This window comes from Haemaphysalis longicornis, unplaced genomic scaffold, assembly GCF_048455015.1.
Source record: "Haemaphysalis longicornis isolate Haplotype H1 unplaced genomic scaffold, Haemaphysalis longicornis Haplotype H1 scaffold_10, whole genome shotgun sequence".
NCBI classification, from domain to species: Eukaryota; Metazoa; Arthropoda; class Arachnida; order Ixodida; family Ixodidae; genus Haemaphysalis; species Haemaphysalis longicornis.
Genome location: NW_027526204.1, coordinates 54,574,607 through 54,718,785, shown reverse-complemented (window position 1 = coordinate 54,718,785; position 144,179 = coordinate 54,574,607). Strand labels below are relative to the sequence as shown.

The 144,179-nt window shown below is 46.4% G+C and overlaps 3 protein-coding genes across 13 annotated transcripts; 1 reads left to right on the top strand and 2 right to left on the bottom strand.

Annotated features, from left to right (window-relative positions):
- Positions 1–18,075: 18,075 nt before the first annotated feature.
- On the bottom strand, positions 18,076–25,425 carry LOC144158546 (basal cell adhesion molecule-like). The gene is made up of 6 exons (XM_077689502.1): positions 25,247–25,425; positions 24,530–24,747; positions 22,527–22,662; positions 21,587–21,780; positions 18,969–19,104; positions 18,076–18,642 (listed from the first exon to the last, which is right to left on the bottom strand). Exons 1-6 carry the CDS (start codon positions 25,302–25,304, stop codon positions 18,179–18,181), a joined length of 1,206 nt encoding a protein of 401 aa, XP_077545628.1. The 5' UTR covers positions 25,305–25,425; the 3' UTR covers positions 18,076–18,178.
- A 29,677-nt stretch (positions 25,426–55,102) lies between these two features.
- LOC144158538 (uncharacterized) lies at positions 55,103–106,759 on the bottom strand. 8 transcript variants are annotated; one of them, XM_077689471.1, is made up of 12 exons: positions 106,435–106,759; positions 100,948–101,061; positions 100,825–100,887; positions 91,415–91,541; positions 89,474–89,664; positions 83,741–83,843; positions 82,934–83,043; positions 78,600–78,752; positions 78,480–78,542; positions 73,166–73,292; positions 58,617–58,736; positions 57,756–57,884 (listed from the first exon to the last, which is right to left on the bottom strand). In XM_077689471.1, exons 2-11 carry the CDS (start codon positions 101,024–101,026, stop codon positions 58,655–58,657), a joined length of 1,098 nt encoding a protein of 365 aa, XP_077545597.1. In that variant the 5' UTR covers positions 101,027–101,061; positions 106,435–106,759; the 3' UTR covers positions 57,756–57,884; positions 58,617–58,654. The 8 variants fall into 8 exon arrangements, with proteins under 8 accessions (XP_077545595.1, XP_077545596.1, XP_077545600.1 ...); XM_077689472.1 differs by lacking the exon at positions 58,617–58,736 and adding an exon at positions 67,811–67,893 and having other exon boundaries at positions 57,760–57,884; positions 106,435–106,756; XM_077689469.1 differs by lacking the exon at positions 58,617–58,736 and having other exon boundaries at positions 55,103–57,884; positions 106,435–106,740.
- A 425-nt stretch (positions 106,760–107,184) lies between these two features.
- LOC144158540 (uncharacterized) lies at positions 107,185–133,342 on the top strand. Of its 4 annotated transcripts, none has more exons than XM_077689478.1 (6): positions 107,185–107,469; positions 111,738–111,851; positions 111,912–111,974; positions 122,466–122,592; positions 124,373–124,563; positions 127,608–133,342. In XM_077689478.1, the coding sequence occupies exons 2-6, from the start codon at positions 111,773–111,775 to the stop codon at positions 127,682–127,684; spliced, it is 537 nt and encodes a 178-aa protein (XP_077545604.1). In that variant the 5' UTR covers positions 107,185–107,469; positions 111,738–111,772; the 3' UTR covers positions 127,685–133,342. The 4 variants fall into 4 exon arrangements, with proteins under 4 accessions (XP_077545604.1, XP_077545603.1, XP_077545602.1 ...); XM_077689477.1 differs by adding an exon at positions 108,746–108,823 and having other exon boundaries at positions 124,373–133,342; XM_077689476.1 differs by adding an exon at positions 108,743–108,823 and having other exon boundaries at positions 124,373–133,342.
- Positions 133,343–144,179: the final 10,837 nt, after the last annotated feature.

The window sequence follows — 144,179 nt, the reverse complement described above, 5'->3', positions numbered from 1 at the left end:
ATGGTTCACGCTGCGCATGATAGAGTCTGTTATTGTATGAATGCGAAGATGTAGCTTGTGAATAAATTAGTTGAAGTAGCGCCAGTCCTGTCCGTTTTTTTCTTACGTGTGTCCTGTTCTTTAACGCGCTAATCCCAGTTGTCCGCCTTAGACCCTGAGCCACAGCGGCGGGTATAGACGATAACAGTGTGATTTCCCTATTTTCAGCGCCGCTTGCTATGCTCACACTCAAAATGCTTTAGTGTGTGAGGAACGGATCTCAATCCTCATATTTCACTTAGTAGACACAAAAAAAGTGCGGGACCTTAGAATATTCCGAGTGAATTTCTCATCCGCTACCCACTTTGGACATTCCGTTATCTCACTCTCATTTTCCGGAAATCGCTCTCCCACGTTCAAAGGTGCTCCCTTTCTTTAGAACGGGAGATCAACAACTTTTTTAACTGTAGGCTTATCTTTATGCCGTCATACTCATGTTGGCTTCTCGAAAACATAAGAAACATATAATGAAGAACCTTGAATCAAAATCACGCACTTTTCCGCCTGACAACGACGATGGTTGCACGCGAAGCTTTCTCGTGATAGATTCGTTGGTTGGCCGAATCCACACAGCGAGTATGTGCTGCTTTGAAGGTACGCACGGCTTCTCTGGAATACCCACAGCAACTCTAGGGTGTGCCCTCCGTAGGCATAACGTTATGGTTGGGGTGTACGGCGCGAATCGGTACCTGCGGCTTCGCGTTCGCTTCGACCATGTCGAAATGGAGCAATCCGACAGACGCCGGCTTCATGACGCGAGGGACCCAGGCTCGATTACGGCTACGGGAAGCGTTTTTAGGGGCGATGCATCTTAATGGTTCGGGCTGTCGGCGTCTCCTGTGGTCGTCTAGTCTAGGCATGATACTAAAACATCAGGACAGTCGTTTTCCAACGCCTCGCGCTAGGACGTAACGCGTACTAAAAGAAAAGTGCATAATGGACAGAACCGCTTTAAAATAAACTAACATGATTTAAATATTTGTGCAACGCTCCCCGTTTGCTGCAGCGGTCGTCAGGCACAAGCAGAAGCTGTTTGTTGACGGCTTATTATTTATGTTACACTCAAATACCCACCGGCTCTTAATGCCAGGCCCGATCGGGTCGAAGGGGGGGGGGGGGGGGGTTGGTCGAAGCAAAAGAAGACATACTTAACTGGTGCCGGGCCGAGAACGAGCCTCCAGGGCGAGACGCGAGAATTCCACTGCGCTCGTGTTGACCCCTGCCACTACCTCAAAGTGGGGCAGAGGGGGCATGCAAACTGCTTCAATCCTATCGCGTGAGGCGATGTCCTGGTGTGGTAAAAGCGTCCGAATTCAGCCTGCGCATTGGCTTTGTTGTTGATGTCCTTAATGGTAGGAGCGGAACGGGCTGCTAGAGTTTTTGGTTGGATGTGTGCTTGGGCAAACCAATGAAACCAGTGATCCTTCGAAGGGTTGGCGTGTTTTAAACCCGGAAATTTTATAATTTTGCAGATCGCACGGCCTCCAGAAATTGCTGTGATATACACAAGGGGCAAAAAATGGCTGACGACTACGATACTCCCTGACGCGAAATTTAAGCGCAGCACATAATGAAGCTTCCTCGGCGACAGCACATAGCTGCTACGTCTCACAACTGATCGCGTCATCATTGAACGCACGGTGATTCGCCCTATACCCTGGCGTTATCTCGTAGCGCGTGACCTCTGCCAAGGAGGTTGTAAATCGTGTCTGAACCTCTCGCAGAAATGTGAAATGGTTCCGATGAGCCACGCTACGAAGATGGCGACAAAGGACAGAGAGGGAGAGAACAAGACTTTATTGAGAATATCCGGCGTGCGGGTACGGATCAGGTCACGCAGGGCTTCTCCGCACCCTATCTAGCTCGTGGCTATGTAGACCTCGAGGGTGGGCCTGCGCCGCGACGTCGGCTACTAGGTGAATCCGCTCCCGCGGGAGGGCCCCCCGTTCGCTCTTGCCGGGCCAGGGCGTCCTCGAGCCGCTGGAGACAAAGGACGGATGTATGTGCAGCCCACAGCGCACGCTGGGCGTTTGTGCTCTTTGTCAACTTGAAACAACAAAACGCGTGGTTTCATGGATGCGTCGCTGTGCGAGGGTTCCTTTAATTGCCGGTAGAGCGCACGCTACCAGTGTTGGAAACGCATCTGCCATAATGTAGACTGTATTGCGCATCCTTCGAAGTAAACTTTTAATAATTACATACTCCGAAAGTACGGCATATCTAATAGTCGCGAAGCCAGCATACGCAATACGAGAAGCGGGGTCGCGTTGTTTATGGCAGCTGCTTCAGTGTACGCGGAGCTAGCACCCGGTTACGGGTTTGGAAAACTGCAGAGGCTAGTGACGCATGGAACTTTGGCCTTCGGCTTGAAATTTCACAAAAAATAGTCCGTGCGGACGGGAGGTATTGTTTTAATTAACCATGGCACGTGTTTCAAGTTCGAATTAGCGAGAGTTTTCCCCAATGATATACACGTCCCTGCGCCGCGACCAACGCACCACTTCGAATTATCCGTTGGTTCGAATAATGCGACTTCGAAATGACGAGGTTCGACTGTATAACGGCCCTATAAAAGAAATCGCACTCAACATTGCAGGGATAACCACGATAAATAAACAATAAAAAGAAACGCGCATTGTGCAAAAAACACGATCCGGAATAATGTAGCATATGATAATGTCAGAATGCCTTTGGGTTCATCAGTGGCTAGTGCTATTTTTTGCGTGTTGAACGATCATCCCTGTAGGAAAACTTTAAATGTCGTTCGTGGATAAAGCTTTGGCGCAGCCACACTTCCCTCCTCAAGCAGATTGCGGGTGACTTCTTCAAACACTCTTCGTTAATATGTCATTGACGCCGTGCACGTAGGTGGCATATAATGTGCCATCGTCTCTCCCGTAAATGTCTGAGGCTGCCGTTTCACAGGTGGATTCCGGAGGTAGAAACGATTCCATCGACATATCTCTTAGAAAATTTAGATTTACAGAGCCATATTTAACCTAAATTTGTATGCACCGCGGTGGCTCAGTGGTTACGGTGCTGTGCTGCTGAGTCCAAGGATGCGGGTTCGATTCCCGGCCGCGGCGGCTGCTTTTTTTGTTGGAGGCAAGAAGCAAAAACACCCGTGTTTACGAGATTTCGGCGCACGTTGAAGATCCCCGGGTGGTCAAAATTAATGCGGAACCCTCCACTACAGCGCGCCTCATCGTCTGTGTAGCGTCGGCCCGTTAAACAGCACACGCAATCAGTCAACCTATATTTGTATGCACTGGCATGTTTAACGTTTAACGTCAGGGCAGTCAGCGGTCTCTTAGCCTCAACCCAGCGTCCCGGCTAATTCTGGTACCAGCGCCAAATCCTCCCCTGGTGAGCCTGGGCGGCCAAAAGTGAGTTCTACTTTCCATGGCAACATCTCCGCAATCGTGGACTTGGAGGCATAATAATTTTCATGGCGACACTGCGAGGAGGCGCCGACCATGCCAGGGGGAGGGGGGAGGATAGGGAGGCTAGGCCTCGCCGAGACCGGCGCGCAGCCCATGCAGACGTGCGCTGCTTGGACAGTAAGAGGGCAGGCGAAATCGCACTTCAACTCTTTATTTGTGTTACGAAAATGTGACCCAGCCCAAACGCAACGTGCGGCGATAAGCACTGATGTACGACACTACATATAAAAAGTTGACATCAAACACGGTACATGTAGCTGTACAGCTCTTTGCACGACACCAGCGCTGTTCAGATTGACCTCACTCTTTACGAATGAGTGTTTCGCCTTTTGCTAACACGAAGCAAACTCTCTTCTTGTGGCGATTCGTCCCTGTGGACAGGGCATCCCCTCTTCTGTGGTCTTCAGAACGCTGACACAATATTTATGCTATGTTATGACGCGGGCGCGAGCCCCGCGGCTCCTTTCGCGCACCGCTTTTGTTCCGGCCATGGAGGAAGAAAAAAAGTTATTTCTTTTGCAGTGCGTAGCCAGAAGTGGCGAAGACCAGAGATGCCGAGCGGAACGCGTTCCGCTCCCCGCTAGCAGACGACGCTCGCTTTCCTAGCGCAACTCGCAACCGCAGCGTCGCGGTGGCGAGAGTCGCGGCCGGCCGCCTTCTCTTCACGGCCGCGGCGGGGAGATACGGAACTGAAACTAAAGCGTGGCAAACTGTTCGCATGGCGACGCAGTGAAACATCGGCGCACGACGTTAAGTAGTTTGCGTTACGTTAATGTTGTTGCACTTGTGGCAACTGCTGACGAGAGAGCGCTCGTCAGCAGTAAAATTGGCAGCCTCGGCGCATGTTGAGTCCGAGAGAGGGGAGAGAGTGTCCTTGAAACTTGCCTGGGCGCGCTATCGAATGTTGATCGCGCCGATACCGAGAGGGGGACTCGAGTAAATGCGTCGCATAGGGGGTGGGTGTGTTGCGTTAACGTTTAGTGTTTGGGGAGTTGGTGGTAGTGAATGCGTTGTATCAGCAGCTTCTTGACGTAGTTTCAAAGATATAAGGCGCGTTCGTAGCCTCCCATTCTGTGTCGGCTTTGTGGCGCAGTGGGTAGAGCACCATGTACATTGCGTTCCGCCCGCAGGGTCGAGGGATCGAAACCAGGCGCCGGATAGTATTTTTTTTATATAGTGTAGGGGGAGGGGTGCGGACAACGACGGTGCGGACTACGACGGACGTCAACGCGGGTGACATCGTGAGTTACTGAAATGCTCTGCATTTAAAAGTTAGGAGACGGCATGACGTCACGCAGCAGCCTTCGCAAGCCCACCGACCTTGAAGCCACTCCCTCCGCCGTTTCCCTTTCTCAAGCCGCCGGAGTCGGCCCAGCACGTGACCTCCGTGGTCGGCTGGGCCGGCGGCGGCGGCGGCAGTCTCCGACTGCACCGCATCTCTCGTGTTTGGTTGGCGGTAGCTTTTCCCCGTCCTGCTCGGCGATTCGTCTGCTCGGCGATCTTATGCCCGCGTGTGTGCGGGCTGGAGTTCCGCGTACGTGCGAAAGATCAAAGCCGTGAAAAAAAAACATATAGCTGGCTTTGCGACAACTGGCCGCATAGTAGTTTCGAGCAGACGAAATTGAAACCCCACCGCGCGCTCTCACACCCCTGCAAGCGCCGGCGCGGTGGGGTCTCGTGGTGCAGTGACGCCCTGGGCCGACTTCGATTTTACTTTTTATGCGTAGGCTTCACGTTTCTCCGGTGGCGCCGTCTCCTAACTTTTTTCTTCCTCCATGGTTCGGGCAGCAGTGGCGACCAGCCCGCTGAGGCAGAGAGGGGAAAGCAGTGAGAGGAGGATTCTTTTCCTTGGCCCGCGCAGCTGTGACTTGGAGCGGGTAAATCAAAGCGGAACTAGGAAAAAGTGACCTCGTACTGATCAGGGTAGGAATAAAATCTTCTGCATCCAGAATAACTGCCCCTAAAAATAAACGGAAGAAAATTTGCGAACATTATTCTGAAATTACTCCAGGTTGATTTACGCTCAGATAAAGAACATTGAACAGTAACGTTCGGCACTTTCTCCACTTGTTTACAGAACGGTACCGGCATGTGAAGATACTGCTCGTTTTTGTCGCTAGCTTGATCCCTGTCCAATAATTCTATAGTTGTACTAGCCATACAAACAACGTTTCCTTCAGCCGGCGTGTGTCACCATTATGGTACGGCCTGAATGACTGGGCGCCGGTTTGCGGACGCAAACAATAGGTACTAGCTTGCAACCTGTAGCGAGAACCACGAAAACAAAGCACAGTTTTAGTTCTTTATATCCCCGCCCTCCAGTTGAGCACAGCTTATTGTGACTAGACAATTTCTCTGGGTCAGTACAGTTTGCCGAGATCTCCCGTAATTAGACCAAACATTTGAACATATACGGGTATGCCTTCGCAAACAAAATATATAAGATACGTTTCTACTCCGGCCACCATCGGTTGTGCCCCCCCCCCATGACACAAGGGGTCGACGTCGTACTTGTAGGCGCTACGCAAAACGTACCAGCTTTCATCTAATAATTTCCTTACGTACTTGTTCTCAGCTGCCACACTGACTCCGTGAATAACACATTGGACCGCGCAAAAAAATACTTTGAGTCAAATTCTCTTAACGGTTCTTTGTTTCGTAGTCGCGAGGATGAACAAGAAGAGTTGTCCAATAGGTAAAAGACCACGGCGGTTCAGATACCTCGTATCCAGCACTGTACCAGACCTGAGTATGTACGATCTTCAAGTCGCAACTTTACACTTCTGGGGCCAAATTCTCTAAAACGACTCGGCGTCGCTTTGAAACGACGGGGTAGCGCCATGCAAATGCCTGTGTTCTGGGGTTGGGGGGGGCCGTCGCAGTGCTTTTCTGCGGCTTACAGTGAGTGCACAGCTTCCCCAGAGCGACGCCCCCCCCCCCCCCCCTTAACCCCAGAACACAGGCATTTGCATGGCGCTACCCCGTCGTTTCAAACCAACACGCCCGTTTTTTTAGATGCAAAGCATCTCTTGCTCTCGTCTCCGTCGTCCGTCGCCCGTCCATCCACCCGCCCAGGAAGACACCGGCAACACTGTTGCTCCAGCATCTCATGGTCGGAGCTATGTCCCTCACTCGTGCCGCCATCCACACCCCCACTGCGCATACTCGGCTCATCTCGGGCCGGCCCGGGAAGACAGTAACACTGTCGCTCCAGGAGCCATTAAAGGATAAGACACCACTGGTCGTTCAGCAAGCCGAGCATGTGCAGTGGGGGTGTCGACGACGCAACAGCGACAAGGGAGGGGCATAGCCCCGTCGCATCTAATAAAATTACACCATCTTCCCGTAGGGGAACCATGAGTAGTAGCGAAACAGCCATGGGCTCAACGCAATTTCCCATTTCGTAGTTCCGGTAAGTGAAAAGTGTGGTAGGTACCATGGAAACCAAACTGTAAATATAACGGTAGCAACGTACCTCAACCTGACGGAAACGACGTACTGAAAACTAATGGGCACTTGAATCGATCCCATGGCTGCTTTGCATACTGCTCAGGCTTCCCCTACGGGAAGATGGTGTAATTTTTTCAGAGAATTCGGCCCCTGGTGTTTATTTAATACGGTTACCTGTCCCTGAAGAGTGCTTTCAGCGTTCTGTTAGTTGGGAAATGGAAGAATTTATAGCTAACAATTCCCCTGTATTAGCCAGAGTACGTTCTTTGTGCAAGTGTCTGAGTATCCGGTGCTCAACGACGTGAATGAACTTTCACGTCTACAACACGCTTCCTACAGGCGTTTCGTCTCGTTTTTATTTACTGGCGTAGCCGGAAATATTTTTCGGTGGTGTTACACGCCACTGGAAAAAAAGAAATTTAGTCATTTTTCGGCTTAATAACCACGAACCCTTTTTTATTGTTGTTGTTGTCACATCATAGTATATTGATTCAGTATTGAAATTGCATAGACGAAAAAAGTGGCGGAAGGGGAGGATGAAGAAACACGGCGCTTAAAAAATTTCACGTGATGTTGTCACATCGAAACCCCCTTTTATTCCCCTGGTTCGCTTGTTCAGCCTGATACTGCTTCAACCCGTAGCTCTCGCTTCAAACATCAGGTTATTTTATTTGTAGCAATTTCCAATCACACGAATTTTTTTTTGAAATAGCGATGAACAATAAATGTAGGGTGGGAGATTCATTGATGGTGCGTTCCGGGCCGATTTGCCTAGAATATTGTTAACAGCTGACACTGTGACGCCGGAAGGTATTCGAGAAACGCTAAAAGTTACATCGTGTTGTTGCCGCACCACGTGTTTAGAATGGATCAATATTTTTCGCCGATTAACTGTTAGTTGGTTTTGAAAGTCGCTCTGGATGGTAATGTGCGCTTTAACTTAGTCACTTAGGTCCTGCTGCTACGGGTTGAAACGCTTTTAGAAACCTAATTCGTTCTTTGCCACAGTGTCAAATAAGCATGTCTGGAATGAGGCAGAGAAGAAATGGTGGGAATATAATTCCGCATATCTCACAATACCCCAGAGAATGGAATGTCTCCGATTCTGAAACAAATTGGGAGGTTGTTTGGTAGATTTAGTTCGGCGAAGACCCTTGTCTGGTATCAGTGATGTTTTGCATTGTGTTTAAAAGCAGCAAGCAGCACCTGATCATGGGATGCCCATCTACTTAACGTGGGAAAACCCATCGGCGGGAGCTTTGCCAGGGCTTCCGCGCTTACTTTGTACTTGCAATGCTTGGGCTCACCTAATGGGGCTCGGGGTTGGTGGCGGTGCCACTCTACTGCCACCACGAAAGCTGAAGATTCAAAGTCGCCAACTCCTGAAGGTATGCCACTCCGGTCGGCACGTTTAGTCCGCTGAAATCCTTCACACGCCCGGGCGAAATCATGGCGAACAAAACCTATGACAACTCGGCCTGACCGCTCATACCTCGCATAAATGAAGCAGCACCCGCTAATTCATTCCCCCAAAGTTTCCCCTACTGCAACAGCCATTTCACACCGAAATTTTTGCACTTACTTTGCAAATGCTCTTATTTAAGCGATGGCCCTCCACCAGCGTCAGAGGCAGCACACCTGCAGCGAGTAAGAACAGAACCTTCTTTTCTTGAACAGATAACCGAATACGCCTTAGCCAACGGTCTCTACAAACTTGTGTAATCATGATCTGAACCGACTACCCTCATGCTTGCTGCAGCTGCTCTACGATAAGCCATGTGAAACCTGGCAGTGCTGAGTGAACTTGAGCATTAACAAGGACCCTTTTATGGGAACTTGTGAACTTGGGAATGTTTGAGGTGCTTTACCTTCCCCTGCACCTTTAATTCCCCCCCCCCCCCCACCGAGGGCGCTTGTTCCCCTTTTCTATTATTAAGTTTTCACTATTACTATACTTGATTACCAAGATTTCTCAAGCAGTATAGTACGGAGATTGAAGATTAGGTAGGGAAAAGCAACTAATCTTAAGTCTGCTACTTACCAACAGTACTATAAGGAATGAGTAACAGGGTAGGCCGGGAGACAGTACCCATATCAAATGTTTACATTTTCCAAATGCAATGTCTCTACATTGTTGATCTAAAACCACTAGCATATCGTCCTCACAGCAAGCAAATTTGAGAAATTTCACGTTTATTTATCTCAGGAAAAACGTATATTCTGCAGGAGTTTAGGACCAGTATTAAAATTGAAAGAACTCCGGTTTTAGGTTGAGTACTGCCAAATGGGTTCGCACCCACTGCCACTACCGACACCACTGGGCATTGGCCGCCAGTACATTACTGTTGCTTTTTACGTGGCATTTTTAATGCAAGTACGCTTAGTCTAATGTTTAGTGTGCTGATATTTTAGCAAAGTGAAGCCTGGTCTATTAAGATTTTGCCTAAAAGTCAGCCTCTTACTCAAATATACGACATCAAAAAAAAACAGAAAAGAAGTGATGCTTGTAGGATAGGTTACTGAGTAAACAAAACTGTGGCTTTTGTGCGGAAGCGCAGGTTCTCCGATCAAGATTGTGTGCATCTCGTATAAGACTGAATTTTTATTGCGAAAGCAAGCACTGTTCGAAGGCTGTTTACTGCTGAATGGGAATAAATCACGGACACCGAAGCACTGGACAGGGACACCTTCAAATTTCCTTCTCGGTGGGGTAAAACGGCGTATCGAGGTTTGAACAATGATTGCCTAGATTATAGCCAAGCACATCGTTTTGGCTGGTACTGACGCAGTGGTAAAAAGTAAGCTTCGACGAAATAGCAAAGGCGTGTTCTGAAATCAATCAGTTCCCAAAATTACGAGCTGCCAAACTGTCTCCCCAAAAAGTGCGAAGTGACAGAAGCATCTCCTGACGATTCAGTCACATCTCGGGGCGAAAGGACAAGAAATTGCCTCTTTCTAATAAGGTTTACGGACACTGCAGCCTTGCAAAAATAAAACAATAGGGTGGTGTTGATGTTCAAGTATGGTTTTATTTATGATGTTTATGTCCTTCGAGTTCAAAGCACACATCATTATGCTGACGTTTTGTGATATCAAGCCCCAAATAAAGGAGAGCCACACCTCAAGGCCTACAGTTGTCTTCGGTATAAATTGCAGTAACGTTTTGCCACAAAAACATCACTTAAAAAAACAGCGTAGTTTGTGCCTTCTTGGTTGCTTCTTGTGCAGACCACTTAACTGGACAATATATTTCTTAGTTCACAACTAGCATTTTTTTAAAGCTTCCAGCCTAATAAACTCCCCATATGATTCGTTAGCGTTTGATAAAGTGTTGTAACAATTGTTTCGAGCTTCATTCAGAGGCCAAGCCAGCGGTGCTGACGTCGTCATCGAGCGCCGTCTAGCAAAAAGCAGATGAAGTGTCAGAGGGTAGTCTCTGCACAGTGACAAAGTCTCGTAAATTGCCATCGCCGTGCACGATTATCCCGCAAATGCATCGAGGAAGAATGAAAAGATTGAATTACGAAGAAAATTGCACATCAAGCAGTGATACGGCTTCCCAAACCGCCTTGGATTTCTTTTTAGGCTTTTTTTACTTTTTTATCTCCTATCAAGGCCGTAATTATTGAGTGGTATGCTCGGAACAGGGCGATGATTCCGCAGCGCACTCCTTGAGGATTATCCGCCTTAAGAATGAAAATGATCACACCATGCATTGAACTACTACTTTGAACGGAAGTTGACATTCCCCAAAATCTGCTTGGAACGCCATTTTTTTCTCGTTTGAAGGACACAGTTTTTCCTCTGTGCTGCTTTTTGTATCCACAGTGGTGCCGGAGTTCTTAAACAAACACGCATGGCGACAGTTTCCACCCTCGTATCTTAATCACTCGGTCTTGGTCACACAGCTGCTTACTACGGCCCATTCGGTTCATGCCATTCGCCACCATGTGACGCACGTGCTTCTGAAAACTACTCCCCACCACTTCTGGTTAGATTCGAGACGATCTTCTGCCCCACTTCCACAACATGGCTTGGTCACATGTAAACCAACTTCGAAGTGGGTATGAACTATGTTCTTTTTTGGCGTTTGCATCATATCACGAGGGCAGCACAAGTCCACATTGTTCACCACTTTCAACTCTCCCGTCCGGAGGAGCAGGTTTACGAAGTCTTGAGGGCTGCCTATGCCAAGTTTCTGTTATATGCAGCTTCCACCATTCCAAAAATGTTACGCCCTCCCACAATTGCAGCCTGCAACTGCTTAGCTCTTGAGTGACAATCATTTATTTTGGAATCAGGGAGTGCTACTCAATGCTCCGCAGATAGGGTTAGTGAAAACACATGCAATTCTTAAACCTGCACGCTGATTACGTGTATTCTTGCTGCAGGCCGTGCCTATAATGCGTCTGTTCGACGATTACGAAAAACTCTGCGCGTTCGTTGACCTGACGTCGCAGTTGGCCAAATATCAAAAACAACAGAGAAACGACGCCGCACCTGTGTACGAAATCGTCGGTTTCTAAAGTGCTGCCCCACAGACGCCGCTAGCAATGCGAGATGCATCACTGTTCTGGCAACGATAACGCACTCATCTTCTTTTAATGTCCCGCAGTCGATTGAATTTACATAATTTTTAAAATCTTAACTTTCAGTTTTCCAGATCTTTTGTAAAGAGCGAATAAAATGTCATCAGTACTATAGGTGACACTCCTATCACATTTACATATATCAACGGCTGCAGAACCATAGCAGAAGAAGGAAAGCTTCTAGCCAATCTCTCGTGGCAATGGCGTCTGTGTAGTGGTAATGAATTTAACCTTGTTATCTTTCGAATGTGTCGGTAACTATTTGATGGTGATTAGTGGTGTTGCTGAATTTAGTGTTTTTCCATGATTGCTTTATTTCCGGAAATCGATGGTTTCGTTTACAATATGATAAGCCTCCGCAAGAGTGCTATTGCATGCCGGAGGGTCAAGTTTGGGTTTCGCGCAATCCCTTGCCGCCCTGTGCTGAGACTCCCTCTGCTGGTCAGCTTTTCACGTGCACTCGCGGTGACGCGCAAGCGTCCACTTTGCATCGCCTATGCTTCGTCGACACCGACACCTTTAAGGCGAGAGCCTTAAATCTCTATGTTGTGAGGTTGACAGTGTGAGGTACAAATAAATCATGAGGTGCAGAGGATCGTTCAAAGAAAGCTGAAGTTAAGCGACCCAGAAAGGTGGCGGTGTTGGAAACATTTATTGAGGTGTACTGCGAGTGTGGACCATCAGTCAAGTGATCCATGAGGCAACCGGGCGGTCTCCGCTTTGAGAGAGACGGAGAGAATAGTCTTTAATGATACTGGTGCGGTTAGCCTGGCCAAGGCATCTAGCTTGCTAAACCAGATGTGCCATATTTACCCGATTCTAACGCGCCCCCGATTCTAACGCGCACCCGATTTTCCTGGCAAAAAAAAAAACGAAAAAACTTGCACCTCTGATTGTAAAGCACACGGGACTTTGTGACCCAGACAAACGAATGTGAGAGAAACGGGCGATTTCTTTCCCGAAGTAATCTCACTAATCTCACTCCTCGTCGCTCTCCGCTGACCACAACATCTCGGCCTCGGTGCCTTCAAGCGCGTTCGCGATGCCACACTTCTGAACGTTCAACCATGGTCGATGGGATCGTGGCCCACGCCTCGCACGCCCATCCCGAGAGCTTCTCCAGAGGTGCACGCTTCAGCCGACCGCTCGTTTTGAACGCGTGGAAGCTGCTGCAGCCATTGCTGTTATCAAGCACGCAATCGAAACGATTTGACGATTTGTGTGAACGCCAATAGAAAAGCCTAGGCGCCTAGGCTTGCTGCGTCAAAAATTGTTGCTAAAAGCTTTGGCGCCATCTTGAGAAGGCGATGGCGATGTGTGGGACGAAACTTTCGCTGTTTCGGCAGTTTCGGTTTTGTATCCGATTCCAACGCGCATGCTATTTTTCGGCCTATTTTTTCGGAAAAAAGTGCGCGTTAGAATCGGGTAAATGGTATGCAAAATGAAATCGATGAAGAGATGATGACAATGATTGTGATGAAGATGATGCGCTAAATAATAGAGCCCTGTTTAAAGAGTCTGATCAAGTCCTGTGCTTCGCAGGAAACAATAGAGCTTTTGTCGCTCGAGATGCTCGTTTAGAGTTCGACCAAGGGCCTAGCATGTCACCTAGAGTTAGTCCACTCTGTACGTCAAAAGAAACCGGGCCTCCAGAGTACCACTGGTGGTCAGGTTCCACCAGAGCTCGGGGAGAGGGAGTTGAGAGAGGAGATGGGGAAGGTTTGGGTTTTGTATACACCCTGTGATGTTGCGACCTGGGAAACGTGAATGGCGTAGGATCACTCACTAGGAAAGGGCGTTCGAAAGGACTTAATGTGGAAAAGCCAGCTTACGAACAAACACCAATCTTACTCAGAAAATGTCCCAGGGTCTTCATATTTTGATATAAAGTAGCTTATATTAGCACTGGAAACATGTCGTCCCAGGAATGCATTTCTCATCAGAAGGGAAGTCGACTTTATGGCGATTGGTGTAAACTTGCTCAATCCACAAAAACCAAGCTTGCACCAACAAGGTCGCCGTGTCTTCATATTGTGAATACGGTGTCTTATATCGCCTTTGAACAGAAAGACTTCCCAGCAAAACACTCGTGCTTAGAAGTGAAACCTACGTGGAGATCAGTGTAAGTTTGGATTTTGTGAGCTGGCCTTCCGCATTTTTTGCTCCACAGTGAAGATTGCTCAAAGAACAATGGGGCCCAACAACGGGGCCCAACGACTGCCAGGTAAGTGTGATCGTCAACGGCGTGCCGATACCAATGTGGAGTCCGACAAGCGTGCCCGCGAAAAGTTAGTAGAGAGTTTTAGTTTCGCGTTTTTACGCTCCGCTCAGCAGCTAAGCGGAGCGGGAGTGCGACTGCGCATGCGCTCTCCGCTTAGCGGCTAAGCGGGCTATAGGAGCGAGAAGCACGGTCCGCTAAAACGCAGCCTGAGCGGACCGTCGCGCCCCTCTCCGCTAGCGCGGGGGGGGGGGGGGGCGATGCGGGCACCTTCTCGCGCGCGTGCGACGACTTTGCGTTTTCTAAGATGGCTGCCACGCCTTCGACATGCCTGCGACGAACGCCGTGGCTTCAGGCTCTTGTTTAACGCGCAAACCGCGAAAGCGGTTCTGCATCGACGAGGGCTTGTGCTTGCTGCGAGAAGTGGCGACGGCGAAACGATTTCAAAGCTATACAGGACTATTCAAGTTCACTGCAACAAAACGCCACGTTGGATCGTTGCCGTCGAAAAGGATTCGAATGGATCTGGAACGCAACTTTGTTGGCTATTGTGTGGCTGTCATCAAATCGAAAATTTATTTTCATTCATTGTAATTGACCAGTAACGCAATATGATTGCACGTGTCAATACTTAATAAACAAATAAGCTATACGTACTGGTCTTACTTTGTTAAAGTGGCGAAATGGTTTTCAGTTTTGTTTCATTACGCCAAACTTGGCCAGACGGCGTTGCTAGTCCGAGAGGACCGGTCCGCTGTGCATTACGCGTAACTAAAACGAGAAAATCGCTAGCCGCTCCGCTGCAGCTTAGCGGGGCTACCAGGAGCGGAGCGGACCGTAAAAACGCCAAACTAAAATTCTCTAGTGCCGAGCGAGTACCGACGTACGGTGCCGATCATGAACCACAGAATGACGCAAAGCGCCTTCGTCGGCAAGGTAACAACATACACAAAGCCGCGTACTGTTGGGACTGGTGCATCTCACCACTGTTGGGACTGGCCATCCGAGCCCAGTCACCTGGGCAGCGCCGTTGCCTTGCTCCGTCCGCTGTTGTCGCGGCTGAGAGCAGAGCGATGAAGTTCTTGAGTCGACGAATAGTTGAAGCAACATTTATATGCAGCATGTACAAGGGTAACAATAGCGTTACATGACTCGCACAAACGCGACAGCACGACTTCACTCGGTGCCTCCGAAAAGTGCCGCCTCACTGTGCTTCTGGGCTGGGTTTATAACCCCGGGGATCCGTTGCAGCCGCGAGCGGTTTCAATCGCTTGAATCCGACGAATGAAGACGAAGCGGTTGCATCAGCCGAGCCGCCAGGGCGGAGAAAGAGAATGCGACACAGCGGCAACCTCTCCAGGCGTGTCACCGCGCGTCTGCCGCCGGCTGTTCGTCCGAGGCATGACTCGGCCCAGCCGTTGAGAAGAGAAAAGAAGAGTCGACTTTGCGGCGCCTTGAAGTTTGGCCTCGTCTGCCGCGGGCGGTTTGGTAGAGCCGCGAATCGGCCCCGCCATCGCGCTTCGCCGGATGCAGCGAATATGGGCTGGGCGCTCAGGCACAACAGTACGCCGGGAACCAAAGGTACGCTTTCGATAGTCTCTTCGTCTCGAGATTGAACGTGTGCGACAGCCTGTCTGATTCAATAACGACCTGACCGCAGGCAGGAATGTCCGACACGCACTCGCCGGAAAAGCACCGCGTTAACACACATTAACGCACACGACTTCGCTGGACCAGCACCTTCACAGGGTGGAGTTGGCAGTGAATTTTTGTTACATTTAAGGTTTTACGAAATAGCTTTCATATTATTGCAAAATAAAAAAGCTAAACGCCCCTTTTTTAAGAAGATGGATGGTTAGAATGCCAGCTTGCTCTAATACAACTTAGTCAATGTCAAAGTTCCAAATCAGAACTGCTTCTTCCGTGTCGTAATGCCGCAGTCGCATAGACGTCAGCTTCATACCTCGGAAGACTCAGGTTTAATTCGAACCACGGGAAGCGATTTTTTATTGGGGCGCCTGATGTGCCTTTGTGGAAACCCATGTGTCAGTTGGTTTTTCTGCATTGCGTTTTGGGCGCAACCATTTGGATTTTGTACTTTGACTTTGGACGTCGAAGGCGTTGGCTTTCGACCAGAGAAAGCTTCTCATTTGAACCATCATTAATTTCACCCACGATCATCATCATCGTCAGGGAAAGTTGGCTTTCTTGCAGTGCGTTTGGGCAACGTCGCCATCATTGAGGCCTAGAAAGCTTCGCTTTAAACACGTGCTCGCTGTAGAATTAACCTGCCCAATGACCGTCCAGGAGACACAACGCAGAGTTTCGTTTTATGAAAGTCTACAAAAATAATGCGGCGTCGCGACCCTGCGAAAAATGATTCCTAGCGAGGGTGTTTACAAAACCACTAGACTTGCTGATGGCGGGGTGCAATGCTTTATTGCTTTAGAGTATCGGCAGTGCTCATTTATTTGCAGCCAAGGCCAAATCCAGACACGATTTGTACCGTGCAATTGGTTGTTTTGAGTCGCTGTAGCATCCAAGTCCAAAGTTGTCGAAGACAAAAGCTACAGAACAGTTCTGTCAAGGCACCGTCGCTAGTCACTTGCATCCACTTCTTGTCTTAACCGTGCTCAATGGTAACGCATGAAGGTGCATATCTCTATTTCGTATTTTTAAAGGTGGTGTAGGCTGTGTATAAATTAGAATTCAATCACTGGTGTTTGCACAACATACATATTGCAGAGTCGATGGCATCCGTTCCTGGCACGACCATCAGCGAGCATATGCACGAAGTGCTATATTGGCCCCATTGTGTGAATTTTACACTCGCACGGGAGGGAAAATTGTGGATAAACCGTTGAGCGAATACACCTGTGCGAGTGTGCTATGTTCTGTGGGTGTGTAACACTAAAAGTTTCGGGATTTTTATGACGCGAACGATAACGTGGCGAAGCGTTGGACAATATCCCCCTGGAGGTATGTGCAGTGGCCTTGTTAAGCTTAACGACGCTCCAAGCAACGTCAACTTTAGTCTTAACTTTGGTCTTAACGTTACGCCTAACTTGAGGGAAATTCCCGCTGGAAGCGTTTGCCAATATACGTCGGTGGGTATGTGCTCCTGTGCGGGTACGCAACACAGGGGGAGCTTTTGCACACACACAAACACAGGAAACCCAGACCAACTACAGGCTATCGTCTTCTGTGCAGAATTCAACATTTTATCTTTGATTGGTCTCAAATCTAAGCCCCGCTCGGTAAAATTCTAGATTCATAAAGGAGAAAATAATGGACGCCATCCCGACCTGCGAAAGTGGATGTCCAGCACAGATATTGTAAACCCCTACACAAGCTGATGGGGAACGTATGATATGTTACTCGTTATCTCGGCGGGCTTGTCGCTTGCACTTCGCTTCTCTGGCCTGCGCTGAAGAGCACGAGGTCGCGGGTTCGATTCCCGGCCGCGGCGGCCGCTTTTCTGATGGAGGCGAAAAGCAAAAACGCCAGTGTGTACGAGATTTCGGCGCACGGTAAAGATCTCCCAGTGGTCAAAATTAATCCGGAGTCCTCCACTACGGCGCGCCTCATCGCCTGAGTTGCGTTGGCGCGTTAAACCCTACAATCAATCAATCAAGCTTCTCTGGCGGCAAATGCTGAGTCCTGCCGGGCCTGACGCATGCGCTAGCCCTCGAATGACACCACCCCTCTCCTTTCCAGAGCATTTGCAAACCTGCTCTTTACCAGGATACGTGGGGGTGGGCTTTCCCATTGTTCACCGGCGCCTTATGATGCATCATGTGGTTTCGATGCTTGTGGTGTCTTTTTTCCTTACAAGAATGCGGAGCTCTATGCTGCATGCCTGTCTATCGTGACGCATGCGCTGAGCGTGTTTGGTGAGAACTTCTCGGTCCAACTTGGGCTTTTTGTTTACGACACAACATTTTCCGACAAACGAGAGGCTAACAACTTCGCTGTAAAAAAAAAGAAGGCGGTGTAGCTGATAGCTGTGCGCAAAAAAATTAGCTGTGAACTCGAAGCGGCGTTTTGAGCACACCTTTTGTGACCTTTGGCACCTTTCATCCAAGACGCTGAGCGCATGCGTCATGATAGGCAGGCATACAGCATAGAGCTCAGTATTTTTGTTAAGAAAAAAACAAAAGCATCGAAACAACGTAACCTTGAAACGCGTTAAAACAAGCGACTCATTTTGCAAGAGCGAAACGTGTTGCGAGAGCTTACTACATCTTCTGTGTGTGTCGGAAGTGGTTAACACTTACTGACACCTGACACCTCTTACACCTCTAACACTTACTGACTAAGTCACACCTCTTGCCTGTCAATTTTCAATAAGTCTTTATTCGTACGCTTCGTGCATTCGTGCTCTTTTAGCGCGCTTGATAATCCAGCTAGTTGAAGGCGAGATGCAAGGCTGCGTAGCCTCACTGGAAAGTGGCCCACGCCTTCGACAGGATGGCCATGGCCTTGGCGAGGCACTCGTCTTTGGGTGGTGAAATTGAGGAGGCGTGTTGCAGCCGAGGCAGCTGCGGCCGTTGCTGGGGGCGCATGATCAGCGGCCCTGTCCTCTGGCCCACCGGAATGGACGTCTCGCCGGTCGCGGTGTAGATGTCGGTAATATTGGCTTGGCACTTGACCCGCACGGCGCCTCCGCGCGAGTTTTGGTGGGTGACTGGAAAGCTGAACTGGAGGTTTGCCGACTGGAAGTCGTCCGCGTGGTTGTCGATGGTCGCCCTGGTCGACGCGTCGTCGACGGGCCGGTCGTTGACGAGCAGCGTCAGCTTTGGCGTTGGTCTGGAACGGCTTGTGGTGCAGTTCAGGTGCACAGTGTCACCCACCTTGTAGCTCTCTCGGTCCAGGAAAATATGCGGTCTGATCTCCGGCAGCTCTGCACAGCAAGGAGCAATGTGCAAAACATCGTTCAAACAGAACCACACGGCATTTTCTGCGCTGTCACGGCGAGAAGCGGCGCATTTCTGAACCACCAGCAGGAGAGAAGTGCATTATGGATACGCGAGGTACCTATAAGTAGCACCTAAAAGCTGAGATCATACCGTTCGACGAATTGAATGAACGGCTTCCCTGCTCATTCACAATAGGTGCACTTGGCTCTGCTTGTTGGTGTCCCGCTTTTGTAGTTCTTACGCAGCTAATTTTTTTTTCTACGTGAATGAACTCTATTTAGAGTGCAGACTTTAATAATGGACCGCTCACCGGAGACTACGAGCTGCTTCTGGTCCTGCACTATCAGGAAATGAGGGGCGTCGGACCTCACTTCACAGCGGTACGTGCCCGCGCTTGAGGGCCGCAGGTTCTCCAGGTACATGGACGAGTAGTTGGACAGCGGCACCTGGGAAGACGGCTCGCATGGGGATTCTCGTACGCTACGAGTACGGAGGAGCCAAGTACTTGACGATCCGCCGCGGTGGCTCAGTGGCTAAGGCGTTGCGCTGCTGAGCACGAGGTCGCGGGTTCGATTCCCGGCCGCGGCGGCCGCTTTTCTGATGGAGGCGAAAAGCGAAAACGCCCGTGTGTACGAGATTTCGGCGCACGATAAAGATCCCCAGGTGGGCAAAATTAATCCGGAGCCCTCCACTACGGCGCGCCTCATCGCCTGCGTTGCGTCAGCGCGTTAAACCCTACAATAAATCAAAATAAAAAAGTACTTGACGACGTGGTTTTAGCGCTTAAGGGGGACTCACCTGACTACGTTCCTATGGCACTTACAAATTAGTGACCCAGGGGCTTGATAACCATCGTGTACCCATACAGAAAGTGCTACAGATCCATATAAGAATGTCTAATGGCCTAGTGTGATTCTTTTTGAAAAGTGTCACTTCTCTAATGAAATACAAAGTAACCGGGCGTGCTTATATTCGTGCTGATAACGTGTGTTTCCGCCTGTTTAATGAATAACAGGAGGTCCCCTCTTCAGTCTCTCACTCTGGGACCTCCTTCTGATATCTTCTATTGTATACATTCTTGTTGTAACACAAAATGAAATAAATTCAATTCAATTCAAATTCAATTCAACCGGAAACCTATCTTGATTTATCTAGTTGCCACTAGACGGCGCTAGCTGTTTTGTAAGAGAGAGTTTTGTGTATTTATTGCAGTACAGAAGTCACCCATTTTTCAGAAAGGCAAACTAGGCCACTGTGAACACTTGTATGTATTCGTTAGTCTTTTCGTGGTTGTTCAAGATGCTTTTTAAGCCAGTGGGTCATCAACTGGTAAGTCCCGTAGGAATGTTAACAGGTGAGTGCCCCTCTACGCACACACAAAAGCCGACAGCACAGGCGTTTGTTCTGTCGCCTTTGACGTGTTCTTCAATTTTAGTGCGGAAACCGTGTCATCAAGTGTTCCCCATCTCGCCCAGCAACCAGTTCTTATCCATCCAGGCGCTTTATTCATGGGGGCGAAATTTGTTTTCAACGAGAACGGATTTTATAGCGCATGCCAGATTTTTTCTTCGTAAAACCTCGGTTTTGAGCATACGTGACGAGGTTTTGAAAGGCGTGTCACGAGGTCACTTAGCACGTGGGACGAGGTCACGTCAAGCGCATTTAAAGGGGCAGACAACTGATTTTTGTCGAGTACATTTTTTTTTTCGCCAATGAAGGCGCATCGCCTTAACCAGAAATGGTTTTCCTGTTAACGGCCTAGAACGTTTGAAATCGGGTATTTTAAATCTACCAGCCAACTTGTCCCGCCAGAAGGAATCCTGGCAACCATGACAGTCGTATGGCAGCACATTTTTTAACTGCACGCAAGATAAAAAGAGGTGTTTAAAAACTTGTCCACGGCTAAAACGACAATACTGTGCAACCTTTACTATTCCGTAATGTGGTTTTTGAATGGCGCGTTGGTATGGACGGAGTTGTTTGGACATGTAACGTAGTGTGACGTCTAGACACTAAGTGTCGCCACCTTTCCTACCAGAAATTTTAATGCAAAGTTAAATTGATTTCCCCCTATACAAGTTCAATGCGGTTACCCAGTATATAACACGCTCGTTGTCATCCCGCACTCTACAAAAATCGATTGTTTGTCGTACAAATTCCCCATAATCGTACTCGGTTGCTCGTACAAGTGTTCCCTATGGGCTAGTAGGATGGTGCTGAGTTATGCCGCACTCCCGTCTCATGCTATGGAATGGCTTTGAGCGCCTGTGCCCTCTTTCAAGTCTGGCTGTGGCCAGTTGCGTGATTGCAAAACATCCACCTACTCCATTAGAAGGTGTACAGAGATTTGAGATAACATGTTGTGGTGAAGGTGGAAATAAAATGTTTGAGGCAATTTTTTCTTCCGTTGTCGTTATGACATCATCGTCACAGACATTTCCGAGCAGTACACGCACTGAAGCAGCGCCCCTGCAGAAAAGGTTGGTGAATGCTCCACCAGAGAAATTGATGAGATGAATACGCGGAGGCTGGATATCCACACAGACGAAGATGCGGTAAGAGAGAAAGGGCGTGTCGCTCCTGTGGTACCTACCAAGACGCTTATTCTGCATGGCACAGCGGCCAAATTGATTGGTTGGTTACGAGGTTTTACGCGCCGACGCTACACAGGCGATGCCGTGCGCCGTAGTGGAGGACTTCGGGTTACTTTTGACCACCTGGGGATCTGTAACGTGCGCCAAAATCTCGAACACAGGGGCGTTTTCGCTTTTTGCCTCCATCGAAAAAGGGGCCGCCGCATAGCGGCCAAACTCACGTGGGAAATGGACCCGTAGACAAGCGCATGCTACTTTGCGGGAATATGCGGGAAACAGCTCGCTGATATTTAAGGTAACGAGCCAATCATCGATTAGAGAGGCGAGCACTTACGTTGAGCGTCACGCCTTCTACGGTAAACGTCTGCGCCGGCGGTCGTGTTCGTGGCCTGAACCGGTAGAACTCCGTGTCGTCCTTGTACCACTGGAAGCTGTACATCGGAATGTCGCCCAAGTCGTGCGGGCAGTCCAGGCGCACTGACCCTCCCAACACACCGATTGGCGGCTGCTCCATCTTCAACGGTGACTCTGTACGAAGTGCGCGTTTGTAAAGAGAAGTAAAATAGTGACGGTGCCATAGTTCTACTTCGGGAACACACGTTCTGAATGGTCGTCCAGCGGTCGCATTTATGATGAGAAGCTGGAGCCACATGAAAAGGTCATTTGACCAACAACCTCGATGTTGGTACCATAGCGGGGACGTTTTGCTGCTATTCGTATTATTTACATGAAACTCATAAGAACATTACGGTGCGCTAAGGTAGATGAAATATTGCTCTAAGATTAGCGTGTAGCCTTTTGCAGCTCTAACACAAGGTATTGCATGACGCAGTTAGATTACGTTTGACACCACTTAGCACATCGGCACAATAATTGCAGTTTACAGACGCTGATAAACACCTATACCCCGGAAAACAATCAGACGAAGGATGTGATGGACAAGGACAGGCGCTGTCCTTGTCGACGTTTTTCGTCTGAACAAGCTCGAACCCGCACGTTGTTAAGTTATAGTCTAGACGCTGTTCTTTTTTGTATGTTGCAGTGTATTCCGATTACGGTGCGAGATAAGGTTTTGCTACTTACTTTCGAACCCCCTTTCCCGCTTCTGCACTGTTACAGTCTCCTTTCCTTTTCACGACATTGCGAGGAGAAAAGAGAGCTTTAGGGAAGGATTTACAAGACCATTCTGCCGAACTTAAACAGCATGAAGGAGGCGGCCCTAATTTTTAACAACACCTAACGCTGTCACGTCCTCAATTTGATGTTCCACTCACCCATGACGTCCATCATTTTTTCCTTTGATACGGTGTCGAACGATGGCGCTCCGGATGACACTTCGCACCTGTAGGCTCCCGACGCAGAGCGCTGTACGTTTTCCAGGACCACCGAGGAGCTGCTGCTTCCTGCAAGCTGTGGTGCAGCGTACCGTGTCAATCGAACAGCTTCCTCAACTTCCTCTTAATCCAGACATGCCTGAACAAAATTGTTGAGCGTCTATATTTTAGTTAATAACTTCATTTTACTTCCAACGAAAGTTTAAGCTCGTGCCAGGCCAAAACACGGGGAGGCAGGGCCTTAACATTTCTCAGCAAAGGATTTAAGGCACTTCTCAATTGCCATATCACCCTTCATGCGTTCTTAATACGCGACATTTTGTCGGTTCTTTCTAATTTCTCTTCTAAAATAGAGCCACTCCAACTTTTCCTTCGGGTTAAATCATCGTCTTTTCTCGTTTTAGAAAACACCACTTGTTCACTGTACTTCAGTTTTCGTATCGACCTTAACTCTGCAGAGATGCAGGGGGAAGATAGCGCTAATGTTTGAGATATGCACTCCTGTTCGCCATTCTTACGGCAGGAGCCATATACGTTGTGTAAATAAAGTAATATACGTCGTGTAAATAAAGCAAAAGGGGACCTGTACATTTGTAAGTAGTAATCGACTCCTAGGAAAGGTAGGCACGTATGAACGCACGAGGAAGCACCATGTCGTCCCGCATATAAGGAAGGCTATGTTGTAGTGGAAGGAGGCTCCGCGCATAGTAGTGCCAATGCTAATGCGGAAGTATCAGTGCTAAGAGTAGTGTTCATGTTGATGTTGTTGTTAGTGCGCAAGAGAGACCAATGCAGGCTCCGCGTGCCCGTGCCCAAAGGTTGGCTCTGCGAACGCGACGGCCGTGGCTTCGGGTTGCTGCATCACTCTCTTCATATCATTGCGGGAGCAATCAATGCCGCTTCGAGCGAAAAATCTGGCGTCCGGCTCCGGCGTCTGGGACTGAAAAACGGTTTTACAGCACGAGACGTTTCGTAGCACGCCCTGAAACTCGGCAGTAGTGAAAGGTGGCCGTTCACGCAGTACATTTAAGATGAAGTAAGGGAGCGCGAGAACGCAGCCAATCGAGCGGACATATAGGCTGCGAAATCCACCTTCGTTGTCAACTAGGTCAATGCCCAATACACGGAGGCAGGCACGAGCCGCGAGGCAACCCGTAGGATGCAAACCGAAGCCGTTGGAAAGCGTGAGGCGGAGAGGAGCGCTGTGTGCGATGGACGAGAAGAATGAGAACTGACGAGGTACCCGCCGTGGTAGCTCAGTGACTAAGGCGTTGTGCTGCTGAGCCCAAGGACGCGGGTTCGATTCTCGGCTGCGGCGGGCGCGTTTCTGGTGAGGCTAAAAGCGAAAAAGCCCGTGTTGTCAATATTTCGGTGCTCCCCAGGTGGTAAAAATTAATCTTTACCCTCCACTACAGCGCGCCTCATCGCCTGTGCAGCGTCGGCGCGTAAACCCCCCAATCAATCCTGCACTTACCCCAAGCGTAAGAAGCGCAAATGGAGGACGCGGATCACGAAGCAAAGCGTCTCAAGACAAAGAAGCCCTTCCAGAACGTGGAGCGAACACAAACCGTCTCAATTGTTCAATTGGACAATAACGCTTATGCATTCAGAGCCCTCAAGAAGCTCGTGCGTGTCGTGTCCTCCGACTTCCATTCACATATCATTTTCTGGTGTGTATGCACTGTGGGAACCATTCAAGGGACGTTTTGAAAAAGCGGTAAATGGTTAGTGCCCCAAAATTCAGTGGTGAGTCGTCCTCGCATTGTGCCAATGCACAAATTGGGCTGGACCACGGTTACCCCCACCGATGTATTTGCGAGACACGCCAGTGAATTTACGAATATATTTTTGTCTTTGCAGCGGACTGAGTCTTACATAGAAAACGCGTCGCTGACTTTGGTCATTTAATTTCCGGCTGTCAGAAAAGTGAGACCCATGCTTACGTCCACAGAGATCCCCTGGACCCGGAAGGCCATGTTGGCCGGACGGTCATCGGGCGTGTAGCGGTAAAACTCGTTGTCATCTTTGTACCACTTGACCTTGTACAAAGTGTCCCGCTGTAGGTCGTAGTGGCACTCCAGCCTCACCGTGGACCCTCGAGTCGGCTTTGCCGGAACGCTGACTTCGATGAGCCTGAGGGACTGCGCGGGGCCGACCACGCCTGAAAGGAGTTGCTGCTTGGCATATTTTGGGGCGTTCTTTTTACGCAGTGTCTAGAGTGCCGTCCGACGGCACTGTGCGTTAGGTTAGGTTAGGTTAGGTTAGGTTACGTTAGGTTACGTTACGTTACCTAGCTTTACGTTATCTGGAGCGATGTAGTGCCAGACGCGGCAATCTTGTTACACAACGACGGTGGACGGCGATATAGTAGAGTACTTATAATACTGTACGGCACTCCGGACATAGCCTTATTTTTATCTCCATGCGAGCGCCTATAGCAAGCACCACACTTTTAAATGGTCAGTGCCAGAGGCAGGGACAGTACGGTGGTACTGCTGTTCTAAAGATGTTTGGTAGACTAGTGTGGATGCCCCCTACAGAAACATTCAAAGCCAAAAACACATATTTTTAAGCATGCACGATACATCTCTCAGATTATTTGGGAGTTAGGAAAAAATAGGAGAGTGCCGCGCAGGTGAAAGCAAGTCATCACTACTTACATGCAGTGAGGGAGAACATAGCAATTACGAAGGCGGGACAAAGAGGGACGCTTGCCATCTTGACGAGTCTCTTGAGCGCTCTCCGAGCTGAACGCAGTGTACTCAGAACAGAGCGCCAACTCGCGCTTTAACTACTGCTCCAAATGACGCCCGCTGGAGGCGGCACACTGGCGCTCTGGATCACGTGTGAACTTGGCCTGAAACCAGGCGTCATAGCCGAGTGGAAAACAAGTTTCGAAACTCCCATCGGAGGACCACCGGCTTTTCAAGCCCCTTGCTGAGACGTTTAGAAATAGGACGCCTCGGTGCCTTGGGATCGTCGCGCTTGTTATATGCGCGGCGCTCTGCATCCGAGGATCAGTTACATCGTAAACGACGGACATTGCAAGGGCACGCATCATTCAACGCTTGGTCGTGGTTGTCACGCGACGCGACGGAACCGTGAGAATGAGAAGTCGCCACTTTGTAGGGTGGCTAGCTGGGTGCGCAGCTGTTGTTGTGTTAAAATTTTTGTTTGTTTTTAATCTCTGGTTCTATATATAATGCCCCACACATGGGCGACTGCGCCGGAGTCGCAAAACCATGCCGGCAGGATCTAAATTCACATCTGTCGCGTGAAATCGCGGTGCACATCTCGTTGCCACACCACGGCTGAACGAGGTTGGGACTACGAGAAAAACAAAAAATCATTGTGTGTAATACATGACATAAAAAGGCGTTAGGCATACTTCTTCACTTTCGAAATCTTGTAACAGGTTTAATCACTTCCCTCTTTTTAATAAACTCTCGGCATGTGACATCAGAAAGCATTTGAATTTATTGGAAGCCACATAACCCGCCGCTGCGGCTCAGTGGCTAAGGCGTTGTGCTGATGAGCGCGAGGACGCCGGTTCAATTCCCGGCCGCGGCGACCGCTCTTCTTATGGAGGCGAAAAGCAAAGACGCCCGTGTGTTCGAGATTTTGGCTCGCGTTAAAGATCCCCAGGTGGTCAAAACTAATCTGGAGCACTCCACTATGGCGCGCCTCATCGCCTGAAAAGGGTCAGGGCGTACTCCACAATCAATCAATCAGAAGCCACCTAAACTGACGTGTTGTATATCTATCCCTCACCTCGTCCTGTCTTTGATGACCCTCTCTGTTCTTTTATGCCTGCGACATAAATAGTATCTGTCATGCGCTGTCACTGCGTTGCAGCGCAGTATGAAATGGTTATATCAGTTTTCTGTCATCCCTTTTCTCAGGCAGGTCACGCCATTTAGCTCCAATAAACAGCTCTGACTAACTGATGTCGATGGTAAGCCACCGCTTTAAATTCACTCTTAAAAAACACTGGGAAAGGAAGGGGAGACCGTGCAGCTTACGTCGTAAATCTGGTATTCCTGGCGTATTTTTACGTACTACAGAATAGTAATACATAAAACGTATAACAAGAGCGTCTTTAATTGTTCTCATTGCTAGACGTGAAAAATGGCACGCCTCGGTTGTTGATTGCATTCATAGTAGCGCGATGTACTTGTAACTGTTGGTGCATTTCCGTTCACCAGAGTCGAGCTGTTTTCAGAGGCCACAACGCCGCTACCTCGTGGTGATTACAACTATCTCTTCTGCCACACCAAAGTGAAAACTAAACCACACAGCTGTTCAACCTAGCGCTGTCATGATCAGTTCAAAATTTGACCAAACAGAAACGGCGCTAAATAAATGACACCAAGCGCAAGCACCGAGCGAGCAATGTGGGCGACTGTGAGCTAAGCTTGACGCCTTCTTGGAGTTTTATGCCAGGAATTAAATAATGTATTCGGTCGTATAATCCTCCAGCCTAGCTTAACCGCTAACAAGGGCGTGCTCAAGGGGACAATGAAACGATTGAGATCTCCACAAGGTACGAGACGTGAACCCCACAAAGGACTAGTGTATATTCCGCAAGAGTATAAATGAACACACCACAGTGAAGGGAGGTCACACTGTGTGGTTGCAATAACGTGCGGCAGATGTTGGAGTTGCGACCCGGCCTAGCGTTCGCCTGGTACACAATCGTGGCGTACGAAGTAGCGGTGCTTTGCGCCACCCTGCTGCTGCTTGTGCTGCTTCTGAGGCTGAGAGGGGCGCGCTTTAAGAACCTAAGAACCACCCAGGCTGCTGCAGGGGTGGCGGCCGATTCCAGAGGGTGACCAGCAACTACGGCGAGGACCTAACTTCGCACGCCTTCACTACCAGTTGTGTGCCTGCCTAGCCATACTTTAAGTACTCTCCAGTCGCGAGGTTCGTTTAACCAGCACCGGACTGGTATATAAGTGGACTGTCTACTGCGGATAACTGGTTGCATCAGAAAGCTCAAAACCGGCCTATGGGCCTCGTGCGCTAGTATGATGGCGCCACTGATGTGCTGTGTTCAGTGCCATCTTGTCGACAACGAAGGCATAACTTCTGAATTCCGCGAGCAGGCGACGTCTCGTAGCATGCCATTCAGTTCAGTATGTTACCAGCAAGAGAGAGAGCGGATGGCCACTATTCTGTTGTAGTCCGATAAGAACAGCCAAACTGTGCTCTTAGGCACAAAATGTTTCGCAAGGGCGACAAAAGAGCGATTCACCACAACAAAACCTGTTGTATACAAGCTCGGGACTGTCTCTCGGCAGCGTGGACACTGTCATTTCGCAATGACTTCGACTGAACACCAGAGCGCCGCCCGAATGAAACATAAAAATGAACAGACGAAAACCCGCCCACCCACCTACAAGGAGAAAGAGAGGAGTGTGTGTGTGTGTGTGTGCGTGTGCGTTTGTGTGTGTGTGTGCGCGCGTGTGCGTGTGTGTGTGCGTTTGTGTGTGTGTGTGTGTGTGTGTGTGCGCGCGTTTGTGTGTGTGTGTGTGTGTGTGGGTGTGTTCGTGCGTGCGTGCGTGCGTGTGTGTGTGTGTGTGTGGGTGTGTTCGTGCGTGCGTGCGTGCGTGTGTGTGTGCGCGCGCGCATCGCCTCCTGGAAGCGATAATGTGTGTGTGAGAAAAGGCGCATTCGCGCCACCAATTCAGAAACTGTTCTAGGGGGCCGTAGGCACGCGAATAGGATGATTTGACGGCACGAGGAACCAACGGCACCGGCAACTCTTCACTGGATTTCATTTATTCAGCTTTAAATCCCGGTCAGGGCATAGCAAGCATAAACCAGCATTGCCGGGCGGCTTAGTGTGGAGAAGACCGGCCATGCGACTTCACGGTGCTTATAGAAGCGAATGTCTCCCGTGTATACTCCACTGTGTCTTGTAGGTGCCGGGAAGCGATTTGATGTCCATTCTGTGTGTGGAATTGCGGCGAAGTGTTCATGTGTATACGCTGCTACGCCCAGGATATACGGCTTCAAGAGCCGAAAATTCAGGTTTGTAGTGGCCGGTTTTTAAAAGTACATCTGCGCAGCAAAACTTTACCTGAAACTGCTGAAGCTACGATGAGTGTTCATAAGATAGGTCGGAAAAATGCCGCTTGACGCTTGTTTTTTCCAATGCGTTCATGTGTTGTTAAATGCGTACTTAAGATGCCATTTTCGGACGTAAATGCGCGCAACGAATTTTTCACGAAAGCCTCGGTACGTTTACTTAACTTGTTGTTCACCCTTCTATTACTCCACATAGCCACGGGCCTCGACATGGTAGAGCGCACAACGGTAAGTATGATTTTACAGGCATGGTTCACTTCGCATTTGTAGTGTCGATTGAAAAAGGCCGTTTGGAAACGGAGACTGTTTCAAAGCTGATGAAGTTGTGCGTGATTGATCATGTAACTACGTCCCAGCGTACTTGCTTGTGCATCTTATCTGCATCAGCAAAAATATTTTGCGCCACAAGCGCCACTTTAAGTCGATTTCTTGGGACTACAACGACAGAAGCGCAAACTAAAAATTGTACAGGATCGTATGTTTAAGACATTTGAGAGACATTTCAAAAAAGCAGCATATGGGAGTCTTCGAATTCTGGCTGGAGTGTGTCCATCTATTTATTGTGGCGCCGCTGCGTAACGTAAATATTTACTTTCGTTGTGTTTTTGTTTTAAAGCTATCTTTATATTTTGCCGGCATGACTATACGTACTACGGAAGCATGCATATACATGGGACGCTCCATGTGTTTCCTGATGCGGGCACACCTATACTGAAACTAGAAGTATGTACGGTAAGCTACAAAAAATAAACAGTCGTTCCGTTTTTGTTGGATACACGGCGTTTTTCGTAGCTGTCCCACGCCAAGTGGCGTGCAGATACGCAAACGCACCAGTGGTTCTGTTTTGTTTTTGTTTTTAATTTCTTGTTCGGTACTGCTTTTTTTTTCCGGCACGTCGGCGTCGCAAGCAGCTGATCCGTGCCGTCTGCTTGTATTAGAGAAGTGGCGCTTTCTAAAACGTTTTAGCATGCATTCCCGCACAAGTGGAATATTTATACTGAAATAACTACGAACGTAACAAAAGATGTCTTGTATACTCATTTCCCGGTTCGTGTAGCAATTGAGCTCCGTAGCGAACTGCTGTATAGGTTGTCTTTTTTTCTTTGGAGAAAATGCCGCCGCCGCAGCTACCAGGTGGCACCACGTGTTTACTGGAAACTGCAGTGCACAAGGCCGATAGCAACAATGATGGAGTAGGTCGTTGCGGTTTCAATAGTGGACTTAAACTGTCATGATGGTCGTAACGGGTTCGCACACCTTCACTGATTTCAAGTTTTACGCGTTAGTGTGTGCTTCAGTACGTATTTTTAGCGCGGGCGACTGCACATAACCTGACCCATTTGACACCTTTTCATTGCTCACTCCTTTGCAGGTACGGCTCCTGGTATCAACTAAGGGCAGAGCAATTTTACCGTTTACATCTTCACCCCTCATACGTAACCACCGCTTTGTCTCTCTTTGCCCCAGTTTGCCTTGCGCCATAAATATCCAACCATCATCATCATCATTGTTATTTTGGTGATATTGTGTCTGGGATGGTCTTCGTTGTCGAAAAAATTCACTGTGTTTACATTTAGACGTTTACAGACATGAGCCGCTGGCTGCACCAAAAACAAATTTAGGCTTAGTCGGTTGTAAAGACAGCCTGCCACAATCATCTAAGATTTCCGTGCACTTAATACAGTAATCTGCATATAGTCTTCCACCTAGGGATCAGGGTTTTCAGTTTAATCATCCAAAACCTGAAGAGCACGCGCCGATGAAACGTGGGACAATTTGGATTTATTCCATAAACACCTGCTTTAAAGCACACGGAGGAGAAAAACGACTATCGAATTTGGTAATTTAGACATCCGGTAAGTTGTTCGCACCACCTGTCGTTCGCCCATTTTAGCGATCACTATGAATGGCCACCGTTCAAACAAGGCGGCTCCTTTGCCCTCCTTTTACCATCTTTTAAACAGCGGTTATCTACCATTGTATGGTTTGGCACAAAACTGTATGAGACATAACGTGCAGTGACATGTCTGTTTTTTTATTATTATTATTTTTGCATTTACCAGATCGGGTGCCCAGTTACAGTATTTTATATGAAGCGAAAATAGTGACAATTTCCTGCTCTAACTGAACGGCATGTTCTCGAAAGCGTTAATTTATTTATCGGTCGATTTGTCCTATATGAACATTACAAATGGTCACCAGTACCTCGTCAAACGCTCCATGGCACATTTATCCGTGCTGGTGCTCATACAGCTCCGTCACCAATTCAGATATTTGAGACAGTAAAAATTTTCCCCGAGTTGTCAGGGTGTTCATGTTAGATACCACCTCACTCAAAATTTACATTATTTTAAATATTGCAAACTAAAATCCGCATTTCACAGAATTTCGTATTTACAAGCTACCAGTCAACAAAACACCAATATTTTGCTAAAAAAACTCCGAAAAACCCTCTGCGAGCTTACCAAAAAATGAACTCCGACGATATGGAGCCCATCTTATACTTGAAGTTATCCGCGCACGAATTACATTCTTATAAATCAGAAATAAAAGTGGTCGTAGGACGGACCCTTGGGATTCACCAGATGACAGAAACGGTTCTTGAGTCCTCACAATTTATTACAACCTTTCGTGGCCGGCCAGTCAGAAAATTTTGAATCCAAGAGAGCATGTTTTCCGGTAAACTAAGAAAAGATAGTGTCTATAAGATTACGTACTGAGGAACTTTGTCTAAATCCTTAAAAAAATCAAGGAGTAAGCAGTCTGTTTGTACACCACTATCGAAAGATTTAAGTATATCACGCGGAAATATAAATACCTGAAAAATGCATGATCAGCCAGACCTAAACCCTGTAAATGTTCTCTTGGATAAATTCTCTGCATTCTAATTAAGGGTATTTTGAAGTGTTTTATGTCAGTTAATGAGGAGGACGCAGCATCTGGACACCTTCAATTATGGTAAACTTTTACATAGAATTGGGAGGCCATGGTTTATACCCATCACGTAACGGAACATCGTTCGCGCCATACCCTCCTGCAGCTGCGAAGTAAACTTGGCGCAATCGACTTGTCAATGGAAGCTTTACAAAATCGGCTTCAAGGGCATTCGTAGTTAGCATAGTTCATTTTAAGTTCGGATAGTTCGCATACGCCGCGCTTCATCAGAGCCGAGGCGCGCGCTTGGCCCGCTCCACTCTAGCGTCACCTCCTGCATTTTTAAAATGTCAAACGCATCGCGCACTTCCCACTGGGAGTGAGTGGTACGCCTGCAGTGATGTCGCGAGGTGGGGCCCCGAGCTGAACAGCGATCACGCAATCGTAACTGACTTCGAGAGCGGTTTGTGCCTTGTTGCCAAGGCAATCGATGTTTGAGATTGTCAACGAAATGGCGCTCGCGCCAGCGCTAGAAAACTCAGAGCCGCGGCGGAGCATCTTTTGCCAGCGCTGCCGCTCTCCACCACGCGTCGCCCCAAGCTGAACTGATGACATGATTGAAGCGCTGGCTAGGCTGCCGATTGGGGGAGAGTGGCCAAAGTAGAAGGAGACGGCTTGGTTGGCTGGTCCTGGCTGATTCGTTTGGCATTGTAAAAATACAGGAGGCGATTACTCTAGCCTGGCCGCGATAAAGCGCGGCGTACGTTTGGCGTGTGACGTCAACACGGCAGCGTGGCTTTGCGGCGTTTTGCAGCCGCCGATCTCCGGAAGCCAGCGTTAGGAGGACTGAATTACTCAGCCCATAGCTGTGCGCGCAATTACATTTTCGTAAATCTAGCCCTGGATATCGATTTCACTGATGATCCTGTAAAGTTTCCACCTTACAATCGTACGCTTAAATGCAAAGGTTAAAAAGGTAATTTGGCTAGGTGGCGTTCGGTGTGAACTTACACGTTTTGCATCGCTCTTTCCTTGACGTCGTATGGTTTTATAGCAGGCATTCTGCCTGTTATGCGCTGTTGCAAACAGTCACGAACCACCCCTGTGCCGACTCATAAGGTTCGTTGTGCCCTGAATCCTCCGGCCTCGTCGCCCGGCCGATCGCCTTCTTCGGTACAGTAAGTAGGCCTAGCCCGCCGGCAAGAACGGCGGCGGCCGCGCGTTGCCGCTGCGCTGCTGCACGTGGAGACAGCGTAGCAGTCACGGCAGCCCCATCGTTGCGCCGAGCCTCCCTTTACCACCGCGTCGCGAGCCCTGCCGTGGCAGCGACGTGAAAATGGACCCATCTCAACCGTAAGTGAGTACTCCGCTTCCGGCGTCAAGCGCGGTTAAGAGACCGCCCGAGTCTACAGGCCTGGAACAAAATGCAACGCAGGACGAGTCAAAACGATCCCGCCCGTCGGCTGTGTCAACAGCTTCGCTGTCACCTGACGCCTCATCGTATAAGGTTGTCATAAAACCCCAAACTAAGTTCGACATGTCCACAGTACCCAATTTTCTGATTCAAGCGGCGGTGGCCACCTATCTCAACGCCGCAGGCTTTCTGGTTTTGCCGTGCACATACCTAACAATACCATATCGGTATAGGTGCCCTCTTTGGATCAAGCCACTATGCTCCAGACGTTAAACAGCATACAGGTCTCGCAGTCTGACTATATACAGGTTTAAGCATACCTGGCAGCTGGAACACACCTAAGACGCTATGTGGTGCCTGGCGTAGACCCCGGTGAGGCACCTGAACAGCTTCGCCAGGAGCTCTACTGCCGTACTCACGAAGTAGTCGCCATCCAATCGGCAGAAGCTGCACCTGTCTCGTGAACCTGTGGGGCCCGTCCACTCCTATGGACCGTATCTCTACTATGGTTGCATCTTGCGCCCTCGGCCGTGGAGGCAAACAAGAAAGGTCGCCAGCGCCGTTCAAACCGAAACGAAATTCACCGTGAACCTCCACTGTCTGAGCAGGTGCCGACCTCTAATCGGTACGTTGTTTTGGCACCCTAAGAGGAAGACGCAACCGCAGCTGAATCTGTAGCGTCAGAGACGATGGCGTATAGTGCAGCGGTTAAAACGCCCCGTGCTGGCCGACGACGTTCATCACCCGTACAATAATCACCTGTTTATGATATGGAGGAAGAATGCGAAATTGAGAACACACCGGCTACGTTACAAAAGGAAAGTTTATGCCGCCCTTTACAATTTTATGCCGCCCTTTACAGCGCGCAACAAGGCACGTTTCCGAACGAGCTTAGCTTCGTCCATCTCAACACCGGCGGATTCGGTCGCCGCTGATGCCTGCGAGCGGCAATGCAATCAGCACCCCTCTATAGCCCAGAGCTGCCTTTTGAAGACCGTCTCGCCTAGCATGACACGCTAGCAGAGCGGCGATTAAGCATATCAGATAGGACGGCGGGGGCAGTGCCAACACACTCTTTGACCGGCGCTCCACGGTCCCCGTCGGCGCCCTCACGCGGCGCAGCGATGCAGTTCGGCCTAGAGTTCCTGTATATCGCGTAGCGCTCCCCTAGGGGAGCTATATACAGCAACTCTAGTTCGACCACCACTCTCGTGCTCCGTTTACTTCTGCTCGGACCTGTACATCATTCGTACATGCTTTTACTTTGAGCGGGAAACACCATCGCCTTGATTCGTTCTTCAGTTGGCAATTTGGGCCTTTGAATATATGAAGATCGATAAGACGAACTTTTAGAAGCACTTCTCTCAACTTTCTTTAGGGAGGGATGGGAAATTTGTATAGTTCTATAGCATAATTTTTGTTTTCCACCAAAGTATACAGTTATTTAGTGAGGTTTTGTTAAATATACTGTATTTTCGCAAGTAATTAAAAATCTCGTCGCAAAGCCTATTACTAAACTAGTAGAAATATTTTCTTAAAATTCCATACTGACACAGACGGTATTCTGACTTGTTGCTCAGTCGGTGGAACCTGTTCCCTTTTGGAACGCTACCATTTAAGAAAATATAGCGGAGACCACTAAGTATGACAACGAGACTGAAAATTGTATGTGGCTATGGCGAAAGAAAGAACAGCTACACGAGGACCAAGCTTGGATTGTGTTACCTTATACACAATGTGTTTCGCTTCTTCTGCAACCACCGTAACACCGATTAAAGTGATGTCAAAAGCCACCATAACATGAACGCAAACGTCGGCTTTCAATCCTGAATTTGAGTAGACACTTATGAATTTTCATTTGGAAATGTAATGACAAACATATGAAACAAGTAAAACAATTATTTCAAACCACGTATTGTGCGGGCTGCGGAGTCACTTTACGCAAGGAGAAAATGCGGTCCACGCACTACCGCATCTAAAAAAAAATTCCGCATCTCCACGAAGTGAATCATGATGAGTGGGCGAAGCAATGGGAATCGTTCTTACCGTAAATCACCCGCGAGAGTGCTTCCTTCTGCTAAAACTATTTCTAATCCAATCCAATCCAATTTAATCCAATGCTCCTCGCGCAAGTCTCTCTCCCTCTCTAACCTTTTTGTAAACCTTTTATTTTGTTCTTGCTAACCTTCTGTGAACTTTTTGTTCGCAGATGTTTCGATTTACACGCTGCTGTGCGTCTCTCTCTCTCTCTCTCTAACCTTTTGTGAACCTCTTATTTTGTTCTTGTTAACCTTTTGTGAATCTTTTGTTCACAGATGTTTCGGTTTACACGGTGCAGGCACGCCGGACAAGCCTCGGCCTTAAGGTGCTTCGCCCCTAAAACAAACAGGCGTCAGCTTCAAATGTTTGTTGTCTTGTCGCGGCCGGCGCTGAGTCAACCAGCCGCGACAGCGTTTGGGCTCGAACTGATTTTTATTTTGCCAGCGCGAGCGCACCTGAGCGTGCGCCTCGTGGTTCCTCCTTCGTCATTGTCGTCGTCATCTCGGGGCGGCGGACCTGCGCCGCTACAGGGCTACAACCCCCGCCCCCTCCCCCCGCACAACCGCAGCCCCTTGTTTAAGCCCACGTGACACTTTTCGACGGTTGAAGGGCGAATTCCAGAGGCGACGTATGCGGGCTTTACCTGGTCAGCGGCGACGACGTCTTGCCGGCCGTTGATGTCGAGAGTGGTAAGGGCCATCGAAAGCGGGAGTGAGTGGTCGACAGGCAGCGTCGCGACGCACGAACACGTGAGTGCAAAAAAACCTCCGTCGCATGCCCCCGCGCGAGGGACACGAGTAAATGCAGACCATTGGGGGTGGTCACGTGGTGTAGGTTGTGGTAGTTGGCGGTGGTAGTTGTAGTCGTTGTTGTCGTAGGGGTTGGGTAGTTGGGTTACGAGACGAGAGAGAGAGAGACGTAAGTACGCTCGCGTTGCGCAGACACGCCTCGTTGCCCGAGCGAAGGATCCGCGGTCCTACGTTGACGTTTGGCCGCGGCTTCTCGTGCACGAAGTTCGGCGTCGGCAGCGCGCCGTCTCGCCGCCTTGTCTTCTGCCGCCGTCGATGAAGAGGATGCCATGGTGTCTTGAACTGGTACTGCAACGCTGACGTTGGCTCGCGTCGCGGTACTGGTTGAAGGTGTTGCTTCCATCGCTTATGAACTTCGACGACGACCAAACTCGAGAGTAAGCAGAACAGAGCGCAGGAGTAGAATGGAGTGAGCCGCGCCGATACCCGCTTTATATTCGTAGCGCGCGCAGCAGAGGGAGAGAAGGTAGCACCTGCGGCTGCAACGCCTCTTTCAGCGCCGGAGCACGCGCATGCGCGCCCGCACCTGTTGTTGAGAGCGAGGAGGAGCGGGGGAGGGGCGCACGTGCTGGCTGGCTGCGGACGCCGATCGCCAGCGGACGGGTGACATTGTGAGTTAAAGAAATGCTCTGCATTTAAAAGAAAGGTCCTGGCTCGCGCAGACGGAGTGGTCGCTGCACTGTCGAGGGAGCACGAGCCGGATTTGCTAGAAAAGGCGACGGAGGTCAGCCACGTAACCGGCGGGGTCCGAAGGTTCATCGGCAGGCGGAGGTATGAGGAAGTCGCCTGGGAGACGTAGAGGGCCGCCGTACACCAGCTCGGCTGATGTGCAACGCAGGTCAGTCTTAAAAGCCGAGCGTAGACCGAGCAAGACGAGGGGAAGGTGATCGGCCAAGTGTTCGCTTGGCTCGTAGGTGGTGAGAGCAGGCTTGAGTTGGCGGTATAAAGGTTCCACCATCCCGTTGGCAGACTGATGGTAGGAGGTGGTGTGTATGTGGCGTACTCCCAAGATGGCAGCGAGAGCGTTGAACAGGGCGCATTGGAATTGACGCCCGCGATCAGTGGTGACAACAGCAGGGCAGCCGAAACGGGACACCCAACCACCAACAAATGCTTTGGCGACTGTGTCCGCCGTGATATCAGGGATCGGGAACGCCTCTGGCCAGAGCGTGAAGCGGTCCACGCACATCAACAAGTAGGTGGCGCATCGCGACGGTGGCAGAGGGCCGACCAGGTCAATGTGCACGTTGCCGAAACAGCTGTCCGATGGATTTAATGGCGAGACAAGAGTGACTGTGTGCCTTGTTACTTTGACAGGTTGGCACTGGAGGCAGGCGCGTGCCCACCGGCGGAAATCGGCATTCATGGAATGTCAGAACCACCGAGCTGTGACGAGGTGTTAGTTCCTCGGATGCCGGGGTGACTCTTGCCGTGCAGGGCATCGAAAACGGCTCGACGAAACGCCGTAGGACATAAGGCCGGGAGACACCGGTTGAGGTCTCGCATGTAAGTGTGCCTTCGGTAAACAGCAACGGCACATCTGTGCAAGTCAGCGTGGAGGAGTCATAGCGGCGTTGCTGGAGCTCAGTGTCTTGTTGCTTTGCAAGAAGCAAGCTCTTCCATGGAAATCGGTTGGGGTGAAGACGAAACGGCTTCGACGCGAGATAGCGCGCCAGCAGCAGTGTTGATCGGGCCGCTGAAATGGCGGATCGAGAGTAAACTCCGATACGAAGCAGAGGTGTCGGATCTCACGCGACGAGTACGAGCTGTGGTTGCGCTGGAAGACGATTGTCAGGAGCTTGTGATTAGAGACCGGATTTTAGGCAAATGCCTATTTTTTTCCTTGCGTTCCTATCGCCCCATTTTGATATATGAGCACGAATTGGAGGTCAAGGATGGCTTTTTTGGTGGTTTTATAGTGCCTATAAATGCCTATTTTGGGTGTTGGTGCCTAAACTCCGATAAATGCCTATAAATGCCTTTTTCTCAAATTGGCGCCTAAATCAGCCCTATGTAGCGTCAAGTTTAGCTTTCGAGTGAAATTTGATACCTTTATTCATTCTACCTGGAAATATTTACTGTTCTGAATTCTATGGGTTTGAACCTGGTCCTCTTTTAACACTCACCCCCCCCCTTCCTTTGCGCCGGTGCAACCGGAGCGGCGGCTTCTGCATGCTTTACGGGTGGCTTTCCCGCAGGACTTGGCGGTGGACGCACAACTTTACTCTCCAGGGGAACTATGATACCGTCAGGGGCAAAGAAAGTGATGGGGAAAAATTACGCCCACCTCCCCTCGCGGGAACCCTGGTGTGATGCAACGCATCTGGGTGGTTCCATTGATGTTTCCGTTGGGTTGATTCTCTAAAGGAACCGTCGCATCAAGCAATCGTCGAGTACTGCGAGAGAGTGCAAACAGAGCACGGACGACCGTCGACTGAGACCGCGTTCGCTATCGGAGAGAGGAGGGGAGGAGAGTGGAGAAGAGACGCACCTGTGCCGACGCCGCCGCCGCCGCTGTTAGGCAAGAGCGTTCGCTATCGGAGAGAGGAGAAGAGGAGAGTGGAGGAGAGACGGACACCGCCGCCGGACAGACGCAGGAGTGGCATAGCCCCGAGCAAGAACACACTGTGACGTATCTAAAAACACTGTGACGTACACGCCCTTATCTTGTTTGTAATTTACTAGTTGAAAGGTTCACCACCAGGGGAGAAATTGGCTCTAGGCGATTGGACCCGACCAATAGGAGGCACCCTTCCCTTCTGGTCCGGTCTTTCAACGTGCACGGTCTGGCTTTCTCCGCTGCCCTTTTCAGCCATGCCGAAACGGAAGACGCCCAGAAGTGCGTTAATCCGACAGTGGACATTAAACCCACCATGCTACAGAATAGACGGAGAGACCGTGTTCTGCCAACCGTGCGGAAAAAAGGTGAGCCGACGAGTTTTTACGTGGTGTGAGTGTTTCTTGTGTTATTCGAAACCACGGCCCCTCGATCAAGTGCGCTTGATCCAGGGGCCGTGGTTGAACTCGAAACTATGCAAAGTTGTCCATTGCGCCGCCTTGTTTGGCGCCTGGGCGTAATGGCCGCGATTCGCTGTTATTGCTTTTTGTTTATACTGCCCCTTCTTCTGAGAAAAGAAAGGAGGCACCGGTGTTTTTTGAATACGGCAGACAGCGTTCCTTTCGGTGCCTGCATTTTTTCAAACGTTGGTTATTTTGATTGCTAGCGTTGTTTATAAGTTCTAAACTTTCAATACCATTGAGATTATTGAAATGAAATATTTTAGATACGTTGAGAAGGAGATTCACATTTTTATGTACCGTCCCTGTGTGCTGCGTTAAGCGAAAATCCACAAATTTCTTAATCAAACGAGCAATTGATCGGTTGGTACTGAAGGATGATGTTTCAAAACTAGCGCTGATGAACGGAGCGTGTTTTTAAGATATGCACTGGACATCCGTTAAATCGAAGTCCACCTCGTAGCTACTCGGTTAATTACATGAGACGCTAGCCAGAATTAACGAAGTACGCCACGCTAAGTTAACACGCAATTGAATCTGGTATCTAACTCCCCCGCCGTGCCACCGTGAAATTTAGGGTATTGATGGCGCGCGCCGAGTGAGTTGAACAACCCGCCGCGGTGGCTCAGTGGCTAAGGCGTTGCGCTGCTGAGCACGAGGTCGCGGGTTCGATTCCCGGCCGCGGCGGCCGCTTTTTTGATGGAGGCGAAAAGCAAAAACGCCCGTGTGTACGAGATTTCGGCGCACGTTAAAGATCCCCAGGTGGTCAAAATTAATCCGGAGCCCTCCACTACGGCGCGCCTCATCGCCTGCGTTGCGTCGGCGCGTTAAACCCTACAATCAATCAGTGAGTTGAACAGAACGTCAATGGAATCTCACCTTCTTGTTTTTCAAGTACGTTTTGGTGGTATGACAGGCGTAGCAGCGCGGCGCTCAAGTGCAGTTATACCATCAAATAGGACGCAGCAGGGGTGTTCGAGCGCTTCTCTGCGGAAGTTAGAATGTTTATTGATGCTTATCGTATTTATTTGTCTTCTGTTAGCATGTCAAGACGCTTAGTATGCTAGCATGTTTATCTGCGCTGTGGTGTTGAATATACGCTTCGTATTTAAGAAATCCTAACGCATTTTCGCAGATTCCTTGCGAGAAGAAGTACCACCTGGCTCAGCATGAGAAGACGGCAGGTCACCTGACAAACCTTAAGCGGGACAAGCCCTCAACATCCAAACAGTCTTTTTTGACAACAGCCTTCAAGGACGACAGGACGAACGCTTTCAACGTTGATTTGTGCGAGGCCCTGGTGGCCGCAAACATCCCTTGGACCAAAATTGAAAATCCCGTGCTCTACAGAAATACTGCAATCACAACGTGCCGTCTGAGTCTACTTTGAAGAAGAACTACCTCCGGCCTTTGTATGAACCGACATTAGCAAGAATCAGAGAAGAGCTTGGCGACTCCTGCATTTGGATTTCCGTAGACAAAACAACAGACGTCAAAGGGCGCTTTGTCGCTCACTTTCTTGCTGGGAAGCTTGCGGCGCACGAGAAGACAAGGGCTTTCCTCGTGTGTTCGAAACCTTTGGAGAGAACAAATGGGGAGTCTGTAGCATTCTTTGTGAACGAATCCCTAAAGGTTCTTTACCCTACAGGAGTCGATGCCACCAAGGTTCTGTTGCTCTACACAGACGATGCAGCCTACATGCACAAGGCCGCTCATCTCCTGAAGGACTTCTATCCGCAGATGCTCCATGTCACCTGCCTAGCGCATGCGCTTCATCGTGTTTGCGAGGAACTGAGGAAGCACTTCACTGACGTCAACGAGCTTATTGGTTCAGCCAAGGCCGTGTTCCTGAAGGCACCCTCTCGCGTGCGCGTCTTCAAGGAGATGCTGCCTGATGTGCCCCTTCCGCCAGAAACCGCCGTCACACGATGGGGAACGTGGCTAGAAGCTGTTGAGTACTACAACTGCTACTTTTCGGACATCAAGGCCGTGATCAACGGCCTTCCAATTGACGAGAGTGTTGCAGTCACAAAGGCTCAAGCTGTCCTCTCCGTGAATAGCCTTCCAGGAGACCTCACGTACCTTTGCGCCAACTTCACGTTCTTGCGGATTCTATCAAAAAACTTGAAAGTGCGGGAGAAACTCTTCTTACGAACGTTGCCCTAATTCTCCACACACAGGAAAGAATCGCCACCGTTCCCGAAGGACCCGTCGCCGAAAAGGCACATGCGAAGCTGCAATTGGTCTTGGACAAAAACAAGGGGTTTTCTGTCCTTAAAGGGACCCAGAAAAGCTTTGTGAAGGTGGCAATCAAATGCATTCAGGTGGTAGAACACATAACGGGGGATTTTTGAGCCAAGTGTGAGCCCCATACGTTATACGGATAATTTGTAAACAATTTTTGAAGATGGCCGTTTTCAGCCGATGAGCGCGACGCCGCAGCGAGCCGACCGCGGCTGACGCAACGGCGATCGCGGCTGACGCAACGGCAATGGCGCCCCCTGATTCGCCCAATCGCCGGCGAGGTCGGCCGCCGGCGGCGTCACTGCCATTGGCTTCCGGCTGCTCTTCCTCCTTCCTACGCGATCCCGAGGCAAAGGCGGCAAAGGCAGGCCCGCAGCGATTGACGCGTGCCTAGGCGCAGGAATGTAGCTAGCGCGGAACGGAAGTCGAGCGGCGCGATGTCACATGGCTATTCCCAGTGTTTCCAGCTGCTTTGAAGGAAGCAGAGAGGGAGGAGGAGTCGATCGGCAAGTGGGGAGAGGTGCATTTAATTGCTTCTGGCGCAGCTAATACTGAGTGTAGATCGATAATTCCAACGGCATTGCATCGCTATATTGGTGCTACGCGACAATACAGGCCTTTTGTAACTTTTACGGAAGGCTTTTCTTGGTCCCTTTAAAGAAGCTTCAGAAGTCCTTGCTGGTGAGCACTGCCGGATCCCAGTGTCAATTAACCCATCGAATCTTCCCAAGTATAAGTACGCACCAATCACATCTGTCGACGTCGAGCGTTCGTTCTCCGCGTACAAACTCATCCTCGGCGACAAGAGGCACAATTTTGAACCCGGAAATCTGGAGATGCTGGTAGTTACCTATTGTTTCTATAATTTTCATAGTTATTCTTAAACTAGGTTCCGCGTTCTGCCCAAACACAATTCTTAATATTTATATTTCGAATGAGCGTATGTGCATTTGGCAGTGTTGAAAGGTCTTGCCTGTATAATTATGGTACCTGTAGAAAATTGCTAAAGTTTGTACCTAGTAAGTTCTCACGTAACAACATGTTAATTTCTTAACAAACCTTGTCTATCTTGCATTTATTATTTTCTTGATTTATTCTAATTTAATTGCGTCAGGCAGACATACCTTCGCGCTTTTATAAATCAATATTACCATATTTCAAGTATTGTTTCTCCGGCCTGTTTCACAATGTGCGACGCTTGAGTGACCTTCGCATCTGAACATGTATGTAAGCAATGCGCTTGTGAAATTAAGCCGATTGATCGCCATTAGCCCAGAGGTATTACGGGGCAATTCCACGTCTAAGGTCAATGTATAGAACTTGTTATGAGAGATAAATAAAGAATTGAATTGAATTGAATTGAACTGGTACTGCCATTGTGGCCTCATAGCAATGACATTTTTGGATTTCCTGTCGTGCTTACAGTTCGCTCACGTCTTCACTTGAAATTATTAGCATTTATCTAAAAATTTATTGCGCCTATTTTATTCTTTTAGTGCCTAAAACGTTGTTTTTGCCGCCTATTTTTGGAGCCTAAAACGTGCTTTTTTAGTGCCTAAAAATCCGGCCTGTACTTGTGATCCGTAAGGATGTAGAAGTCTCTGCCTTCCAGGGAATGCCGGAAATGTTTGATGGCAAGGTAGACCGCCAGTAACTCGCGCCCGAAGGTGCTGTACCTTTGCTCAGCAGGTTTCAGCCTCAGTAGAAACCAAGTGGTTGCCAACAGGAGACGAACTGCTCAACCACTGCACCTGGAGGTGTCGGTGATAAGAAAAATTTGAGCATCATTAGAAACAGGGTGTATAAGCATGGCAGCGTCGGAGAGGGCCTTTTTCGCAGCAGAAAAGGTGGACGCTGCTTGCTCGCTCCACTCGAAGTTCTCTGAAGGTCCTGTCCTGGTGGCCAGCAGATCAGTGAGGGGCTGGGGCAGTTCGGCACATTTTGGAATGAACCGACGGTAGAAGTTCAGCAGGCCGAAGAATTCTTTCAGATTCTTTATGGAGGGGGGCTGTGGAAAGTCCTGGATGGCCTTCACGTTCATGTCGAGAGGTCTGATGCCATGTGGAGCGACCAAGTGGCCCAGGAACTCGATGGTCTGCATGCCGAAGACGCACTTTTGGGGGTTTATGACGAACCTATATTCATCAAGCCGAGTGAAAAGGGCTCGTAAGTGCACTTCTTGCTCGGATGGTGATGTGCTTGCTATCAAGAGGTCGTCGAGGTAAGCAAAGACAAAATCTAAACCGCGGGTAACCTCGTAGCTGGCCCGTTGAAAGGTCTGGGCGGCTTACGCAAGCTGAAGGGTATGCGGACATATTCGAAAAAACCGAATGAGGTAATGATAGCAGTCTTCAGAATGTCTGCGGGCTCCACAGGTAAATGGTGATAGGCTTTGATCAAGTCCACCTTGCTGAATATCTTGCAGCCTGCCAGATTCGCGAAAGTCCTGCAAATGCGGGAGCGGGTACCGGTCCGGCACGGTGATCGCACTGAGGGCACAGTAGTCACCGCGTGGCCTCCAGTCACCGGGGTCCTTTTTGGGTACCATATGCAGGGCTGACGCGTAGTTGCTTGAGATTGGACGGACAATTCCCAGTTCCAGCATGTGCTCGAACTCTCGACGAGCAATGTCATAAATAACGCGATCTGGCGAGACGACGCGCTCAAGCGAAGACAGTGGGTCCCTTCGTGAAGATGTCATGGGTGATGGTGTGCTTCACTGGGGACTCTCCCGTGTGGGGTCTTGTGATAGCGGGAAAATCTGCAAGTATCTTTTCGTAGACGGAAGATGGCACAAAGGCTCGAAGTCCGGTTGCCGTGGTCGTGGAGAGAACGCCATGTACCGAAAGGCTCGTCGTCATGTCCACGAGGCGTCAAGAATGGACGTCCACGGCCAGGTTGTAGAAATCCAGGAAATAAGCTCAGAGAATTGGCTGCTTGATGTCGGCAATTGTGAAAAGCCACCGGAAGGTGCGGCGGAGGCCAAAATTGACTGTGAGCGACCGCTGGCCGTAGGTGTTGATCGGCGAGTTGTTGACGGAGATTAACGGGAAGGTCAATTCTCGGCTTCGTCGGTCTAGCGAAGAGACCGGTATGACGCTGACCTCTGCTCCCGGATCGACCAAGAAGCGGTGTCCGGCAACCTTGTCTAGAAGAGGCGGCTGACTGCGTGACCGGGTTGACTTGCCGCCGCAAGTATCCGGTCTCCTAGTTTCCCGTCCATGAGCAAGGCTGCCTGCACTTGCGGGCGGCAACACCGAAGGTACGATGATACCAACAGACGCCCGAAGGGCTAGGCTCACCGCGCGTTACGGAGGAGCGATGTTGAGAACTGGATGGGGATGGCGAGAACCGTCGGTCACGGGATTCACGTAGGGTTGCCACCTGGCCGGTTTTGGACCGGCCCGACCGGTTTTTTAAACAGTGGGCCGGTCGCCGGTCCATACTTAAAACCGGCCGTCATTGGCCGGTTTTTTCGCCCTCGTACCATGATTATGCCCGCTTTGGCGTTTTATAAGCGTCAATTCAACAACTAAGGCGATAAATGTGTGTCGACAAGATGGAGGGGGACCTAAGATAGGAACAAACCAACGAAATGCTACCACCGCGGTCAGCAATTGCGGTTACTTTTCAGTGAGGCACATGTAACCAAGCTCTAAATCACTTCCAGTACAAAGGTTATGTTCATTTCTCTCTAAGAAAACGCTACAATAAATGGCACTGCATGTCGAAAACATGGCGCCTTTTTTTCAACACAAATTAAATATTCTATATACCATGCCCCCCCCAAGGGCCGGTTTTTTTTTTCGGCGAAAGGTGGCAACCCTAGATTCACGTCGACGTCGGTGTATGAGGGGTGCAAGGGAGGACAGCTGATGGCTGCTTCCATCAACGAGGCTCTCAAGTCGACCAATCCTTGAGTCGTCCCTTGAGATGGAGGGTAAATCGGCGACTGCGGCGATGCTTGGAGACCGGGAATAGTCCGCGATGCGGTCAGCCAGTTTCGCGAGTTTGTCAAGTGTCATGTCAGCGGCTGCCGCAAGTACCAATACCATGTTCCGTGGGAGGCGTTGAAGGAAGAGCTCCCGAAGAAGCGGATTGTTGAGGTCCTGGTCATAATCGCCCAATAGATGCCGCATGCGATGTAGCAGCTGCGAGGGTCGCCTGTCGTCGAGCTCCTCGGTGTTCAGAAGCTGCTGGGTCATTCATGCCAAACGTCCCAGCCGTAAAGTCGACCGTCACGGATTTCTTCAGTAATAATTGTGGCTCATCCTTACGTAGTCCAGAATGCTATCTCAAAGTATTTTTGTTCAATTTTTCTTCTTTTTCTAGCCGCTTTTTATCTCGACGGTTTAAAGCAAAGGTAGGTCTGGCATAAATATCACAAAAAATTTATTCTTTTTCAATCGCCATCAATTTTGCATGGACGTCATGTTAAAGCCCTGGACTGCCCTATACGGCGTTTTTGTAAGATTTTTGGTTTTTGTGTTCTCGTTACGCCATTCCGAAAATACGCAATATTGCGCATTTTCAAACGTTTTTAGCGAACACAAGCACAATCTCTAAGCCACTGAATCACTTCTTTCTAAATATCATCATTGTGGACAACTCGTTAAAAATCTATTGACACTGAAAAATGAGAAATGTGCGAGAAAACGTTTGTCAAATTAGAAAAAAAAAATTTTTTGGCCCATATTCACCCCTAAATTGGGCATTTTTGTGCTCGTTGTAAAAATATCAAATACAAGGCATTCGCTTGTACAAATCGTCGCAGTTTTTTATGAAAGTTCAATAGAAACAGTTTTTGTTTAAGCAGAAAAAAAAGTTTTTAATTTCAACACCAACATTTCACCACGCTGTTAGACAGAGCGTCTTCGCTCATGTCACCAAGGAGCTGTTGGAACAGAAAACGACCGGTAGACGTGTTTCCGTAGGGTAGCAGCATTCATCCTGTTCTTTAGAACTTATTTCATTTTAGTGAAAACGAAGTTGGCAGTAAAGTTTCCTCACGACAACTCTGGAGACACGAACATGCACTGTAGTCGCGTACGAAGTTAGCCCAGCCTGGAGAGTGGAAAGGGATGACGGCTCAAAGAGATGGAAGGACCGTGTGCCTTTGATAGAAAGCGCTTTTTTGAACCTTTCTGCAAGTTTGACTTTTCTATATTGCACAGTGCTATCTGGCACCCAAAGGACCGGAATTGCGGTGATGTTCTTTTCCGCCCACAGAAGCAGTTGATGTGGTGTCGTGATCTGTTCTTTGTGTGGCCTCTGAAGACTGGCCCTACTTGCCAGACGCTTAACTGTCCCACCAACGCCATCACATTCGATCTTGTCATATGAAGTAGCGACAACATTCCACTCAGCAGAGATGGAAGTAGCTTTCGTGATCAGAGGTTAAGGAAGTTCTTTTTATTTTTATATTGGGATGAAGCACCGTCTGAGAGGTTATAAACCATTCTCACAGAAGCTAAGTCCTCTGCCAATAGTTCCATCAGTGCGGCCTGAAAGGCTGATACAGCAGCAGTAATGTGCTCAAGACAGATATTGCCACAAATGATTTTACGGAGACGTCAAGTACTCTGAGCGGAAAGATACGACGAATGGGTGCAGTGTGCATTGCGTGTTTACCCAATGATAGGACTGTATGGCATCTTGAACCAGAAAAGTGTAGTTTTCTAAGAATTCCATAAGCACAGTGGCTTCGTCTTTCTTGAGGTGTTTTTTTAAGTCGCGTAAATATTGCCCCTGCCACTTGCTGACATACTGGTGCGTCTACATGGCACATAGCATAGACAACAATCAGTCACAAAATTCTTCCGGTGGCAGGATAACCGTTTCCAGTTTACATCGTGCGCCGCTGACCCACTGTTGCACATGGAAATTGTCTACGTTCTTGGAGCTAAAAGCGGGCGCGTTCCGAATTTCCAGATCGACACCACTGTTGCCTTGGCAACTGGCACACTTGTTCACCATGCATGCTTTGTTGTCTAGGTCGCACACGGTCTTCGTCAGGATTTCTTCGGTTGTTGTGCTGATTCCAACAGCGTGGGGCAAAAGCTTGATATTTTGATGCTCGAGGCACACACAAACTGTGTGTGTGCCAGATCCGCCGGCTAACACGCAATATGGAGGACGCAGGCTGGTTAAGGAAGAGAATCCGCATTTAAACTGAGAGGTCTTCTTCAACTCCTCGTGCAGCTCTCGCAGGTTCATCAAAAATAGGCGCTTCTGGTGACCGCGAGAGAGAGAAGTAAAAAATAACTGTCCAGTTTGTGGAGGAGAGCTAGACCTCCACCCAAGGCGTCGGCCAGGAACCCTTGAGTCCTAGCAGCGTCTTCGGCTAACTGGATGGCCCAGACTTGATCCGCCGGGTCTGAGCTGAGCAGTACGGTCTCCCACTGCTGCTAATTTTGCGGCTCTGAGGAGTCGCCTGAGCACATGCCCATAATATATGTGCAAGATCGGCCCGTTCTTTGCATATCCGACATTTATCTGAAAACTGTCCAGGATAACAATGACTATACGCAACGGGGTTCGGGTACGAGTTCGTCTGAAGAAGCCGCCAAACTACAGATTGCCTTTTACTGAGGATTGGATGAGCGGAGGGGGGGGGGGGGGGGTAGCGGGCTCGTTTTAGCCGGTAGTGGGTAGTCAGCTCCCTGTAAGACACAAGCCTGTCTCTGCCCGTCCACCGAAGCGAGTGAGCGTCTGGGTCAGAAGTGTCGACGCCAGCTCGGTCGGTAAAGCCTCGAGCCGCATCGTGCGCACACTCGTTTCCGGCCAGGCCCGATTGGGCCGGTGCCCATAACAAGTATATTTTCTCCATCCGCTCATCATGAGATCGGGATTTTAGTATTTGGGGCGCCTCGGGTGAAATTCGCCCTCTCGAATAATTTGATAACATTTTTTTCCCCAGTAGACAATAGGAAACTGCGTCGTCTTCGTAAAATTTCCTCGCAGCTTCCTTTATTTCTTCGCTTAAAGGGCGGCCTCTTCTCCGTTGAGGTAAGCTAAGAACACCGCTTTCTGATCTGAGCTTAACGGCGTCACGTGCGTGTCGCTCCGCTGCCCTAAAAAAGATCCATAATTTTTTGACGGGACCACGACCTTGGTGAGAGTGTCAGAATTTGGATTTTTTTCCTCTCTCGTGTTCGCAATTGTACTTTTCCTTGATATCTTGCATCAGTGACACATAGTCCACCACATTAAATTCAGTGTTAAATTGAGCCGCAGAGCTGGATGATTGGGCAAGCCCAAGGTCTGCATCCTCGAAGTCTTCCCCTTCGTGACTATAACGAAGCTTCCTACAAGAACTTCGGTCCATCTGCCGATGACTTCTCGTCACCGAGCTCTCACCGGTAGCTACGCGGCCCTCGACGCCTTGGCTTGCTGCTTCTATGTCACTTTTGCAGGCACCAGTTTCTCTGACGAGACATCCGTAAGCCTCTTTTTAGCGTTTTGTAGCAGCGTCGGTTACACTGCTGGCACAGTCGGTTTCCCCCCGGGATGAGCCTCAGACGAGGATGAAGGTCTGGTAGGGCTGTTGTGATCATCGAAGTTCCGCGGCGGTTTGCGTCATGCTCCAAGAAAGAATTGCAACAGCTTTTATGCGCTAGCAACGTGGTGTACATTTTGACATACACCATTTAGTGATGCCCACATACCGTTGAAATGCCTTTTGTTTGCCCTAATCGCATAGTCAGCAGGCGACGGTCTGATTCCGGAAGTTCGCGTACATTTATCACGTACTGTCGTTTCGTCTGCGTTCTCTTCTAGCAGTCTTTCGGACAAAGGGAGCAAGCAGAAAGTTCATTTTCTGAAATCAAACCAAAGAGCACTATTTAGAATGTGGCACTTTTATGCATGCTCAAAGCAATGAACGAAAACTGAATTTTACTTCTGGCTGCAAGTTTTTGTTCGTGCCAAGTAGGCACATATTTTATGTGGCCCTCTCGTATCGCAATAAGCCACCTAAACGCAACTGCAAGGAGTACGCGCACACGTAATAGCGAGGATGAAGCAGGTGACCCAAAAGTTTATCTAAAGACTGATATGCCACTGATATTAGAGCCACTTACCTCTGGCATCAGACACTGTAGTCGTGAAACGACTCCCTTGCGCGGAATAAGCCATCCATGACCGCTTGAAACTCACAGGTAATGGGACTCTGTTTTTTTTTGTTTTTTTTTTTGCAATGAAGCGAAGTCGCTCAACTCAAGCCATCATCGGAACGTCAAACATGCGATGAAGAATACGTAGTGACCCAAACTTGTACTGCGGGTGAGCTGACTATTTCTTTTTTTATAGTGTAGGGGGAGAGGTGCGGACAACGGATCGGACGCCGGACATAGCCCCGAGCGAGAGATGCTTTGCATCTAAAATATTGCATACACAGATAACACTCACAATATACACAAATATTGTTATGCTCCTAACAATTTCAGACAACAAACTTGATAAATAAGAAGGAGGAGGTGTAACCGAAAGTAAAGGCACATAAGTTAACTAGACGTAGAGCAGTGTCTGCTACCCTGCACTGGGGAAGCGTGGATCGGGGAATAAAAGAGGGCTAGAGATTCGGGGGAAAATAGAAGTGGAGAGGCGGGTACAATAAGTCTTTTTCTCATACATTCGTTCATGTCATGTAAGCCGGTGTCATCGCGGCCAGAGTAAACACGGAGCAGGGCTTCACTTTCACAGCAGCCTCCTGTGAAAGTGATGCTAATACCAAGCGTTTACTTTGGCCTGTATTCTAAACAATAGCTGCCTCCATGTTTTGTTACTGCGGCAGAGACATACAAGAAACACTGATCATGCATTCTCCATCCACTTGTAAACGCACTAAAACACTGCCAATTCATTCAAACTTTCGTCCGCAAACATACGAACTTCTCTGGGAATACTATCAATAGAATCTCGTTCAGACGAATTTAGTTCAGACGAATTCATTGGTGAAGCGACGAACAACACTTTTCCCTCTTGCAGCGGTCACACTGCAAAAAACGCTTGCTCGAGACGAATGTCCGATGCTACAAACAAATCTTTAGTCCCTTCGAGTTTCTCTTTAAAGGAGCTTAATTATTCAGAAGTGGTAGTTCGCTGAACCTCACTGTTGATAAAGCCTCCAAGTTGTAGACGTTCTAACTAGCAAGGTCGCCATTACTTGGAACAAATTTTAAATCGCCGGAAACAAAGAATGGACAAGCCTTTAGTTAGTTCATTGGACCCTTGAAAGGCTTCTGTAGCCGTGAGGTTTTCTTGCGCAGTAAACGCACCTCTCCAGCAACCAAACATAAAGACCCTAACGTCACTTTTGAACTAGCAGATGTGTCATATACCACCTTCTTGTCGCCTCGGCTCGGAAAATCGACTGTGTATGAAGGAAGCAAAACTTACATTCAACAAGTGTGCTCTTGGGCTTCACAAATCGCTTTTATTTTTTTCTACACGAGCTTCGAGTAAGGGAATAAAAATGCAACGAAAATACCCGTCTGTAGGTCTGTAAACTCCATTAGAATGTTTTCTTTCCTGAACCGCAACCCCGCTCACTTTATTAATCAACGAAAGGTCACCACTTATTTTCACAATTTCTTACAAGGGCTCATGAAATCTCCGGATCATGAACGTTTCACCGCTTCTAAAACATCGTCAGCAAATTGGTCACCCCACGAAAGACGTGTTTATAGTTTCCGAGCAATTTCATAATTGCAAACTTTAATTAAACGAAAGATATTATTAGCACTAAAAATGCACACTACAGTCGCTTCCTTACATTACACTTAATAGGAGTTGAGCGTTCGATGAAGGTTCCCAGTCATTCCAGTTAATAGCACCGTCCTGTCCTGGAGGGTCCGCAGAACAAGTTTGAGAAGTTCAACAAGTGCGAGCCTCTGAACTACGTCACACGATATATTGACACTAGCTGTTCTATCTTCCGTGAAGCTTGGCGTTTCAGGTGGAGAAAAATTCGCCTGCCTTGGCCACTGTCTCAATGCAATTCCTGCTCTGGACTACTGTGCACCCACTGGACAGGCAGCGCGAACCGAAGTAAACAAAGATAGCATTAGGAAAGTGTAGTACGTGTGCAGGTGTGCTCATTTAGGCTCAGCTCATTGAGGCAACCTCATCATACGCTTGAGCTCCGAGGTACTCCGTTCCGACTCCTGTCACTCAGGCTGGTTAAAATTGTGTCAGTAACTAGAGTAAACTGTTAGAAACTCTTAAGACAGTGATCCAAATCCACATAGCAAGCACAAAATAAAAGCTGCTAAACACCAGCTTTATCAATGGTCTCATCGGAAATTACAGCAAAGCACTTTGCTGCATTTACTTTAGAAACGAGTTTATGCAACTTAATGGTGTTGCATGTTGATATTTCATTTTTGGTATTCCAGGCTGCTTATGATGCATTAGCACTACCTACTTCCAGGCGTTTCTTTAGCAACCGATTGCCATTGCATGCTCACAATCTTAACAGCGTATTGAAATTCCCTTTGTTGTCACCGAGCTCACTGTCTATTCTATTGTCCCACCACCTTTATGGACTCGCGGAAGAACGCCCAGCCTTCTGCACCACACTATCACTGTGGTGACAGGAACCACAGTTGCTGCTTTTGGCAACTTGCTGAATCAGACCGGCGTCACTGTCGTGGCATTTCTCCCTTCTAATGCCTTCACAAACTCGTCCGCATTGGAAATAAGCAATCAACACACAGCACAACATTTTCTCACCCTATTATTAGTGCTTTAAATTGCCGCAGAGTTGCGTAAAGCAGTTGGTAAACTTAAAAAATGGACTTACCATGTTATGGCTTGCATTTTTTCTCGGTCAAAGCTTGAAACAACTGACCTGAACGTGTGATGTGTGTATGCGAAGCGTCATACAGTAAATCCCACCTTGAAAAGCTTCATGACGACGACCATATTTCACGTTTACAGGTTTATGAGTACGTCACGGGTGATTTGTTTGGCCAAAGACCAGACGCTTTTGCGCGCGTGCGCGTAAGCGGAAAAGTTTAAAAATGAAAAGAATATTTAACGTACATTGATATTTGCTTAAATAGAAATTCTTTCAAACAAAAAACTTAGGAACATAGATGCATTTATAAGGTGCATTGGATGAAGCTCAGCCTCGGTTGTCGTTGTGCATTGCATGTTTACTGTCAAGCTAGAGTGTTACATTTTCGCTTATGAAAAAAACATTTGATTTTTTATCGACTACCGACTACACAACTTTTAAATACATTCAACATAACTACTCTGGCAATGACAAGAAAGGTCCCATGTCAGCACCAACGTTTATTAAACTTTTTGTGCTTGCGTACCTTGTTTCAGGATGTCATCTGTTTTTCCATCACCGTTCTTCGATTTCACCCTTTTTATGAGTATCTCATTCAGTACATGTTATTTCTGTCAAGCTCAACTTGCCGACCTTATATCCAATGTAGACTTGCTATCTCGTGAACATGACTAGTGTGTCGGACATGGAGCACGCAACAAACGAAAATACTTAACCTGGACAAAAAAGTGTACATAATTTGCGATGCACCTGCAAGACAAAATAAGACATTGGTGCAGTGCAGGGCATTCCAGCCCCTGCTCTTTTTACAATGATGAAAGAGAAAGGTGAAATCATCTACAATGCTTCCTTAGCATACCCTGCACACGAAAATCTACAAACCATTACCCCAATGATAAATTTGCATGGCTTATGGACATGTGTGCAACAGAAAATTCCCAATCATTTGATGGAGATGTTCTTGTTAGCATCAGCAGACGTCTGCTCCAGAAACGCCTGCCGTTTCGCGTGCTTGCTGACGACATGTTGAAGGCAAGTCCCAGCTGGCCATCATGTTTTACAGTGATGCATTGTCAAGAGCATGATCAGAAGTGAAGCAAGCTGCATTCAAATGGTTGCAGTCGGCCAATGGAAAAACGTGTCTGACAGGAAATATGTTCAAGGCAGTGTCAACAATACCAATGCGGCCTCTTCGAAAAGATGCTGCCTAAAAATGGCGCACGTTGAAGAGTTCTAAACATATTTATCGCGAGGGAAAGCAACGACTGCACACAGTTTTTCGTGAGCCTTTGTTTAAGGCTCATTCCACGAGAGATTGATTGATTGTGGGGTTTAACACGCCGACACAACGCAGGCGATGAGGAGCGCCGTAGTGGAGGGCTCCGCGCCGCGGATTTTGACCACCTGGGGATCTTCATCGTGCGCCGAAATCTCGTTCACACGGGCGTTTTTGCTTTTCGCCTCTATCAGAAAAGCGGCCGCCGCGGCCGGGAATCGAACCCGCGACCTCGTGCTCAGCAGCGCAACGCCTTAGCCACTAAGCCACCGTGGCGGGTATTCCACGAGATCGCACATACGTGTACACGCGCATTTTTTCACTCTGTCTCATTATTTTCAGAGCTGTGTGCAAGCCAGGGGATAGCCAAAAAAGTTCAATGCATTTTCCTCTAGCGTGAGCATTTTGCGAGAAAAAAAAATGCCAAGTTTCGGCGGCTGCAGTTTTTTTTTTCAAATTTGGGGCTTTCGCACAGCAAGGTGTAATTGTTCCGAGTAAAATTTGTTTGAAAACAAAAACAACACCAAGATGACAAACAGTTCAAAAACAATTTTGTATTCTGCAATGGATAATCAATTTAGAAAAAAATCGTGAAATCAGAACACACTACATTATAACCCACTTTGACATCCCTAACTCCGTATCTACAATTGTGACAACTTGTAAGTGACAAGTAATGTCGGCCAGATATTTGTAAACATATCTGAAATATATCGTTCGTCTAGAAACAATACAAATACACGCAAAAAGGATTGACTTGGAGGTGAGGTACAACATATCAATGTTTCTGCGGTGGCTGAGACAGCGGTGGCGGTTGAAGAGCAACAAGGAAATAGTTCACTGCTCAAACCTGCTAGGCTCGACCAGCCAGAGCCAGGAACTGCCAAATTGTGCTAGTGCCGTGCACCGGCATGAATACGCCTGGGAATTCTTTGGCTCTGTAAATGAACTGCCCACAAAGATAAGTTTTTCCGGCTAGGCGAGAACCAAAAAAATGCACTAACGAGACACAGAATTTTTCAATCACGGGAAGATTTGGCAGCTTGTAGTAAGTGTAGAATAGGTGGCAGCCAAAGACCATTACGGTACCACTGAAAATACCAGAGCTTCAGCCCCGACACAGGTAAAGTGATCGATGTCCTTTACCTGCTGCAACAGTTTGTCGAAACTCTCAATACGGAAGATGCACTAATAAACTTACTAAACATCCTTCCAATGCTCGCTTACCAAGCAACCACAATCAACGGTTACCGACTTTTTTGCTGGGACATAAATTTGTAATTTTCTTGGGCCCTTCTTGTTTAGGTAGCAATTCTTGTCAACTTTGCCCGATTGCTTTTCTAGGACAAAACGGCCACAATTTTATTCTGATGCCTTTACAGTCAATATGATGCCACTATATTCTGTATCTAAATATTTGAATTAAATTGACCAAGTAATAATTCACCTTCGTCATTTACCAATAGTACGCTGCGCCCTTCAACTTTGTTTATTCAAGCTTTGGTTGCCCTAGCCTAGGGTATTTGACAAGCCGGAAATGTTTTACCAAATATCACCTGAGCAGTCGAGTGCATGCGCAAGCCACCACACCGATACCATCAGCCCCCTTATAATATCCTGTAAATTTACAATATTGGTCCACAGAACTCCCTATTTTAAAGGCACTGCCTTTGATGTTTTAATATGGCTGGAGTTTTTTTTGTCAAGCCCCACCATACCTCAGTCAAAATCATGCCCTTGCAGTTTAAGGGTCAGGCTCCACTGTAGCGAAGATGGGAACCTAGGAAGAGACAACAGTCCCAATACATGGGCGTGCAGCATGTGCGACGGCTACATACAATGCTATAGCTACCAATGGCGAAAGCTGTGTGACATTCAGAGCATCAGACTCGTTTTACATACATTTGCCTTGTCAAACCAAGTAATGTGTTTACTGCGCAGAGAGGAAAAATTGAAAAAGTGAAATGTAAATATAAGGCATCAATTTATTACTCGAACACATTCCAATACATATTCTGCAAGCAAATGACATACAATCTAACAAATGCCATACAACCTATACATCTTTGGCAAGTGCAGCACAGACAACACTATCACAAAGAAGGGGTAGAGAGGTACAGACAGACGAGACCATATACAACAGTTCTTGCACAAGTCGTAAAGCCACATTCAAACGTTGGCCGTATCAGCCCAATCAGTACTTAAAAAACTGGTCACAGCTGCTGGACTAAAGACAAAACAGCGATGCATGTAAAGCTAGCCTTCTTTCCACATGCTTTGGTACACCTCTGGGGCCAACCCTGTTGCTGCGATACTAGTGGTGGCAACTCTTGACGGTGACACTGATGGTGTCATGCATTGAAACCCAATCTAGTGCTCCGCGAAAAATCACTGCTTTCGAATATTGATAACTGCACAAAATGCAAAGCAATTTGCATTACCGAAGTCTGGTAGTAGCAACTGCCTTTATTTGCTGCCAAAGTGCTTCAACTGTTTATGTATTTTGCATAGAAAATAGGTGGCCATGCAAATTTTTAGCGCAGTGTTCTGTTCACGGCTGCACTGCTCACTTGTTTTTGCAGAAATTTGAATTCTTGACTTAAAAACCATAAACACTATTTGCCCTTGCCTCATAATGACCTTTCACACGTGCATTTTGGAGACTAAGCATAACACATGACACACACACGTCATGTGTACGAACAGAGCACTTAACTTTCGCCAGTGTACGTCTCATCTACAGCCAAATTTATCCTTATGGATTGTTTGTCAGGTGCTGCAGCTAGATTTTTATGTGTAAATCCTTTACTGAATAACAATGCCAGATTTCTTTGCTGACATTTTTCAGAAGATTGTGCATACACCAGGCATTTTGTGAATCTCTTATTGTACATGCCTACATTTTTACTAAAAGAGAATTTGAAACATTCAAACAATGAAGCGCTCGTTACTGGAGCACGGTGTCTCATTGGTGCGGTTTCTGCATGAAGCCTTTCGTAAGATACAGCACACGAGTCCACACATGATTGTTCCATCTCATGTGCACTCAAGGCATGTTTCCGAGTAAAGATTTTGTGATGCACAGAGCACTCATTTGTCAGCATATAGTCTGACTACCAGTGGACAGTGCCCTGTCTTTTTCGTGAGCGTGCTATCACCTATTTGTACCTATTTGTACCTACCAATTTTTTTAGGGCAACAGTTTTTCACAGTATCCTATGTTTGACAAATGACCATTTGCGAGCAAGACTTTTCTAACCTGCACTGTTGGTATAGGGTTTCTAAGCCTATCCTTTCTATAGTTAATAAGCTGTCCTTTGAAAAAAGTGGTTGTTCCCAATCTTTGAAGTCACAAGATTTATTACAAAAACAATAATTCTACGTAACTGGCAAACATAACTGGCGACATAACTGGCAAACATAAATTTTTTACCAGCATGTGATCGCTCATGGATGATCAAGTTGTAAAAAAGGTCTTTCCCTATCAATGTGTGGTCTTTCATGAACAACTGGATTAACTTTTTGAGTGAAGCTTTTACACTAAGGATCTCTGCCAAAGAGAACTTTTTCATGAGTAACCAAGTGGCTTGTTGTAGTAAACCTCTTATAACAAGTGCCACACACATGGGCTTTTACCCCACAGTGTGATATTTCACACATAACCAGTTGGAATGAGTAAAGCTCTTCTGACAGATGCTATATACATAGGGCCTCCCACCAGAGTGCAGTCTGTGATAAGCAACCAAGTTGCAGCTACAAGTAAAGCTCTTCTGGCAAATACTACGTAAAAGCGTCCTCTTGCCAGAGTGCAATTTTCATGAGTGATCATACGTGTTCTTGTAGTAAAGCTCTCCTAACAAGTGCTACACACATCAGTGCGATCTTTGATGTTTTATTAGTTGGTCTTTTCGAGTGAAGCTCTTCTGACAGATTCTACACACACAGGGCCTTTCACCAGAGTGCAGTATGTGATGAGCAACCAGGTTGTGGCTATTAGCAAAGCTCTTCTGGCAGATATTACACATTCAGCTTCTCCCCAGAGTGCAATTTTTCATGAGTATTCAGATGAGTTCTTGTAGTAAAGCTCTCCTGACAAATGCTACACACATAAGGTTTCTCACCAGTGTGCAATCTTTCATGCTTATCTAGTTGCTCTTTTATAGTAAAGGACTTCTGACAGATGTTACACACATAGGGCTTCTCACCAGAGTGCAGTCTTCCATGAGTGATCAGTCTGGATCTCTGAGCAAAGCTCTTCTGACAGATGCTACAAACATAGGGCCTCTCACCTGAGTGCAATCTTTCATGACCGATGAGGTGGTGTCTTTGAGTAAAGCTCTTCTGGCAGATGCTACACATATACGGCTTACATCCAGAGTGCAATCTCTCATGCTTAAGTAGTTGCTCTTTTCGGGTAAAGCTCTTCTGACAGAGATTACACACATAGGGCTTCTCACCTGAGTGCAATCTTTCATGTCTAACCAGGTGCTCCTTTCTAGAATACCTCTTCTCACAGGTCTTGCACACAAAGGGCCTCTCACCAGTGTGCACACCCATGTGAGTGATAAGCCTGTGCTTTTTACTGAAGGCTTTCTTGCAGAGAGTGCAGATGTGAAGCATTTTACTGGCACACACTTTCACTTCAGTCGTCGTGTGAGTGTGTCGTTGACAAGACAAGCAGGAATGAAGCTTGTGTCCACACAGGATTTCCTTGCTGGCATCGAAAAAACTCCTAATTTGGGCAAAAAGAAACAAGATTTAGTAAAATTTTAAAAAATTACGAAAAGAAATTATGTAGCCAAAAAGCTTATCTTTGTCAGAACTCTTTCACACTGCAGACAGCACAGAAGTGAAATCTGTCTGAAGAATCTAGTTTCCTAATATTTTACCAGCTTTAGAAAACAGAGCACTAAGCCTTACGTGTATAAATCGGATAAAAAATCTCGCCTTGCCCCTTTACCAAACAAAACTAGATTAGACTAATTACCCATATTAAATGATGCCCCGACGACACTATGTAAACTATGTAATTTCTAAAAGTGAACAGAACCTCTCTGAATATACTGGCAATTTAAAATAATTATCTTTAGGTATTTATGCACCGGTTAAATTTGCACTATTTTGGGAGTTTGCCAAGACTTGGTGTTTTATTCTAGCACAAAACTCTCAAAAAACACACGCTACAAGTTATAACAAGGATAAACCAACTTCAGCCTCTATAGGTCTTTTCTGAGTAACTACATGTATGCAAAGATTTACAAATAACAAATTTAGTAAGAGCATAAGTATCGCCCTGAGGCCATTTTTATAAACAGAAGCCTGGCTTTTCCAACTGATAGCCGGAAATAAGGCCACCTGAGTACTGCTGAGTCTGTACTGAGAACAAAATTTTTTTAATATGATCCCAAATCATATTCGGGCACAAACGTGAGAAAAGGAACTAGAAATTTACAACGGCACTTGCCTACTCAGTGAGTCAGGACCTTGTTTAAAACAGGAACACTATATCATACCAGTGATTTGACAAAACAGATCACCGATACTTGACGATGATGATGGTTGGGCATTGGCAGTGCATGGGCAACTAGGGCAAAAAGCCAAAAGCACGGTTAAGAGGGATACCAAGGTAAGTGCAAAATGGGTAATCAAGAGTTAGAGTAAAATCAATAAAAGACAATGAGGAGGGCTGGTGTAGAAGGCCAGATTATGATAATTGGTGATGTGACAGGACGTGTAAAAATCAAATCTGCCAGAAAATCCATAACCTGGTTAACAAAGAACATGGCATCGTCGGCTAAAAAGTATGATGGCTGCAGTGGAATGCTGTACATGTACAACTCTGCAGCCTTTGTATGTTGTTGGGTAGAGTGCTTTGGTTTCAATAAGGATGCGGATTATCGATAGGCCCTCCCACGCCTGTTCCATAGGGTTTTGAAGACCCAGTTAGCAGGTGGGAGTGTTACGTGTGGCCTATCTGTACCCAGCTAAGGCAACATCCGTGTGTCTGTTGTATGAGTCAATTAATATCGTCCCAAGTGTAGTTTTACTGTGTGTAGTTTGCTGCCTGTTGACTGCAGTTTGCTTGGTATGTTTTACGTTTGATGTGTGGTTTCAGGTCTGTGTGAGGTAGTTATGTCCACTGTGTTTCAAAGTGCCCAAGGCAGCAACTTCATCCCTCAGCTCCTTTCTGGCGATCCCAGAGCTGCCCGGAACTCGGCATACCATCAATCCAAGATTTAAGATAGCCATATTGGTCCTAAAAACGACACTTACAGTGTGGTTTTTAGCAAACTTTCTGAATGATAACTTGATTACCACACTAAAAAATCAGGGTACATAATGACATTAGAATTTGATGTTCAACAATACGATTAACAAGCAAAATGCCATATGCCTCCACCATGAAAAGGGTGGCATGCACATTCATCATTCTACATGTACAAAAGTTGGGCCCATGTGCAGCACAGGACATAGCGGAGCCAGTTCTTGATGGGTTGGTTATAATATACTGCCAAAGAATATTTTTCATTAGTGACAAGTGCTGCATAATTGCAGTTCTTGGAACTCGGTTTTTACCAATTTCACAAAAGACAAGTTGCATGAAACAAAGCAGAACTGCCATAATGCTAAATATCAGTAAAAGATATTTTGAAGGCATCTAAAAAAACAAGTTCAGATGCCTTCTCTCTGACCCTGTGTGAGAAAGGAACAGAAATGAATGCACGATTTAAAAATAGCTAGGGTGTGGATGTATCATAAGACTGATCTAAAAGGATGGTTAGTCACTGCTGAAATATTAGAGGAATATCTGTGAGATTCCACTTAGAGGATTTGTACAGGGTTTGTATGAAAAGTGCCACATGCAAAAGAAAAACCCAAATGGAACAGTAGGTTGAGCATTTTTAGGGCTGTTTTCTTTGGTGACCCATACATGACACCCCCTGATCAAAGCAAGACCCCATGAATCTGGTAAAAAACACATAATAGGAGGAGTTATGCTACCCTAAAGGGTATGAGTGATAGGACATTCATAATGCTTATTTTTAGGCATTTATATTTAAGCTGTTTGATGTGAGGCAAGTATGCAAGTTTTTTTCCAACACTACAGCTAAACAAATTGTGTTCCTTTTTACAGGAATTCATCAGCATTGTGTTTAATGTAAGGGTCAAGCTGAATCGTGTGCCTCTTTGGGAATAGAATGCAGCTACTTTTTACAAGATTCAAGTTTAAAAGCATTTTTCACTTGTGCAGCAAGTTTGTTGAGCCTAAGCTGGACTTGATATCCACATATGCACATGTGACATGATTTAAACGATATCTGTAAATTCTCAGCATGCATTGAACAAGAAATTGATGGTGGCCATGCTTTCAGAAGTGGGTTCATCTTGACTATAAACAATGTGCGGTTGAAAACTGCATAGGGACGGACAACCGATTTTTGTCGCGTATATGTTCTCTAGCTCATATGAAAGCGAGCGTTTTGTATACCCAGTAACCACAAGCAATTTCTAAACAAATTAGAGGAAATAATTTTAACTGGCAGCAAACTTCCTAAAATACGAAGGGTGGCGGTTCGTAGTGCCAAAACTTTACACTACAATGTGTCCCTGTCACGTGACCTGCAAACCTAGCAGCTACTGTAACTGCTAAAACATTTATTTACGTATTGAAAACTTTTTAACACAAGTATTTGTACAAGGTTAAATTGCATAGGTATTTCTAAACATTTTGAAAATTTTAAGCACACGCCGCCCGTCGTCGCGGGGTTGCTCTCAGTGTGGCTAACTGAACCTCCATGCCCAGAATCAACGGCAGCGTTCAGTACACAGGCCAGGTGAAGGAGCTTTGATGATTCTGCCTGAGTCAGGGGCATTTGTTCTGCCAAAATATTTGATTTCAGTTTCCAAATGCACCAACGGCAGCTTAAAAAAGAAAAAAAAAACGTCGCGCCCAGGGAGAATCGAACTTCCCACCTCCACAACGTGAAGCCAGATTCTACCTATCGTCTATCCCAACAGGCGGCGCATTCATGCAGAATACACCGTTGCATTAGAAAAAACACATAAAGGAACAGGAAAGCCTGCGATTCAAACTTTTTTAGCTTGGGACAAGTTTTTAAATAGTTTTTCATTTGGCATACAGACAAAAGTATGCTGCTGAGCTACTCTATGTCATGGTTGCCAGCATTATTAGATGCGACGCTGAGAGCATCTCTTGTCGGCGGCCCTGTCCTTCTTGCGTGCGTGTGTCGTCGTCGGCATCCGCACTCTCCTCCGCTCACCCCCTCTCCTCACTGATAGCGAACACTCTCTCGCGAGGGGCATTGGATTGGATTCGATTGGATTGGCTTGGATTGGATTAAAGTGGATTGTGTTGCGTCATAGCCGCGGCAGACGCACTGGCGCCGGTGCGTGCCCAGGTGAGAGTGAACACTCTCTCTCAACATCTGCGGGTGTGCGGCCCAGCGCGCTCTCACTCCGCCGGTGGGCAGCGCTGCGCGCGGTGCTGCGCATCTGCAGTACTCTCTCTTGCGGTTTCCTCTCCTTCAAGCGCGCTGCGCATATAACCGGTGTGCCGCTCTCCGGCGCCCTTTTGGTCGACAGTTGCTCTCTGCTTGCGCTTGAACCCCCCTCAGCATCGCATCACACCAGGGTTCCCACGAAGGGAGGTGAGCGTAATTTTTTTGGGGAGGGACACATACGGCTCGGACATCTAAAATTTTCGATTTAAAAAGTTCTAGGGCGTTATCAGCAAAACTGCTTCTCGTCAAAGTACTTTAAGTGATGCCCTTTCATTTGGGATAGAGAATATATACTCTACAGAAATCAGTTGTCTGTCCCTTTAAGGCACGCCGTTTTCCTGCCCGTGAACATGTGACAGCACTGACCCAACTCGGATGTAAAATGTTCGTTTAGAGATGTAACTAGCGATTGTGTTCAGCATATTACCTGCTTTAAAAAAATTGTTTCTAAGGAAGCTGTGAGTGCCATGCCATATCATAAGCCTTCTCTCTATATAAAAATATGGTCAGGCAGTACTGTTTGTGTATAAAGGCATCTTAATTGTATCCTTCAAGGGCTTCAAGCTGATCATTTGTGGATCACCCAATCCTGAAGCCTGCCCGGCAGGTCTCAAAAAGACAACTGTATTCTAAACAGTACAAAAGTATCTTATTTATCATCTTCTTGAGAAGCTTGCACAGGCAGCTTGCCAAAGCAATGGGTCGGCAACTTGTGGGAGGGGATGGATCCTTCCCCTCTTTCAGAGAAGACACCACATTGGCCTCCCTCCAAGGCCTTGGAGAAACCCCGATAGCAATATTTTATTGTATAGGTGTAGAATGTTTCAAAAATGTCTGCGGGAAAGTGCTGTATCATAGTGTATGTAATGTCTGTGCCTAAAGATGAAAGCTTACATGCGCTCAAAGCAGACCTGTCATACAGTGAAAACAAGTTGTAAGAAGTGTTTTGTATCTCGTTGCGTATAAACTTCTATTTGGAAACATTTTATGTTTCATAAAACACTTTGTGCAGTGCGCAGAACTGGGCTCAAACTGTTGTGCAAGTGTTACATTGGTCTTCAAATGTATTCCCTTTTGGGCTAACCAGGAGCGGGCTGTGTGTCTGTTGCCCTTTAACTTAATGTATTCATGTCCATACGTTGTGTACGATGAAGGATACTCCACGACTTTTGATCCATACACACAAAATGAATGGGAGTTTTTTGGCTGAAATACGCCTTTTAAACTCCTCATGACAGGCGGGCTGCTCCCACGTGTGGTAGTATGATGGTGGAAAAACTGCCAGTTTACACCGGGGGCCACGAGCCGTCGTAAATCGCCGCATTTGCCACAATTGCACGTCCCCACAAAACACAGTATCTAGCTGTGAATACTACATTTGTCCTAATGGGAGTATTAAAAACTCCCACGGCTCCTCTTTCTCCTTCCGCCCTTCTCCTATACGCCTCCTTACAAAATGGCTGCCAGTTGGTGTCGAGTGAGCTCAAGTGTTCCCGAAAATTTACTGTCAGTGTGAACTTGCAGCCGTACGAAGAATAGATGTGAAGTGCTTCCTGACAACCGAAGCTCGTTGCGAACATTGTGGAACCAGCCTAGACCACCGTGCGACACACAGCAACGTTGCCTCCTCGTTCTCCTTCTTCAGCCCTTCCTCCTCTACGCCTCCTTACAAAATGGCTGCCAGTTGGTGTCGTGGGAGCTCTAGTGTCCCCGAAAATTTATTGTCGGTGTGAACTTGCGGCCGCACGGATGAATGTGAAGTGTGTCCCGACAACCGAAGCTCATTGCGAACATTGTGAAACCAGCCTAGACTACCGTGCAATCAATGCCGCCTGTATAATCATTGCCCAACGCATGAGCGAAAAATGGCCAAACAGCCACGCCCCTGCTGCTCTCTCCTACCCTTCCCCCTTCCGTAGCCTTCCTGCGTGCTTTCATGTCCGCCGGCCAGCGCCGCTTCTCGGAAACTATGCAAAATAGTTTAAAGTTTGTTTAGGGTTCCCCAGGCGGCGCTCCTACACCTTCTTCATCCCCATGCCTGTCTGTCTTGGTTCGTCGCTGATAAAGCGGTATTTGCCTCGGAGCAAAATCACTTTGCTGCCACAGGCTGATGCCGGCTTTTTATCTACCCGACAATTAATATGTTCTTACACTATTTCAGTTCCGCCTCCATCTTTGGAAAAATGCCGCAAGTATGAAGCGAGCGACACATTGAACGAGATCCCCTGCGCGCCCCAGAACTATCGCCCCATCGTGGCTAAGATGTGAGCGAAATGGCTCTTGAAACCCAACAGGCAAGCCGACAGACACACGGGTGCAGCGTTCGCGACTTGGGAGCAGTGACGTAAGGCGAGATGTCTGCCAGTGTGCACCACATAGCAGATCAGTGCCTGGACTAAGCGTCCCTACCCTTCCCATCGAAAAGCACACGACGCGTTAGGCAATGTTTATACAGGCGGCATTGGTGCAATTCACTCCAACATCGCCTCCAAGTCACCGACCTTCGAGCCGACGGAGTACACCAGCGAGCCGACGCGAGGCCTAAATGCAGTGATCGTTAACGGAGAGTGGCTCGTTAAAAACAATGCAGTTGTGCCTCTGCGAGGTGGTTGATGGTAAGATTTGCACATTTCTTATTGTAATCAACGTTTTGGGGGGCCTGTGCCCCTTGTAGTGTCAGATAAACTCGGTGTGTTTCCCACGTCACTGCACGGGCGATTCTTTGTCACTAGAGGTGTGCACTGTGCATGAGAGAGGGCGCCATGCCCGGAACGTCACTGGGGAGGCTGAACAGTGTGAAAGCAATGCGCATTTGCGCGGGTCTTGAGCAGAACACTCACTCATTCATACTCGCGAGCAGAATGAAAAGTGTCCGAACTCTGAACGGCTGTTAGGTGTTTTTGTTAGGCTGTATCTATGGCTTATTGGCAGGCGAAGGCGAAGTTGGCCAGTTGAACGTTGCAGGGCAGCTTTTCTTGAGAAGTACGTGTGGTGCCCGCCGCGCCTACTACGAGAAGGGTGACTGCCGCATGCCGCCGGCGATTCATTGCTTTCACTGGAAAGGGAGAAGGTCGGGGCCCCGTGGGAGCTTTCCATGCGCTAGGTGCGTGTAACTATAAACAGCAAACGCCATTCAAAGGAGCATTCTGCCGATTCGACGGACGACTGCTTATTTTTTTAAGGGGGGGAGCGCAGGCGTCACACTGACCAAAATTTTTACTTAACTTTGGGTGAGGGGAGAGAGGGGAAGTGCAGGTGGTAAAACCTGAAGCTCGGTCCCAGAACACTACACGCGAGGAAAAGAGGGAACGGAAGCATTTTGAGAAGTTGGTCGCCACAAAAGTCGCGCTCCCTTTCGAGCAGCACTTCGTTTTGACCAACTAGTGAGCACAGGTGTCTCAGATGGAAGTGCAATTTGGCGTAGCTTTAAATGAACATTCAAACTTTACGGAAAGTTGGACACAAGAGTGATAAGTGCGGCGTCATTACAATGCCGTTTCTTTATTTTTTTTAGATCGAATGCCCAATATGCTTCTGTATTTGTTGCCGTAGATTTAAAGCGTTTTCTTATCCCAGTAATGCATGTGCTACTGTGGCTTCCTGGGGAACATGACAAGAGGCACAGCAACATCAGCGTTTGGGAGGCAAGTGCAAGCAAACAGCACATCGACGGCATGCTGACCTCATTGTTTGCAAATGCTTTACATTTTTTTCGTTGAGGAGTGTTGTAGTAGATAAAGTTGTTACCATCATACCTTGTGTTTTTGATGTAGGTGTTTTGTTGATTTAGTGTTTTTATTGTTATTAACTTGTTCACACGTATATCGTAATTATGTAATTGCTATGCAATAAACTGTGTGCTGAAAACAAGCTTTTTATATTTTGCCATTCAACGTTGAAAGCGGGAAAAGACTAGAAATTCCGTAATCCTAAACGAAAAATGAAAATGCGGCCTGTGCACTCATTAGGAACTCCCAAATACAGCAATAAATTTCTTTACAGCACTTTTATCAAATGCCCAAAACCAGAAAAAAAATACCTCGAATGCAGGTCAACACTACTCCCAACGTGCCCCCTGAAAACTCCCAGTTGGACGAAATAACACACTCCCATTGGTACCCCTGAAAACTCCCATTGTAGTGGCAGTAAAATGAAACTCACATATTCTGCTGAAAAAACTGCGGAAATATTGGTAGTAAGGCGATACTCCGATTAGAAGGAGTTTTGAAAACTCCGAATCGGTACTGAGTTATACGACAAGCCATTTACTCCCATTCCAACTTATTTGTGTTCTGTGTGTACGATGAAGGATACCCCAAGATTTGTTCTGGGCTTCCCGCGCCAGCCTACATCCTCGTTCCACCAAAGCCTCGTTCGGCTGCATGCCGCAATGGAGGCATTTGGGATGGACTTTTTGGTGGTAGCAACGGACTGTTTGGTGGTGAGGATGTGCATTGTGATGACTTGGGCTCTTGCTCCACCGGTAGGTGTGTTATGAATGTGTAGCGTAGTTCATATGTTTCTGTAAATGTATTCAAGTTTGCTCTAGCTTCATTGAACTTATAGGAAGGTGAACTGTTTCGCCTTGACCAATTTATGTTAATGCAGATAAGAAGTGGTCATGACCATGTCGGTTTCCCCTGAATTCCACTGAAGAGATGGAAAGAACTGCAGAGCCAATAGTGTACTTAAGGTGTGAATAAGTGTTTCGTCCGACATTATCATATGGAGGCTTTTTTAATTAAAAAATAATGCTCCCAATGATGTAAAGAACTTTTTATGAGGCGACCTCGGGCGTGCGGGAAGACCCCAGAGTGAATAATGTGCATTGAGGTCGCCTACCAAGATTATTTGTAAAGGATCAGAGCCACCAAATTTGAGCTTGATAGCTGGCGACCAGGAGAAACGTAGGGGGAGCATACTGATATTAACCTATAAATATCGTACAATTGCGACAGGCTCAAGGACAGTAATCAAATCGATGGGATGACATGCTAAGGATGTCATTCCCGGGCAATGATGGCCACACACCCAAAGAGTGTGTGCAGCCATCCCAGTCTCTTTTAAATACCATGTACCTATTTAAAATGTTTCTTTATTTTGGTGTGTTTCTTGGAGACACAATACTTAACTTCCCAACTGTTAACTGTTAACTTCCCATTGTATGTTTTTACAAACTATGTAATGACTTCTAGCGACGGGAACGAGCAGCGATGGGAACGAGTGACTACCAGAACTGCACAGCGACAGATGTAAAAAAATTGGTCACCATCCCACCCTGCGAATGTGGATGCCCAGCAAAGCTGCTGCAAACCCCTACAAATGGTGATAAAGAAGGGTATGAAATGTTTCTCATCGTCTCGGCGAGCATGTCGGTAGTACTCGGCTGGTGTCATTAGATAAGGGTACAGAGTATCGACACTCTTTTCTCCTGTTGTTCCGCACCGCTGCTATGATCATTGGTCAGTTCGCATTACATGACATTTCTTCACACTACGACGATTCATGGGCACCGCCACTTTGTTGTTTATGTTTTAGTTGGTCAACTCTGGTAAGCTTAGCTTGTCCTCACTGCTCTGCAGCTGCGCACGACTGACATCGTTCTGAATGTAAATCAAAGATAACGTGTGTAACAGCATTTCAGCAGCAAAAGTGTGTCCAAAGATGCGGCGAATGCTGGGTCTTGCCTAGCCTCACGTATGCGCTCGGCGTCTTGGGCAAGAACTGCTCTATTTAGTGACACTAGTCCTGCCTAGCCTTCAAAGATAATCTGCAAACATAATCTTTACCACGAACAGATCATGGGAGGTCCCATTGTTCACAGGTGCCTTATACATAATGCGGTTTCGATGCTTGTTTTGTAGCTTTCTTAAACAAATCCTGAGCTCTATGCTGTATGCCTGATGAGCCTAACACATGCATTCGGTGTCTTAGGTCTCGGCGCATTTGCGTTTTTGCCAACGGAGGTTTTTTTGCCCACGGTGATGAAACTGTTGGGTGTAGAGGTATACAGCCTTGCTGTAAAACTGCACAGGAAAAGCTGACCTGAAGCACATGCTTTTGGCCTCCTCTGCTATCATCACCATTGAGAAAGCAAGAAGAATGGTAATTATGTCGGAGCAGCGGGAGACGATACCGCTCAGCTCGGAAGCTGAGTCTGTTTTGGGCTGTTCGGATGGCCGAGGACGTCACCAGGAAGCCAGGGCTCCTGGCCGATGGCTGAAGAGGGAGGGAAGGGACTTTCAGTCTACGCCACCCCTGACCCCATCCTGGAAAAGCAATAAAGCTATATATCTCTCTCTCTCTCTGAGGATCCCCATTGCTTTGCCAGCAAATATTGCTGCGTGTGGTAACTGCTCAAGTTTGAAGGTTTATTTTGGAGGAAGGTTTTGACCTTTGGAGAACAATGAATGCACCAACTGGAGGATAGGTGCACTCATGTCGATCTTTTCTGAAAACGGCACAGTGCATAAGAAATTTTGTATGATTTAAACTTCAGTGTATCCCCTGCAGATGCATTGATAGGTTTATACTCAGAAAGGATGTCATATATGTTAATATTTTTCATTAGGCCCCCCAATTCCAGTAAATCAATCTCCATCATATTTTTTTTAAAGTAGAAATAGTGGGATGTTAGTGAATCTGGTGAGTCAGTGGATGTGTTTGGGTGCTGTAAGACTTGGGGTGGCTGCTCCTAGAGCTCAAGCGACAGACATTGATCTTTGTATGTATGTGAAACAGGTGAGACTGGCGTCGCCGCCATGTCGGCATAGAAAAACTTGCAAAGTGCCACATCCACCAACATCTGTGCCACGATGAAATTTGCAAACTGAATGGGCAATATTTGAACTGATATGACTGATCAACATGGCCAAACTTATGGGTGATTCAGTGCAGGCAGGACTGACCATGTTTCAGAAACTGCATTTGCAAACTGTGTTCATCGTTTCGCTCCAGTCTAAACTGTCGTTCTGTTAACCAATATTGCACAAGCTTGGTGATGCACATCCCACATATCCTCCAATGTGACTGACACGAACTTCATGAATTAACAACCGGCGGATTGAAATAGGCATTTACCACACGAACATACTCATTGAAGAAACTCCACGTACTGAGCAATCAGAATCAACTCATCTTTCACTTGCCGTGTGTGAAAGTAGTAAGTGAAAGGCCATGCTCCACCACAGAGTTTCACTTCCACCTAGGTCAGCTGCTTTCTGCCAAAAGTAATTCTGCTCCTGTTGTCTAGTCGGTTCGATACACTTGCATGCGGCTGACTGCAGAAGTGTGAACAGGAAGCTGGTTGTTAAAGCCCTGAGTGTTTTATAAATCATATTTAGAGTGAAGTGCTAGACTACAAATAAAACAGGCTTTTATACATAATTTTTCGAACACGCATTTTTTCCCTTCATGGTCGAGTGGCTAAGGTATCAGACTCATCCATACACACCTGGTACCCACAGGGTTGAATCTCGCATGGTGTTTTTTTTTTTTTTGCTTGAGTGGTTTTGCTCCACTTTATATCACAACAGTAAACTTTGGCAAAACAAGTGCGAACTGCAAGGAGAAAACTGTGCGAAAAGACAGACCTGGGTTCTGCTACAATAGTTGCAAGACAGCTAAATAGTTGCATTACTGGTCACATGTTTAGAAAATTTTGTACACCAATTATTACGGAATGCATTGTTTCTACAATTAGTGGTTAAAGCTTCACTATGTAATAAACAAACAAATGCATTCAACCTTAGATATTCTTAACCTGATGTCACTGCTAGTTGTGGTGCCAACCAATAGGCAGTGATTGCTTAAAAATGATCATTTCAAAAACAACTCATCAATTCTCTGAAAAATGAATTTAAAAAATGTTTCAGATGTATTTTTTGAAAGCTTGTTCAGGTAGATAAAATTAAGCAATGGGAAATAAATTTCCTTTTCACGGCCCGTTTAGTTCAACTGCATGAACTCTTGTTTCAGCCTGCGTGAGTGATTCACTCTGAGAAAATGTTCGCGAGTCCAAGCCCCTTAGCCGGCACACATCAAGAACCCAGAGTGAAAAGTGTTGCAGCATTTGCATATCTTTGTATAGTCGAGTGTAATTGCAGGGCTGCTTCCACCGCTGTCCGAGAAAAATTGCTGTTTGTACGCTGCCCTCATCATTTGCAATTGTGTGAAGTTAAAATAAAATGGCCGCCTTTGTAAGAATCGTTTTCTTTCCTACAAGTGCAGTGAGAAACGCAGACTTTTTTATGACAACGCGGGGCACAACCTGACAAAAATTTATTTTCCAGACACACCTTTTAATACCAATTTGCAGCAGCGATGTTCTATTATGAGATAGGTACGAATGAGGAACTTCCGGTGCGATGCAGAAAGTTAATCAAACAAGTTTGTGGCATCTCACCCCTAAACCAACCTTAAAGATACTAAAGCACCCTCCTTTACAAAAAAAATGCCTAGAATTTATTCAAAAGATCATTTTAAAATAAATAAAATCATGGGTCTGGCAAAAAAATTTTCACTGCTGGGCTTCGAACCCAGATAACCCAAAACCCAGGATTCCACTACTAGGGTACTGAAGTGAAACAATGGGGCTCTTTTTGCAGATTAACGTGATTTGAAGTCAGTTGGTACACCAGTGAATTAATGCTTACAGTGCGAACAGGATGAGGGACGAAGAGAGTGGCTGCAGGGACAACTGCTGACTTCAATCTCATATTTTGTTTCGGTTTGTTTCGGTTGATATCTAGTTTATTTCTTTTAGCAGTTGCTTACAGCAATAGGAGTGTTCGAAGCAAACTCATAGATGGCACTGGGTGCACACAGGAAATGCCCGGCTAGTACACACAAGGGAGCGGAATCTCGCTTCGCAGTATCTTTCCCAGTTCTAATCCTCATCACGTTTCAAAGTGTGCAGGTTGTACTGCCTAGCAGTGGCATGAATTACTTGTGTCCTGGCCGGCACCTTTCTCAGTGCCACAACACTACAAGTGAGCACCACGATTGCCAACGCTAGCTAAAGCGTCAAAACAGCAAAAGCAACCAGCTGTTTTCAAAAGCAGTATCAGCTGCAAACAGTGTCAGCCACTCTGCCAGAAAGCAGTTCAGATTAAATGAAAACAGCATCCAAGCTTACTGAAGAAGAGAGCAAGCTCTTCTTGCAAGCAAGGAGCTTTTAGGGGCCTAAATCCTTTTACTAAAATCAAACTAGGCTTAACCAGGTTTGTATGGGACGTGATGCCAACCTTGCCATAAATGTTGATATGCTGCATGTGACCGCAAGAGAGATTGGGTTTTAAAAAGGGATTCTGCAGCTAGCAAGCACTAAATTCTGCATTTCACGTGCCTTGCCAGGTTATCTTAACATCAGGATGAACTGATTAGACCGAAGTTGCTCGAATTAATTAAGAAAATGCCTTGTTTAAGTGCTACACTTTTACAATCAAAATAATAAAAATATAACTACTGAAATTTCGAACACAACCTTGTGTTCATGACATTTAAATATATCTCATTTTATGTCAATGAAACCTTTCTAAAACTTCAGCGTCTAGAAATTTCGGCTGGGATAACGTCAATACCGTATTTACTCGCATAATGATCGCACCCCCTGAAGTTCGTCATCAAAATATTACTTTTTTTATTTCCCGCGCAATGATCGCACCCTGAACTTGCCGCGGCCAGTCGTATGTGTGCCAAATCTAGACGACGATGGTCATGCTTACGTTAGTTTTCTCCTGTTTCAAAACGGACATGGCTACGTTATTGCCGCAGACTCTATGATATTAGCAATATCGGCAAGCGCAAGTTCATTGGTGCGGAAGAAAGTCTCACTAAATGCACATAGTGCACTCACAAAACATAAAAAAACGCGCTCGGCTTGCTGTGTCGGCACCCATGTCTTGATGTCCCACACTGTGACAGCAGCAGCCACTTATTGGTCGACCTGTTCTCACCTCACAGCAAACTCGTTCCGGCGCATTCCGTAATTCTGTAATTCCGGCACGTTCCGTAATGAAAACACTGCATTTTGCATCACTCGGTGGTCAGTGGAGTTTTTATTACGTTTTTATTTGATATGTTTATCAAGTTCATGCGACTTATCGTAAAGATTCTGACCTACAACGTGCGTTTTCTGCGCTGAAACTTTTTCCCAAAAAATTTACCTCGCGTAACGATCGCACCCCTAACTTCGCATCACATTTTTGGAAAAAAAAAAGTGTGATCATTACGCGAGTAAATACGGTATAAGCGAACTTGCACATTCATTCCTAGTAGTCCACAGGCTACTTATATATAAATAATTATAATTTACAAATCAAATTTATAATTTGATTTGTATAGGAGTACAGGTAAACCTGGATATAACGAAGTTGGTGAAAGTTCGCAATTTTTCATTACATCCAGGCTTTTGTTACATGGAGGTTCCGAGTTAAGGCTCACGTGAATGGAGCAGAAGCAAAACCAGAATGCTAGACATCACCAGAAATCCCTTGAAGGATTTATTTCAAAGTGAAAAACTGCACGATTTTGCACCTGCTGCTTTTGCACGGGCTTAGGCAATACAGTGCGCCACAAAGAAGTGAAGTCTCTTACTCCCGTATTCACAAATGTAACTTAAGCCTCACTTTTGCCTTTTGCAAACTTCTGGTTCCAAACGCATTTCAGCAACCAAACCTATGATGAAAGCGTGCCTTTTCGCATTCAAAATTGTTGAGTGTGCTAGCTGAGATATTTTACCAGGTGGTGAGGGCATTTAAAAATGCTAGCTTGTCTCGAAAAAGAGTAAAATCTTCATTTTTTGTGACAGCAGAACTCATCACTGGCGAACCGACACCACAGATAGTAGTGAAGAGTACACGCGCAACTACATGCCGACAGGCAAGCCTAGCACCTCAAAACTTACTTCTCGACGCGACACCACACTCACACAGGAAAACATGAGGCAGTTTGCAACGCGAGCGAAAAAAAATTAATGTGCGGTTACTCTTGCCACCTGGTGTCACGCTATACAAATAGACGAAAGTTGGTGCTACATTAGCCCTGGGATGGCGCTAGCCACTCTGTTCATCATCACCATGACACATTTTTTTTACGTTTCTCAATGTTTTCGTAACTGCTGGCTCCTTAAAGTAGTCCTAGTATTTGGTGAATAAGCGCATTTCTTCCACTGATTTTTCAGTAAATTGCAAAAACAATTGCTCATCAGCTCAGCGGGTTCGTTACATCACCGCAACGCCTTCGTTACATAGAAGTCACAAACACATGGGCTTCTACAAGGGTTGCAATGGGGAATTAAAACGTCGTTAAATCCAGGAATTCATTACATACAGGTTCATTACATTCAGGTTTAACTGTACCCCCAAAAAGATTTGCTGCACTGCATTTTTGCTATGGCGCAAAATGATAAATCGCTTGCTCTAGAGCCGGGCTCTCCACAGTGCGTAAGCTCTACAAGCAACAGGATTGCATGCATTCCCTCCTAAACTACCTTTTGTTGCCAGAACTTGAGTAACAGGAGCAGGTATGGAGACCAGTCTTCGCCGCGATGTCTGCATTATCTTTAGAAGAAAGGAATTCCGTCGAGGCACCAGGCAGCGTGGTGTTCACCTCCAGAACTGAAATCAAATGTGAAAGCAGCTACAGAAATTCTGTCTTATACCATTCCCGACAGGCTCTATACCTGAATGCGCACTGCGCGTTTACCTCCAAGACAGACTTGGTGATTGATATCTAAAGCACCACTAGACATTTAAGTTATTCGAAGTTCAAACTTCGGGGGCTTAACGCACCAAAGCTACACTTGAGCTATGAGGCTCACCATAGTGAAAGGCTCCAGATTATTCTGACCATCTCGAGATTTTTAACGCATGCCAAATCTTAAGACGGACGTTTTAACCTCCATCTGAAAAGCACACACTGTAGCAAGGATAGAACCTGCGTCCTTAGGCTGAGCAGCACAACAGATCAGCTACTGAGCCAGCGCAGCAAGTCTCCTTTAGTTTACTGACACCGCGATCAGTCCCCACTGTTAAAGGAGTACTGACACGAAATTTTTGTTTTAAGTTCTTTTCGCTGCTATGGGTGCCTACCAGCCTACTAATTACAGAACGGACATTAGACGGTTGATTACACCATAAATAATTATTTACAGCCTCATTTATTTTTGCCAGGTTTAGTTTCCACAAAATGAACACCGAGGAGGCTGCCGTGACAGGAGAGCGCTCGTGACGTCACCGTTCTCATCACACCACTACCAGTGTGAACACGCACGGGCACTTGTGCGTGCGCCCAGATCGGCCATCTTCACCATCCCCACATGCCCGGGCAGCATGACATCAGTCCCAAAACCATGACGTGACACACAAGGCAGAGCAGCGTGCGCCGACCGCAGCCAGAGCATTGGCCACATCACGGGGGGGGCCCTAACGTCAACAGTTTGGGGCCAGGAGCCATGCTAGGGGCAGATGGCATCATGCGGATGCCTATGTTGAAAAGTCATTCATTCCAAGCTTTCTCATGCATGCAAAGATTAAAATGAATTTCAAAAATGTTATACTAAACGGTTACTGTTGAAACTTGCTGGGAGATATCTTCCTGTACGAAGGAAGCCTTTTACATAGTTATCCCAGCTTTGAAATTTCATGTCAGCATTCTTTTAAGCTACCAAAAGGGTTAATTCTGCCAATAAATGCTTGACTTGTGCATTTTGCATCACCAGTGTCTTATAATCGTGTGAAAGGGGGGCTAACTGCTACCATGAATGTTTCACTGCGAACTGGTCAGCTGGGTCTGGCGTACATACCGTAAAGTTTCGAAAGAACGCCCTCCCCCAAAACATCACCAATACCCCTTTAGGGATGAAATATTCAATTTACCAAAAGGCCCCAAACATTTCCCACCCTCTAAAATCGATGGCTTCAGCGCCAATGAGAGTGCAAAATAAACTCGAATCATCTATTCATGTGTTGATGTGGTTACTTATTTGTTAAAAGTGCAAAAATAAATGGCTCATCAGCGTAGCGAATTTGTTACAGTAAGGTTAACCGTCAGAACACCTTTGTTACATAAAAGTCACAAACACATGGGTTGGCAATGGGGAATTGAAAAACTTTGTTAAATCCATAAATTTGTCACATAAAGGTTCATTACATCCAGGTTTAACTGTACTTGGGACCACCATAAAACCCTCTGGCATGTTTTCTTTTATTTGGAAGATGCAGCTCAAACCTTGCTCGAGAACCATGTGAGCTCTCTGATTAACTGGACCCTATTCAAGAACGAGTTACTGATGGCATTTAATAGCGTCATAGGAAAAGACAAATTGCGGTTTTCCTTGAAACACGAATGCAACATCCAACGAAGAAGTCGTGATCTTTGTTGAGCAGATGACGAGATTGTTTTACCATGCAGAACCAGAAATGACCGGGAAAAAAACAGTTTTTGATGTGAGAGGTAAAACATGAACCTTGCTTTGTTCGTTACCCTCCTAAGACGGTCGTCGATTTTGCATACTGCCCCAAAGCCAACAACGATGCAGGGTTCTTCCAGTAAGCAAGGTTTATTGGAGCGAACTTGTGCTCCACAAATAACTTGCAAGAAAAACACAAGCACTGAAGAAGCACTCACTAAACTGACTAGTACAAAGAGCGCTAATGAAAACGGATTCCGCAATGTTTGCCCTGCAAGCATTTATCTTTCCGCGTTAATCTTTCTGGAATCATAGAATTACATTGGGAACACTCACAATCAGACACAAACATTCCAGTCTAGATACAACAGGACAATTTTGACCACCAGGGGATCTTTAACATGCGCCGAAATCTTGAACACAATGGGACGAGATCTGGTGGGACCACAGTGGTATCGGCATTCCTGAGTTCTTGGTGTAAAATTGTTCACGGCATTCAATACATGCCATTTCACAATGAGATTTGTATCGCTAGTACCGGGTACTAAAAAATTTGAGTACTATTTTTGTGTTAAAATTCAGCATAAATGTCTGCCCCACCCAATTTACCAATTGGGCATGACTTGCATGAAAGCGTTTCATACCAATGAAGGCCTTCGCACAAATTACAAACAGGAGAAAAAATAAGGGCGAATGCAATATGCATGTAAAAAAATCGTGGGAAGTGCTTGGGGTTTTAACTGTTACCACCTACCAGAGTGTTGCACACCTGAAGCTCCAGACCTCTGGACCACAATGACGCAAAATAACGACACCCGAATGGCATGTATAAAAAACTACGGCGCCGCTCTTTACGATGTGTGCGAAGTGAACAATTTAAAATACAGCATTGATGGCAGATCAACTGGGAATTTCTTCGCATGACGCTCATGAAAAAATTTCCTTTGAGCTTCCACAAATAGCCAGTCACTCCATTACACAAGATGGAAAGCGCAATTGCAAATGTGGGCTCATCTCGTACAGACCGAGTTCACTTGTCCCGACAGTGTTTCTCGCACCTTTGCTTGCTACTTTAAAAGGAGACCTTTGGGTGATTTTAATTTACTATTACCTAGATTAACTTTGATAGCTGTCATCCTGCAATTTACTTTTCGTACATTTTCTCAGGTATGCCAGCCATTCTACAAGGAATGCATGAGTGACCTAATTTAATAAGGATGCACTCAATCTACAAAAAAAATTAAAACAGGGCCAATGCATTCTGTACTTAAAGGAGTCATGCAGACAAAACACAAGTTTGGTTCATTTGAAAGATTGCCTCGTTAGAATCATACTGACCCCACTTTTAACACACACTCTTCGCTCAAATAAGCTATATAATAACGAAAAAAGAGAATGGCCATGCGACCCACTAGCTCATTTCCTGCAACAGAACCTATGATGTCATATGCGCCGAGCTGCACAATTGGCTGAGGCCGGCAAACGCCAACGCAAATTATGCACAGCTTGTAAGCTTCCCGAGCGAGCTATTTGCGCTAAACTGTAAGGCATATTCATTTTACAGCAGTAAGAATGGTGCGGTAATAATGAAAGTTACGAAAATACACGTAAGCACATAAGTACTGATGTGCACTGCTATTGGTACAGCGCGCACTATGCTTGCTATAGTTGCACAGCAGTCCGCCGCTTTCGAGAGTGGTCTTATACGACATTGGCCGATTGGCGCAAGCAACATTGTCTTACATGACCCTGTTTGTTGACAATACCCCATGTTTCACAAAACGATTACCGTAAAAACCCGCGTATAATACGAGGATTTTTTCCAAATTTTACTATGGAAAATTTGTGCCTCGTATTATATGTGGATCCCAAAGTTTGCAGCCGAAAATTTGCACCTTCGGTTTCGGTTTCAGCGGAGGGTGGGCCATCTTGCGGGGGCGTTCACCGCAAGTCTATCACGAGGTCGGGTGCTCGAAGGCAGTATTCGGCGGCAATTAAAAGAAAAGTCATTTTATGTGCCGAGACCATCAGGAATTGCGCTGCAGAACGGCAGTTCGGCGTCACCGAAGGGAGCATTCGCGGGTGGAGAAACCAACTGGTGCTTGACTGGATAAAGTCTGTGTGTTTTCGGCGGCCTGGAGCACTGTTGGGGGTTCCCGTCAGTGCTCGTGTTGTACGCCTTTCGCTGCCACCTGGCCGATTCCGCGAAGAAGTCGTTGCGCGAACCCCGCATCGAACTCATTGTCATTCCAGGAGGAGTGACATCCCAGCTGCAACCGCTAGACGTTTGCATCAACAAGCCTTTCAAAGACTGCATCACGTCCTGCTACCAAGAGTGGATGAGGTCAGGAGACCCGTAAGTGACAGCTACCGGATGGCTGTCAGCTACCGGATGACTGTCAGTGACAGCTACCGGATGACCGTAAGTGACAGCTACCGGATCCAGCCACAAAGCGGTGCTTTGTAGATGGATCGCGGATGCGTGGGCCAGCATCCCAGAGGAGTTCGTCAGTTGCTCTTTTTAAGAAATGCGGCATCTCGAATGACCTTGATGGCACTGAGGACCACTTTCTGTGGGAAGACATTTCCAACAAGGCGACTTCAGGAGACAGCGGCAGCGGGCCTGACGATGACTGAACGGACGTCGGGAGACCGTACCAGCGAAAATTGACAATGACTGAAGGGTAACTGCAGTGCAAATAAATGTTTTCTGTAGTCTTTACCTCGTATTATATGCGGATGAAAACTTTTTTTTCTGATTTTGCTGTCGCCGAATTACACCTCGTATTATACGCGGGTCCGTATTATACGCGGGTTTTTACGGTACTTTCTAAAGTAACAAAAACAAGCCAGGTGCAAACACGGTCAAAAACAAAGCAACGGCGGACAACGGTCCATGGATGAGCACGGCAGCGCAATGTGGGAGGACTGACGGCAAGCATGGCTGCAGAGCCAAATGACGTAGGGGAAGTTCGTTTGAATATGCGCACTTATGACTTCTTTGCTGACGTCCCGAAAACACATCATTTGGCAGGAGAATCAAAATTTTAACCTAAATTGATTAATTTCTCAGCAAATACGCCATCCTTTACTGCCGGACAAGCGTTAGGGGCACTATAAAACAATGAAATCTTTCAAACAAAACAAACTTGTATTTTGTCTGCGTGGCCCCTTTAAGTCTGGAAAGGTAATTCGACAATGCCCACTACTCCATCTAGAGTCCCATAAGAATCCCACATGAAAAAATTATCAGCTTTTGGATAACACCATGTGCAAATGAGAACAAAATCGGCAAAAAAAATTATTACCAGTGTATGTGACAACGAAATTTATTTTGTATGAGTGGGTTCACTATATTCTATACTGAATTGTTCATAAACATGAAAACTCTAACCTGGAAATTCCACTGCTGTTTGAGAGCTTGCACTCTTGAAGAACCCAAGACTGCACTGTGTACCTGAAAAGAAATTACACTCGGTAAAGCATAAAGACTAAGTTAGAGCAGTGAAAGTACCTGTGGCACTGGTGTTAATGGCTGCCTGTATTTTTTGGCTTCTGCAGAATGTATCCCGGTTGTGGGCTGCGCCCATAGATACTGGCATGATGCAACCGTCAGATATTGATGATATCACACGTGGCATGCTTGATGTCAGTGTTGCAGTATCTCCTGAAAACAAAAGCACAACCACCAGTAAATTCACACAATAATTAAGAGGATAAACAATAAGTTTTTGTGGACTGCATGTCCTCTAGCTTACACAAATAATTTGGCAAAAATCATTTTCATTTCGCACTACACTTTCTGAAATATGAACGTGGCATCATGACATCCAAAAGTGACATTGCCTTATGTAAACAAACAGCTCTATCTGTTCAAAAACCACTATCCAAATGTTCCAAACCACCATTCAAACCACTATTGACATGCACTATTCAAAAACCGCTTGAAGGAACAGGAAAGACTCCACTTCATTACTGTATTACCTGGGGACAAGATTTTAAATGCCGCTTTTTATCTCACGTATAGTTAAACCTCATGTTTCCCAGCTTTCATTTGGGCCAAATACTTAAAGGACCCCTGCAACACTTTTTTAACAGGTACCTTTCTGGCCCTACATCAGTGCTTCGTGTCGCTGAGATACAGACGGAAAAAGAATTATTAATGTCACTGCGCAAATTAAAAGTTATTCAATTTTTACATTACAAATACAAGAAAACTTGGCACTGCCAACATCACTCCTGAAGCCTCCAAATATGACGACGCAACGTGGGGACCATATAAACCCTATGATTGGCTGAGCATGCAATAATTTGTATGTCATTGCATTGACCGAACCAGCCGAAAGAACAATTGGTTTTTTTTTTCCTTAAGGGAAGCATAGAACTTCACCCGGGATAGTAACAAGGCATACACCACTGCCTGCTTTGAGGACTTGTGCGCCCTATCAAGTTGCTGCCCTATCAAAATGGCACTGTCAAGAAGCGCAGAAAGGAGCTTCCCAGGACAGACAACCGTAGTCTTAACACTTCTTGAAAGCGGCGTTTTTGGCTGCCTTCATTGGTCTCGCAATGCATTGTCATCAAAGAGAGTGGGAAGCGAGCAGCAGTCACCCCGTTTTTGAGAGAGAAAGAGAGAGAGAGAGAGAAAACCTTCAATTTGCTTGTATTTGTAAATTTAAAAATGAAATCACTCTCATTTCTGCACGAATATTGATCATTCTTTTTGAGTCTATCTCCGCATGACAAGAACAGACATAAATCCTGAAAAGTACCGCAAAAAAAAGTGTTGCAGGGGTCATTTAAGGCTGGTAGAATTGAAAAATCAGCTCTCAAACGTTCTACAGACCTAACAGGAAAATTGTTTCGGTTCATGATGTCTTAAAGGGGTTGTGACACCAAATTTTAAGTCTGTAAAAAGCCTGGTGTAGGCTTTCTCTGTATGCAAGGACCCTCAACACGAAGCGCTGGGTACAGCAAGCACTTAATATATATTTAATTCGCTTCTAAAAAGTACCTAAATGCTCTTCTGGAGATCAGGACCCATCGCTAGCGCCACTAACCATGACGTCAGTGAATTGCCAGCATAACACAGTTTGTGACGTCATACCACGTTAGCGACTCAAGCGACGTCAACGTGAACTCCAGTTACCACAGTTTGTTTGGTTGCTTGGTCGTGACACACTAGGCCGACACGACGGCGACGCAGACGTGTCGCCAAACCATCAGCCAACTGCTGAATTGCCAGACCACGTTATCACACTATGCCGACGGCAACACAAAGACGTCGGCCGATGGAAAGTCGCCATAGTGTGACTGACTTGCCGACCGAAGACACCAGCAAAACCGGTCGCTCGACGCGTCGTCGGGAATCGACCAAGAAGCGAAAACTGCATGCGCCGCAATAAATGAGGCTCTGTTTTGTTAGTTTCTGGAGTGTAATAAACTCAGTAAGGTCCATGAAGCCCATACAACTCAACACTAGTGCTAATGCGATCCGTATTTTGGCGTTCGGAGCTTCGGCCGTGCTCTTCGGCGGCGCCGCTACCCCGGAGCTGCAAACTGCATATGCGTGTGTGATCGGCTCGCCTGTAGAAAAAATAAGGTCAGTTTCGTGCAGAAGAAGAGTTACGTAGGTTAATTTGGGTAATAAGAGATCAATATCGGCCAAGGTTTTTAACGTAAAATGAAAGTACGGCAAGCACTATCCCTACAGTGCAAAATTGCAATCGCAGCCGGGCACAGTTATTTTTGCGAGCGCTTCCGCGAAGGAGCAGAGTTGATGGCGGTAAGCTATTGCAGGGGCTTCGCGGAACCTTGCTGCGCAAGCGCTATTTAAGAAATTTCAGTTTACCAGCCAGGAATTCTGTAAACTAGCTAGTAAACACCGACGTACGACTCAAAGGATGGGCCTCCATCTAGTACACCGGCTATTTCTTGGAGGGTCACCATTTGTGCGGTGGCGCAGCAGTCTCGCGCGTCGCGCCCGCTTGGTCATCGTTGCAGGTTCAATTCACGGCGGGGACAGCTTTTTTTTTGTGGTTTTAAAGGGGCATGGTTTGCATATCCAATTGCATTTCCAAGGTTTGCATACCCATGGTTTTCATTTGTCTGCATCCGAGGATGCAGACAAAGAGTTCGTGTCGGAGCTGTCGCGGCTTGACATGACGAGTCGGCGTGTTAACTTCCGTGGTGAAGCACGTGTGTGCGGGAGCAGACGCCACAGTAAAATGGCAGCATACCGCAGCGCCACATGGTAGACACACGTGGCAGAGCGTCCTCGCAACACTGTGACGTCACTGCTTGAATCGGCACCCAGAAACAGAAACCAAATCTTCAATCTTGTTCACATGAATCGTGCGATTATAAATTTTTTACTCAAAATATGTGCATGTGAGGGCATGTATCATGCTTTTTAAAGAAATATAAAACGTTTGCAACAAAGAATGCACAAGCAACAAATTTGGTGGCACAACACCTTTAAGTGATGCCCTTTGTTAGGAAAGACAGCGTATACTTCACAAAAATGAGTTGTCTGTCCCTCTAAACACCAAAAGGAGCAGAAACAAGCCGATTCCTATGTTACATCATGAAAAAAAAACTGCTCACGGGTAGTTCAGCCCACCAGACATGCCTTCTGCAACCAAATAAACGGTTGACCAGAGTAGCTTCTTTACTATGCAAAATATCCCTATTTTTTATTATTAACACGTTACTGCTTCGGGGGTCACCGGTGGGTCACAGCCTGTGCTCCCCCTATGCGGCAAAAATGTTACCAGCCTCCCTCTGCTTGGGGATGCGATAAGTTCATCACACCTGAACGCAGAGACACAATTCTTGTTGCATAAGGTATAAATTGCCAGAAGAACACTTTTCAGGTGTTCAATACTGTGACCCACCGGTGACCCATGGTGCACTTAATGTGAAAGCATTTTCATGCTGCGCGCGGTGTGACTCAGCGGTGACCCACCCTCGAGAACACTCCGTGATGTGCTGCCGTTTGAGGTTTCAAACTGCTACCATTGTGTTGTGTGAACCATTGTGCGTGCGTGTGTGTAGATATTGCACTGGACATGGGGCGGCGCTGTTTTTTCAAGGAGCGGAGTGGTGGCCTACTTCTCTCTTGTGTTTGTATCTTTGTATCCTATATAGCTCTTTGTAGCTTTCTATCTTTCAAATAAACGCGCCTAACAACATGAAGAAGAGTAGCAGCGCACGATCACGGCCGCAGAGGCTGCTTTTCTGATGGTGGTGGATAGCAAAAACGCTCGTGTACTTCAGAGATCCCCAGGTGGTCAAAATCATTCTGGAGCCCACCCGTACGGTGCACCTAACAGCCCAGGTGTCGCTTCGGAACATTAAACCACACAATCAATCAGTTTTTCTTTCTGTGGGACCACACTTTAAAGACAGGGACTGCCTATGTTCGGATATCCTCATAATGTCTCACAATCTGGCAGTGCAAAACACTGGCGCCTTTAATAACAACTTTCTTGGGCTCATCGTTGTTATGAAAAGAGAGACGTCATCATATGCAAATAAAAAAAATTGCAGTGCTAGTGCCATTCACCTCTTCCATGCATTGTTTATTCAGCGCTAACATGCATTTCTTTTGGATACTACCAACCAACTAGCCTAGCAGCAAGCTTTATTAGCATTTGTTCATCGCTTGCCCCCTCACAAACCACACCACAGGCAGCATCTTTTCTGCATCATGAAACCAGCAGCCAGCACATCTTCGACTCCCCTTAGCAGAGAAAAAACAGCCCCCAGCCGGTGACGCTGCATCACACTCATCCCCTGTGATGTCCAATTTCGCAGCCGTTTTTGGGTATATCGAGTATGCCTTACCGAGTTTCCAAGCGCCTCCTTCGCATTCCATGCGGTAGGAAAATTTCATACGGCCGTAAAGAAGCCCACAGAAGTACTTGGCCAGCATGGGGATTGACAGCAGCGACTCCCTGCACTCCAATGAAAGCGCATTACAAGCACACAATAACCCATTACCCACTCTACAAGAGGCTGACGGAGCAGATTAAGGTGTGTGTGTGTGGGGGGGGGGGGAGGAGAAGGGGGAAGTGTGCGATTTCGGTATTTAAATTTGCTAATTTAGATTTGACGTAACGCAGGCGATGAGGCGCGCCATAGTGGAGGGCCCCGGATTAATTTTGACCACCTGGGTATCTTTAACGTGCGCCGAAATCTCGTGCACACGGGCGTTTTTGCTTTTCGCCTCCTACAGAAAAGCTGTCGCCGCGGCTGGGAATCAAACCCGCGACCTCAGCAGCACAACGCCTTAGTCCCTAAGCCACTGCGGCGGGTCAATTTCGGTATTTAGGCTGGATTCGAATGAAGATGTGGGTTGAAAAACCATACGAGACGTCACACACCTAAAAAATGACGCTCCGCAAGCCGTTCACGCTGTACGGGAAAAAACACAGGCTAAATCGTCCCAGCTGAAGCCCTTTAAGAAGGAAACTCCAAACAGCAGCTGGTGGGTGCGAGAAATTGAATTCCGGTCCGCGCCGATTTATCCACGCAAGGTGTGTGTGCGGAAAACGAGGAATTACACTGTAAAACAACAGCGGGCACAGGGTGGCCCCCGACGGGTTGAGGTGGCAGACACGGCCAGCAGGACGAGCGGGGGCACGTACACACCTTTTCGGAAGCAACTGCAGGCCTGTTTCAGCGGCAGCGTCTTGGGATCCCTGGGCGCCTTGGCAGGCGAGGCACACGAACAGCTTCGTCCGCGCGCAGCTACCTGGACATTGGCGTGAGCTACTTTAGTGAACTGCGCCTTTCCACGCCACGACTTTCACACAAGCCTGATCGCCAGCATCAAAATAATATTGCTAACAACAACGCAATGCACAGTACGACGACAAAACACAACTTCGAAATTCACCAAAAGGTACAGTCTCCGGCCGGAAATGTAGTACTACGAGCACCTCTCGCCCTTTCGGCGCGGCGGTGGAGTGCCGTCTGGGAATAGCGGCGCTGCATGCGTATGTTGTACAACGTGCGACGGTCAAATAACATTACCTTATAATGACGTTCGGTGTATTGTAAGCGGTTGCAAACGCACGCGTAGGTTATCTGTAAACGGTGCGTAGGGTGTCGTCGTTCCGCTGTCTGCATGAATTTTGGGGGTTTAACGCTCCAAATTAGAGCTGAGGTATGGAGCACGCTGTAGTGAAGGGTTCCGGATTAATTTTGAGCACTGCATGTGGATCTTTAACTTACACTAAAATCTCGACACCCGGGCTTTTTTTTTTTTTGCTTCGTTTTTGTTTTAACCGAGTACGTCCGTGGGACGTCCGCTTGTAATTTCTCCGTACGTACCGTCCGACATCCGAAATGGGACACTCCCGCGGACGGATGTATTTTGGATTTTAAGAATCATTCTACAGCAGAACTAGTTTGTGGCTATTCATTTCGATTTTCTTGCAGAAATCCGTGTGACGTATCGAACTGAACTGGATTAATGTCCAAGCTATTTCTGTCTCAAATATGTAAGTGCGTGTGCTGTTTCAGCGCCAGTGACCATATTAGTGAGTGTAAGTGTTTGTTGCAGTACAGTTAAACCTGCATGTAACCAACCTCTATATAACGAATTCCTGGATTTAACAAAGTGTTTCAATTCCCCATTGCCACCCCAATTGAAGCCAGTGTGTTTGTGACCTCTATGTTACGAAACATCGCAGCAGTTAATCTTGATGCAACAAAGTCTGCAAGCTAGTCAGTCATTCTTTTTGCCACTTTCACTCAAACATCAGCCGGAGAAATGAAGTAGCCGCACGACTCCACCGCTATCCGTGGTATCGGTTCGTCGGTGACGAGTTCTGCTGCCAGAAGCCGAAAAGTTTTGTCTTTTCAAGACAAGCTTACAATTCTAAATGCCATCCCCACCAGCGAAAACGAAAAAGAAAAATGTTGCCACCCAGTTCAGTATCCCAGCCCGCACCCTCTCAACAATGTTGTCCGGTAAAGAGCATCAAGTTTGCAAGGCACTCTTTCAGCATAAGTGTGGGAAATGCGTTAACGCACGAAAATGTGCCAAAGGCAAAAGTGACACCTAAGTTATGTTTGTTATTGCAGGGGTAAGTGACCTTGCTTCTTCTCAGGAGTGTTATGTAGTACCTGAGCTGGTGCGAAAGCAGCAGGCACAACTCACGCAGTTTTTACCTGTGAAACAGGTCCATAAAGGGTGTGCTCAAATTCACTGATGTCTAGCATTTTGGCTTCGTTTCTCCTTCATTCACGTGAGCCTTTATTGGAAGGCTGCATGTCATGAAAACCTGCATGTAACGAAAAATTGCGAACTTTTGTCAAATTTATTGCACCCAAATTTAACTGTATTAATTTTTGCCGTGTTGACAATACAAAGCCCGCCTTTTGTCACTAACGTGATCATAGATGCGATGGCATGAGATGGCGGATTCAAACATGTTCGGCCATCACTCAACAGTGGAACTGGCGGCGCAGCTACCTGCCAGCAATATTCGCAATGCACATACCAAAAAGATGTGCCCTAGTCTCCTCGAAATGTGCGATACTGTTACATGGCGGCAGGACAAATGAGATGAGCGATGGTTGATGGTGAAGCGTTGTGTTTACAGGACGTTGCCATGGCCGTGACACCGTCAACACCGTGACACCGTCGTGACACCGTCAAAAGCACGACACACTGCTTTTTTGGGCACGATGGATCCACATAGTGCTATCTGCCACTGTCGAACTCTCCTTCTCGTAATATGTTTATTGTACAGCAAAAAGAAACTTGATGTCTCGTATCAGATGTGTCTTTATTAGGCAAACATGTTTGAATGCACTCACATAAAAGACATAAAAGCAAATAACATACAATCTGACTTTGAAGCTCCTATACATATTCGAGTTATTTCCATATACATTGTTTGCTTGGCTATACATATACATTGAGGCTGCCTACACATTCAAAGCATAGACCCAACAACACTGAGTCCTCAAGGCACGTAAGTCTTCTATGCTTTGAAGGTGAAAACCTTCGGGCTTTTCCTGGTAGCACTTGATCACTGAAACATCGTGTGTTTTTTTTCCTACCTTCCTATTTGATCTTTTAGCTTGCCTTGCTGCATGCTTTGCCTTCTGTCATGGACTGCACTGAGCCAACACAAGAACAGGTAGTACATCCAACATACAGGCATTTTTTATCAAGAGACATGGTGTCAATTATCGCTTCAATAGGCACACTGGCGGTGTTTCACACTGCTCTACCACAACCAGCATTCTCTAGAGCTTGGGTGCACCTGTTTTCATAAACCTTGCAGGTTTATCACACACACTAGACCCACTTTTGGTACGCCCAATACATGACGGCAGAATGGTGAAGAGACAGCGTGCTCGTCTTGCAGCGCGGGGATCTGGGTTTGACTCCAAGCTAAATATTTCATTGTGCTAGGGAACATCAAGCCTGACAAAGTAATGAGGAAATGAAACACACCTTAGGACTTTAACTCAGTTTATACCAGAGAAACACGAATACATGCATATAGCACATGATACATAAAAAAAAAGACTCAGTGAAAAACAAAACGACACAATGCTCCTCACCATGTTTCCTTGGTTTAAACAGAGTTGACGTTATAGCGTGTGTTTTGTCTCGTTTTCTTTGTTACGTAGTCCAGTTCAATGTTTGCTAGCAAGATCAATTTTGTAGTAACCAAGTAGCCCAACCTTCCGCTTTAGCAATTTCCACCGTGACCTGAATGTACCATTTTTTTTCTAAAAGCCATTAATTCATTTGTTTACAGAAACCTCCCAGAAATTTGATGTCAATATGGGCTTCTTGACATGCTTTTACCTTTTGCACAATCGGCCTATTTGGTACGACCTGGTGTGGATGAGCAGCAATGACACTGGGTATTAGAGATGAGTCTTTCATGGCTAATTAAACCTGAAAAGTTGGTCTGTCAGTCTGCCCCTTGATTCAGCCACCTGGCCAAAAAATAAAAGAACTCTTAAATGAGTTTGCAATAAATAGGCAAAACATTTCCAAACTACTAAATATGGTACCATACATCATTATGGTCTCTATAATGGTTACCATACATCATTATGGTTACATCATTATGGTCTCCATTATGGCTACCATACATCTTATTGAGTCTCCATTTTAAAGTAAACCTTCTCACACACTTCAGAGACATAGCAATGTTCACCAATGTGCACTGTTACCTAACAGTTTTTTCTCAAAACAAAGCTTTTAGGCCAGATGCAGGAGATACAGTTCACCAGAGTACCACAGTTCTCAAAGTTCAACTGAACTAAAACTGAATCTCTTCTCACGGACTACACACTAGATGAGAGCGATTTTTCATAACTGAACGCATGCTTTTTATAAAAAAAAGCTTGCTGGCCATTCTGGACATGTACGGCTTGCACCTAGAATGAATTTTCATGATACACCAAGCAGCTTCTACGAGTAGCATTCCTTCAACAGATGCCACACACGTAGAGCCTCTCGCCAGAGTGCAATGTCCACAGTTCACAAGATGGCATCTGATTGATTGTGGGGTTTCTTGCACCGAAGCTACACGTCTATACGGCATGCCGTAGTGGAGGGCTAAGGATTAATTTTGACTATCTGGGGATCTTTAATGTGTGCCAAACCTCAATACATGGGAACTTGATTGATTATGAGGTTTAAGGCACCAATGCTACACATGCGATGAGGCCACCATAATAGAAGGCTTTGGATTAGTTTTGACCACTGGGGATCCTTAATGGGCGCCGACTTATTGAGCACATGGGCACTCAGATTCCCAGCCTACATCAGAAAAGCAGCCACTGCGGCAGGGAGAGAACCCGTTTCCTTGGGCTTAGTGCCACGGTGGCATAGCCACTGAGCCGCTGCAGTGGGTCAAGTGGGCATCTCTGAGCAAAGCTTTTCTGACAGGCACTACACAGCTTAAGGCATTTCATTAGAGTGAAAGCTTTCATGGCGAATCAGCCTCTTTACACTAGTAAAGCTCTTCGTGCACATGCTACACATGTACGGTCTCTCACCGGAGTGCACTCTTTCATGAGTGACCAGGCTTGTTCTTTGGTTAAAGCTTTTCTGGCAAGTGCCACACTGGTAGGGCTTTTCACCAGAGTGCACTCTTTCATGGTTAACAAGCTGGCACTTTGCAGCAAAGAATTTCAGACAGACGCCACACTTGTAGGGCCTCTCCCCAGAATGCACTCTTTCATGAGTAACCAGGTGGGATTTTCTAGTAAACCTGGTTTGGCAGGTGTTACAAACATACGGCCTCTCACTACAGTGCAACCTCTCATGATCAGCCAGGCCCTTCTTAGTAGCAAAGTTCTTCTGACAGGTACTGCACACGTAGGGCCTCTCCCCAGAGTGCAACTTTTCATGTGCAACTAGGCTGGCTCGTAAGCTAAAGCTCTTCTCACAGAAGCTACATCCGTACGGCTTCTCACCAGAGTGGAATCTTTCATGAGTAGCCAGGTTGCTCCTTGTAGTAAATCTTTTCTGGCAGGTGCTACACACATAAGGTTTTTCACCAGAGTGTAATCTTTCATGCTCCACCAGGCTTCCTTTTTTAGAAAAGCTTTTCTGACAGAAGTCACAAGTGTAGGGTTTCTCACCAGAGTGCAACTTTCTATGATTATCCAAGTGGTCTTTTTGAGCAAAGCTCTTCGGACAGACGCTACACACATAGGGCCTCATACCAGAGTGCAATTTTTCATGATGAACCAGGTGACTTTTACTAGTAAAGCTCTTGTTGCATAAGTTACATACAAAGGGTCTCTCACCGGAGTGCATCTTTTCATGTCTCACCAGGTGACTTCTGTTAATGAAGCTCTTCGGACACATGCCACACACGTAGGGCCTCTCCCCAGAGTGCAATTTTTCATGAGCAACCAGTCTGCATCTCTCGGTAAAGCTCCTTTGACAGACACAACAGACATATGGCCTCTCGCCAGAGTGCAATCTTTCATGCCTCCCCAGGTCACTTCTTTTAGCAAAGCTTTTCTGACAGACGTTACATGCATAGGGCTTCTCGCCAGAGTGCAGTCTTTCATGAGCTAGCAAGGAGGCCCTTCCAGTAAAGCTCTTCGGACAAATGCTACACAGGTACGGCCTCTCACCAGAGTGCAACTTTTCATGAACAGCCAATTTGCTTTTTTCCGTAAAGGTCTTCTGACATATGTTACACACACAGGGCTTCACATCAGAGTGTGATTGTTCATGCCTAACCAGGTGGGCTTTTCGAGTAAAGCACTTTTGACAGATACCACAGATATGCAGTCCTCTGTCTGAGTGCAATCTTTCGTGAGTAACAAGACTGGATCTTTGAGTGAACCTCTTTTGACAGGTGCTACACGCATATGGCTTCTCACCGGTATGCACTCTCATGTGGATGTCCAGGTTGCGTTTTCTACCGAAGGATTTCTTGCATACAGGGCAGATGTATGGCATCTTACTAGCACACTCTACCCCTTGAGTTGCCTGGTGGGTGTGCTCCTGAGAGGACAGGCAGGAATGAAGCTTGGGCCCAGACAGGATTTCCATGCTGGCATTGAAAAAACTCCTAATTGAGGAAAATGGGGGGAATAAGAAAAACTGTGCTATAAGAACACAAAAGATATAAATCTGTGCCAAAAACTTTTTCATGAACACAGCAAAGTTTGAAGCAGTCTGCACTTTTGATTGGACGATCACCCAGGGAAATGCAATCAAAAATTGTCACTGACTGACAAGCTAACAAAGCCCCGCAGAGTTCATGCATACAACGACCCTACATTTACATTTTAAACACAACAGTGCACTCAAATTTTACCAATCACCAACAATGCTTGAAGGATGAATATACTTTAAACAGTACATGCTCCCGGAGGGAACTTTTTAATTAATAATGGAGGTTGAGTTTTTCTTTTTGTAGAGAGGCTTTCATATACATTTTTAATAGTTCCTCCGGACCAATTTTACACAGCAAGATTACAAAATAATCTCTTTTGCATACACTATTTTAGAGCGGTGCTATATATTTCTACCGTTCAATTGTTTTTTCATATCCATGCCTCAAAACTTTAAGTGCTCTCTATAGGGTGGCAAAGGAAACAAGTCAGGCAAGTGCTCGCCCTTTGAAAACGAAGGAAGAAGTTGAGAACCCCAATACTACATAACACAGCCCCAATGATGAGGCACACCATACCAGCAAGGCAGCTGCTGACACCTGGCATAACAAGAGCATCGGAAATGGGTGTCAAGCAGCAGCGGCAGACGAGAAGCGACACAGGTGTCACGTCAGCAAATAGGACGAGCACAAGGGCGTGTGCGAAATTTTAACAGTAGTTTTGAGACATGGTTAGCATTCAGTCATGCGATGTGCGCCAGACTGTGGCTTGATATAATTTGATGGTTATTGGCAGCATTTGAAATGTCCTAAAGCATCAACTTGCAGTGGATGTGTTGCCGAATTTCATTCTTTAAAAAAGTTGGCACGCCAATATTGAAAGTGCATGAGACGAGCAAGGATTTTTTACAGCACAATGTTGTGCCACGGCTGTTTGCACCACACCAGTAAACTGCATGAAAAGAAAAAGGCGTATACTAAATTTCAGATAGGCCTTCCAGACAAACATGTCATATTCAACTGAGCAATGCGTGACTGGGTGCAGTTAGAGGATTTAATGTCGACTGGCAATTTGCAAGATGGCGTGAAGTGCAAATGTGCAATCAACATACTAATCTGAACTTTTCATGAAAAGCCAATAGGGCAATGATTTAACCATGTGGGGCATGGATGAGTTCATTGCTGCACAGTGCTGAAAGTACCCTTGTCTGAAGGGCCTTCCAGGATGGCCTGAATAAATCAATACAACCTAATGGTTACTGGTGGAGCCAGCGCTCATCTTATGAGGATGCACCAATATAAAATCAAGATTTTTTTCTCAGCAAACCTAAGTGAGTTTATTGTAGCTACAGTAAAAAGGGCACCTGTCTTTTGCATATTCTCCTACTTGAAAAGCGATAAAGTGGGGGAAAATTCACCAGAAACTACAATTGTGTAAGACACCATTCTATTTGCGATTTGCTAATGGTAACTGCAGAATCTTTAGCAGATATTACTTGCAATAAATATAAGTTATAGTGAGAACACAATATTGCATTTTGCAGGCTAATGGTAACATTACATTTCAATTTGTAGAGTGGCTTGACTAGATTTACTCCACCAGATCTTTTGCACTGTGCAAAAAGACTTCCTGTTTTAAGCCTAGGGTCTGTGCAGTGTTGATGTTACAAAAGCATCAGTATTGCATGCATCACTACGTTTTTACCCTGTGCTGCTGGAATGTGAGGGACAAGGGCAGGTGTCGGGACGAGTCTCTGCCACAGTGTCTGCCTCATCTCGTGAAGCAGAAAATTTCCCCCAGGCACCACGATTAGCATTGTCCACCTCCCGACCTGTAAAAAACATGGCAAAAGCATCTAAAACACTGACCATTATACCACCCTCACACATGCTCTCAACTTGAAAGCACCACATTTATATTTCCAAGGTAAATTGATTACTGCCTGCGGCCTTTTCAGACCTTAAAGGGACCCTGCAACACTCTTTGAGCAGTGCAAGTAAACCAGCGCGACGTTTAGGTTACACTGCCAGGAATACCTGAGCCAAATATTACACGTGCACGTGAAGCAGTGAGCGCGCAAATAGCTGTGAAAGACGCGGAAAAACCAACCGTGCTCTCTTCAGTTGTCCTCATTATGCACCCCATGGCATGGCCTAAGCGACGTCACTGAGGCCATGGCGTTACGATCGGCTGTCACTGGTCAACTTCGCGGCTAATTTCTCCCATTTCCGCTGTCGTCAGCACTGTGTACGAGCCTTTTATATGCCTGAACCTGTTGGCACAGTTTTGCCATTTCTTTTGTGTTTTGAGTGTGTGCATAGTTTGAGTGATGAGCTCAATACTTCCCTTTCAACAGGAACAGTCGACAACAAACGTTTATTGCTTCAAAAACGTCCTACCCGCCCGAGCGCGCGCTTGCGAGCAGGTACCCATGCCTGCTTTTTTGTGGCACCGGACCGGAAATAGGCCCCTCCACATTGCGGAGAAAAGTAGAAAACTCCCCGACCTGTGATATATCGAAGGCCACCGAAGAGAACGCCGCGAGCCGCCCCCCTCTCCGGGAGACAGCGCGCAGCTTTCGTTGTGTTGGCCGCAGTCGAGTTGAGAGGGCGTGATTATGTGCGATTTCTCATCGTGCGTAGTTTTGGTGATAGTGAACGGATTTTCATAATTCTTACGGGAGGATATTGCTGGAACAATCGACTTTACCCCAAAATACATTTCTAGTACTCGATGGTAAGTGTTGCAGGGTCCCTTTAAGGTAAATTTTTATGATGCATCATTAAAGGAGCCATGAAGACAAAACACAATCTTGGTTCATTCAAAAGATTGCCTCGTTAAAACCATACTGACGCCACTTTAAACGTAAACTTCACTCAAATAAGCTGTATAATTAGGAAAAACAGGAAACGCCGAGCGACCCACTCACTCATTTCCCGCAACAGAACCTATGATGTCATACCAGCCAGCTCTGCGATTGGCGGAGGCCATCAAAAACAAACGCAAATTACGAAGGGCATATAAGCTTGCCGAACAGGCTGTTTGCGCTTAAATATAGGTCACATTCTTTTTAAAGCAGTAACAATGGGGGAACCTACAGTGGACGTTACAAAAGCAAGTGTAAACATGAAAGTACCGATGCATACTGTTGGTACTGCGCGAAGTATGCTTAGTTTAGCTGCGCAGGACTGCAGGGCTTTGGGGTAGTTTTAGACGACACTGGCCGATTGACGCGAGCAACGGTGTCTTACGTGACCATATTTGTCGGGCGAGCACTCTGTTTCACGAAACGATTATTTTCTCCCTGAACAAAAGCAAGCCAGTTCAAATTTGGTCAAAAACAAATCAGAGGCAGAAAACGGCTTGCCACGGTATGGTGGCGCCATCTAAGTTCACTAACGGTAAACAAGGCTTTCCAATTGGCTGCAGAGCGATCGGTTCCTGTGATGTCATTGTAGACCACGAAAACACACGATTTTGTGGGAAAGGCAAAATTTTAACGTTAATTGATTAATTTCTCAGTGAATAAAACATCGTTTGCAGCTGGACAAGTGCTGGGGACACTATAAAACACGAAATCTTTCGAATAAAACAAACTTGTATTTTGTCTTCATGGCTCCTTTAAAGACCCGAATGGTGGATGAATTCTGACAATAAAGGTTTCACTCGCATAAACAAAGTTTAGGAAGCAGGGTAATTTATGTAACGTACGAAACTGAACAAATACATTTACACAGAAGCTAGCGTGGTTTTTTTGTTCAGAATAAATTTGTCTTAAACGGCTTCCTCTTGATAGTGCTCTCTTTTATGCACTTAATATGAAAGATATTACTTTCAGTCTTGACATTTTTGTTGGAAAAGTGCTTGTATATCAGTAGTAGTTATATTGTTACTCAATTTGCAGTTATGTCACACGAAGCTAGTGCATCCTCCTAAACATCGAAACAGGCAAGAAAAATGCCTTCCCTACAGGCACCGGTCACTGCTCAGAGGGCGGGACGAATGAGTATACCAAGCGTTGCCCCGCGGAAGTTTGAGCTAACTTCGGGTCGGTGAGAAGCAGACGGCGGCCGCGCGTTCATATATTCAGCACCTCTCGGTTGTTTGTTTTCGCGATTTTGCGATTGTTTTTGAAAGGGGTCCCGACCTTGAAAACTGTTCTGGCAAATAGTTTCCCCGTGTCTCAAGTGCTTCTGTGCAATTTCCGGGCAATTACAGGGTTGAACTACTACTGTCGGCCACGCGTGCACGAGAAGTTACAGAGCTTGTACGTTCCCGCGCGCGTGTGCGCCGTGAAAGAAATTGGTGGGGCATACATCGTTGCGAAGTACCATTCTCAGTAAGGGAAGGTTATTTACAGCGCCAATTCAGGTCAGTAGCCAGCGTATACAACGGCGCTCCACGACAGAAGCGTGTTTGTGTCATTGTTTCCTCTGTTCGCGCAACCACACTACAGTTACTTTTTCGGTTGCCCTTCTTCAGCTCGGTTGGTGTTGCCACTAATTAACAACGCATTCCAAATGTTATTAGCTGTTGACAAAGTAAACACAGTTCCATACAGTTCGAAATCTGCTGCAGAGCGGCGGTTGTCTTTACGAAGATTCCGTTTAGTTTCGGCTTCTATCTTTTAAGTAACGTTAGAGACATCTTAGCGGCTAATTTGGATAGTTTGTTCAGGCCGTTCGGAATTCTCCAAAAAAAAAGTATTTCCTCCTCCTCCTGATCCTCTGCTTAAACAATAATAACCTCAACTTTCAGAGTACGCAAATTGCATTAAAGAATTCTCCTCCCCACCCTCTGCTTAAACAATAATAACCTCAACTTTCAGAGTACGCAAATTGCATTAAAGAATTCTCCTCCCCACCCTCTGCTTAAACAATAATAACCTCAACTTTCAGAGTACGCAAAATGCATTAAAGAACTCTCCTCCTCATCCTCTGCTTAAACAATAATAACCTCAACTTTCAGAGTACGCAAAACGCATTAAAGAAGTCAGCGCGAGTGAATGCAACCTTGCCTTTAATAGCTTTCCACGCTCTCGCTTGGAATGCGTGGCCGAACTATGTACAGTTCGGGGAACAAAGTAGGGCAGTAAGCGGGATGCGTATTGACCGTCTTGACATTGCTTTTGGCATCACCAGCGAAGTGCTGCGAATGCATATTCTTGTGCCGCCTTTTGGTATCCATTCGGTGCCGTGAATGTTACTAAAAAAGGTTACTGCTCATAAAACAATAGTGGCAGAAGCGGTAATACCTTCTGTTATGCAACTACTACGACGGCATGCGATTCATCGCAGCACGTGATGTGTATGAACACTGAAAGCAAACGTTTTAGTTTTACGGCCCTTCGTGTCTGTGCTGCGCATAAACAGTAATCGTAGTCATAAGTTTACTCCTTCCACTGACAAAAAATGTCATGACTTTCTTACTTCCTCGACTTTTCTTACTGCTAAAATCATTTCTTGCGACGCCTATTCTCCCACGGCTGCCCGAGCGAGAAACCTGTACAGAACGATGGTAGGCTGCCTTTCGCGATTGTGGCTGTCCTTCGCGCAGCAGTAGCGGAGCTGCCACCAATTCTTTCCTGCAGCCTTTTGATCCTTTCCGGCCCTGCAACTAGCAATTATAACTATGTTTCTTAAAAAACTTTCGCCACACAACGTCGAACCACACGCAGCGCGCGTTTTTACGAGCGCTGAACGGCTGGTTGTGACATCCACCGACCCAGAGTTGCTAAGCGGCGGCGAGAGGCAGTGCTGGAGTCGCACGCAAACTGCAGTGTCCGGTGCCTATAGGGGAAATAGTTCAAGAAACAGGTTCCCTACACAAAGTTTGCAAAAAAATTCACAGAAAGGCCACTCAATCGAGATGCTTCGCTCTTAATGCTGGGTAATTACAAATGCAGAATGTACCAGGTCTGCTTCCCCACATTGCCCTTATAATAACTTAGGAATTTTTTGCTTCATTTTTGTGCGCCAGAAGTGGGAGGGACGGAGGCATATTATGACCTGATATTAGGATTAGCACAAAGCTTGAAGGTCAACTCCTGTAAAATGCCCATAGAACATCAACAGCCAGACGACATACAATAGATTTATAAACCACGCTTGCTGTTTTAAAATGCTTGGCACCATCTTCATAGCCGTAAAGTGCACTTTCATTTTCTGTATAGTGCGTTTTCTCAAATTCTGATTCTCAAAATCATAGGAGAGGTACTGCATCATCTGCACAGCATGATGGCTGCAATAAACCACACACTGGCAATTGAAAAAAATTTGACAGTGTTGCTACACCTTCAATACACTTCCACCGTTACATCCGAACCCACGACCTGGAAATCGGTTCACAACCTGGAACCTGGAACCCACAACCTGGATCCCATCTGGCGGACATTTTTTCTCCCCTTTCTGTCTTTCCAAATTCTTTATCTGTTTCAATGACCTACTACGCTCTCCCCTTTGCTTTCTGAGGCTTTCTTGAGTGCAAACCTTTATTTCTGTCTTAATTCAACAAGCCCGTCATTTCCCTTTCTGATTCGCTATATTGTGATGTGGCAATGAAGGCACCGTTCGTAATAAACTGTATTAACAGGCAAATACAAGCTGGTAGCTAAGGCAGCTCCAATGTCCAAGGATCAGCGTGCACGTCCACAAGACTCTCAGCATCGTCGTCTCCTTTTTCTCAAGGCTATGTACGAGCTTGGCAGTGGTGCGTATCCCTGGAGAAGAGGTTGGCCATAACTGATGACCCGGATAATTTTTGCTCCTTCATTGAAGTCCTTTCGTTCCCCAAAGTGGAAGAGCCCGTGACAACATATATATATATATATAAACTGGGCGGGAGCTGGTCACGCTGCCGAGAGCAGCTTTTTCTTTCGTCCCCGCATGTACCACTTGGAACATGAAATAAAAATTATTATTATTATTGTTATTCTTCTTATTATTATTATTATTATGTACGCATCTTGTTATGGGACTAAGATGGGCAATGACTCACAGTGCCTTCAACCAAGAATGATGACAAAAAAGTGCCGGGCATGATGCACCTTGCGTGAGTTGTGTCATGGCCGCTATGTAAATAATGTAAATAGATCAATTCACTCCATCCCATCGTTCGTAACATTTGTCTTGCCGTCATGTAATATTTTGGTGAAGGTGCGGGGTCACCCGCATCCTCGCCTCCCTCCACATCACATTGTCTCGGCCGGGGCGAAATCGTCGAGGTAATGTGGGTTGTTAGGCAGCCCCAGCCCATTGCGACGAGCATTCAACCACGTCTCCCGCCTCGTGTCCCCAGCCTGTGTGCAGCCGATAAAGACCTGCCGTTACAAGCCGAGACCTTACGAACACAAGATGCCGCATCTGCAGCCCTGTCGTCCGGCATGGTTCAAGTTCCTCAGATATTCCTCAGTACTTTTGTGCGGCCTTCAATAATTTTAACGATCACATTTCATTCTACCACTTCTATTCAGTCTCCAAAATTACCTTTCCAGATGTCTGAAAAACACGACATCCCTCTACAGGAAACCAACGGATAATCACCAATACTTGCTCTTCAAAAGTAGCCATGTCAAGCACTGAAAGACAGGCATACCACACATCCAAGTCGCTTAAATTTAAATGGCTGTGCTCAAACTGCAAAAGGCTTCGAAGCAATTTCCTCCTATCACCAGTATCTGCTGCCCGTCATAAATTATGCAATTGCAAAACCTGAGGAGGAAGACAGAACGAAACTCCCAAATTATGCCAAACCGTACACTTCAAAAAGCTAAATTAACCTCCTTCTCCCTTAGCCTGCCAGTGCTCCAAACATGATTAATACATATAATTAAAATTTATTATAACGTCCTTCTCTAAAATGAAAAAATAAAACCCGTCTTTCCTGAGCCACCTAGAACTGTGTACAGGAGATCTAGAAACATAAACGACATTGTAACTTCATCTAAAGGTAACTCCTGCAGCACAAAATGTGGACCATGTGGCAAAGATTGGTGCAAGCTTTGTCCAATGATGCAAACATCCGTGCAGAGAACAGGGTCACATTTGTCTTCCCTATACAGGGCAACTAAAACTGCGACAGTGATAACGTCATATATCTCCCTGAATGCACAGTATGCCATGCAGACAGGAAAAGCCCTCAGAACATGTAGTAACAACCACTGATGTCGTGTAAGTGCACTGCCACGCCTTCGAATGTCCAAGCTAGTCACCACACTAGGGCATCCTTTCGACAAATTTGCAGTTACTGTACTTCAGTCGAGCTTCAGGACGCATCACGACCATGAAGTGCAGTAATCTTCCTGATTCACAAATTTAACGCCCTTGCAAATAGCATAAAGGAGAGTGCTGATAAACTTTATTGTCTGTGTGATGTACAGAATTTTGTGCACCACTTTTCCTGCAGCGTTTTGAGTTTCTTCAGCCTCTATACAGCATTTACCCCAGTAAATTACAGCTATCCCTGCTGGCTTTAATCTGTAGGTTAATGTATGTGTTCCACATCATGTGTAGCTTGTATTACTGTTCCTTAAAAAAAACAGTGGAAAAGTGTAAAAGTGCAAGTGTAAAAAAGGGCAAAAGTTTATAAGTTTGTTGATGTTATGTCTTGTATTTTGATGGCAGTTGTGTAATAGAGTCCTGATGTTTACTTTACTCATCACCCTGGTTCGTAACAAGTGTAAAATATCCTTCACCTGTTTCACTGATTCGCTAGACATGTACTTGAACTGATTGTTGGTTTTTCCGGCGTTATCCTGGGGGCATAGATACTGCCACTGGTCGACGTGTCAGTTTCTAAACAATAAACATTGTAAGGGTCAGAAACATCAGAACATGTAAAAACTAAATCATGTTAAAGGCCCATCTTGGTGTGAGAACTTCGGAGCTTTGTCAATAACTTTAACAATGTGAAAACTGTGAAACATTTGTACCAACCGCTCATCAAATTTCATGTTCTCTTGTTTAGCAGCTTTTCTTTGGTTTTTCCTGCACTCCTGTTCCTGCATGGTCCTTGCATACCCCCCTCCTTTTTATTTCTCTTCCCTATTTACTTTCCAACCTTCACCACCTCCCCATTCATGGCGATTCTTGTCCACCTTCCAGAATTCATAACTTTCACTTTCCGACAGTTTAGCCCCCTTGGCGTCAAAGCGACTACACACAGCTTGTTTAGACTGCCTGTTCTCTTGAACCCTTTTAGGTTCTCGTCTACCTCCCTCCCAAATTTATCTCACATAAACAGCATATGGCTGTGGCGCCGGCCGCTATTTGGAAAAGATAAGTGGAAGGACGAAAATGGGGGAATGCCTTTGGGGCCCGACAAAGACACGTGTCCCTCGTATGTGGAGGGTTCAAAGGATCCGCACCTCTGACCTGACTTGCGTATCGTTCGCCTTTGAAGGCAGGCACTGACAGCAGTTACAACTAGTCACCCCTGTCAAACACAGAATTAGGTGCCCCAACTGCTCGCCCGCCGAATATTTGGCTGGCTAGCCAAATTTGGCTAGCCAGCCAAATAATCGTGCCTTTCCTTCTCTCCTTGTCTGTTATTTGAGCTTTTTTTAGTTTGTCTTTCTTCATCTTTGCCCTTCTCTCTCACTTTTCTATGCTTTTTATACTTTTTTGCTTTCCTTTCCTCATCTCTTTTCATCTAAAAGATATGTCACCACACCTGGGCCTAGAGTTCCTGAACTGTATATAAACCATTTCATTTTGTAACGTACTACTCTTGAGAAAGCACAGACCCCATCCGAGACATTGAGTCAATAAATACTGTTACGTTTCCATTGTTTTTTTTTTTTTGCACATTTCACATCCAGTCGCCAGAAACCTTTTTAAACGATATACATATATGTAAATATATTATCTGTTCATTTTATTGTGCCTTACATACATCTGAGTAATTTTACTGACACCCACCAAACAAAACATTTTTTATGATGCGGGAAAAGTTAATGTTCACGAGTAACCTGCAGCTAGATGTAGGACATTGAGATTGCATGGCGCACATCCGCAGCCTGACACTGAATGACTTGCTGAATGATGCTGCTTCCACATTGGACATGGGTATGCAATGGCTTCAGTATTAGGCCTCACATTAGGTTTAGGCGTAATGATGTGAACCACAGCAGCAGGACGTGCAGTGACCTTATGTTGTTTCGTGTGTCATAAAACTTAACGCTGAGCAACATAATATTATGCTTAAAGGAGCCATGACGACAAAACCCAAGTTCAGTTCATTCAAAAGATTGCCTCGATAGAATCATACTGACACCACCGTTAACACACACTTCACTCAAATAAGCTACATAACTAGGAAAGAACGGAATGGCCATGCGACCCACTAGCTCATTTCCCGCAACAGAACCTATGATGTTACATGAGCTCAGCTGTGCGATTGGCTGAGGACGGAAAAAGTAAACACAAATTAGGCACGCCTTATAGGCTTTCCGAATGAACTATTTGCGCTTGAGTGTAAGGCATATTCATTTTACAGCAGTAAGAATGGTGCGGTAAACAATGAAAGTTACAAAAACGCACGTAAGCATAGAAGTGCGAATGCGCACTGCTGTTGGTACTGGGCGCCCTATGCATGTTTTAGCTGCACAGCACTTCGCCGCTTTGAAGTTGTTTTGCAGGACACTGGCCGATTGGCGTAAGCGGCATTGTCTTACGTGACCCTGTTTGTCGAGGATACCCCAGGTTTTATGAGACGATCACTTTTTACAGTAACAAGAACGAGCCAGGTGCAAGTACGCTCAAAAACAAAGCAACGGCGGACAACGGTTCACGGATGTCTATAGCAGTGCTATCTGGGAGGGCTGACGGACAGCAAGGCCGCAAACCCGAATGACGCAGTGGAAGTTCGCTTAAATACATGCGCTTCTGATGACATTTGTGACTACGAAAATCTACGATTTGGCGGGAGAATCAAATTTTTAAATTGATCAATTTTTTAGTGAATACGGCATCATTTGCTGCCGGACAAGCGCTGGGGGCACTATAGAACGCGAAATCTTTCCAATAAAACAAACTTGTATTCTGTCTTCATGGCTCCTTTAAAAAGGACCACTTCGTAGTAGAATGTTGATGTGAAAACAGATCTGAAATCTTTACCTGGAAATGCTGCTTCTGTTTGGGAGCCCGTGCTGATGAGTAACATAAGACCGCACTGCGTACCTGAGAAGAACATTCACATTCAGTAATGCACGCAGGTTAGCAGTTAGAAAGGGGCATTACCTGTGGAACTAGTGGCAATGTTCGTCTGTGTCTTTTGGCAGCGGGGTACACGCCATCTGTGGGCTCCAACCGTCGACATTGCTAGGCCGCAGTCTTCAGACAATGCACTATCTTCTGAAAGCGAAAAACACAACCTCTGGTGAAAATTAACACAATCGCATTATGCACACGCCGACCGCGGCTGATGCAACGTTGACAGCGGCTGACGCAACGGCGATCGCGGCTGACGCAACAGCAAGGCGCCCCCCTGATTTAGCCGATCGTAGGTCGCCGGCAACGTCACTGCCATTGGCTTCCGGCTGCTCTTCCTCCTTCCTGTGCGACCCCGAGGCAAAGGCGGGTCTGCAGCGATTGACGCGTGCCTAGGCGCAGGAATGTAGCTAGCAAAGAACGGAAGTTGAGCGTCGCGACGTCACATGGCTATTCCCAGTGTTTCCAGCTGCTTTGAAACTTTGAAAGAAGCAGAGAGGGAGGAGGAATCGATCGGCAAGGGGGCCGAGTTGCACTTAATTGCTTCTGGCGCAGCTAATACTGAATCTAGATCAATAATTCCAACGTCACTGCATCGCTATATTGGTACTACGCGACAATAAAGGCCTTTTGTAACTTTTACAAAAGGCTTTTCTGGGTGCCTTTAAGTCCACCTGACATGCCTTCTTCAAATATATAAATGGTTATACGCAGCAGCTTCTGCGCTGTATAGAACAATTCTTAGACCATGCATGCGCTGTTCAGTCCCTTCTGCAAAAAAATAGACAGGATTGGATAAGCTATCACGCAGTACAGCTCCGGTGAGTCACATGTTTCTGTCTCTTAATTTGTTCTCAGGCTCAACACTGACACTTTTTTGCTAAAACACCATGAAAACATAAAGCTCGCAGTGACAAGACTGCTGTGTTGGAGCAATAAACATGTGGAGTTTAACAAACATTTTTTCCCAAAAAAAGAGTCCGTTATTTTTTGTCCTTTTGCCCCGAGTGATTCCAGTTTCAAAGGCCGGCTTTTCTAGCTTTCTTGCATACTACCACAGCTCAGATCTAATGGGTGGGATTTTGGTGACGTAGGATATGCAACCAATCCACATATTATTTGTTTTAGAGGGAGTCTTTCCAGGAAGGACCCAGAAGCTACTACCTGCAAATGCCCTTTCTGTACGCACGAGTAATGCTCCCAAGCAAAGAAAAATTCCCATTCAAAGGGGCCATTAAGACAAAATGCTCGCTTGGTTTATTATAACTGCCTCATTAGAATACTAATGCAGCCACATTTATTGGAAACTTTGCTCGGATAAACCATGTAATGAGGAAAACAGAAAATAGGCATGTGACTTACCAGCTACCTTCCCACAGTGAATTATGACATATTATGGGCTGCTTGTTGAGATGGCTAAGGCCCACAAATCCAGCGCAAATTGAACAGAGATTAAGGACACAAAAAACAGTGCAAACGACTATGATGACAAAACATAGCAACACCAGCGCCGTGCAGTTGTCCCACTTTCTGTTGTTTGAGCTTTTTTTTTTCCTCCACAATGCTTGTACCGGACTTGGGACATTAAGAGGTCTTTGTGGAAGTGGTGGACTGAACGCAAACACGGAAGGCTGTGCACCTAACAACAGACAGCTCGAACCCAATAGCACAGTGCAAAAAACTTAAGACACCCCCTACACCCTTCCCCCAATTCCTACCCGCTCGAGCGATGGGAGACCTTACTGTCCAGCTCTGACCTCGCCATTCAGCAACAGCTGGTGGCCCAAAGAGAAGAATTACTGGACACATATGGGTCCCGCGAATAGGGAACCACCACCCCATCTGGTGCCTGCGTGCACAATTCTTTATCTGAAGCTCAGTAAAAGTCGTTCACTCGCTCACTCCCACTTTCTGTTTCAGCTTTTTTTTTTTTCCTCCATAATGCTTGTCCCCCACTTGGGACATTAAGAGGGCTTTGTGGAAGTGGTGGATTCGACGCAAACACGAAAGCCGGTGCACCTAACAACAGACAGGTCAAACTCAATAGCACAGATTGCCTACATACAACTCAAGAGAATAAGTGCACCAGAAAAAACTATACGCCTTCCTACGCAAGGTTGAGAGAAACAGAAATCTTTCTCACATCAATACTGCATCGAAACCTTCACTAAGATTGTGTCCAACCTTTGCTGAAAGTGCATCCAACCGATCGTACCACCACAGACCGACGTCACAAAACGAAGAACAAACCCCTGCGACAATTTTTTGTGCACTACGCAAATGCATCTGCAAAATGGTCAAAATGAATATCGATACGTTGTTTATGAGATAAAGATGAGCCATTGTACTCGTTCTTCATGATCAATCCGAGGATTGTCTTAATTAGAACCGCGTCTTTTTCGTGACTTTCAAGTAACCATTTTTACACAATGGAATGCCGCTTCCACTCCTAGGACTTGTGTCTAGACATCTTATTGGAGCTCTCAGTTAAACAGCCAGTTTATGGGGGAAATACATTGTTTTTTTGATAGGACGCCGCTGTTCCTACTAAAATAACTTTCCCTTCAAAAAAGCAGATGACGATTGGTATAGTACCTGATGTGAAATTTGTGTGCAGCGTCAACTGCCGTTTTCTCGGTCACGGCGCATAGTTGCTGCGTCTCAGGAAGAAATCGCATGATCGGCAAACACACGGCGGCGTGCGCTACTCTGCCGTTATCTCGTAGCGCATTGTCACCGCCGAACGTGTTGCAAATCGTGTTTGTACCTTCTGCACAAATGTAACGTTGTTCGGATGAGCCCAAAACGAAGGAGGAGCGATCGGCAAAAGTGTGAAAGGGAGGGCGCTCCTCCTCTCCCCTTCAGTGTGAGATGAGGCGGTGAGATTTACTGAGGTGTGGGCGCACTGGGAGATGACGCGATAGCAGCGCATGCCGCCCTCCCCCTCACACTTTTGCGAAACGCTCCTCCGTTTTCTTTCTGCCTTGGGTGTCTCATTCGCTCTCTTCGTTACGTGGACATCATCATCGTCGCAGCCAAACCGCTGTACCGGGTGCGACAGTGCTGCACACTGAAGCACGTATGCAGGACAGCCTGTCTGGACTGTGCTCTGTTCTGGCGCTTCCGTGTGTTCGCACTGGACGGCATTCTAAAACCACTCCCTCAAATAGCCGTCGGGCGGCCCCAGAACAGACACTTGCAGCGCCGTCCGGCGGCGTTGAAACGCCCACGTAAGGAGTCGTCGGACGCCACACACACCAACGCTACTAGATAGGTTCAGTTGTCAAACTCCGCCACGTTTCGCGGGACCACCACCTCACGCGGGAGCCAGTGGCACTGCAGTCGCAGGCGGATCCTGATTGCAGGTCGCCGCGGCAGCCTGGGCGGCCTGGCAGTTGTCCGGTAACATCGTCTGTTATCGTCAGTATCCTCACATCGCAAGTGTGGTGTGGTTCGTCAGTGATTGCTGTTTGGTGCTGTAGTTTATTACGGGAAAGAGCTGTCGGTAACCTTCTCTGTGAGAGGCATGCCGACGTGCTGCGTGGCGGCAGAAAGAGTGACGCAAGCTGCTGGTAGCGGCATTTCTTCTGTGCTTCAAACGAAGAAGTACTGCGCTCTAAGTGGCACAGAGCGATTCCATGTGCAGACAAGAACCTTGCTAGCAAGTCACCGGTATGTGCCTACCGCAAGTGCCTATGGTCGTCCCGCAAAACCCTTCACAAATGTCAGCATATGCACGATGGAGAATTTGACAGCTTTCTTGCAAACTGTTGACGAGATACATGCTTGTAAAGGAGTTTGGTTTCAATGCTAGAAGTGCATTTCTCATAAATGCCAAGTGCTGTGATCCCAGCCGATGTGTTCGTCCTGCCGAGTTCATGCAAAGAAACTCCTAATGAAAGCCACCCGGAAGCAAAAAAGGCTGGCACGTAGACACAAGAACTTGAAGAAAGTCACGAGAGCAGCTGGTAAGGAGCGCGCAAAGTTTATTTAGAGACTGACGTGAAGTGCTTTCGTGCATAAAGTGCTGTGTTGTAAATGTGGAATGAGCCTTCGGGCAATATTGTGTTCATTTCATATTGTAAGTACATGGAAGTACATGAACTGCAGAGGAATTATGTTTTATTCTTGAATTCTTTGTCCTGCTCGCATACATAAAACTATATGTACAATTTATTCGCTTTATCCAAAAATACTGCTTAGAATAGTTAATGTCCAATAGCCTTAATGTCACGGAAGAATTGTGGGCTAGAAGGTTATGAAAATAGCAATTACATTCTTTCCCGGTCCCTTCCCTGAAAGATTTTCGTTTTTTTCGTGCAGTTGTAATAACTTACGTGTCGTTCGTAAGTGAAAAGCATCTGTCCCTTCAGGGGTCTTTTCTAGATACTATTGAGTACTAAAACTTGATTAGAAAGAAAAAAAGAAAACGCTAAAATTGTGGATTGGCATTCACGCATCTACACGTCGGCTTCATAAGAGAGCACTTTGATCTTAGCCGAAACGCCGAGAAGTGATAAGACATTCACTTGTGATCAAATGGTGGTGCAATGAATTGCAAAGGCTGAGGCTCATCCTGTTCCTCGGTAACATCCTTCTATCCTCGCGTCTTGACTATGTCTCACACACTCTGTCTGCAAGGCCAATACCGTGGTGGTAAAAATTTTTATTGTGGCCGTGATGGGATTAAAAAAAGTTGGCGCGAACGGCAGCAGCTTCCCGCTAACGTCTTCGTGAAAGTGACAGCCTCGCTAAAAAAAGTGCGGATTCATAAAGCACTTGTACTGCGTTATGTACGAAACTAGCTGCAATTATTGCTCTATTATCGGTGAATAGGCATAACTGAATCCAAAATGTGATTGCACCACGTATTACATGCGTCAGTCCTTTGAAATCGCGGTTTTGATAGTGGCCGAGCAAATAACGGGCGAAAAGCTGTGTTCCGTGCGTTTTAACGTCTCATACGGGCAGTTTTCTGGCAAATAATAAAGTAATAACTAATAGCAATAAAGCAAAAAATCGCTCATAATATTGTAAACAAACACCTAGACAAAGTTACCATGCCCATGAACACGCGAATAATTGGCCGTGCATAGCAGACGACGTGTAGCAAAGTGGAGCCGGGTGGAACGCTACCGCCACATGGTCACAAGTTCAAGAAAGGGTACCATTTTCAATGCATGGGACGAATGGGGAGTTTTACAACTGAACCCATCCAGTAACGTTGACACACACGGCGCTACGGAGTGCAGCTTTTTACCAGTGGCTTCGCCGACTACTCCACGAACGCGGAAAGATATTTTATGGTCGAAAATAGGCTTCGAATAACAGTAGCAGGTTTCACGACCATAAATCGCTAAACATAGTACACTTTCCGTGCAGTGATACGGTCGTACCGTTAACGAAGCCACACGAAGTGATACAGGCGTTGCCCACAAGCCCCTTGAGGTATGCGAAGTTCGAGAAAGACCGCAAGTCAAGAAACACGACAATCACGTCAAATGAAAGCATACAAACCTGTTTGGAAGCCGCTTCAAAAAGCACAGTGATGGTCTCGCAGTAGCTCAAGAGATCCTCGCGCGCTGTGAGTAGCCAACACAATGTTAGGCCACACGCGGCATTGAACTACTTTACCGACCCTGCTGAACTGCGGCTTCCTGCACGGATGACGTCCACCCGCGCCTGGATCGCCAGCACTAAAATATTGCTCACGATTCACAGGAGAAGGACACTATACACGACCCGCACTACGCCCTACAGCAACAGTAGTTTTGCTGGAAAATAGCCACATTAACACTTAGTAATGCACAATGGCACTGTTTGGGTGGGCGGTGGACAACCGCTCGCAATTTGAGGCGCTGCAAGCGTGTGTTCAATGGCTATTTTCTCGCGACCTAATTGTGGTGTCCGACATCGTTTCAACTTAGGGCATGGCTCGGGCCACACTGCTGGGACGAGACGTTGCCATGGCGATGGATGGCGATATTCCCGGTGTGCGTTGATAATCCGGCATGGTTACGCAGTGTAATAACCGGATGGCTTTCACGCACGCCTGATTGATAGCATGAATAAAAGTTCACCAACAAAGCAATTCGCAGAAGAACGACGCAATACAGCCGCGAAAATTCCCCATTCAACGATGCAATAAGCTGAAACGCTGTCGGACACTAAAATTAGGTCGTGGGTAAATAGTCTTTGAACACACGCTTGCAGCGCCACAGATCTGAGCGGACCTCCACCGCCCACCCTTACAGAGCCATAGCATTACTAAGTTTCTCATGCGGCTATTTTCCAGCAAAACCGCTGTCGCACCGTTTAGTGCGGTTCGTGAATTGCGTCGTTCTACTGTGAATCGTGTGCAATGTTTTAATGTTGGCGATCAAGGCGCACGTGGACGTCATCCGTGCAGGGAAGCGCAGTTCAGCAGAGTCGGTAAAGTAGTTCAATGCCGCGTGTGGCCTAACATTGCGTTGGCTACTCACAACGCGTGAAGATCTCTTGAGCTACTGCAAGACCATCTCCTCTGTGCTTTTTGCAGCAGCTTTTAAACAGGTTTGTATCCTTTCGTTGGGCGTGATTCTCATGTTTCTTGACTTGCGGTCTTTCTCGCACTTCGCATATCAAGGAGCTTGTGGGCGACGCCTGTATCGCTATCGCCTCGTCTGGCTTCGTTAACGTGTACTAATGTTTAGCGATTTATGGTCATGAAACCTGCCACTTAATCGAAGCCTCTTTTCGACCATAAAATATTTATCCGCGTTCGTAGAGTAGGCAGCGAAGCCACTGAGAAAACGCTAAACTCCGTAGCGCAGTGTGTGAAGCGCCATCCGAGGGCTCCTTACGTGGGCGTTTCCGCGCCGTTTCCAGCGTTTTTTTCGGGGGCCGTCCGACGGGTATTTGACGGAGCGGTGTTAGAATGCCGTGCGATGCGAACACAGAAGCACAAGAGCAGGACACGGTCCGGACTGGCTGTCACGCATCCGTGCTTTAGTGTGCAGCACGGTGGCGCCCGGTGCAGCGGTTTGGTGGCGACGAAGACGATGTCCGCGATATCGTGCGAGTAAACGAGACACCTTAGGAAGAAAGAAAATAGAGGAGGGGCGCTGACGAAAGTGTGAGGGTGAGGGCGGCATGCGCTGCTGTGGCGTCATCTCCCACCAAGTCGACACGGCTCACTATTAGCGTCCTCGATAAACACGCACCGTGGTTGCCCCCAAAACCGGCGTGGTGCACAGTGCCGCACGACCGTCTGCACCAGCATGGAGCGTTGATCTTGGACAAGCTGAGCGGTTCTACCCTAGTGCCATCTCTTAAGCAAAGAAAGCAACCCATAAAAATGTTCACAAGTGGCACTACAGCAGCGTAATGTGACACAGTGCTACTTGAAGGTGATATTTATTGAAGACCAATAATTATATGTACACACGACCCATATCCGTTACACATGCGCGACAACGTACTGCCACCGCGCTTCCACTAACAGCTGCATACGAGCAATACAAGCTGCTTCTCATCTCGTTAGAGCCATATTGCTAGTGCTTGTTTTGTTCCGCCCTTCTGCTACAGCAAAGCATGTAGGTCTTCATGGTCTGGGCACTCCAGTGACTGTTCATAAGAATGCAACCTCTGGCTGGCTGGCAGTGCATGCAGCCTTCTTTGCAGTACACAAAGTTGGCGTCCTCATTTACAGTCTCTGGCCGTTGCTACCACCGTCGGAGCCTGTCACATCGTTGCCAAATTAATCCGCAAGCAAGTTATCCTTGTCAGCAACCATATACAGCTCCTTCCGTGTTCACACGAGTGCGTCGATGCGCCGTTTCTGCAGCAGACGGTGGAGGAAGCCGCTTCCCCAGCATCGTTCGCGATGTATCTCGGATTGCTGCCTGGTGCCCCTTCGACTTTCTCGGTGCGTGGTAGGGCAACCAAAAATTGCCCCACGGCGGTGTGCCCCGGTTTATCGAGGATAGATGGTGCACACTGGTGCGGTTTATCGAGGATGAAAAGGCGCACCAGTGCGCCCCAGAGTGCATCGGTGCGGTTTATTGAAGATGCTGTATGTCTCACTGCGTCCCCTCACACTTTTGCCATGCCTCGCCGTCAATGAGCGCCCTCCCCTTCACACTTTTGCGGGTCACTCCTCCGTTTGTGCCTCATCTGAACCACGTTGCATTTGCGTGGGTGATACGAACACGATTTGCAACATGCTCGGTGGAAGCATTCGCTGTGAGATAACGGCAGAGTAGCGTGCGTCACCATCTGTTTGCCGATCACATTCCTGAGACGCAGCAGCTATGCTCCGTGACTGAGCATATTGTAGTTCGCACTGTGCACAAATTTCGCCTTGGGAGTATGGTAATCGCCAGCTGCTTTTTTCAAAGGGAAAGTTATTTTAGTGGGACCAATGGCATCCTGTCAAACAACCAATGTATTTCCCCATAAACAGGTTGTGCGACTGAAAATGTATAACATGTCTGGACATGGCTCGTGCATGAAACCGGGATTCCATTGTGCCAAAATGGCTACGTGAAAATCACGAAAAGGAATGATTCTAGTCGAGACAATCCTCGCATCGATCATGAAGGAGTACTATTGCATACCTTTATCTCATAATCATTGAATCGATATACATTTAGATCGTTTTGCAGATACATTTGCTTAGTGGACGAAAAATTGTTGCAAGGGTTTGCTCTTCGTTTGTGATTTCAGTCTGTGACGGTTTAACAATTGATTGGATGCACTTGCAGCGAAGGTCCGATGCAGTATCGATGACAGAAAGATTTCTTTTTCTCTCAACTTTCTTTAGAAAGGAATGGTGAAGTTTTCTTCTGGTGCACCCATCATCTTGTGCTGTCTGTGTGCTGGCAATCTGTGCTATCCGGATTGACCTGTCATTTGTTAGGTGCACCACCTTCTATGTTTGCATCGAGTTCACCATTTCCACAAGCGCCTCTACATGTCTTAAGTCGGACACAAGCGTTATGGAGGAAAAAAAACAGCTCAAACGGGAAAAAGTGGGACAACTGCATGGCGCTGGTGTTGCTATCTGTTTTGTCGTCGTCGTCGTTTGCACGGTTTCTTACTCCTTAATCTCTCTTCAATTTGCGTTGTATTTTCAAGGCCTTAGCCATCTCAACAAGCAGCCCACAATCCGTCATTATTGAGTGTGGGAATGTGGCTGGGGACTGAGATGCCTATTTTTTGTTTACCTCATTATATAGCGTATTTCAGCGAAGTTTGCATTAAATGTGGTTTCAGTGTTATTCTAATGAGGCATTTCGAATCAACCAAGCTAGCATTTTGCCTTCATGGCCCCTTTAAATGGCAATTTTCTTTGCGTGGGACTATTACTTGCACTTACAGGAAACGCATTTACAGGTATCCATCTTTTGAATCTGGAGTCAGTGGGGGAAAAAAGACAAAAAACTATTTTACAGGTATCCATCTTTTGAATCTGGAGTCAGTGGGGGAAAAAAGACAAAAAACTATTTTTTTGGAAACGGTTTGTTAAAGGGACAGACAACCGAGTTTTGCTCCGTATATGTTCTCTAGCTCGTATGAAAGCCAGCATTTTATATAGCCCGGTAACCACAAGCAATTTCTAAACAAATCGGCGGAAATAATTTTAATTTGGCAGCAAACTTCCTGAAATCGGAAGGGTGGCGGTTCGTAGTGTCAAAACTTGGCACTACAATATGTGTCCCTGTCACATGACCTGCAAACCTAGCAGCTACTATAACTGCTGAAACGTTTATTTACGTATCGAAAACCTTTTAACACAAGTATTTGTACAAGGTCAAATTGTATATGTATTTCTAAACATTATTTTGAAAATTCTAAAGACGCGCCGCCCGCCGCCGCTGGGTTGCTCTCTGTGTGGCTAACTGAGCCACCATGCCCAGAATCAACGGCAGTGTTCAGTAAACAGAACTAGTGAAGGAGCTTTGAAGATTCTTCCTGAGGCAGAGGCGTTTGTTCTGCCAAAATATTTGATTTCAGTTCCGAAATACGCCAACGGCAGCTTAAAAAAAACGGTGCACCCGAGGAGAATCGAACTTCCCACCTCCACAACGTGAAGCCAGATTCTACCTATCGTCTATCCCAACAGATGGCGCATTCATGCATTAAAAAACACATAACGGAACAGGAAAGCCTGTGATTCAAACTTTTTTAACTGGGGACAAGTTTGTAAATGTTGTTTTTCATTTCGCATAGAGACAAAAGTATGTTGCCGAGCTACTCTACGTCATGGTTGCCAGCATCATTTTTGAGAGGGACACATACGGCTCGCAGATCTAAAAATTTCGATTTAAAAAGTTCTAGGGTATTATCAGCAAAACCGTTTCTCGTCAAGGTGCTTAAAGTGATGCCCTTTCATTTGGGATAGAGAATATATACTTGACAAAAATCGCTTGTCTGTCCCTTTAAACTCCGTATTTTTATTGCTCTAACACTGCAGTCTTGTCACCGCAATGGATATTGATGTGTTCATGGTGTCTTAGCAAAAAAGTATTGGTGTTGAGTTTGAGAAGAAACAAACGTGTGACACTCACCAGAGCTGTACTGCGTGATAGCTTATCCAATCCTGTCTATATTTTGCAGAAGGGACTGAACAGCGCATGCATGGTCTAATAATTGTTCTATACAGCTCAGAAGCTGCTGCATATATCCATTTATATATTTGAAGAAGGCATGTCAGGTGGACTTAACGTCAGCTGTGCCATTTTCTGCTAGGAAGTAAACTTACAGACGTACTGCCAGTCCGCGTGGTGTGTAATGTGATTGTGTAAATTTCCAACCGGGGTTGTGTTTTTCACTTTCAGAAGATACCGCATTGCCTGAAGACTGCGGCCTAGCAATGTCGACGGATCGAGCCCACAGACGGCGTGCACCCCGCTGCCAAAAGACACAGACGAACATTGCCACTGGTTCCACAGGTAGTGCCCCTTTCTAACTGCTAATCTGCGTGCATTACTGAATGTGAATGTTCATTTCAGGTACGCAGTGTGGTCTTATGTTACTCATCAGCACGTGCTCCCAAACAGAAGCAGCATTTCCAGGTAAAAATTTCAGATTTGTTTTTCTCACATCAGCATTTCACTACGAAGCGGTCCTTTTTAAGCATAATATTATGTTGCTCATACAAAACAACATAAAACTCGCTGCACGTCCCGCTGCTGTGGTTCATATCATTAAACCCTTAACCTAATGTGAAGCCATTGCATTAGTGAAGCCATTGCATACCCACGTCCAATGTGGAAGCAGCATCATTCAGCAACTCATTCAGTGTCAGGCTGCAGATATGCGCCATGCGATTTAAATATCCTATGTCTAGCTGCAGGTTACTGGTGAACATTAACTTTTCCCTCATCATAGAAAATGTCTGTTTTGGTGGGTGTCAGTAAAATTCTTTCTGCAAGAGTGGTTTTACTCAGAAATACATAAGGCACAATAAATGAACAGATAATATATTGACGTACAGAGTAGACCATTTATAACGTAACCGCTTATAGTGCGGGACTGGATATAACGCGGGTTTTTGTGGCCACCGGATTGCCTTCCATAGAACTCAGTGCATAAGCATACCACGCGGTTGGTCGAAGCGCAATACTATTTATAATGCGTTTTTCGGCGGGTCTGGTAGCAAAAGAAAAATAAATGATGAAATCGGCCATCTGACACAGCGCGCACCCCTTGCTCTCCTCGACACAACTTCGACGCAGAAGAAAAACATAGGCACCCTTTAGTTCGCGCATATGCGATAACCACAGCTGTCCTTGCTTGATGCACTTTGAAAGATAGCGACCGACTCCCCGTACGCGGGTGGCAAGTTATTTCTATTAATCGTGAACTGCATGGCTCGTTTTCGTACACGAATCGTGCGCATCGACGTTGCGTGTGCATTTTGTGCATGCTCGTGCCAATGATTCTGCGCTCGCGGTGCCTTCTTCGTGTGGCAGTGGGAGAAGCCTGACGACTTGCATCAATGGGAAGACGCGCACGTAATAGCTCCATTCGATTCAGAAGGGGTGCACGGCAACGTTGCAGAGGAAGTTCTGTGGTGCCGGTGCAGTGGTGCAGCGTGGTTCCACGGTGCCGTGCATCACGGTTGCACCGTCAGTAGACCCCTGCGTGTTTACAATCGAGCGAGGTGCAGGCATAGTTGTCTGCTTATCATCCTCACCTGTCGTCCTCTACAACTGGATGTTTACGGCCATCTGGGTTGCGTCGTACGCATCAGCGGCGAGGCTAAGTTTGTCCCACGCATCTTCGAGCTCGACGGACATTTTCACGCGGTCGCCGCAACTGCCGGTAGCTGCCTGCCAACCCGCAACGCCCCAACGCTCACGGCACCGAATCGCTGCACCTCCTCTGTAGCAGGTGCAGCGGTTCTCTGCACCGCGGTGGCACCGCTGCAGCACCATGAGCAATCGAGCGACGCGGTGCACGGCACCATTCCTGCAGCGGCGAATCGAGCGCTTCGGTGCAGCGCACCATGCTACGGGCAGGCGTTGCAGGGAATCACGTCTGAATCGAATGGAGCTGTCGTACAGCTGGCAGCCACCGAACGAAGTCTTATGCTACGCCAGAGTGGGCTTTTCCCGCACAGCACGCTGCCACATTGCCTCCTTTTCCTTGCGCACTCGACGGCGTGTGTCACGTGTCCAGGCTGCGGCAGTGTCCACAGAAACAGGCTCGCAAAAGAAGTCGTGCTTCTTCTCCAAGAAGTACACACGGCGCGCCTAATTTGTGCGGATGCAAGTCGCTGTCAGATACTCGAAAATGTGTTGTGCCCAGCGCTCCCGATGCATTAACTGGAGGTGAGGCGGCTTCCAGCTTTCTAGCCGCCTCACGTGCTTCAAACGACGACCAGCCGAGGTCTCCCTGTACCGCTTCATTGGCCACATACCGATGACATCCTACAGCGGTGCGTCCCACTGCGCGCTGCTGTCTCTCTAGCCATTGCCAAGTGGACGTTGAGAGGCGCACCACAGCATTCGCGAACGTAAGAGCCGGCACATGCACCAACTTCCACAGGTCACGCACCATCAGGAAACGGTTGCAGCCCCTCAAGCTTCGGCGGCGAAGAATGCACTGGCCACGAACGGCAGACTGGCGCACCTTTGCCTCGTGGTGTGAGTACATGGAAGCACCGGCAGAAAGCACTATGCCCAGGTACTTATAAGATGAACACATGCTGATTTCTTCCCCGCCGAGGGTAACTGCTGCGTCTCCGCTGGTTCCCGCGAAGGTAAGAACCGCAGACTTTCTTGGCACTGAACCGGAGTCTAAGTTGTGTTACCTCAGCGAAGCAGATGTCCAGCAGGGTCTGCAATTCCTGCGAGCACTCTACCAAAAGTACCAGATCACCAGCAAATGCAAGCCCTAGCAGGCGGTATTGCTCGTCCGCCCCCAGTGGTGCTGTACCTGAGCCGAAAACCGAGACCACATTGGAGCAGTTTCCGCTCAATACTTGTGGCATACAAGATATACAAAAGCAGAGAGAGCAGACACCCTTGACGGAGGCCCCTAGTAACAGGGATTTGGTCTGACAGAGTCTGACCAAAGTGCGCTCTGATGGTGTTGCCCTCATAAACTCGTTGGACCGTCTGCAGCAGCGTTTCCGGAAGCCCGAGATGACTGAGTTTCTGGAAAAGGGGGGCATGGGGGACAGCGTCGTACGCCTTTTCTACGTCCAAAAAGCAGCACATTAAAGAGTGCTGCTCCCTGATCGCGATTTCGGCACATTGTGTTAGTATGAACAGGTTATCATCTAGACGACGGCCTGAACAAAACCCGTTCTGAAGTTCGGTCAGGAGCCGTTTAGACTTGGCCCACCCGCTCAGCCAGTCCTTGAGGGCGCCCATGAAGATGCGGTACATGGCACTGGTAACTGTGAGGGGTCGACAATCTTCCAGGGTATCGGCTTGACCACCTTGCTTGGGTATAAGCATCAGCCGACCGTGATGCCACTCTTCAGGAATGGGTTCGCCTTCCAGAATGCCGGTAAACAGCATCACCAGTTGTTCTCGTGTCGCTGGCCCGAAGCACTTCAAGAGTCGCGCTGGTAAGCCATCCGGCCCGGTGGCCGTCGAGAGCTGAGTCGAGCCAAGACACGGTCAACTGTTATGCTGGAGAACGCCCAGCGGAGTTGCGTTGCTTCTAAATCAACTTCATGCGGGGTTAACAAGGGGCCGGTACCCATGACTGCTTCATCTGCAGCTGGTGCGACATTGGTGGAATCAGCATCTATGGAGCCGAACAAGCGAGTTAAGTGCTGATGCAGGTGCTCTTTGATATTGGGACTTGTTGTCTTGTCACGGCATCCCCGAGTTGCTGCGGGGGCTCGTCTTTTCGGTCTAAGCTCTTAACATAGCGCCAGAACTTTTGGGACGTAGCCTTCCCCTCTTCCCGCATAGAGTGCAGCAGGCGCAGGTTATGCTCGGCAAGCTTAGACTGTACTAATGCTTGCACCCTGCGTTTGAGCGTCAGGTAGTGTTGCCAAGTCGTTATTGACGCCTCGGCGTCGCCTGCTTTGACTGCACTACGGTGGTCACGTTTTGCAGCGCGACGCGCTTGCCACGCGGTTTCCACCTCTCAAGATTGCTGGGCTGTAGTGTTCCATCTGGTGGGCAGCCCCTTGTTGCTTTGGCGGTAGCGGGTCCGCGCACTGCTGCGTCCCCGGGTCCATAATCTGGTTCATACCGTAGTGTGATGAGTCTGGCCGCAATTTCGAGCAGCGTCTCTCGCCTGGTATCGCCAGAGTTTGTGCACAGCATGCTCCTGGGTGGTAGGACGGCCGAAATACCAGTGTACTGTCGTCTGCACCAGTTTGCTGCATTGCGATAGGGCTAGATGGCATTTCTGGGCTCGCCATGGTTAATCGGCTGGAGTGCTCCGTCTGGTGAACAGCTCCTTGTTGCCTAGGGCTGTTGTTCGACTCGAAGGTGCAGGGAAGAATTCATTGTTGACGTCAGCCGGGACGGATAGGCGAGGGTTAGCCAATCTCTCCACTTTTGGTGCTACGTGCCTGTGGTTGGCCTGGCCCAAAGGCCTCTCTCATGAAGGCTCCTGATCACTAGGGTAAGTCACCGCTTGAGATCCATCTCCCACGGTGGCACTGCACCACTGGGGTGAGTCCGTGCTGCAACCATCTCGCCCGGTGGTGCCACACCGCTTTGGAGGCTTGGTGCAGAAAACTATCCCTCGTTGGTGCCGTATTCCTGGGGTGAGTTTACCTGTATGGCTTTCGCTCAGTGGCTCCACAGGGCTTGGGCCAGCCGTGGCTGGATCTTGTCCGCAGTCCCTCGATTGCCGAAGTGCCCTTCGGTGGTTATCACTTTTGGCCGGCCAGTGGCATTGCTGGGGTAGCAAGTTTTCGAGGCTTGAGTCAATGAACAGACACTGCTCAGAGGGCCGCGACCGTGCCGTTGTGGCAAGATGCCTCGGCTGGTCCGCCCTGCCGTTTGCAGGGCTTTTCCCCGCACAAGATGGCTCCAAACAGGTCTCTCTAGGAGGAGGCGGGCGCTTATAATCCAGTGCTGCTGCACGGAAGCTTCAATGGCCATAGCCTGTGGAGCAAGGTCGTCAAAGCCCGAGAGGTGCCGGAGGCGGAAGTGTGGCCGGAATTTTGGATGGCTCTGGAAAATAGCCCTGGTGACCTTTTCCAGTTCGGGCGCTTCCGGTTCCGCGCGCTCGTACAAATCCTGTATTGAGCGCACATATTTTAGCAGACTGTCAGTCTCACCTTGAGTGCACGTGCGCAGCTCATCCTCCATCCGTATTTGAATCCGTGGGGCAGGAACTCTTGCTTGGAGGGCGCTACTGGCAGGATCCTGGTAATCAGTGTGTCATCCAAAATTGGCGTGGCCTGTTGGTAATCGGACAACTCGTAAAGAAAGTCAAATACAGTTGAACCTCGATATAACGGACCTTGATTTAACGAAATTCGCGATATAACGAATTTTTTCAAGTTTTCTATCAATATTTTGCCAAATGCAAGCATTTTTATCTCGATTTTACAAAGTAATTTCGTGCGGCGCTTCCGGTTAACGAAGTCACAGCAAGAAAGGAAGAACGAAATGCGAGTCGAGGAGCGTTTTATTTTGCCTCTCAGAGCCTACATTGAAAACATTCAGTACTCGCATTACTCCTCAACGGCTAAAATGAAAGAAAAGCGGTGAAATCTGCGACAGCAATTAAAAGCGACGAAAGCTGCTGCTCCAACCGCTAGCGGTCATAGATGGTTGAATAGTGCGGCCACCATTTTGACGTCTCCATCGTTGCCTACACCAGCGCCCTCTATGCCTAGGCTGCCGAAACCTACTTCAAGCTTTTTTTCTATGCGTCTTTCCTCACGATGTTGTTGCTCTAGGTTGGGCTCGCTGATAACCACATTAATATTTGGTTCGTGCTTCATTAGGTGAGTCTTGTAAGCAGCATGAGCACTCCAAGGGAAAGAAAAGTGTTCTGAGCAGAGCCTGAGGAAGTGTCGGTGAAACCGACGATAGACTGACGGCCACCGAAGTGATGGATGCCATCGACGTTCTGCAGAGGCACGCAGGCGCAAGCGCATGTTTAAGAGCAAGCCGTGTTAGCGCTGTCAGCATACGAGGTCGAGAAACGCCAAGCACTGCCTGCTTACGGACTTCTTCACTACGGCTTGAACATCGAGTGCTGGTGGCAATCAATTGCTCTTTTTGAATGTGGTCATCTTCGCTTCACCCGTGTTCATTAGGCAGCTGCGATGCGGACAAATCGATTTCTTTAGCGCTCAGTGGGTATAAAAGTGTATATAAATCAAATCAGTGGGTATAAATCAAATTTAGCTGGAAGATATTTAATGTAAGCTTTCCGTTTTAGGGGGAGCATGTAAGCGCTGCTACACACATTCAGTCCGCGTGTACTCCGCTCAACTCGCAGTCATGGCTATCTCGAGTGTCGTGGTTGCATCATGCGCCCATTCTGCAAAGCCTTTTGTACATGAAAAAAGTATTTCAAAAGTTTAATAGGAGCATTCCACTGTTGGCCCGCCGCACCCCTCAACGCCGCGCCTAAGCGTACCGCTGAACGTATGAAAAGGAACGTAACTTCGAACCAGCACCTCGCCAGGGTGAAGTTCACGTGGCATGGACGCGGGTTCAAATGACTAACAGCGGCGTTTAAGTAGTGACCGAAATAAAAAAAAAGTGGAAACCTAGTCTGCTATCACATTTAATGAGGCGTTGCGGAAAAAGCACCGGTTCTACGACGATACATGAACTACCGTCTGCTGTCCGAATTCCATTGCCCAAGTGTTGAAACTCTTATTTCACACAATTTTCGCGGCCAGTTTTAGTACAAATTTCGCTTTAAGTGGAAAGGTAACTACATAGCAGTTGTTTCTGGGCGATGGGCAAGGTTTTCAAACCTCAATAACTGGTTAAATGAACTGTAAAATCGAGATCTCGATTTTATGAAATTCTCGATTTAACGAAATTTCCACCCACAAGTACGACTTCAATGTCGTGGTTTAACTGTACATCTTTTTCTTGGCGTAACCCATGTACTTTGCACAGCCAAATTTAACTGCAGCGACGCGCTGCAGTGACACCTTTCATGGATGGTGTCTGGCGCTTGGACAAACAATTGCTCGGCGCTGTTTAGTTTTGCTGCCTCGAGCACAAGAAGCTGCTTTTCGAACTCACTCTTTGCTTCGAGCAAATGCGCCATCAATTCCAGAATTGGCTGAGTGCTATCTGATAGGGGCTCCGTCTGCGCAGTACTATTAGAGTGCAGTGTTGGCGCATGTTGGTTTGGTGGTGAATGCGATTCAGCCATCGTGGCATGTCGAACTAGTAATCACCGTATTGTATGACCTGGCCGTGCTAGTCTCAAGTTCATGACCTAGCCCAGAATATGACTAGTGTGAGCGAAAAAAACTGGTCTCAACTTTGCAGGCATACAGGCACTTTGAAATCTGCAACAAGCACAAGCCTCGGCGGATAGTTACTCACAAGATTGGTTGTGTCGATTCCAATCGATTGAATGCCTGCAAAAAAAGAAAAGAAAATACTAAACAACTAGGTATGAGGTTTTGTGAAAATGGGTGTAGCGCCGGTCAAGGTTAAAAAAAGGCAGGGGGCGCTTGCTCGGGATTTTACGGTATATATATATATATATATGTATATATATATATATAGATAGATATATAGATATATATGTGTATATATATATATATATATATATATATATATATATATATATATATATATATATATATATATAAGGCTAGTAGAGACAGAGACACACGAGAAAGACATAGAAAATAGAAATACGTTTACTGACGTTTCAGGAAGAGGGCTTCCTTTCTTCTGAAGTCCTCTTCCTGAAACGTCAGTAAACTTATTTCTATTTTCTGTCTTTCTCGTGTTTCTCTGTCTCTACTAACCTTATTTGTTCGCGCTCTGTGTGAGTTTCTATCTTTGCAGACTATATATATATATATATATATATATATATATATATATATATATATGGTATTCGCTGAAAAGTTTAGCGGTCAATTTCTTCGCTTGGCAACACTGGAAACGGCCACAGACATGGCCGATGCGCCACGGACATGGAAAAGTACCGCCATCCCGCGGAGCCCGACGTAACGAGTGGCGGCGCACTCACATGGTTGCAAGGAGGAGAAGAGGGGTGCCTGATCTAAGGGCCGTGCGCACAACGTCGCCTAGTAACAGACGCTTGGCCACAGATATGGCGGCGCACTCGCATGGTTGCCTGCATGCATTCCACGCTATTGAATACCGGCCATATATCTTATCTGGGTCATCGGTAATGGCCAACTACTCCTCGAGGGATACACGCCACTGGTACATAGCCTTGGGAAAATGGAGGTGACGATGCTGGGAGCATTGCGGACGTGCACGCTGCTTCTCGGACATTGGTGCTGCCTTAGCTACCGGCTTGTATTTGCCTGTTGAAACATTTTATTACGAACAGTGCCTTCATTGCCACGTCACAATATGTAGCGAATCAGGTAGGGAAATGACGGGTTTGTTGAATTGACAGAAATAAAGGTTGGCAATCAAGAAAGTCTCGGAAAGCAAAGGGGAGAGTGTGGTAGGTCATTGAAACAGATAAAGAATTTGGAAAGACATAAAGTGGAGAAAAAATGGCCGCCAGATGGCATCCGAACCCAGGACCACCAGAATGCGCATCTGGTGCGATGACTGCTACGCTACCGGCGGGGCTGTTTCCCCTCCACTTTCTTGGGTATTTATGTTAAGATATTTGGTTTTCCTGCGCTTGGGGGTGGTAGCCAGCGCCACTCGGACTATTCGGGGTGAAGGAGACCTCCTTTTTACCCCCGGGCCGTGACTCTTGTGTCTACGACATGTCGAGAGTGGTCGACCAGCATTGAATCCTCCTAAACTTCTTATGGCACCAAGACTGCCAGAACAGAGGCCCTGGCAATGCATGTAGTGAATCAGATAGGGAAATGAGGGGCTCGTTAAATTAAGACAGAAATAAGGGTTGGCAGTCATGAAAGCCTCGGAAAGCATAGGGGAGAGTGTGGTGGGTCCTTGAAACAGATAACGAATTTGGAAAGACAAAGGAAGTGGATAAAGAATGCCCGCCGGGTGGGATCCAAACCCACTGCCTTGAGGTCGTGGGTTTAGATGTAACGTTGGAAATGTATTGAAGGTGTAGCAACATTGTCAATTTTTTTGCAATTGCCAGTGTGTGGTTTATTTACTACATGCAGACATCGTGCTGTGCAGTTATGATGCAGTGTCTCTCCTATAATTTTGAGAATCAGAATTTGAGAAAACGCACTATACAGAAAAAGAAAGTGCATTTTACGGCGATGAAGATGGTGCCAGGCATTTTAAAACAGCAAGCGGGGGTTTTAAATCTATTATATATCTTACTGGCTGTAGATGTTCTATGGGAATTTTACTGGAGTGGACCTTCAAGCTTTGTGCTAATCCTAACATCAGGTCATAATATGCCTCCGTCTCTCCCACTTCTGGCGCACAAAAATTAAGCAAAAAATACCTAAGGTATTATAAGGGCATTGTGGGGAAGAAGACTTGCTGCATTTTGCCTTTGTAATTACCCAGCATTAGGAGCGAAACATCTCGATTGAGTGGTCTTTCTGTGAATTTTTTTGCAAACTTTGTGCAGGGAACCTGTTTCTCAAACTATTTGCCTAATAGGGGAGGCATCTTTCTTGTCTGTTTTGATGTTTAGGAGGATGCACTAGCTTCGTGGGACATAACTGCATATTGAGTAACAATATAACTACTACTGATGTACAAGCACGTTTCCAACAAAAATATCAAGACCTTAAGTAGTATCTTTCATATACAAGCGCATAAAGGAGAGCACTATCAAGAGAAAGTCAGTTAAGACAAATTTATTCTGAACAAAAAAACCACGCTACCTTCTGTGTAAATGTATTTGTTCAGTTTCGTACGTTACATAAATTACCCTGCTTCCTAAACTTTGTTTATGCGAGCGAAACCTTTATTGTCAGAATTCATCCACCATTCGGGTCTTTAAAGGAGCCACGAAGATAAAATACAAGTTTGTTTTATTCGAAATATTTTGTGTTTTATAGTGTCCCCAGCACTTGTCCAGCAGCAAACGATGTTTTATTTACTGAGAAATTAATCAATTAGCGTTAAAATTTTGATTTTCCTTGAAAATCGTGTGTTTTCGTGGTCTACAATGACATCACAGGGACCGATCGCTCTGCAGCCGATTGGAAAGCCTTGTTTATCGTTAGTGAACTTAGATGGGGCCACCATACCGTGGCAAGCCGTTTTCTTCCTCTGATTTGTTTTTGACCGTATTTGAAGCTGGCTTGCTTTTGTTCAGGGAGGAAATAATCGTTTTGTGAAACAGAGTGCTCGCTCGACAAATATGGTCACGTAAGAACCGTTGCTTGCGTCAATCGGCCAGTCTCGTCTGTACCAACCCCAAAGCACTGCAGTCGTGTGCAGCTAAACCAAGCATACTTCGCGCGGTACCAACAATAGTACGCATCGGTACTTTCATGTTTATGCGTGCTTTCGTAACTTCCACTGTCAATTCCCCCATTCTTACAGCTTTAAAAAGAATGTGACCTAAATTTAAGCGCAAACAGCCCGTTCGGCAAGCTTATAAGCCGTGCGTAATTTGAGTTTGTTATTGCTGGCCCCCACCAATCGCAGAGCTGGCTCGTATGACATCATAGGTTCTGTAGCGGGAAATGAGCGAGTGGGCCACATGGCGTTTCCCGTTTTTCCTAATTATACAGTCTATTTGAGTGAAGTTTAGTTAAAAGGGGTGTCAGTATGATTCTAACGAGGCAATCTTTTGAATGAAGCAAGCTTGTGTTTTGTTTTTATGGCTCCTTTAATGATGCATAATTAAAATTTACCCTAAGGTCTGAAAAGGCCGTAGGTAGTAAGCAATTTACCTTGAAAATATACATGTGGTGCTTACAAGTGGAGAGCATGTGTGAGAATCGTATAATTGTCAGTGTTTCAGATGCTTTTGGCATGTTTTTTTTACAGTTCGGAAGGTGGACTATGCCAAAGGTGGTGCCTGGGAGAAATTTTCTGCTTCACGAGATGGTGCAGATACTGTGGCAGAGACTCGTCCCGACACCTGCCCTTGTCCCCCACATTCCAGCAGCACAGGGTAAAGAAGTAATGATGCGTGCAATACTGTTGCTTTTGTAACATCAACGCTGCACAGACCCTAAGCTTAAAACAGGAACTTTTTTTGCACAGTGCAAAAGATCTGGTGGAGTAAATGTAGTCAAGGCTGCAACTCTACAAATTGAAATGGAATGTTACCATTAGCCTGCAAAATGCAATATTGTGTTCTCACTATAACTTATATTTATTGCAAGTAATATCTGCTAAATATTCTGCAGTTACCATTACCAAATCGCAAATAGAATGGTGTGTTACACAGTTGTAGTTCCCGGTGAATTTTCCCGCAATTTGTCATTTCTGTCAAGTAGGAGAAGATGCAAAATCCAGGTGCCCTTTTTACTGTAGCTACAATAAACTCACTTAGATTTGCTGAGAAAAAATTCAGGATTTTATATTGGTGTATCCTCATAAGATGAGCTCCGCCAGTAACCATTAGGTTGTATTGATTGATTCAGGCCATCCTGGAAAGCCCTTCAGACAAGGGCACTTTCACCACTGTGCAGCAATGAACTCATCCATGCCCCACATGGTTAAATCATTGCCCTATTGGCTTTTCATGAAAAGTACACAGCATTATGTCGATTGTACATTTGCACTTCACGCCACCTTGCAGATTACCAGTCAGCAATAAATCCTCAAACTGCACCCTGTCCTGCACTGCTCAGTTGAATCTGGCATGTTTCTCTGAAAGGCCTATCTGAAATTTAGTATACGCCCCTTTCTTTTCACGCAGTTTACTGGTGTGGTATGAACAGCCGTGGCACAACATTGTGCAGTAAAAAATCCTTGCTCGTCCCATGCACTTTCAACATTGCCGTGCCAACTTTTTTAACGAATGAAATTACGCAACACATCCACTGCAAGTTGATGCTTTAGGAAATTTCCAATGCTACCAATAAGCATCAAATCATATCATATCAAGCCACAGTCTGGCGCTCATCGCATGACTGAATGCTAAACATCTGTCTCAAAACTACTGTTAAAATTTCGCACACTCCCTTGTGCTCGTCCTATTAGCTGACGTGATTCCTGTGTCGCTTTACTTCTGCTTGACACCCATTTCCGATTTCCTCGTTATGGTAGGTGTCAGCAGCTGCCTTACTCGTATGCTTTGCCTCATCAATAGGCTGTGTTATGTAGTATTGGCGTTCTCAGCTTCTTCCTTCCTTTTCAAAGGGCAAGCACATGCCTGACTCGTTTTCATTGCCACCTTGTAGAGCACTGGAAGTTTTGAGGCATGGATATGAAAAAAAAGAATGGTAGAAATATATAGTACCGCTTTTAAATAGTGTATGCAAAAAGACATTATTTTGTAATCTTGCTCTGTAAAATTGGTCCGGAGGAACTGATAAAAAATGTATATGGAAAACTCAGGGGAATCTCTACAAAAAGAAACACTCAACCTTCTTACTTTACTTTATTAATTAAAAAAGTTCCCTCCACGAGAATGTACTGTTTAATGCATCCTTCAGGCATTGTTGATGATTAGTAAACTTTGAGTTCACTGTCGTGTTGAAAATGTGAAATTTAGGATCATGGTATGTATGAACTCTGCGGGGCTTTCTTGCTTGTCAGTCAGTCAGACAATTTTTGATTGCATTTGCATGGGTGATTGTCCAATCAAAAGTGCAGACTGCTTCAAACATTGCTGGGTTCAGTGTTGAAGGATTGGCACGAAAATTTTTTTGGCACAGAGTTTGTCATGTCCTTTGTGTTATTATTGTACAGTTTTCTTGTTTTTTCCAATTTTTCTCAATTAGGACTTTTTGCAATGCCACCAAGGAAACCCTATGTGGGCCCAAGCTTCATTTCTGCCTGTCCTCTCACAAGCGCACCCACCAGGCAACTCAAGGGATAGAGTGTGGTAATAAGATGCCATACATCTGCCCTGTATGCAAGAAATCATTCAGTAAAAATAGCAAGCTGGACATCCACATGAGAGTACATACCGGTGAGAGGCCATATGCGTGTAGCACCTGCGAAAAGAGGTTCACTCAAAGATCTAGTCTTGTTGCGCATGAAAGACTGCACTCTGACGAAAGACCGTATGTGTGTGGTATCTGTCAAAAGTGCTTTACTGGAAAAGCCCACCTGGTTAGGCATGAACAATCACACTCTGATGTGAGGCCATTTGTGTGTAGCATATGTCAGAAGACCTTTACGGAAAAAAGCAAACTGGTTGCTCATGAAAAGTTGCACTCTGGTGAGAGGCCGTACCTGTGTAGCATTTGTCCGAAGAGCTTTACTCAAAGAGCCTCTTTGCTAGTTCATGCAAGACTGCACTCTGGCGAGAAGCCCTATGCATGTAACATCTGTCAGAAAAGCTTTGCTAAAAGATGTGACCTGGGGAGGCATGAAAGATTGCACTCTGGCGAGAGGCCTTATGTCTGTTGTGTTTGTCAAAAGAGCTTTACCGAGAGATTCAGACTGGTTGTTCATGAAAAATATCACTCTGGGGAGAGGCCCTACGTGTGTGGCATGTGTCCGAAGAGCTTCATTAACAGAAGTCACCTGGTTAGACATGAAAAGATGCACTCTGGTGAGAGACCCTTTGTATGTAACTTATGCAACAAGAGCTTTGCTAGTAAAAGTTACCTGGTTCGTCATGAAAAATTGCACTTTGGTAAAAGGCCCCACTTTTGTAGCATCTGTCCGAAGAGCTTTGCTCAAAAAGACCACTTGGATAAACATAAAAAGTTGCACTCTGGTGAGAAAGCCTACACTTGTGCCGTCTGTCAGAAAAACTTTCCTAATAAAGGAAGCCTGGTAGAGCATGAAAGATTACACTCTGGCGAAAAACCTTACGTGTGTAGCACCTGCCAGGAAAGATTTACTTCAAGGAGCAACCTGGCTACTCATGAAAGACTCCACTCTGGTGAGAAGCCGTACAGATGTAGCTTTTGTGAGAAGAGCTTTAGTTTGCGAGCCAGCCTAGTTGCTCATGAAAAGTTGCACTCTGGGGAGAGGCCCTACGTTTGCAGCATCTGTCCGAAGAACTTTGCTACTAAGAAGGGCCTGGCTGATCATGAAAGGTTGCACTGTAGTGAGAGGCCGTATGTTTGTAGCACCTGTGAAACCAGGTTTACTAAAAAATCCCACCTGGTTACTCATGAAAGAGTGCACTCCGGTGAGAGACCATACATGTGTAGCATGTGTACGAAGAGCTTTACTAGTGTAAAGAGTCTGATTCGCCATGAAAGGTTTCACTCTAATCAGATGCCTTAAACTGTGTAGTGCCTGTCAGAAGAGCTTTGCTCAAAGATACCCACTTGACCCATTGCAGCTGCTCAGTGGCTGTGCTACCGTGCTGTTAAGCCCAAGGAAACGGGTTCGATCCCTGCCGCAGTGGTTGCTTTCCTGATGGATTGATTGATTTAGGGGTTTAACGCGCCGACGCAACGCAGGTGATGAGGCGCGAACAGAAAAGGCACCTTAGCACAGGAAAGGCAATCCCATATTTAACCAGTTTGGAGTGCCCAGAGCTGTAATTCAAAATGGTTTGCAAGGTTCGCACAGGTTCTTGAAAACCTTGAAAACCTTTGAATTTAGAAGTGTAAATTTCAAGGCCTGGAAAGTCCTGGAATTTTTTAAGGGTCCTTGAAAACCCTTGATTTTTCTGGAGATAACCAATCTTTTCACAAGAATTTGAAGTGCTCGTCGTGAATTTTAGGTGGTACAAATCTAAAGAAGCATTGGAACTATCAAGTTTCAGTGTATTGTGTGAAATTACGAGTTGTGGATTCTCAGTATTACGAGGCAACATTGGGAACAGCACTCCTCAATAGAATTCATGTCACGATACAATCCTGTGAAAGCCGGCTTCTGTTCTGTATCTTGAATGTTCCATCTAGTCTGTGGATGGCCTTTCATTGCCTGTTTGCTATGCCTCATACGCTCCATCTGCGTTTGCTTTTACGTGCAAATGGTCGACGTGTACATAGTTCATCCTGCCTTGCAGCAACACTTGCTGAGTTAATTTCAGCTGATACTCTTGCTGACAAAGCAGGAGATGCAGGCAACATTAACTAAGTTTTGAACTCAAGCAGCCTCAGCAAAACACCAACAAAAAAGAAAAATCTAAATATAAACTATGAAAAAAAATTCATGAACCCATAGCGCCTATCTAAATGTGCAATAATATTCTTGGGTATTAGACCATATTAAAATTTTACATTTTGTTGAAAAAGTTATAAATAATCCCAGATAAAACATAGGATGGGGACCTTGAAAATGTCTTTTCTGGTCCTTGAAAGTCCTTGAAAACCCTTGAATTTTTGCTTTTGAAGCCCGTACGAACCCTGGGTTTGGCAGACCTAGGGCAGTATGCCCAGCATAGATGCCCTAGTTCCAAAGACAAACGCAAATCCAGCAACTGTAGCTGACCGCCTCTCGGAAGCTCTCATGTAAACCGAAGCCCTAGGGCGCATTCTTTAAACAACGTTAAAACATCAACCACTCGGCGTGACACATCGCAAATACAGTTTAACCTCGATATAACTAACCTCGATTTAACGAAATTCGCGATATAACAAATTTTTTCAAGTTTTCTATCAAAATTTTGCTAAATGCGTGTATTTTTTTCTCGATTCTACGAAGTAATGTCGTGCGGCGCTTCCGATTTAACGAAGTCATGGCAAGAAAGGAAGAACGAAATTCCGGTCAAGGCACGTTTTATTTTGCCTCTCAGAGGCTACATTGAAAACATTTACTCGCATTAACTCTTAAAAGGCTAAAATGAAAGAAAAGCGGTGAAATCTGCGGTTGACAACAATTAAAAGCGATGAAAGAAGCTGCTCATCCCGCTAGCGGTCATGGACCGTTTTAATAGTGCGGCCACCATTTTGAAGTCTCCATCCTTGCCTGCGCCAGCGCCCTCTATGCTTAGGCTGCCGATGCCTACCTCGAGCTTTTTTTCTACGCATCCTTGCTCATGGTGCTGCTGCTCTAGGTTGTGCTCGCTGATAACCACATTAATATTTTTTCATGCATCATTAGGTGAGTCTTGTAAGCAGCATGAGCGCTCCAAGGGAAAGAAAAGTGTTCCGAACAAGAGCCTGAGGAAGTGTCGGTGAAGCCGACGGCCACCGAAGTGATGGTGTCCATCGACGTTCTGTGGAGGCACGCAGGTGCACGCGAATGTTTAAGAACAACCCTTGTTAGCGCTGTCAGCATACGAGCTTCACTACGGCTTGAACATCGAGTGCTGGTGGCAATAAATTTCTCTCTTTAAACGAAGTCATCTTGGTTTCACGCGGGTTCATTAGACTGCTGCGATGCGGAGAAATTGGTTTCTGTAGGGCTCAGTGGCCATAAAAGTATTTGCTTAATCGAATTTGGCCAGAATATATTTAATGTAAGCTTTCCGCTTTAGCAGGAGCACGTAAGCGCTGCTCCTCACAGTGAAGCGGTCAGCACGTATTCCGCTCAACTCACAGCCATGGCTTTATCTCGAGTGTCGTGGTTGCATCACTTGCTCATACTGCAGAGCCTTTGTACATTAAAAAGTCTTTCGAAAGTTTCATAGCACCCTTCTGCTGTTGCCCCGCCACACCCCTCAGCGCGTGCCTAAGCCTACCACTGAACGGACGAAAGGAGGCGTAACTTTGAACCAGCACCTCGCCGGGCACGGGGCATGGACGCGGGTTCAATTGACTAGCAGCGGCGTTTATTAGTGGCCGAATTGAAAAAGAAGAAAAAAGTGGAAACCTAGTCTGCTATCATATTTAATGAGGCACTCCGGAAAAAGCACCGGTTTTACGACACATGCACTACCGTCGGCTATCCAAATTCCATTGTGTAAGTGTTGAAAATCTTAATTCACACAATTTTCGCCTCCAGTTTCAGTACAAATTTCGCTTTAACTGGAGAGGTAACTACACAGCAGTTGTTTCTCGGCGATGCGCAAGATTATGAAAACCTCAATAACTGGTTAAATGAACTGTAAAATCGAAACCTCGATTTTACAAAATTCCGGATTTAACGAAATTTCTGCCCCCAAGTACGACTTCATTATATCAAGGTTTAATTGTATCAACAAAGGCCAGGAAATCAACATATCTGACTACCTTTATAGCCAACCAACACAGGTTCTGCTCAATACGTCTGTCAATCTCACTAAGGAAAATATTGCTAAGAACAGGTTCTACCCTAGAACCAATACATATCCCAGTTTTTTGCACATGTAAGCCCCCCTTCCATATCACTCCCCCCTCCTCTTCCACAATTGTGGGGTAACTGTGAGCAGTTTTCTAGAAATTCAGTCTTTCTACTTGAAGTCAACCTTTGTGGAGTGGGAGGGGGGCTTACATGTGCAAAAAACCTGGATATGTATTGGTTCTAGGGTAGCCCCTGTTCTTAGCAATATTTTCCTCAGTGACATTGGCAGACGTATTGAGCAGAACCTGTGTGGGTTGGCTATGAAGGTAGTCAGATATGTTGACGATTTCGTGGTCTTTATTGATATTTCCAATGTGTCACGTCGAGTGGTTGATGTCTTAAAGTTTAAAGAATGCGCCCCGGCGCTTCGGTTTACATGTGAGCTTCCGAGAGGCGGTAGCTACAGTTCCTGGATTTGCGTTTGTCTGTGGAACCAGGGCATGTATGCTCGGCATAGTGCCCTAGGTCTGCCAAACCGCTTTTGAATTACAGCTCTGGGCACTCCAAACTGGTTAAATGTGAGATTGCCTTTTCTGTGCTAAGGTCGGCCGTTTTTAAGTCTTGTATACATAACATTGGCAGTAGTTTTGAGGCCCGAATCAGCACGCTTAACTCGGCTGGTTTTCTTCAGAAAATAATGCGCAGGAGTACGCAAAAGGTACTTAAAGCTGTGAATTCATCCGCAGGGTGTGAAGCTGGCTGTCCGGTTGAAAGAAACTGGATCGCTGTTATTCCCTACATGCATCGTATCTCACATGGCCTGAAAAATGTAGCCGGTCGTTGCGGGGTTCGGGTTGTTTTTTCAGCCCCGAATAAACTTGGGCGAATATGTAAAATGGTGGAGAACAAGCTGTCAAGACAGAAAGCGGGCACCAGGTGCAGTGTGAAACGTGTCACCTTTTCTTCCCTGCTCGACGGGTATCATGTACTCTGACGTTTTCATGTGGTGATGTGCACGTCGTCCAATCAGGCAGGTGCGTCAATGTACGGCTGATGGAGCACCGTGCTTCGCTCAAGAATAATCCTTTTGCACATGTCAGTCGTCACTACAAGGCCCACGAGGAAAGCAGTCAAGAAAAATGCAACCCATTGTATAAGGACTCGAGTATTCTTTGGCGCCACAATGACGACTTGACAAAAGAGTTGGTAGAGGCGTTTCATATAAGAAAAAGTGAAGGGAAGTGCATTAGTCATGCTTCTGTGACACTGTATAATAAGGAATTTGCTTTCCTGTGGGACACGATGCCTTAGGTTGTGTTTTTTTTGCGGGAAGTAGGCTACTATAAGATTGTTTAACGCACTGCTGTATAGGGATGACGTTTAGACACGTGTGGTGTATGATTGTATATATGTGTGTGTTTTCTTCCGATTAAACTTTAAGTTGAGAGTCAGCGCCGTTTTGTGTCCCTTCTTCCTCGTCGTTGTGTTAAGTACTGTTTAGGATGGGTAAAGGCACATCATGGGGTCCCAGATTGACGTCAGATTTCTTTGAGGTTTCTGTAAACAAATGAACTGATGGCTTTTAAAAGGAAATTGGTGCATTTAGGCCTGGGTGGGAATCACTAAAGCGGAAAGTTGGATGAGTTGGTTACTAAAGAATTCATCTTGCTAGCAAACATTAAACCGGATTACTTAAACTAGAGACAAAATGCTCTGGACCTTCAACTTGGTTTAAGCCAAAGTAGCATGGTGAAGAGGATTGCATCATTTTGTTTTCACTTTGTCTATTTTCAATTATCGTGTATGTTCATATATGTTTTCGTTTTTCTCTGGTATAAACTGAGTTACAGTTCTAGCGAGTTTCGTCTTCTCCTTAGTTCTGTTTGATCTTCGCAGGCACAATGAATTCATTAGCAGGAAATCAAACCCTTGGGTGCTAGACAATCATGCTATATCTACACCCTTGCACCACCAGGTATTGGGCTTACCAGTAGTGTGCCTAGTGTGTATGAAAAAACCTGTAAAATGCATAAAAACGGGTGCAGCCAGTCGTAGAGAATTCTGATTCTGAAAGAGCAGTGTGAAGTGCCGTGACTGTGCCTGTTGAAGCAGTAATTTTCATTGTGTGTGTTGATGAAAGGTCCGTTCATATCAGGTATACTACCTACTTTTCTGCTGGCGAAATGCAGTCTATGACGCAAATATGCCAAGAAATCCGATCCACAGCAGGCATAGTATGCAGTGAGGCGCGCAAAAAGCTCAGATGGAAAGGTAGGAAAAGAAAATGTTTCAGTGAAGAAAGAAGTGAAGTGTCAGAAATGAAGCACCTAAGGTTTTTACTTTCAAAGCACAGAAGCAGACTTGTGTGCTGCAACGACTCTGTTGTGTGGTCTACGCTTTGAATGCATAGTCAACGTCAGTATATATGTGTAGCCAACATTGTATACTTATAGCTAAGCCAATGTTGTAAATGTATGACTCAATGTATAGCGAGCCCCAATGTCAGGTTGTACGGTATTTTTTCACATGCGACTGTAAATGAACATGCTTGTGTAATAAAGGCACTTTTGATACGAGTCATCAAAATTCCCTGTGCTGCACAATAAACATGTAGCTATCAGGTGGCAAACAAATTGACAGTGGCACATCATTTGGATCCATATTGGGCGAAGAAGTACTATGTCGTTGTAGCTGGCATTGACGGTGGCATGGCCATGGCCAACATCCTGTAAATACGGTTTGCCATCAGCCTTCACTCGTCTCATTTGTCCTGCCATGTAGCAGAATCGCCCATTTCGAAGGACCGGTGCACCCAAGGTGTACGTGCATTGCAAAGTGTGCCTGCAGTTAGCTGTTCTTCCAGTTCCACGGTCGGGTGATGGCGGAACATGTTAGGGAATCTGCCGTCTCATGTCAGTACTGTTCAAAGACACCAGCTTGTAACCATGAAGATTGCACTTTGGCAAGAGGCCCTATATGTGGGGCACCTGCCAAAAGAACGTTACTCGTAGAGGCTGCCTGATTTATTGTGAAAGCTTCCAGCATATCCAGCAAGCTTTTTTCATGAGAAGTGTGTGTTCAGTTGTGAGAAAATTGCTCTCTAGCAACAAGCCCTTGTGTGTAGCCTGTGAGAAGAGCTTCAGTTTTTGTTCACTTGAATTTTGAGAAAAATACTGTGGTGAAACCTAACATCTGTAACATATTTGACCCGAAAGCTTTGTTTCGAAACACAACTGTTAAACAGCTAGGAATGCACATTGGTGAGCATTGCTTTCTTTGAATCATGCACAAAGATTTACTTTGAAATGGAGACTCGGTAAGAAAGGGCATGACGAATAAGGCGCTAGTATGACGAATGACTTATATGGCACTAGTATGACATTTTTTTGCTCAATAGTGTTTACAAGTATGATGTATGGTGCCAGATTTATTGGTTCGGAACTTTTTTCTATATAAACACGTTACAGAATTTGATTTTTTGAACAAGTGGCTCAATCAAGGGACAGACAGCCAGGCCTAATATTTAGGTTTAAGTAGGCCAAGAAAAACTCATCTTTAATATCCAGTGTCATTGTTGCTCAACTACAGCAGGTACTACCAAAATGGGCAATTACGCAAAGCGTAAAAGCATGTCATGGGGTCCCAAATTGGCATCAAATTTTTTTTAGGTTTCTGTAAACAAGTGAACTGATGGCTTTTAAAAGGAAATTCGCACATTTATGTCTTGGTGGGAATCACTAAAGTGTAAAGTTGGACGAGTTGGTTACTAAAGAATTCATCTTGCTAGCAAACATTAAACTGGGTTACTTAAACTAGAGACAAAACACTCTGGACCTTCAACTCGGTCTAAGCGAAAGAAGCATATTGAAGAGGATTGCATCGTTTTGTTTTCACTTCGTCTCTTTTAAATTATCAAGTATGTTCATGTGTGTTTTCGTTTTTCCCTGGTATAAACTGAGTTACAGTTCTAGCGAGTTTTGTCTTCTCCTTAGTTGTGTGTGATCTTCGCAGGCACAATGAATTCTTTAGCTGGAAATCAAACCCTGGTCCCTGGGTGCTATATAGTCATGCTGTACCTACACCATTGCACCACCATGTATTGAGCTTACCAGTAGTGCCTAGTGTGTGTGAGAAAACATGTGAAGTGCATAAAAACGGCTGCAGCCAGCCATAAAGAATTCTGATTCTGAAAGAGCAGTGTGAAGTGCCTTGAGTGTGCCTGTTGAAGCAGTAATTGACATTGTCTGTGTTGATGGAAAATGTGTCTATGTCACATATATACTACCTATTTTTCTGCTGGATCAATGCAGTCCATGCCGCAAATATGGCAACAAATTGATTCACTGCAGGCAAAGTATGCAGTGAGGCAAGCGAAAGCATCAAATTGAAAGGTAAAAGAAGGAAACGGAATGTTTCAGTGAAAAAAGAACAAGCGTCGCAGAGGGAAGCCCCTAAGGTTTTCACTTTCAAAGCACAAAAGCAGACTTGTGTGCTGTCACTACTTTGTGTTGTGTGGTCTATGCTTTGAATGCATAGGAAACCTCAATATATATGTGTAGCCAACATTGTGTACTTATAGCTAAGCAAACATTGTATATGCATGACTCAATGTAAAGCGAGCCCCAATGTCAGGTTGTACGGTATTTTGTTACATGCGAGTGTAATTGAACGTGCTTGTGTAATAAAGTCACTTTTGATATGAGGCATCGACATTTTCCTTGCTTCACAACAAGCATGCTGCTATGAGAAGGCAAAGAAATTGACAGTGGCATATCATTTGGGTTCATCTTGGGGGAAGTAGTATGTTGCTGCAGCTGTCATTGACGGTGTCATGGTCATGGCCAACATCCTGTAAATACAACGCTTTACCATCAACCTTCACTCGTCTCATTTGTCCTGCTGCCATGTAGCAGAATCACTCATTTCGAGGGACCGGTGCACCCAAGGTGCATGTGCATTGGAAAGTGTGCAGCTGTTCTTCCAGTTCCACGGTCGGGTGATTGCGAAACATGTCAGGGAATCTGCCATCTCATGTCGTCCCTAATATAATAAACTCGGTGACAAAAACTTCCTGGAGGGTTGTCACGATTGCGAGATTTAAAATAGCAACAAACACTTGTTCTCACTGGTATGGTCACTGGCACTGAAACAATGCACACACCTCCTTTACAGTTCTGTGGAAGTGAAAGCTTGGACAGTAATGCGGTTCAATTCAATGAGGCTCAAGGGCTTCTGCAAGCATATCGAAAGTGCCAGCTGCTATCCTGGTTCCCAGTGCACTGGTGTCGGATTACTAGGAGTGACTGGCACCGGTCAGCAGCATCTGCTTGTTAGCATGCTTCTGTTGCAGGGGCTCTTGAAGAAAAAGGGGTTCGAGCCCCCCTGTTGTTACAAAGGGGCTCAGCCTGTTCTGGTCTTGGCACGATTAGGCAAGTCGTGGCTCCAAAGTAAAATGAAAAAAAACTTGCTTGAGACGTTCAGAGTGAGGCTCAATATTAGTCATTTCACAACGCAAAACCAGTCTGCAAAGGCTGATCATCATTTAATTTACAGTTCACCTTCCTTTTGTGCATATCCCAAGGAGCAGAAATTGCCAATACCAAGCATGGCAAATCATCAGTGGCCAATGCGTCCGAGCTTGGCAGTACCTCGGCCGCCATCATTGGCTGGCGCTTGGGAAAGATGACAAGCCAACAATTGGCCAAGCTCTGGAAGGCCAATATTGGACAACGCTTGGCAAAGTATGTTCCCATGATATTGCCTATAGGTGGACCGCAGGCTATTTTCAAACACATTTTTGGCTTTGTGGCCAGTCCTTATGACCAATGCCAATTTTATGAGTTGCCTCGCGGCCCGATTTCTGCTTTATACATGCCATTCTACAGGAAATTATTCAACGAGTGCGCATTATTTATTTATAGCGCACTCGTTAAATAATTTTTTGTACAATGACATGTATGAAACAGAAATGGGACCGCGAGACAAAATAAACAAACTGCATCAACTTTGCGAAGCAATTACGTGACTTGTCGAAAACAATTGAGCAACACAACACGCCGAGTCTCTCTCTGTGGTTTTTTTATTATGCGTATCAAATTTACAAGAAACCTGGCTTAACAATGGCAAGAATACGAACACAAACACGAAAGCAAGCACACACAACAGTCGAGAAAAAAATTTTAAAAATCGCTGCTCATGAAGCGCGAACCGATTAAGCTTCGTTTAACTGCTTGAAATGCCTGCAAAACAAGCATTCAGGTAAATGAAAACAGGACCATTATCCCCGGTAATTCTCCGACCTGCCAAGATCACGATATGTTGTTCAACAGCACTATTGTAGAATAGGCCAGCTTGGAAAGCTTGTCTCGGCTGCATCCGCCACTTGTCCACGCGAAACACCTTTACGTCGCAGCGCCTGTAATAACTAAAAAAATAGTTCACTACAGTGCTAAATGCACGCTGCTTACTAAATACAGCACTTTGCACCAGCCTTACCACATGTCCGTATGAAAATATGTCAGTGCCTAAAGTTCTAGCTTGTTAACACTCGCTATGAAACATAAAACGTACTACACTATTCATTTCTCAATACTGCATTCTACGGTAGCAGTTACTTGGCTCGTTTTTGAGAAAACAGTCCCGAATTTCACTGAAAATGGGCTTCACTCTTGTTGCAGTCACGCAAGGTAATTAAAAAAGTACAATACAGAAAGCAACACGGCAGCGGTTCCGCGAAATTTTGTTGTGGCTACTGTACCCCATAAACATTTATTCGCGACTGAAATGTCGTGCCGTCAACGTTTTATTAGCGTAAGTTTTGTTCGCTAACAACGCGGGACCCAGAGACTACAAGGCAACGCACTACACAATGAGTTCGGTTACGCAGGAACGTTCACGTTTTTTTTTGTTTTTTTTTTGCAAGGCATCTATGCCAACTTGGAGGTTGAATACAAACCTTGTGACCTTTGAATGCGTTATATTTTGAGGGGTAACAAAACAAAGCCGCAAATAAAGCATTAAATTGGTTCGGTGTTGCAGTCAGGTTTTAGTCGCTTCGACATCTGCCTCGTCACACGCGCCAGATGCGAACGGAACCGACGGAGAAGCCCAGCGGCAGTGTAATTACTTTGTCGCTCGACAATATCTTTACTTTGCTCAAGAAAATAATGAAACGGAAGCTTCATTTATAGCCAGAGTTTAGGTAAGTCAGCTTAGAACATCCGCAACTCACGAGTCTTGCTTCAACGCATGCTGAACGTTGTGAACCTGCAGTGGGAGCACGGCCGCTTGTTCGGAAAACACAAAGCCGGAAAAAAATTCCCGCGCCTTCCCGCGAGGGGAACACGAGTAAATGCAGAGCATTGGGGGTCGTTAATGCCGCGTAAAGTCGCGTTAGGGTGGGTAGTTGGGTCGTAGTTGCGTTGGATGTTGTTTTGGGGTAGAGAGAGGAGAGCGAGACGAGAGTGTATATAGGGCTGAATGCGTCAGTTATTATTATTATTGGTACGGTTCCATCGTTATATTGTACGGACAGAAGGAATGCTTTATGGTCGCTGAAGTGGACCGTCAAGTGGTATTTGAGCAGCGTTTGTGCGTTGGTACAACTCGCGAAGACGAGGTCGGTGCAACTGCCGTGGATAGTGGTGGGTTGCTTGCTGTTGTTGTTTGAGACGCAGTAGAGTCCGTGGTTGGTGGTCATGTACTCGATCAACCAGTCGTCCTTGCGCAGGTCGACGTTAAAGTCTCCTACGAGCACGAGGGGAACGGACGACTCGGACTTCTCTCTTCCCAAGCGCTCGTACACGCTGTCGACCGCACGATCGACGCACTCGGTAACCGTCGTTCAAGGCATGCGTTGGGCGCCAGGTAGATCGCGAGGACGGTAACCCCGTGGCCGACTTTTTAGGTCTTGGTGTAGAGAGTGGTGTCGACGCCGCTGTCGGCAATTGTCGCAGCGGCGTGGGAGGTACAATCGGCGTAGACGTTGCCGACGAGGTTGATTGCACAGTATTCGCCTTGACGGCAGCGCGCGCAGTAGAGGGAGAGCAGTACGGGAGGCGGGCGCGCATGCGCAAGCAGCGCGCGCCCTTCCAAGCCCCACCGCACTGCTATCACGCACCTGTTACGCCGAGACCGCGACGGAGCGAACGGCCTGACTACGACGCATGCGGGCTGAACTGCCGTCACACAAATGGAAGTACATGTATGTGACCGCTTTTTCCTTCGCAAGAACCAACAACGCTAAGCAGCACTTACGCGTGCCAGTTGTTATAAACGACAGCTGAAGTTTTGGCGGGAACGAGCGCGAGCTCTCCCGCACCGCGCAAGGAAAAATAAAATGGTGACTTACGTTTTCAGCAGCGGCCACAGCAGGCAAACGATGTTATTCCACCAGTCAGGTATACTTCACAGAGCCACCGACACCAAAATGCACCTCACAGACACGTACAGGAGTACTACCGCAGTTTCAATGCCACAAAAGAGACGGAGCCGTCGGTGCAACGCGTCCGTCCACCGGCCCCGCCGCGGGTTCAAAGAAAGCGCAAAGGCGCAAAACGCTGAAGTAGTTCGACGGTCACCGTTGCGTTAGGACACACAAATGACCCATTCCTACTGAACGTGTAACAATATCTCACGCTTTTTTGAATACGCTACACTTTAGTTTGAGTACGCTTTGTTTCATGGCCCGGTGCTGTGGCTGTTTAGGTAACTACTTTTTGCTGCGTTGTGGCCTGTTCACCCGCTCTAACCGTCGCCGTCACGGGCTCGGCAAGATAACGCACCGTTGAACTCCTAAAACTTTTATAAACAAACAATTTTTGTTATTGCGGGAGCAGCCGGCGATGCTGCTGCTGCTGCCACCTGCCGTATCGCGTACATGGAGTCGCGTATCCGAAAGCAGGACGAAGCTCCGATTTTCTCGGGCCGACAACGTAGATAAACCGGAGTTAATATTGTTAGAAGCACTATCTGAAAACGTGAGAAAGTTGCTTGTGATTATGTATTGCGTGGGGACCCAGCCAGCCTTTCCAGACCACAGCAAAATAGCCGCTCTCGAGTAATGTTGACCTGTGACCGCTTGGTTATGCTTGGTGTACACCGATGGTACCGACGTAGTTCCAGCGTACGTGAGACGACATCGCACAGCCGTCTGGCCCCGTTCGAACAAGCTACGTTCCACACAAGAAAAGACACCGTCCGAACGTAATTCTGTGAACCTTCCGACGCATGTCGGCGCGGCGGCATCTGCTATCAACAGTTTGCACCACGGCAAGTTCAGAATGCTTAAATGGGCGACCTGAAATCGCGGTGTGTGTTCTCCAAATGAAGACAACTTAGCAGCGCCAAAAGATAATCGGAATGTACAGTGCCGAGGACGAAGGGTAGTGGCGGCAACTGTGTTTTACTAGGCACATGTGCGCATTAAAATTACAGACAATTGCGCCAAGAATAGGAAAGGTAATCTTTGGTGTCCTCACACATGTACCGCGTACGTACCACTACAGTATATCTCCTCTTCTGAAATATTAGCAAGGAAAACTTCCGAAAATCGGGAAGTTCTTATTTTCTAGTGGGCGAAATTGTAGCTTAAAATTTGTTTTACACCCACGATACGTTTTATGAGCATAAAAGTCTTGTGAGCATGCGCCACAAGCATCATAATTGCGTGATATTCAGCGCTTAAAAAGATTTCCTAGTAGAAACCAAAGATTTCGTAGTAGAACACATGATACTACGACAGTTTAGGACCTGCGACCTTCAAAAGATAGACTAGCTAGGCGCTTCATCTCATAGCTACTGCACTGGTATAACTTTCACGTCTCACTGTACCATGGTATACGCTATGTTGGCCAGACTTGACTGAGTCCCTAATGCAAAGGAAGTTAATTCAGGACACCCAGATGATAGGGTCAGAGAAGAGGCTGTACAGACGGTAATAGGAAGGGTGTGCACTTGGCCGGCCATCATGTCTAATACACATACATGCACTCCAGCAAATGAAAACCTATGGGTTCTGCACAGGCTCAATAAGCAACGTCAAAGAGAATCTTAAGATGTGCCTGGAACGTGAAAGCATGTACGGATTTTTTGTGTAAACAGGTATACGCAGCGAGCATGCTGCAAATGTAATTGATATGCAAACGTCAAGGCTGTCATGAGGCAAATTTAACAAAAAGAAGTGGTGAAAAAGATCCCAATTTCAAACTACATTGATGTTATATGTGCATGCACTATAAACACAGTCATCAGTACGTTAACTGTACATAAACACTCAAGTGATATGATCAAACGGAACTAGAGGCCCCACTGCAATCGCCCAGTTATGTTTCTTTGCAGTAGAATAGGTCGGTATCTGTTAGTCGCACAAACAAAATTCTGTGATGGCATGGAGAGATAGCTGGAAAGTGGCTATGGAGCTCCGACACATTTTCTCTAATACCAATTATTTGTTTGAAGTTTGCAATGAAATTGATGTCATTTGTTAGTCTTTTTAATGAACTAAACTTTTCGTGGCCACAAAACAGTGGTCGATAAACAAATGCTCACTTTCTTTGGTGGCTTGCAACGATTCATTAGAATTTCCCATGGCCAACCCAAGGAATCCATGGCTCGTACACTGCAGGGTAGTGCTAGTCTCCAAAAACATTTGACAGGAGAACTGGAAACTAGCGTGGCCCACAGGCTCCATAGGTGGAAACCAGTAGCCCACCCACACAGTGCCATAAAACAGCTAATGAATGGAGTGAGTCTCTGCTAAATATTAAGTAGGTTCAAAGGGTAGGTTCGCATTGATAGATTTTATGCCATCGTTCACTGTGCTTAGATTAACTATTCAACGGGCAGAATAGTCATTTTTGTTATTTCGGACAGTTCTTGAAGGGTTGCCTAAATGTTCTTTAACAAAACAAAAAGTGAAAGCTCTCAGGGATCTTAAAAACATTGTTTAGCCTCTCCAGCAATTGTCCCAGCCTGAAGGAACTCGGCTGATAGTTGGTGCCGACTGTCATCCTCGCTTGCTAGCTCCCTGACCAAGCACATGAATGCAGTGACTAAGATAGACGGTGACCAAAGTGAGAAGAGAAGGTGGATCCCGTACAACAGCCTTTGATCATCTAAACACCAGAAAAAAGCGCCGATGACTCACAGGCAACGACTAGGGCGTTACAATACCTTTTGACATACATTTACAGAGCATTTACGACCTTTTATAAAAAAATCTTATGATTACACACAGCCCCTCCATGGAAGGGGTTTGTTTCTGACAAGGTCGTTGAAATTTGTTATTATTAACAACATTATCTCATCATTGGTCCCTGTCATTCAGCACACTTACGGGCTTCGTTTTAAAACCCCTGCTGTTTCTATTTCACGTATAAATGAACTGCTTATGCAATATTCTCTTATTTACCTATGTTCGAAGTAAACTGTGTTATACCGTAAAATGTGATGTGCCGAGTGCATGCAGGTGTAACATTCTTCAATGGGACATGCAGAACATGAAGTTCAGTGCTGATAAACTTAAATCAGAGAACATAAAGCTTCCCATGTTGCTTCTTTATTTTTGTAACTATTCTCTCTACCAAATACCTTGGTGGTAACTCAACTAAGCTCACCTTTTCCCTAGGCCTTTAAAATTGTTTTGCTGTGCAATTATACATTCTCAGCTGGAGCATGCCTGCTGAATTCAGGCCCCAACCACGCTTTGCTACCTGTATGAAATGTTGCTCTTTATGTTTTGCCAATGATTTTCAACAGGCCACTTAACTAGTGTCAAAACCATTTTATACCTTTAATTTCTATTTATAGCAAACAGTATTATATCATTTTTCATAACACATTTTGTTGTAACCTCATTCAATGATTTTGTTACCCTGCCAGCCTGGTTCATAAATCTTTGCGTGGACATGCCCGTCTTGCAGCTAATCTGCAGTAACAGACACCACACATTTTGGCTTTCCAGCGTAGCTTTGGTGTCCGCAAAAAGGAATCTTTCTTGGCTCCTCTGCAGTGACTTGTAAAAAAAATCACTTGCTGGTTTGGCTTTCCCGCAGGACTCTAGTGTAGTGCAAGAAAGTATCGCTTGCTTATTCCTTTTTTGTTGATGTTTTAATGCTGTGCATCTTCCAGAAAAACCCTGGAATTTCGTTTAGAAATGGAGCTTCACAGCACAAACAGTGCACAGAAAGTAGAGCTACTTACTTTTTGCATAGACACGGAAGTTTGGCAGATCACTTGTCATTGACAAGCAAGTGTTTGATTTCTGGCTTAAGGTGCAACGCTTGGATAGTTTACTACTTGGGGGGGAAAACACAGCGCTGATAAACGGTACTGAAGTACTAGGAAAGGTGCCGTGATCAACATTGTTTCTATGTGTTGGCAGCTTTTTGGTCGTGTTTTTCATGAATATTTGCTAGGGGGCTTTAACATGACCTGCGTTTGTGTAACAAAAATGTCAACACTGAAGCACTTATCAATGCTCACATGCTGCTCATTGATACCAGAGCAAAAGTACGTTCAGCAGTCACTTTATTGTTAAAGCCACCTATGATCCATACACATTCCAGCTGTACTGCAACTTTCACAAACACCAACAGACATTAACATCCACGCACGTGGCCTTGGCTCCAGTTCTTGCACAAGGTATTAAGAAGCTAGTACTCTCGGGAGTGGGCAATGTCACGCTCGACACCAACCATTACCCCGAAGTTGTACTTGATAAACTATTTTTTAGGCCTGCTGGCTTAAAGGATTGTTTAAGTGCCCGTTTTGTGGAAGAAAAAGAAACAGGTAATGGGTGCACACTACACACAACCCGTGAATGTGTTTTCTAGCAGCTGGCTTCTGATGATACTTGCATCATTGTGAGCGAAATGTGGGACATTTTATAATGCCCCTTACCACTAAGTAAATTCACTTGAGAAATTTTCCAAAACAGTTTACACGGTGCGGAGTTAAAAAGAAATAGAATGTGAAACGTCTCCTCACAATTTGAAACTCTTCCTGTTCACTACCCCAAAGGCTTGGACAGTAGACTATTAAGCACACTTCACCAGTTGCGAATACAAGCATTAGTGTCAAGTTGAACTCCGCGCGCAGAGTGCTTGGGATCGGCATATAGATGTCACAGCCACTTGGAATTTGTGCATAGACTGCAAGCCTCAATAAGCACTCATCATCATTAGCCCATCCTGCTGAGAGTGAATGAAAGTATTGTGGCTGCATGTTCAATTCCAACCAAGCCAAACACAAAGAAGGAACGAGCCTATCAAAATACATACTCAAAGCAGATGCAGGAGGAAGTTTTGTTGCCTAACCAGGTTAGAGGAGGCGTAAGGTACTGGAGCGAAGGAAAGGGAAATAAAAGCCAAGCGGTAATTTTACGCCTTGCCTATAATTTCATTAAGACTTTCTAAGTTGAAAGCACAATGGTACTCTAAGCAAGAAATTTGAGCATAGATGAAGAATAACCGAACTGTCACTCGTTAATCTTATGCACACCATACTTTTAAAGGACTATTAGCAGAAGTTCCAAACTTGGCTCACACGGCAATCTTATCGGCTGCACTTCTCCCATGCTTGCACAGTTGAAGCTTGAGCCTCCTTGCACAAGAAGCCAGCCAGTCAGCGAATGGTTTCAGTGGTATCTTGAGTAGATATCTTTGGACGGGCAGTTGGGCTCCACCCACGGAAGTGAAGCTGCGCTCTCTGCACGGATTCTGCAGCGCCGCGTGCACAGATCGTTTCTGCGGAATAGTCAGGATACATTTCTCGGCGATACATTTCTTCGGGAAGGCAGTTCGAGGTTAGTGAGCAAATTATACAGGACTGCCACAAAGCCGCCAGCATGCTCCAGACTATGAAATCGACAAAAGAGGCCAATTGCGGCAAGAAATCACGCTGGCTGGAGCTCGAGGATCGTCTGCGCACAAGGGTGCTCGAGCAGTGCTTACAGCTCAGGACTGCTTACAGTGCAGCTCGGTCTCAAGGCGAAGACACCAACACAGATGAAGACTGTTGGATTGGATGAAGGTAGTTGTAAATGGGTTCATAAAGACCGGACTGATCCCATCCGCGAGTGGTAACAGTGTTGGTGAAGAAGACATCAGTGAGTCGGAGGGTGACAGCGATGTGCCGGGGGAACTCCCACTTGAAGTTGTTGAATTATTTGTTAGCGAGTCGGAGGGAGAAGGCTTCCATGGTTTTGCCTAAACGCCGTGTGTAAGTGCATCTCATCTGCATGCATCAATAAACCATATCTGAGAAGTTATATCTAGACTTTGGACGGGAGATGCACATGTCTAGCACTGCTTAACAGGGGATGCGTTCAGAGGCGGCGGCCGGCGCAACCATAAGCACCAACTGCTTGCAGGCACAGCACCGAATCAGCCGACCCTTGGCCTGGTGCAAACACGCCTCTTATGATACAGGCTCCAAGATGGGGGACAAGCTATCCACTGCATACGCCTCAGCTAGTGATTGTTACAATTCAAAGCCGCGATGGTAGGCTTATCTGACGCATCTTACAGCCGACAACATGGCAGAAGCGCGGTATCAAGTACTGAGATATCGAGAATGCCCATCCAAAGATAACGTCGGATGCCAGGCATGTTGCTTCCCAGAAATGAAACTGGTTTGAATTCTAATCTTGGCGACGGTCTCATCACGTAGCACCAAGGGCGTCCGCAGAACTTTTTGCAACGGGGAGCATCCATTAGCGGGGCGGAGGGGTACGGTTGGATAGTGGATAGCACCAAAAAGGCACTATTTGTGGTTACAAAAATTACAAACAGCGAATTAGAACCAGACTTGGAGAATATACATTGGATTTTATTACCAAACAAAGAAATAAAGTTAATAAAGAAAATGCGAAAAGTTACTGTCACCTTGTAAAGAAAAGTGGTCAGTTTCGCTGCATGAGGGTTCTCGACTCAGGCCAACTGATCACCAGCACACAGCACAATACGTTCACATACATACAACTGCACTCCGTCGATCTTCCTTGAATAGCAGCTGCAGATGCCTCGGCTATTTCTAGGCAAATTGCGAGATGACATGTGTGATGAAGTCAGTTGAAATGGCTCAGACCATAAAGATAATACTGGCCTCCCTGACTTTCAATGCGGTACAGGTGTACAGCCGTTTTGAGGGGCTGATTTATAGGTTTTGTTTCGGGGCTTGGGTGGTGCCGGCATTTCGCGGTTTCGAAGGAAAGGGTGTACAAGGTGATGGGACGGCACGGGAGAATGTTACACTTTCCATACTAAGTGTAGCAGTGAAGGTTTTTTGCTAGTTATAGTCGCAAATTTGTTCGAAAACTGAAGTTCTTGCGGTAAGACTGAATAAATCTAGAGTTTAGAAAAAAACAAACAAAAGAAGCATCAAACCTTTCAGAATTGTTCGCTATCTTCAATAGCCAGCACAGGCAGTCTGTTTCATTGCCGTCACATGACCTGCAATGTTAGTCAATGT

Bases quoted from the DNA above. Each gene is read 5' to 3' on its own strand.
- LOC144158546 (XM_077689502.1), bottom strand. From the start codon at position 25,304: ATGGCAAGCGTCCCTCTTTGTCCCGCCTTCGTAATTGCTATGTTCTCC. The intron at 21,781-22,526 runs GTGAGTGGAACA...CACTTCGTACAG, and splicing joins AAAAATGATGGACGTCATGG to AGTCACCGTTGAAGATGGAG. The intron at 19,105-21,586 runs GTAAGTGCTCGC...CCGTCTTCCCAG, and splicing joins TAGAAGGCGTGACGCTCAAC to GTGCCGCTGTCCAACTACTC.
- LOC144158538 (XM_077689468.1), bottom strand. From the start codon at position 101,026: ATGTCGACGGTTGGAGCCCACAGATGGCGTGTACCCCGCTGCCAAAAG. The intron at 100,888-100,947 runs GTAATGCCCCTT...TGTTCTTCTCAG, and splicing joins CATTGCCACTAGTTCCACAG to GTACGCAGTGCGGTCTTATG. The intron at 91,542-100,824 runs GTAAAGATTTCA...TGTTTTTTACAG, and splicing joins AACAGAAGCAGCATTTCCAG to GTCGGGAGGTGGACAATGCT.
- LOC144158540 (XM_077689475.1), top strand. From the start codon at position 111,773: ATGTCGACGGATCGAGCCCACAGACGGCGTGCACCCCGCTGCCAAAAG. The intron at 111,852-111,911 runs GTAGTGCCCCTT...TGTTCATTTCAG, and splicing joins CATTGCCACTGGTTCCACAG to GTACGCAGTGTGGTCTTATG. The intron at 122,593-124,372 runs GTAAAGAAGTAA...TTTCTCAATTAG, and splicing joins CCACATTCCAGCAGCACAGG to GACTTTTTGCAATGCCACCA.